Below are 144,179 nucleotides of genomic sequence, written 5' to 3'. Positions count from 1 at the left end.
TTCTTATATCTTCTTGAAAAAATATGGCAATAAAGTACACAACAGTATAACTAGTTAATAAGAGATGGAAAGGCACATGACAAACAAGATCAGACCATGATTATCCACAAACCATGACAATTTAAACATATCATAAAACCCGTGAAAGATTTGAGTTCAACACACATGACATATGATTGCAAATGTAGGTTTGAGCATAAAAGCGGTTTAACTAGTTCACAAGCAATTCATTAATAATCCATGAACCAGTTATGTAACACCCTTAAAAGAAATTTCATGACAAATAATTTTAAAACAAGATAGCACAAGTCATGAAGCATAAAGCACACAAACAAGATATAGAAATATTCTATATAAGTTCAATTATTGCTTTTATAAATGTATATATATAAATATATATATAAATATATGTATGTATAAAGATATATATCTCCCCTTATGATTTTTGATAGGCCTTGGGGGGCATGCTTGTTGAAAAAGAAACTTTAATATAAACTCAAGCAAGCAAATGTTTTTTTGGTTTGGAATTTAAGTAAAATCCATAATACGACCAGAAAAAGCTAACCACATAAATCCCAAAGATACCAGGGATCAAATGGAAAAACCTAAGACAATGTGGCAAACAAAATATTTTCATTTATTATATTCAATGAAGACATTACAATTAAGCACAAGCCACAATGAATTCAAAATCCAAATCTACACTAGAAATGTTGTGAGCACAACAAGATAGAAAAATAATTTCTAAGTGCTCCCCTATTAATTTGAATACATGCTTAGATTCTTTTAACTACTTATACTGATATAATTTGTGAAAATTCATTAAAAGTCCAAACAATATAAGTATTAATTTCATATTTTACTGGATATGTGTTAGACAAATAACTTTCACCAGTGAAATGTCCCTAAACACACATGCGCTAATAGTCAAACAATAAGGCATTCATGGTGTTCATCCATACCATGGACATTCCATATCAAAGAATGATTCAGTATAGACAAGATATGATGTTCATGGAAAAAAATTTTCGGACTCAAAGAGTAGAATTAGGTAGGGTAGAACTATCGAACTCTAGCACTGCGGAGCTTTATCCACTCTCCTATCTGTGACTCCTAAAATGTTTATATAATTTGGGGTGAGACACCTCTCTGTAAGGGAAATAAACTAATATTAGTGTGTGGCAACATGAGCATTTTTGTATTATATATATAACACTTTAGTAAAATTGTCTATACCATATCTGGTAAAACATATATAATCATAACGTGGTATAACATACTGAATTTCCATACATATACATCATCTCATATAACTGTACGTAGAAAACATCTTGGATGGTTAGCTAGCTGGTGTCATGTCTTACCCTCACATGACTAGGTTGTGCAGCCCGAAGGCAGGAGCCGACAATAGCTAGACGACTACTGTCGAGTCAAATAAAAGTCTGTAAGTACAATGGGTCTGCCTCTCTTGGTCCGGACACTAGAGGGACGCTTGCGCTACAATAAACCACATCGACTGCCAATCTCCCACAGTCTCATACGGCAAGCGGTAACACTAACATAATCTTAATCATGATCATATAGCTACGGTAGTGTGCTCTATGAAAGCCTAAACTAAGATAACCATGTTATGATAATCATATAACGTATTTCCAAATAATGATACATGGCTATTACATAATCATATCTGTCATATTAATATTTTCATATATCTTTGCATAACATATCATATAAAATTCACGGCCTATATGCCGGTATTTTGTATTTTATAATTCATGATCCGTACGCTGGCATATCATATAAAAATCTCGACTTGTACGCTGATATATCATATAAAAATCTTGGCCCGTATGCCGATATATCATATAAAAGCCTTAGTTTGAAAAATCCCTGTATCATTTGACATTTTCCTGGAAGCATTAAAACACACTTATTTTGTAAACATCATATTCCATTATCATAATTTTCCATGGTAAATTTTACTCATGCCACACAAAAGACATATTAATCATATTTTTGATCAACAATATTATTCCCAACATAATTCTACAACATACTTATTTATCTAAAAGTAAATGCTATAAAATAATAAATACATTTTCATAAAATCCTGACTTAGTTTATCCCCTTACTTGATTTCTGAAAAAGCCCCTACAAAGTCTAGTCTTACACCCGTAGGGTTCCCCATTCAACACATTGAAAAAAACATCTCCATGAACAAAACTTCAGTGTTTTTTCGAGTACTACATTTCTTACAACTGTAGAAAAGCCAAATATTGAATAAAAAGCCTTACCTTGAATTTGGGATGAAATCCAAATTAACTCCACCAATGATCCACTCTAGTAGACTTGAAGAGAACTTTCCCAGGAGTGTCATGGTGGTCTCGGATCGTCGAACTAGCAAGAATCTGGTCCAGAATCTTAGAGAGAAGGGGGAAGGATGAACAAGAGAGAGAGAGAGAGAGAGAGAGAGAGAGAGAGAGAGAGAGAGAGAGAGAGAGAGAGAGAGTTCTTCACATAATTCTGCAGAAAAATTCAAGTTTAGGATATTTATACACCCACACTCGTTGATGAGTGACATCACTTTGTCGACAAGGCGACGAAGGAAGTTCATGGACGAACACCTATTCCTCGTCGACGAAATTCAGAACTGAAAATAGCCTATCGGTATCTTCTCGTCGATGAGACATGTGTCCCCGTTGATGATCCCAATAAACCACTTCGTCAACGAATGCTTCACATTCGTCAACGAGGACCTGCTGTGACCCCCTTTTATAATTTCCCTTTTCTCCCTCTTTTATTATTTAAATACAATAATTCTTTAGGTCACTACATTCTCCCTCCTTATAAAAATTTCATCCTCAAAATTTGCTATCCATACGATTCATCATCCCCTAAAGAAAACTGGCTACTTATTTTATTACTTACCCTCACTTATGGCGGAGGAATACCGTGGTTACATTTAGAGTTCTAGGAAATCACATATATAAAATAAAATTCTCCCAAAACTAAAATACTACTTACAAACTAAACTATTACATATACTAACTAACCTGCAAAAGAAATATTACATAATTACTTCCACCTTTTTTATTACAACTGAGCTCCGGTTAGTAAATATGGATATTTCTACTTTATCTGTTCCTCAAGCTTCCAAGATGCTTCTCCTATTGCGTGATTTCTCCATAGAACTTTCACTAGAGGAATCTTCTTTTTTATGTAATTCCTGCTCTTTTCTGTCCAGAATCTGTACTAGTACCTCCTCATAAACTAGTGAATCACTGAACTCCAATTCACCATAACTGATTATATAAGAAGGGTTTGGGACGTGTTTTCTCAACATGGAAACGTGGAATATGTTATGTATCTTGGACAACACAGGTGGTAAAACTAGCCTGTAGGCAATCGGTCCCACTTTCTCTAGAATCTCGAACGGGCCAATAAACCTAGGGCTAAGTTTACCTTTCCTTCCAAATCTCATAAGCCCTTTTAATGGAGCTATTTTCAAAAACACATGATCACCAATATCAAATTCTAATTTCTTGTGGTGGTTATTGGCATAACTCTTTTGTCGGTTTTGAGCTGCACTGATTCTATCTCTGATGACTGAGGCCCTAGATAATTCATTCTGCATATGAATAGCCTTCCAATTTAGCTATTGGTGCATAGGTCTCCTTGAAATCTTAATTGAAACCTTGTGCAACCAACCTCACTTGGTTTCGACCAACAATGCCATTTTCATATTCATTTAGTTTCAATACTTATGTGATCAATATATCTAGGAACTAACTTCCAATTAACTTAACTCATTTCATCTTTGATTTGCACAAAAAAAAAAAAAAATCTAGGTTCTAACGTGCAGAATAATTATCTGTGTTGTAAAGTGAAGAGCCAGTAGTTGCCTTATGTAGAGATTTACCAAGTATTTGATAAAAAGTTGAGAATTGAATAAAGAGTATGGACTTTTATAAAAGATAAGCCTAATATTTTCATACTTGTGGATTAAGCATTATAAAAAAATTCTAACCATTTAGGCAATGAGTATTTGGGAGTGATGATATCTTTTGGACTTATGTAGAGACAACAAATTCCTTTCTAGTCCTAAGCTAGCATGCTATCTCATCACTTAAGCTATAGCCAAAACTTCTATGCATTAACCAATCAACCATGATATACACAGTTAAGAGGATATATTTAATTTATCATCTGAATTTCTTATATTGGCTTCATTCTCTAAGATCTTTAGTATAGTAGGTACATATACTAGAATTTGACAGCTTAAGCTCTATCCACTATTGTCTAGTCATCACTAACCCTTTTCATTTAAGTATCGTTGAATCAACTTAATCCATAAATGGATGACTAATCCTAAAGATTATGTAATTCGTTTTGGTACCCATTCTTCCTTGGGTCCTAAGGGGTTTTTTTTCTTGACTACCTATACTATCTTCCTTTCTTTATCCATAGCACCTTTAAAGGGGCAAGAGTATCAAATGTGACATTTCTTTTCACAATATAAGCATGTTTTATTTTTATTCATCCTATTTCTATTTGACATGGCATTGAAATTGTTATAGGATTTATAAGATGAACCTGAATCCTTTTTGAGAAAATTATTTCTTTTAACTCCTAACGATTTATTGGAGTTATCCTTTTTCACTTGTAAATGTAGAGGTTATTCTAGCAAGTGATTTTTAAATCATCTTCCTTTTTGAGAGTGACATGAGATTCTCTTAAATCTATTAATTCTTTTGTCAAGTTTTCATTTTCATTTTTCAAAATTATGTTCTTTTTGGACATCTTTACTAGAATTTTGTGAACCTTAATAACTCTTTTGTAGTTCTTTGTAAGAAGGCATGCTTTCATTTCAAGAATCATCATATGATTCATCAAAGGATTCATTACAATAATTATCATAGAATTCATCACAAGAATCACTACATAAATCATTAAATGAAGTAGAATAAGACACATGTACCTCTTCATCGTCTAATGCTATCTAGCAACAATTTTCTACTTCTTGATCACTTGAGTCCGAATCATACCAAGTGGTACTCTCCTTCTCTTTGGTTCCTTCATATATATTTTCTAGTTCTTTCCATATTTCCTTAGTAGTTTGACAACTTATGATCTTATTAAATTCATTAGTATCTAAAGCACAATGCAACACGTTCATAACACTAAAATTTATTTGCATTAGCTTAATATCATTATCATCCATTTCATCTTCTAGTTTACGAATTTCACTATTATTAATAATTTTCATTGGCACAAAATTCCCTTGGACAATTACTCTCTAAGCTCTCCAATCCATTATTTGGATAAAAATGCTCATTCTTTGTTTCCAAGAGGTGTAATTTACACCACAAAACATTGGAGGCTTTGTAGAGGTTTGCCCCTCACAAAATGAGAATACACCTAGGTTTGTCATTAGATCTTTATGCATCAACTTGTTAGGATTTATTACAACTAGGCTCTAATACCATTTGAAAGTCAAGGTGTGATCCCAAGAGGGGGTGAATTGGGTATTTTAAAATTTATGCAGAAACTCAATTTAGTTTTAATTTAATTTTCACAAGTGATCTAACTTTTTTTACAACAAGTATCCTTAATTAAAAAATGGTTTATGCTATGATTTCGATATGTAATCAAACTACACACTAATCACAATATTCACAATAGTATTCACAGCAGATTTCTATTAATATAAACACGCTTAACTATAACAAGGTATTTGCCATGAGTTCAACAAGTTATCAAACAACACAATGAAAATATTCTTTACAGCATTCACAGCAGATAAATATCAATATAAATATATTGAAAAATATGAAAGAGTTAGGGAAAACATGACAACGGAGTTTTACAACGTTTGGCAACCGTGCCTACCTCCTTACCTTTAGCAACCCGTTTTGAGGATTTCACTATCCCTACTTCAATAGGTGGAGAAGCCTCTCTCTTTTAGTAGGTGGAGAAGCCTTCTACAAACCCTCCTTCAATAGGTGGAGTAGCCTCTCTCCTTTACTTTGGTGGAGTTACCTCTCTCATTCTCTTAGGTGAAGTAGCCTCACTCCTTCGCTAGGCAGAGTCATCTCTCTCCTTTACTTAGGTGGAATTACCTCTCTCCTTCAATAGGTGGAGAAACCTCTAAAGCGAAATTTCCCTTTCGTCTGTTCAACGGTTCAATGCCATATCCATCAGAATACAAAGAAATAGTAACAGTAGAGTTGTAAAAAAAAAAAAAAAGCTCTCTGAATAGAGTAGTTGCGTACACAATCAAATCTAATACACTCAGAATAATATTTCTATGAAGCTCAAAAAGTTAGGTTATGTTTTCTAGTTTTCAAAATCTATAAGCTTGAAAATATGAACACAGAAAAGCTTTCAGCAAGAGTAGCACAAATCATACTTAATATGTAATGATAGGCATAATCTCTTGTTCAAAACATGTTTGGAGTTAGTTATTTATATCATCTTTTGAATTATAGTCCTTGTGCATGTTTTAGTAACTTAATATTTTATAATCAAAAATATTTTTTGGCATTTGCGAAACTTATCACAGCACATTAGTCGACTAAACTAAAAGTTTGGTCACTCGAACCAATTAAATTAGGAATTTCAAAACTAGTAGTAGCCATTCGGTCGACTGAACTCTAAGTTCGGTTGCCCGAACCAACTGCTTCTGGAACTTAATAATGGAAGCAGTCATTCAGTCGATTAAACCTTAGGTTTGGTCGCCCGAACTCCTTAATGCTAGACTAGTGTTCAGACTATGCTTTGATTAGTCGACTGAAAGTTGTGCCTCAGTCACCCGAACATCCTGAAGTATGAATTCCTTTATATTTTTCATTCCAAAAAGGATGAAATAACTTTTGTAAAAATATTTTCCAAGTATTTGAAAATACTTAAGGTCCAACTAGGTCAACTAAAAGCTTCGTAAAAAACATCAATTGAGATGTACTTACATGAAACCTATTTTACAATATACAGGATAAATTATTTAGGTCTTCATGTCCTTAATCTTGGTCTTCATCCAAGCTTCATGTCAACAACCATATTTCATTTTCTTGTGGGCTTCATGGCTTTCCATTTTGTATCTTTCATTGTACTTTTATACTATAATACTTGTATACACACTTAATGGCACAATTATTTGTCTTGGTTTGTCATTATCAAAACCAGATTAAGCCTTTTTAGGCCAAAACCAACATCCCCCCACCCTCCTTATGCCTGAAATGAAGATGTAATGGTACTTGACCAAGTAGGAAGCAATTTCATGGCCGTTTCAAGCCTCAACAAAACCATTCACCAGCAAGAAGTGGAAAATCCAATGTTGGCCAAGTATAAGGAGCTTTTCTATCTTAATTAATTATTTTGTGCAAACACCTTTAGACCCACAATACTTAGAAGTAGCAAATTCTCTACATCTAGAAATGTATGTCAAACTCTTCTTAATGGGACATACAAAGTGCAAACTGTTTGTTTTTAGTAGAATAGCAAGTCTACCGTGAAGCTATAACAACCCACCAACAATAGCCCTATAGTAAAATACATAGTGTAATTTCCATTATTTCCTCTAACTTTTATTTTTCATTTATTTTTAGAATATGTAATGTTAATATGTTGATGTTTGTTCAACTTGAATACATGCAACAAAAGAACAATCAAACACAAAACAATCAACAACCACTAATGCAATCACTCTGTAACGCCCCAACCTGGGTCTACCAGGGAGCACTGCGTCTCTCCTCTTCCACCTGGACCAGACAACAAGAAGGCGGGCCTTATCGGACTAATAACTGGCCCTACAAACCAACACGTGTCCTTTTCAGTGTGTTTTGTCCTCACTCACACACTTCCTGAGAAAACTTCCCAGACGATCACCCATCCCAAGATTGCTCCAAGCCAGGCACGCTTAACTATGGAGTTCTTATGGGAAAGCTCCCGAAAAGAAAGGTGCACCTTGTTGATATGTGTAGTAACATCTAATCTTTTTAAGTCTTTCATCCATGGGGTATCACATTAAACAAACCTAAACTCGAAAAAAATATAATTGATACTCCATGGATGAAAGATTTAAAAAGATTAGATGTTACTACCCATATCAACAAGGTGCACCTTTCTTTTCGGGAGTTTTCCCATAAGAATTCCATAGTTAAGCGTGCTTGGTTTGGAGCAATCTTGGGATGGGTGACCACCTAGGAAGTTTTTCTCAGGAAGTGTGTGAGTGAGGACAAAACACACTGAAAAGGACATGTGTTGGTTTGTGAGGTCAGTCATTAGTCTGATAAGGCCCGCCCCCCTGTTGTCTGGTGTAGGTGGAGGAGGAGAGACGTAGTGCTCCTTGGCAGACCTAAGTTGGGGCATTACACACTCAATGATGAAATATACTCAAGAAGCAAGTAAACAATAATAAAGAGAGTAAAAAACACAACTAGAATGCACACGATTTACGCAGTTCGGCAATAGCTTATGATCACGGGAGCTGCAACCTCGGCTCCACTATGATCAATTTCAAAGTTATAATCTTTGAAGCTTACTTGAAGCTTAATCCCATCTAAGGTTATATAATGATGTTTATATAATAATCTAATGCATACAGAAGTGTTCTAGTATAACTAAACTACATCTGTATCAATCCTCTAGAGGAAAATCCTCTAGATAAGCCCAATCTACAAGCCCCTTATTTGAATTTACGTAATCTGGCCCGATGGAAACTGTCGAGGGTTTGCAGCAAAAAAAAAAAAAAAAAAACACCTTGCAACTACTGCCTAAAATCGTTGACGATTACACACAAAACCGTCGACAGTTTTCCCTCTATAGTTGCACCTTACTTCTCTCTCTCTGTTCCTCGCGTCACGTAGATTTATTCGATACATGTGATCCACTCTGAATGTGAGCCACATCACCAACAATCTCCACCTTGGCAAATATTCACTACCTTGGAAATTTGAAAGCGTAACTGTTGCTCCACCCGGACTTGTAGATCAGGACTTGCCTTCCCTCTAACACCTGGAGACATAAAACAAGTCAAAACCATGCTTGAACTTGACCGTGGTAATAGGAATTCCACCTAGCTAAACACCGACTTCCTTGAATGATCCTCTAAACCACAATGCTACCTTGGCAGCCTCAGCCTCTACCAAGAACTCTGATCCAACTGTAATTAGCACATCCTAAGGTTGTACCCCAGACTTCCAACAATTAGGCCTTTCCACAACGTACCCTATTGCAAGCTTTTTGTCTTCTAAGCCCTTAGTGTAGTCTCCATCTGCGAACCTCATTACTGATCGAACCCTCTATTGCTTGGTGAAATACCCAATTGCACCAACGTCGGAATCCTTTGACCCGATCCGAACATCACCGTTCATCCTTGAGTACTGAGCGGTAGATTGTTTACTGAGATTCGCCAATAGTGTATCGATGACAGGTTTAACATCAACCATGCTAAACCTCACCAACACCTGATCCCCAAAACCACCCTAAGATAACCACAGTATCCATGTAGTTTTGTCCATACAACCGCCCCGAGATAACACCAATCTCCCCGTAGCTATGACTACAAAGTCACTCTGAGATAATCTCAATCTCCTTGTAACTTTAACCTTGCGAATCTCCAACCCAAGAAAGACTCTTGGAAGCACTCAACACCTTCATGTCGACTTCCTTTCTTAATAGAATCCCCGACTGATTTACCTCAATCAAAACCTTTCCAGCAATTGCAGTGTCACTCATATAAAATACCATAATACTTGCCCACTCCCAACCTATCTTCCCCTCTTTCTATGGGAGCACCACCAACCCCCACGTATGATTCTTATACGATACCTCCATCTCCTCCACCATAGCACCTGTCCACCTACCCTTCTCCTAACTGTGCATTGCCTCTTGAAAGGTAGTAGGATCCTCCCTGATAGTAACGACTGCATAAGACATAAGATCACACCTAGGCAGTGGCCTCATAGTTCCTCTGAGCCCATTGTGATCCTATTGGTCTCCCGAGCTTAAACTCCCCGCATTTCTACCCCAAGTATGAAACTCCACTTGCATCAAAATCTCCTTTCTGCTCCAGTTTATCTTGTGATACTACAAGTCTCCTAAGTTAGAACTCCTCACACTCCAGCCCTAAGTCTCCAATTTTACTTATACAACATGCTCATTGCTGCTACTGCAACTTTCTGGCACTTGTTTCTCTTCATCTACTTAAGTATGTTGTCTTATGGCTTTAAGACCTAAAACCATGTCTCCACCAATCACCACTCTGTTTGCCATTGGATCACCAGCTTGAACCCATATTTCTTATATACTAGAAAGATGCACTGTCCGAACATCAAACCATGCCTAGATCCCGCCTCACTAGAAATGTGCATGGCTAGAACTCCAAGGTCTACTACATAACCAGTCCAAGCCTCTTTTTCAGCTCTCCCATCCAATGATTCCTTTGGAGATTGATTAACCGAGAAACATGTCATACTCACTAACTTCACAAAGAAGTCCCTTGCAAGCCCTGCAAACACCATGCCCTACTCACAAAATTTCTTGAATGCCAGCGTACTCGACAACAACATCTAACCTAAGGAACTCTCTTTTGGTCTAATACTCCACCTCAGCCACAAGTTACACTTAGCAAACAACTTCAACTTGTGCCACATGAGATACTCCCAGACCTTTCATGACAACCTCACGAAATACCCGTGTCTAACTCATGATACTGCCTTCACTGGTACCCAAACATCCATACCAGTGTAGTTAAGAATGCTCACTAATTTGTGTGTGGTCACATTACACAAAATAGTGTTTCCTGACTCAGAACTCCTAACTGCAGCTCCAGCTACAACTGTATTACCATGCAGTATATCGAGATTCTCTGCTATCCTGTATCCCTTCACCACCATCAATACGCCATCACTCACCATCATCGTCCTATTTTGGACTTGTAACTATACCTGTTACATTCCAAAGCACCCAATAATATCATCTTCTTTCGTAGATCGGGTACATGCCTTATCCCACACAACGTCCTTACCACACCATCATACATCTTGATCCTTAATATCCCCCATTCTAATAACTTTTTATACTGCACTGTTTCCCATTAGAACGGAACTAGGACTCACTAATATGTAAGTGGTGAACTAGGCTTTGTGTCACGGTCCAACTATTTTCACACCGTTGTGAAGGGCCGTGTGGTGCTAGCTAAAGCACTCTTGCTTAACTAGCTAGCCTATTGTTTACCAACATTCATCCACGAAGCACTTTCATTAACATTCATTCAGATAGCAGCGGAAACAGTAATCAATTCATGAAAGTCGTGGCAAGCAAGCAGTAAACATTGAAGCAAACGTAATTCATTAACAAATCGTCCGTTGACATGGTATACTTAGCAAGGGAGGCAAGAAGGCTAAGCACGTTGACAATTGCTAGTGAGTTTTATAATGACTGATGAAAACTCACCCTCCCCTAAAGAGGTTTATATGTAATTATCATTCTGGCACTAGGAAACATCAAAGTGATCGAGGAGTCATACTGCCTTGTTTGGCTTACAAAGACTCTACTAGCAGAAAATAACCCTACACTAGTATTTACATGATGGAAACCCATCCTAAGCACACGAGATAAGCGGTCACAGGCAAGCATAATGCCCTGAACAAACTTAGCTAGTGACACTTTTTTTGGCATCATGTGAAAAGAACATCCCGTGTCTAGGATCCAATAAACCATTAGGCGTTCTGAACCTGATTAAACAGTAAGCACCTCACCATCACTACTCCCCGAGTCCCCTTCTTCAACTACATTCATGAATTTTGACAAACCCCCTTCTCCCACTTTGAACATTCTAGTTTTATGTGCCCTAGTTTCTCGCACTTAAAACACCTAACATCCTTCTTCCTCCTGGACTGATTTTGATTACCACTCGGTCCACTCCAGATTCTCATACGTAGGCAACATAGCTAGGAAATTTAGCAACATCAACGCCTTGTCCTCCTCTTAAAACTTCATATAAACTCACCCCAGATCACTAGTGATATGATTAAATGTGTTAATGCGCTGAGTTAAGTTTGAACCCTCTGCCATCTTAAGCCAATAAAGCTTTTGCATAAGATACAGCTTGTTCGAAATTGACTTGGACATGTATCGGCACTCCAATTTCATCCAAACCACCGTCGACAAGTCCTCATCCAGGACGTGATATAACACGTCATCAGTTAGACATAACCTCATCGTGGAAACTGCCTTTGCTTCAAGCTCCTTCTAACTTGCCTCGTTCATATCGTCTGACTTCTTTTCGTATAACATCTTCACCATCCCTTGTTACACTAGCAAATCTTTCACCTTTTGTTGCCAAAGCCTGAATTTACCCGTTCCATCGAACTTCATCGAAGAAACCCCAACCATTGTAGAACCAATTGCTCTGATACCACTTGTTGATGTTCGTTCAACTTGAACACGCATAGGAGAAGCACACAATCAAACACGAAACAACAATCAATAACCACTAATGCAATCACTCAATGATGAGCTATACTCAAGAGGCAAGCAAACAATAATAAGAAGAATAAAAAAACATACTAGAACGCACAAGATTTATGTGGTTTGGCAATAGCCTACATCCATGGGAGTAGTAACCTCTGTTTCACTATGATCAATGTGAAAACTACAATCTTGGAAACTTACTTGAAACTTAATCCCATCTAGGGTTACATAATGATGTTTATATAACAATCTAATGTGTACATAAGTGTTCTAGTATAACTAAACTACATCTATGTCGATCTCCCGGAGGAAAGTCCTCTAGATAAGCCCAATCTACAAGCCCCTGATTTGAATTTACGTAATTTGTGCCGACAGAAACCGTTGACAGTTTGACCAAACTATCGACGGTTTGAAGTAGAGGAAAACACCTTACAGCTACTGCCTGAAACCGTCGACGTTTACACAGCAAACCGTCGATGGTTTGCCCTCCATGGCTACACCTTGCTTCTCTCCCTTTGTCCCTCGCGTCACGTAACTTTTTTCAGTACATGTGATCCGCTCTAAATATGAGCTACATCCCCAACATAATCCTTTATAAATTGTTATACACAAGACTTTGTATTTGGTGATAGAGATATTAATTTAATACTCCACACCTAAGTCACGCTTGTATAAAATATTTATTGAAGTATGATTCATAGAAGTACTTGACATTATGGAACAAACATTATAATTTATTTATTTATTTTTTAAAATTGACCATATATTTCTTTAAGTATATTTCATCCTTACGGTAAAATTGGATTTTGTCCAATATTTGTCCTCCATATGCATTTTTATGCTCTTCAACATTAAATCTTGACTCTGTCTCTCCTCCCTCAACGCACAGGTAATTAGCTAATGAGTCGCAACAAAATCAGAAGTTGATATCCCATGCACTCCAAGAGACAGACATTCTTATGAGATTAATTCAAATTGCAGAAATAGTTTACGACTTTTAACCATTCAAATTTTAAGGATTCTAATGGATCTAAAAGATGCAGCAGATTTGTGTCATCTCAGGCCAACTTGACCAGCTGGTCAGCCCAATTGAACCCAGACCTGGCCCTTTCTCCATTTGACCTGGCCCTTTCCCCATTTGACTCTACCCAGATTTATTTTTTTGGTAATTTTCTTTTTAGTTTTCTGTTTGATATTTTTCTGCTCCATTTTGAAACCTCCTCTTCCTCTCGTTTCGCTTTTAAATTTTTGAAAGACCGACTAAGAACTCTCGCGCTGTGTTTGAGAGGATGAATTTTAAGATTCGATTTCGATCTGTCGATTTGAATGTGCATTGATGATTCAAATAAAATTGACATAAGATTTGTATTACATTTTATTCAAATCTAAACGAATTCAAATCTACCATAGAAATACCAAGTTTCCAAACATAGAACTAGTTAGTATATATTTGCGGCTACATGCGTTTGATAGGACCAGCCAAGAGGGTTTAAGCTGCGCTACCCCTCCTGCCACCAAACCTTTTCTTTCTTTCTTTCTTTCTTTGTTCTTTATGTTGTTCTTTTCATTAAAGTCGTGTCTAGAGAATGAATTTTAGGTCTTAAATTTTGTACTGCTGTGAATCCAAACACCCATATCCAAATTTTGAAATCCAAGCTTTCAAGTATAGAACAAAAATATTTTAATTATCACGACTAGTCTAATCAATAGAGCTTAAATTAAGATTGTGAACTAAAAAATGAGACAAATTAAGAGGGTGGAAGGGTCAGCAGGTCCCCATGTAAGGTCTAACTGCTAGCACACATTATACATTATATAGTAATCAATTGTGACATGTGAAGGTAAGGGGTCTCACCCCTTTTGTTTTTTAGGTTCAAAGGCTTCGCCATTTTTTTGTCAAACCCAACAGCTAAAAGGGAAGAAGTATGCATCCAATTGGGGAGGAGAGACATGTAAGGGCTTTTGAGTTTTGACCTAAAATTTATTCGTCTGTGAAGACTTCCATTCATGGACAACTAAAAATAATTAGTGAAGAATTCTTTTACCAGAATGCATAACCCATTAATTTTTTTTTACAAAAAATATTAATGGTCATGTTTTAGATATAATATTTTAACCATTAGTCTCTCTAAAATATTGTTAAACTGATTTTTTATTACAAGCGGGAAAAAATAATTTTAAATTCAATTGAGGAGAAGTAGAATAAGCAGTTTGCTTTTGAATCTGTTAGATACATTTGTTTTAATCTAATTCATTATATAAGTCTGGTTTCAAATTATTCAAAACCATGGGAGTATATAAAATGTAATCTTGAAACTTATTATATTGTTGACTAATGGGCTATAGAAATAGAAAAATTCGAAATTGAATTCCTTCCAACTGAAATAGTGCCTGAGAATAATATAATAAATCCATAACTATGAACAGAAATGATTTGAGAAAAGTAAGGAATCAACATATGCCTTGATTAGGTTTGCTTCTATATATAAATAGTAGATATTCAATATATATATATTATAAATACAAATTAAATATATATATTTTTGAATATAATTATTTATCTTGCTTGGGCCAGACTCTAAATCAAGCAAGCTTTGGTTCTGACAATCTCAAGAAAAAGCTTAGCTTGGACCAAGAAAACCATGCATATGTAAGTCCATGATTTTATTTTATTTTTTGGGGTCTATTGGAGGCCTATATTAGATCTAGGCTATACATAAGAAGTAGTCCATCTCAGATGTCATATCTTTTTCCATCCCTTTCACATGATTTGAACTTGAGACCTTAAATATAAAAAATATCAAAATCAACCATTGAGATGCACCCTTGAAAACTCATAAATAAATGTGTATTGATGTAATTTTGGCTTTGTCTGACCTTAGACTAAGTTCATATTTTCTAATTCTAGCCCTAAAAGCTTTGAATCGAATTTAGGCTTGATCATAAAGCACAATGCTCGTATATATATAAAATTTTTCATTTAATTTTTTTAAGTAGTAGTAAAGCATAATTATTATTTTTTTTCAATTTCGCATCTTGTTTTTTGGCAACATACTATGTTTACTACTCTATCTCCGCTTAAACTATTCCATCCTCCTCATTCTATATTATTCAGTAATCTTTTTACTGGTTATTTCCTGATGATATTGATCAGCTTAGTACTAGTGTTCCATCTATTTTGACAACTTTCTCAAATGATGCACTATCAATTAGATTTAAGTGATGAGTTCCTAAAATGTATGATTTTAGACCCTTATTTACTTCTGTTTATCCTTACTTTATTATGTATTTACCAATTGTTATCATTGTTCGGAGTTATGCAAAGTTTATTGGTCTTTTTAGGAAAAACAGGTTAAAGTCAAGGAGTTAGGCATACGAGAAGCAAAAGGAGAATTTAGAGTCCACAAAGCTAAATTCTTATGTTCAGCCAAGTTCCTAAAGCCTTGGATCACCAAGAGAAAAGAATATTATGTTCGACCAAGTGGTGCGACTAGCTACCAACAAGGGAGACCAAGGCAATAGATGAAGACTCCAAGGTTCAGACTGAGATCGAATTGGTGCAAGGTTCAACTAAGAGTTTGACCATATGACCCTCAAGGGCGACTAGGGTGAGCTACTGAAGCTTACTGAGCCACGAAATACCGAGAGCATCGACTAAGTGGTCGACCAATAGACCTTGAGGGGCAACTATGTCGAGTTCCTGAGATTTCATAAAGTTTGAGATCTTGCAAGTCTCGACCATCAACTCAACTAGCAAGACCATGTTGTGCGACTTAGTCGAAAGTGCTAAAGATTCAAATCCTTGATTTTCCGTAATCTCGACCAGGGTGCGATCAGTGGAAGCATGGGACCGAGTTGGTCGATAGCGACGATCTTCTACGTGAGATTTGTCGCAAACTTTCATAAACTGAAAATCAAACCTTGTAAACCCTAAAGCCTATAAATATTCGCTACGAATATGAGCTTTGGGTTCCTCTTTAACCAATTATGGGTTAGTTATAGACCTATAACATCATTGAGAACCACTGTAGAGTAGATTTACTTGCTTTCCTTTACATTCTTGTTGTGGTTCTCTTTTTTTATTTCTGATCGTTAGTGACAGACAAATACGTTTGCAATAAGAAACCATCTTTTCCTGCTTTCCTTTGCATGCTTTTAATTTACATGTGTTTGATTCACTAATTTGATTTACTACTTTGATGTTAATGAAGTCTTGGATGAAAGGATAAGCACTACTACAATCTCTACTAGATAGAAGTAGTTAGCTAGGGAACCGCAGAGGTGTTCATGTGATCATTGAGATAGGGTATACTCTGATTCTCAACCGCGCTCCGGACGGTTGGTGCACCCTTACTACCTTATGCCCTCGAATGACCCTCTCTCGCTTGGCCTGAGATTCTCGAGTTAGTACTCTTATGTATATCTGAATGAGCATAGTCAGAGGCATAGCGTCTAGCGACTGATTCTAAGCATCGCTTTGTAGGAGTAGGGTAACTTAGATTCATGTGCTTTCTAATAGATGTTAGAAAACACTCATTACAAAATACCATCTTTTTCACTTTTCTTTTACACGAGGCAATAATAGACTAATTGAGAAAAGGTTTATAACTGCACGGTTTAGTCCCTGTGGATTGACAATTGACTTCCCCACTTTCTACTAAACTTGGGATTGTTAGGTAGTATAAATATTATTTTTGGTAGTGAAGGACCCAAGCCTTGGCAAGCCTACCACTAAGTTACTAGTTTCAAGTAATATAGATGTTTCAAATGCATTACTTCATAGACAACCTTCCAACAGAGTAAGGGTCGCAATGTCTTTGAGGGCTAATTCCTGAAAGGGGAGGGGGTTGACCCTCCAAATCGCCTTGACCTGGTGGCGATCATGAAATCAAATAAGGGGGTAATGCATATAGGTGAGAAATTGGTCAATACATAGTCTAATGGCATCACCACTAACATGTTTTTTCACTCTAGGAGAAGTTGGAGCACCTATTTAATATTTACTAGTTCATTAGACTCTAAGCTACACTGAAGTTCAAGAAAACTAGTAGTCAATGGTTTATGTCACTAAATAGAATTCAAGAGTATGGTTATGCAAAGGGAAGGTACTAGCACCCCTCCACACTAGTCAAGTAGACAATACCCGATTAGTCTAAGATTACCTTTAAAATCAACCGATAAAGAATAAAATTATTCCATTTTATTCAATTACCAAACCTTTAAAAATTGGATAGCTTTGCAAAAGATGGAAACTACCCTCAACTCAAGATCCCCAAAGGTGTGTGAAAGACACAACCCTCATGATCCCCACAAGGATTAATTACTTATTGTGTTTTCAAAATTTTAAATATTTGTTTACCTGCCCTTTTGATATTGGGAGACTTTGCATAGGACAAAACCCCCTTCAACTCTAGTTTCTCAAAAAAGATAGAATTCCCAAGACCAAAGAAAGGTTCATTATAGAAGTTTATTTATTCATTTAAAAATAGCACACAAGCATATGCAAGGATAGAAATGATATAAAAGAAAACAAGCGAAGCTAGAACACGTGCAAAGTTAATTGTAGGTGAATATGGGAAAAATACACATAAAAATTCATGCAATCATACATGCAAAACATGCATATCGACAAACTTGAAAACATAGACATACACTAAATGTGTGCATCGAAATCAAAGAGTCTAATAGTGTAGCGCCTCGGATTCGGTGGGGCCCGGAGTGCTATTCTCCATACATATATATCTTTGATACCATTATTCTACAACCCGAACACGAGGTGGGGTACGAGGTACACCTATCCATAATTCAATTTAAAACATGCAGCGGAAATACATCAAACTTCAAAACGATACCAGAGTTCTAAACCTTCATATTTACATAAGTATCACCCCAAAACAATATTACAACCCATGTCGTACAAAAGCATCACTATATTTATATCAGTTCTCGTAGGCACTTACTTTAAACAATACTATCTAGGTCCCGCCCCGGAGCTCCCTAGGCTTGTTTCCTTGTATTTCTTGAAATGTTAAAATTATTGGAGTGAGACACTTCTCAATAAGACGGAATAGATTATTATCAGTGTGTGGCAATATGAGTTTAGCGTACCAATAACACATCCATTAAATAATTAACTTTAACTAAGAAATCATGTAAAACTATACTCATACCTATATATTTGAAAATACATACTTCTTCTCAAAACATGCTTTGGCTTTATAAATTCCTCTGTGTACGTAAATCATCATATATGCATAAAAGAACATCCCTGAATGGACAATCATACAACATTGTGTATTAACCCCACATGATCGGGTTGTGCGGTCCGAAGACTAGATATAGTTATGGTTGGCCTACCACCAGGCTAAGTCAACATACTATATTTGTAAGTACGATTTGCTTACCTCATGCTGGCCCGTATACTAGGAGGGTACAACCCCATATTGGCCCGCATATCGGGAGGGTACAATCCCATGCTGACCCACATACTGGGAGGGTACAACCCTATGATGGCTTAAATCGACTATCCAATTACCAACACAACAAGAATAGTGTGGTTTCACTGATATATCTTACTTGCTATGGTACTGAGCTTCCTTTACATATCTGGTCCATTAGGTTTCTTATATCATATAATTCAATTTATATAATAAAAACAATATCATGATCTCATTTTCACAATTAGGTATAAAACCGTCATATTCACATGTCCGTATAAAACCTGTCATAATCATAAATCGGTATAAAATCGTCATGTCATAACTTTGTATAAAACTATCATATCATATCTCGGTATAAAATCATACTTTACTATATATCATCATAAAATATTCTAATAGGTTTATTTATGCAGAAACATAATCATTTCTCATGCCACAAAATTTTACATAATAATTCATAACATAATTAACTAATCGGGAAAAAGATTTCTTTTGCTTAAAATTATAAGTGTAATCATCTCTAGGGTTTACGTAAACTCAAAATACCAGGTTTTTCCCAAATACGTATATAATACGTAAAACTGTCATTTTCATACCCTAAATCATTCATAAAATCATATATAGTATTCATGCAATCATATACTTCATTTTAATAGGTTAAATTTCAAAAATAACTGATATAATCTATTCACATTCCCTATTCCCTGAAATGATGCCTAGGATACCCAAACATCAAATTTGCTCTGGTTAAAATGCTAAGGATTAAAGCTAGGACCTAGAAATGGTATTTATCCTCAAATTTGGCTGAGATTTGAGAGAGAGAAAAAGAGAATTTTTCTAACAAAAATAAGCTTATGTCCAATTTATAGGTTGCTACCCTAGACGAAACCATCAATGATTTCAACCAAACCATTTTTATAGTGTTTTACATTTAACGGCCCTTGGTAATTAAAAACCATCGATAGTTTTCATGAGCTCCACCAAACCGTCGATGGTTTTGTCTTGTACCAAACTAAATTCCCCCTTATTATTATCCTGGTCTCTACATCCTCCCCCTCCTTATAAAAATTTTGTCCTCGAAATTTTCCAACCAACACTTATCACAATCTCCTCTAAAAATTACTGACAAGTTTACCTGACTCTAGAAAGAGCCAGTGGCCACCCACACAGCAGCACTGTCCCAAATTTCTTAATAACCCTCACTTATGGCAGAGGAATACTGTGGTTACATAAATAGTCTATAGGAGATTACATATAGTCAAAATAAAAACTCTCCCAAAACCACTTATAATTTTACAACCATAAACAGATAGATTCAAACTTATTCTAAACAAGTCCATAATCAAACAACCAAATACTTACCTGCCTTGCGTTGGGCCTAGTTGAATAAGCGTGGGTAACTCTGACACATTTCCTCCTCTAATTCCCATAAAGCTTCCTCAATTGCGTGATTACGCTAGAGTACTTTTACCAACGAGATCTTTTTGGTGCGTACTTCTTACTTCTTCCAGCCTAGAATCTAAACCGGTACTTCTTCATATGATAAGGTGTCTCCAAGCTCTAGAAACTCATAAATTATCACATGCGTTGGATCTGGGATGTACTTTTTCAGTATGGACGCATGAACACGTCATGAATCCTAGACAATGTTGGGGGTAATGCTATCATGTAGGCAACTAGACCAATTCTTTCCAATATCTCGAATGGCCCAATATACCTAGGGGTTAGCTTAACCTTCTTCCCAAATCTCATAACTCATTTCATTAGTGCAATTCTAAAAAATACATTATCCCCTACACCAAACTCTAACTCTCGTTGATGGGTATCAACATAACTTTTTTGTCGACTCTAAGATGTTTTAATTCTTTCTCAGATAAGTTTGATCTTCTCCAAAGTCTACTGTATAATTTTTGACTCCAAAATTTTTCACTCACCAACTTCATCCCAATTTAGTGGAGATCGGCACCTCCAACCATATAACGCTTCAAACGATGCCATCTCGATATTGGCCTGGTAGCTATTATTTTAAGCAAACTCAACCAGTGATAGATACTAAATCCAACTCCATTCAAAATCCAGCATACATGCCCACAACATATCCTCCAGTATCTGGATTGTTCTCTCTATCTGTCTATCAATCTGGGGGTGAAATGTTGTGCTAAATGTCAGCTGAGATCCCAAGACTCTCTATAAATTTTTCTCGAATTAGGATGTGACCGTGGGTCTTGATCTGATATGATGGACACTGGCAAGCCATGAAGTCTAACTATCTTCGGAATATACAACTCTGCCAACCTATTTATGGAGTAGTTAACCTTGATTGGAAGAAAATGGTCAGTTTTTGTCAAACGGTCAACAACAACCCAAATGGCGTTTTGCACATGTAGTGCTGGTGGCAACCCCATTACAAAGTCCATGGAAATGTGCTCTCATTTCCACTCAGGAATGTGGAGTTGTTGCAATGGTCTCGCTGGTCTCTAATACTCAGTCTTCACTTGCTGACATGTAAGGCACTGTCCCATGAATCAGACAATTTCTCTCTTCACATTATTCCACCAAAAAGATTCCCGCAAATCCCTATACATCTTAGTGCTTCCTAGATGCATTGGATAAAGAGAGCGATGAGCCTCTTCCTAAATGGTCCTTTTAATCTCGGCATCATCGGGTACACATAATTTGGTGCAAAACCTCAAAAATTCATCATCTGAGATATTTAAATCTACCCTCAATCCACTCTGCACTTTACTCATAATCTTCACCAGCTCTGTATCTTTAATCTGAGTGGTCTTAATCCTCTCTCGCAAAGTTAGTTGAATTACCAAATTTGTAATGAATGCTTGGTGATTTACCTCCATTAACTCCACACCAAACCTTTCTAGATTCATTTTGATTTGATGTTGAGTTACCACTGCTGATACTGATGCACTCATTGACTTCCGAATCAACACATCAGTTATCACATTAACTTTCCATGGGTGGTAACTGATGGTATAACAATACTCCTTTATCAGTTCCAGCCTTCTCCACTGTCTCATATTCAATTCCTTCTGCGTGAAGAAGTACTTGAGGCTTTTTTGGTCCACAAATATCTTGCATCTTTCACCATAAAGGTAGTGCCTCCAAATTTTCAATGCATACACTAGTGCCACCAATTCCATATCATGCGTGGGATAGTTCTTCTCGTACTTGTTGAGTTGTCGAGAAGCATATGCCATGACCTTCCCCTATTGCATTAAAACACACCTAAGCCCTTTCTGAGACGCATCACTATAAATCACAAAAGCATCATCCCCTGATGGAATAGTCAGAACCGGAGTAGTGACGAGTCGTTATTTCAATTATTGAAAAATCTGCTCACAATCATCAGTCCACTCATACTTCACATTTTTCCTTGTCAACCGTATGAGAGGACCTGATAATTTAGAAAACTTTTCCATGAATCAGCGATAATATCATGTGAGACCTAAGAAACTTCTGACCTCATGCACATTTTTTGGTCTCACCCAATCCACTACCACCTTTATCTTACTCGGGTCCACAGAAATACCACTCCTAAAAATTAGGTGTCCTAGGAATGCAACTTTTTCCAACCAGAATTCACTTTTCTTGAATTTAGCATAAAGTTTCCTTTCTCTTAGGACCTGAAGTACCAACCTCAAATGAGTCTCATGCTCCTTAGGACTCCTCGAATAAATGAAAATATCATCAATGAATACTACTAAAAACTGATCTAGATATTGATGGAAAACTCTGTTCATTGGATCCATAAATGCAGCAGGAGCATTAGTCAATATGAAAGGCATAACCAAGAACTCATAGTGGCCATACTTAGTTTGGAAAGCAGTCCTTGGAACATCCTCTAATTTGACTTTCACGTGATGATACCTAGATTGAAGATCAATTTTGGAGAAGACTTGTGTTCCTTAAAGTTGGTTAAATAGATCATCAATACAGGGTAGCGGGTATTTATTCTTAATCGTCACTTTATTTATTTCCTAGTAGTCAATACACATCCTTATCTGCCTGTCCTTCTTTTTAACAAATGGAACGGAGGCTCATTAAGGTGACATACTAGGTCTGATAAATCCCTTATCTAGTAATTCCTACAACTGCTCCCTTAATCCCTTCAATTCAGTTAGAGCCATTCTGTAGGGAGCCTTAGAGATTGGTGTCGTCCTTGGAAATAGGTCAATGGAAAACTTAATTTCTCGGTTGGGAAGCAACCCAGGTAAATCCTTTAGAAATACATTAGATAATTCCCTCACAACCAAAATATCTTTAAATTTTAGTTCCCCCTTTAGTACTACCTTCACACAAGCTAGGTACCCCTAGCATCGCTCCAAGAGTAGCCTTTTTGCCTAAATAGTTGATAGCATCTATGGTGAGGAACACACGCACGACCCGACAAACCCGTACTCCTGCTCCCCAAGAAGTTTGAACACTGCCTCTTTCTTATAAGAATCAATACTTATTGGCATAATTGGAGGCTAGCCAGTCCACTCCCAAAATCACATCAAATCCATGCATGTCAAATACTACTAGATTGGCAAGTAGAATTTTCCCTTGAATATAGATTGGAAAGTCTCTAAGCACTTTTCTACATACCACTATTATTCCTGTCAGTGTGACCACAGATAATTCGGCATCTAATAGCTGAATTTCTACCCCACACAATTTAATTTGATATACCCCATAGATACATAGGAATGTGCTGCTCCTGAATCAAATAACATAACAACTTTATTTGAACCACGTCACCTGCATTCTCTGCGTCTCCTGGTGTAAGTGAATAAACTCATGCCCGGGTGGTGTTCCTCTACTAGCTGCCTCGGGGTTCCTGATTGTTTCCCCAGAATTGACTAGGAGTGGGTACATGATTTAAAGGCACACGACAGTATCGTACAATATAGTCGGGTCTACCGCATTAATAACAGACAACCACTCCAACCCGGCGTTCTCCCCAATACCTCTTGTTACATTTAGGACAAATAGGGTATGATTGATTACCTTGATACACTCAGCTCCCCATTCCCGATCTCTGGACCAAATTATTGTTATTTCTCCTCCACAGGCCCTGACTGGTACCTGCTTGAAAACCAAGAGGCATGGGCCTCTAATTCTATATCCCTGCACTTCTCTGCAAACTCGTCTCTAATACAGTGGCTTTATCCACCAACTCTGAGAAATTCTACACCTAAAATGCCACCACTTGCTCGTAGATCCCCTGTCTCAAGCCCTTCTTGAACCTTCACACCGTCTTGGACTCATATGGTATGGGGTGAAGCGAGATAGCTCAGCGAACTTAGCTGCATACTACTGGACTATCAAGTGCCACTAAGTCAGGTTCAAAAACTCCTCTGCCTTAGCATCTCTGGTGGTAGTGGGGAAGTATCGATCAAAGAAAATTTCCTTAAAATGGTTCCCAGTCATCTTGAAAATGGCAAACAAGACCTTCTATTCATTAGTGCGAGGAAGGACTGTCAATATTTCCTCGATCTCTTAGACCTAGTTTTTTGCAACGAATGGGTCGGCTCCTCCTCAAAAAGTTGGGGGATTCGTATGGGTAAATTGTTCTATAGTGCAACCCTTGTGAGCTAGTGAGCAATTCTGTTCCCCTGAGTTTCTCGCAATCTCCACCATAACCTGCTGGGCTATACTACGCAACACTGGATTAGACTCAATGCCATCCATGCTGGAAGTCCCCACATCGCTACTTCCTCTAGTATTTGTATTGTTATCCCCATGGTCCAGCCTGAAAATAGGACAGAAAATAATCTTAAAATTATAGTATCATAAAATGATCGATGTAATCGTCTAACTAAGAAGCTATAAAAGATACTATATCTTCATACTAAAATACTTAGGCTTTCCTTTATGAACTTTCCCCCACACAAATATATCAATCTAGTGTCCAAATATCCCATTTTCAAGTTCCACTCTCCCTACTCAGAAACAGACCTGTTGATGGTTTGCCATGGCTTTCCTAAAATTGTCATTTTAGGAAAATCACAGAAGACCATCACGAAATCTCTGTCTCCAAGCTACGAGACAAACCCAAAATTCCAAATTTAACCTCCAATAATGACTTACTAAAATTTTGATCTACCCATTTCCTACCCTCATCAAAATTCATACCTATACTCAACTATTGTTATCCGCTAAAGTCTACAGAACCTAGCAACCTAGGCTCTGATACCACAACTTCCGCGCCTCAAACCCAGTAGGGCCCGGAGTGCTATTCTCCATACATATATCTCTGATACCATTATTCTACAACCTGAACCCGAAGTAGGGTTTGGGTACACCTATCCATAATTCAATTTAATACATGCAATGAAAATACATCAAACCTCAAAAACTATATCAGAGTTCTAAACCTTCACATTTACATAAGTATCACCCCAAAACAATATTACAACCCATGTTGTACAAAAGAATCACTATATTCATATTAGTTCTTGTAGGCACTTACTTTAAACAATATCTACGTCCCACCCCAGAGCTCCCTAGGCTTGTTTCCTTGTATTTCCTGAAATGTTAAAATTATTGGAGTGAGACACTTCTCAGTAAGATGGAATATATTATGATTAGTGTGTGGCAACATGAGTTTAGCGTACCAAAAACACATCCATTAAATAATTAACTTTAACTATGAAATCATGTAAAACTGTAGGCATGCCTATATATTCGAAAATACATACTTTTTCTCAAAACATGCTTTGGCTTTATAAATTCCTCTTGTACGTAAATCATCATATATGCATAAAAGAGCCTCCCTGAATGGATAATCATATAACATCATATATTAACCCCATATGATCGGGTTATGCGGTCCGAAAACTAGACTTAGTCAAGCTGGCCTACCACCAGGCTAAGTCAACATACTATATTTGTAAGTACAATTTGCCTACCCCATCCTGACCCATATACCAGGAGAGTACAACCCCATGCTGGCCTGCATACCGAGAGGGTACAACCCCATGCTGGACCAAATAGACTATCTAATTACCAACACTCTTAGGATAGTGTGGTTTCACTAATATATCTTATTAGTTAAGGTACCAAACTTCCTTTATATTTCTGGTCCATCAGGTTTCTTATACCACATAATGCAATTTATATAATAAAAAAAATATCATGGTCTCATTTTCATAATTCGGTATAAAACCGTCATATTCACATATCCGTATAAAACTTGTCATAATCATAAATTGGTATAAAACTGTTGTGTCATAACTCTGTCATATCATATCTCGGTATAAAACCATACTTTGCTGTATATCATCAGAAAATATTCTAACAAGTTTATTTATGCAGTAACATAATCATTTCTCATGCCACACAATTTTACATAATAATTCATAGCATAATTAATTGACCCGAAAAAATATATTTTTGCTTAAAAATAAAGGTGTAATCATCTTAGGGTTTACTTAAATTCAAAATACCAGGTTTTTCCCAAATATGTATATAATAAGTAAAACAATCATTTTCCTACCCTTAATCATTCAAAAATTCATATACAGTATTCCTATAATCATATACTTCATTTTAATCAGTTAAATTTCTAAAATAACTGACATAATCTATTCCCCTTACCTATTCCCTAGAATGGTGCATACATTGTGATTAGTACATAATATTGCATATTCGTGAACATTTATACGCCATCTTAATGCACATAAATAAGTAAATCATCTACGTAACATGCATATAGAACTTATTGTGTGATTTTTGTGATTTGTAGTTAAATTGCAATAAATAATTGATTAGCCCTTGGGTGGAGAATGGAATGGCTGCAAAGACTTTAAGGATTCCAAGTTCTAATTTGTGAAGTGAGGAAGGATGTTTGGAAGAATTGAATAACATCCAAGAGTACTTTAATTTGGGTCAATTGAAGTAATGTAGCAGTTTTACGCAGCTTTGGTAAATCGGTCATAACTTTTGACTCGATTATCCAATTTAGGCAAAATTGGTCGCATTTCAAAGAATACTTCAAGCCCTACAAATTTGCATTTCACAATAAAGTATAAATTACAATGTTTAGCCATCCAAATTTGAGCTAGAAGAAAGGTGACGAGATTAAACAATAAATTTCAACAACAGAAGGAGTGCAACTACCATTTTGGTTGGTGAAGAAGTGCAACTATCATTTTGATAGGTGAAGGTGTTTGTGGTAGGTATAGGAGTGTAACTAATAAATTGTGTTAGGTTTTGGAATGGAAGGAGTAGTTTTTCAACCTATAAATAAGAGGCTTGTGTTAGCCTTTGGAGAGCTACCTCATTTTTCTTCTTGTATTCTTTCTTTCATTTCCTTGAAAACATTCGGAAGTGTTTAATTAAAGTATTTCTTTTTCTCATTCTAATGGCCAACTAAATTTCAAGTTAGGCTAAGGGTAGAGTCCTACATCCCATTATTGGTAATTCTCAACTCAGTCTTCAAGTATTTTATGTTAAAATTGATTAATGTTCAATGATCTTTTCCTAAAAACTTTTGGTTTTGAAAACTTCTTGATTGATTGTAGACAAGTTAAATGTTGCCACAACCAATGCTTTTTGTTCTTACATTCTAAAAGTTTGCTAAAATATTTTCATTTGGCATTAATCAGCAATTTTTGTCAAACCTATGCATTTCAAGTGATATATCTTCCAATCAAGTTCAATAGGTATATTGATGTTGGTTGAGTTATAAAGATGAGATTTGATTACCAATGACGAGATTAGGATGAAATCTATAGCCTAACCCTTTAAATAAATTGTTATAATCAAGTGACAGTTGTATTCATTAAAATCAATCCCCACACATCTCACTCTGAATTAATTTGTGACGTATGAACTCTTAAACTTACCAATTGAATCCTTGTGGAAATGACCTTGGGACTCCAAGATTTACTATGCTTGACAATGGAATTTTCCTACGCTTGGGAATTGGACAATGATGAACAAAATAAAATGACAAGCATTTTTGGCGCCGTTGCCGGGGATTTAGTTTAAATTTGAAAAAAAAAAAGTGCATAATACTATATATCTATATATATATACCATGACTGGTTTTTCTACCGCCTAATTGTACTAACTATTATATATTCATTTATTTTTTTTTTGTACATTTATTTGTATTTACGTTTCCTTGTTTTCCATGGATGGTTGTACCGCCTGAATTGTTTATATTAACTTGTAGTAACATTTTCTTTCTTTTGCAGGAACTAATTATTTTATTTTTTATTTTTCATTTTCTTGAATTTTGTTATCATAGTGTATGTCGAGTTGGATTCGTGACGGAACTAATAGGCTAGTTAGGGAGTGGCCTTCTAGATTAGTTCAACGTCACTTAGAATTCTCAGAAGAGCCCATCCAAGCACCTTCATCCATAAATTTCCAAGGAGGACCCTCATCCTCTAGAGGACCCATGGCGTTGGAACCACAAAATAACTAAGAACTTCCACATGAGAGGGATGGAAATGGAGGCCCAATTCATTCTCCCAAGAATGCTCCACCCCAATATGGAGAAGCCAACCCCTTATTCGCTCAAGTTAATCAAGGGGGTGACAACAACCAAACCTTTCACCAAGGTCAAGTGGGGCAACTGCCTTTCTTCGGAAATCAATGCAATATGCAAGACCAAGAAGGAATGGGGACACAACAATTTCAAAATTTTCAAAACTTTCAAAATGCCCCAAATTATCAAAATGTCCTTATTGTTCCCGTAATTCAGCATGCAAGAACATTAGGAGATTATTTCAATCCTCCAAGGTCTAGTGAGCCCTTTTGTATTCGTTTACCAAAGCAAGCTCGCCACTTTGTGTTGAAACCTGAAATGATTAAGATGGTGCCCACATTTCATGGGATGGATTCAGAGTCCCCTTACTTACATCTAAAGGAATTTGAAGAGATTTGTTCAACTCTTACTAACCCCGTTGTCCCTGAAGATATGGTTAAACTTAAGCTTTTCCCTTTTTCTTTAAAGGATAAAGCTAAGTCATGGTTATATTCCCTTAAACCTCATTCTATTACATCTTGGGAAGAAATGTAAAGAGACTTCTTGAAGAAGTTTTTTCCCACACAAAAAACCATTGATTTGACCAAACAAATTCAAAATTTTTCTGAAAAACCGAATGAAGAATTTCATCAAGTGTGGGAATGCTTCAAGGAGCTTCTACAAACCATTCCACATCATGGTCTAGATACTTGGCAAATTGTGAACTTTTTCATGCAAGGACTTTCACCTAAGAATCACCAGTATATAGACTTGATGTGCAATGGTGAGTTTTTAAACAAATCACCCGAGGATGCATTAGATTACTTTGATGTTTTGGAGGAACGAGCCCAAACTTGGGGCACTCCTCAATCCATTGGAACATCAAGGCACCTTGGTATTTAGAGTGGAGGAGGGATGTACCAACTCAAAGAAAAGGACGATGTGTTAGTTAAGATTGCAAACCGCACGAGGCAAATGGAGGCTTTGCAGATGAAAAAGGTAAATGAGGTTACCACTGGACCTAGACTGGAAAATATTTATGCAATTTGTGAGAGCCACGAACATGTGACTAGTGAGTGTCCCATCATTCCCTCTCTGAAGGAAGTGATTAGTGGTCAGGCAAGTGTAAATTCTTTGAATCAATTCAAAAGGCCCTTCAACAATCCATACTCTGAAACTTACAACAAAGGGCAGTCAAATCACCCTAACTTTAGTTGGAGGAATCAAAAGGTGGCTAATCCTTCATTTCCTACTCAAAGTTTCAATCACCATGCCCCACCAAATTTTCAAGGGCAAGGAGCCTAATTCCATTAAAGTCAAGGTTCTTAGGGGTATGCTCAAAATTATCCTCTAGCATATGCCCCTCTAGGGCAACAAAATGCTCCACCATACCAACCCCCTCATAAAATAAGTCTGGAGGATCAAATGCAACAATTCATAGCCCACACGAGTCAATCAATTTCTCAAATCACTCAATCTATTGGGGACATGAAAGCTCAAATTACTAAGTTGAACACTGCTATTGGGGTACTTCAACAAGAAAAAGGTAAATTTCCTTCTTAACCCCAAGCTAATCCAGTGGGTCAACATAGTATTGCGAGTACTAGTGACTTTGAGGTGACTATGGAGCATGCTAAATCCTTTACCCTTAGAAGCGGTAAGAAAGTTGAAAGAAAAATTCCACAAAAAGAGATTTCAAAAAGAAATGATGAAGGCTCTTCAAGCAATGTTTTCAAAGAGCTTATTCGTGAATCTAAGAGTAATGAGGTGATGCAAGAGTCCCAAGAGATTGAGATTGAGAAAGTTGTTGCAAAAGATCCAATAGTCATTCCGTACCCACAGAGACTCAAGGCTCCTCAAAAGGGAAGGTGTAATGCTGAAATGCTTGAATTGTTCCAACAAGTGAAGGTGAATATACCTCTGCTTGATGCCATAAAACTAGTACCTGCATATGCTAAATTTTTAAAGGATTTGTGCACTATGAAGCGAAAGCATAATGTGCATAGCAAAGTCCTTTTGGCTGAACAAGTGAGCTCAATCCTAAATGCAACTACACCTCCCAAATACAAAGACCTTGGGAGCCCAACCATTTCCATAGTGATAATGGAATTCAAATTCAAGCGTACCTTGCCTGATTTGGGGGCGAGTGTGAATCTTCTCCCCTACTCTGTGTATGAACAACTTGGGTTGGGAGAGTTGAAGCCAACAAAGATGACCTTAGAATTAGCCGATAGAAGTATTAGAATCCTTAAGGGAGTCGTGGAGGATGTTTTAGTACAAGTGGATCAATTTTTTTACCCTTTTGATTTTGTGGTACTGGATAATCAACAAGTGGTGACCAAAAATTCTCACATCCCCATTATCCTTGGTAGACCATTCCTTGCTACGAGCAATGCTAACATCCAATGCAGGAATGGTTTAATGAAAATCTCATTCGGGAACATGACTGCTGAACATAACATTTTTAATGTCATGAAGCAAGTTGGGGATGATGGTGATGTGTTTGAAGCTAATAGCATTGATGTTATTTTGCAGGAACACTTGGATGACTTCTCTTGTGAAGACCCTCTTGAAGCATGTCTAGTGAATGTTGTGGAGGATGACTGTGTTGAGAATCCCAAAGCGGAGCACTTCCGCTCTCTTCTCAATATAGTTGAGGTCTTTGAAGTTCATGGTTGGACTCCTAAATTTGAGGAGTTAACTCCTTTTGAGACTAAAATTTTACCATCTCATGTCCAACCACCCAAACTTGAGCTGAAACCATTGCCATCACATTTAAAATATTCTTTTCTGGGTGAGGGAGAGACTTTCCCTGTGGTGATATCCTCTACATTAGAGGAAGCCCAAGAGGCCAAATTGTTAGACTTGTTGAGATCCTATAGGAGTGCTATAGGATGGAGCATAGCTGATATCAAAGGTATTATCCCCTTGGTCTGCACACATAGGATTTACCGTGAGTAAGATTCCAAACCATCTCGCCAACCACAACGTAGATTGAACCCTATAATGAAGGAGGTAGTTAGGAAGGAATTCTTGAAGCTTTTGGATGCTGGTATCATTTACCCCATCGCTGATAACAAGTGGGTTAGTCCCACTCAAGTGGTACCAAAGAAGTCAGGAGTGACTATGATTGTTGATAAGAATGATGAGTCAATTCCAACTCGTATTCAAACGGGTTGGCATGTGTGCATTGATTACAGAAAATTGAACTCTTACACTAGGAAGGATCATTTCCCGCTTCCATTTTTGGACCAGGTCCTAGAGAGAGTGGCTGGTCACTCTTTCTACTATTTTTTGGATGGGTATTCTGGTTACAATCAGATCGAGATTGCCTTAGAGGACCAAGAAAAAACTATATTCACTTGTCCTTTTGGCACATTTGCTTACAGGAGAATGCCCTTTGGATTGTGTAATGCACCGGGAACTTTTCAACGGTGCATGATGGGTATCTTCAGTGACATGGTTGAGGAAATTGTGGAAGTCTTCATGGATGACTTCTCTATTTTCGGTGACTCATTTGAGGGATGCCTGGGAAATTTAGGTTGTGTCCTCACTAGATGTGAGGAGAAAAATCTCGTCTTAAATTGGGAAAAATGTCACTTTATGGTGACACAAGGTATTGTGTTGGGCCACATTGTTTCTGCTAAGGGGATAGAAGTAGACAAGTCCAAGGTAGAAATTATTTCAAATTTGCCTACACCAACTTGCATCAAGGATGTGCGGTCCTTTCTTGGACACACAGGGTTTTATAGAAGGTTTATAAAAGATTTCAGTGCCATTGCACGTCCTTTGTGCAACCTTCTTGCTAAGGATGTTCCATTCGAGTGGACAAATGCATGTGAAGCGCTTTTTCAAAATTGAAAAAATGTTAATTTCTCCGCCTATAATGCAACAACTAGATTGGAACATGCCTTTTGAACTTATGTGCGATGCAAGTGATTATGCCATTGGAGCGGTGCTAGGGAAGAGGAGAGATAATAAACCTTGTGTGGTGTACTATGCTAGTAGAACTCTTAATGATGCACAAATGAATTACACCACCACAAAAAAGGAGTTACTAGCAATAGTTTTTGCACTGGACAAGTTTCGATCATGTCTCATTGGTTCACCTATTGTTGTTTTTATAGATCATGCTGCACTCAAGTATCTGCTCTCTAAGCAAGATGCTAAGCCAAGGCTCATCCGGTGGATCTCGCTCCTTCAAGAATTTGATTTAATTATTAAAGACAAGAAAGGAGTTGAAAATGTTGTGGCTGATCACTTGTCCCGATTGGTATTTGATAACCCTCTACAGCACAGCCCTATCAGAGATAGTTTCTTGGATGAACAACTATTCCTTGTGGCGAACCTACCTTGGTACGCCGACATTGTTAACTATCTCGTGTCTGGGCAACGTCCATCACATTGGAATGCCCAAGATAGGAAATAATTTCTAGCCGAGGTCAAGCGTTTCTTTTATGATGACCCATACTTGTTTAAATATTATCCACACCAGATTTTGAGAAGATGTGTGCCAAATGAAGAGACTCAAGGTGTCATCTCATTCTATCATAGTGGAGCTTGTGGTGGGCATTTCTCTTCAAGAAAAACCACCGCAAAAAATTTTCAAAGTGGTTTTTATTGGCCCACTCTTTTCAAAGACGTTCATGAATTTTGCAAATGGTGTGATAGATGCCAAAGGTTAGGAGGGATTACACATAGAAATATGATGCCCTTAAACCCTATTTTGATTATTGAAATTTTTTATTGTTGGGGCATTGATTTTATGGGTCCTTTCCCCTCCTCCTTTGGCTGTCTGTACATTCTTTTAGCGGTGGACTATGTATCCAAATAGGTAGAGGCTATTCCAACGAGAACTAACGATCACAAGGTGGTGATCAAGTTTTTAAAAGAAAATGTTTAACTTGTTTTGGGATGCCTAAAGCAATCATTAGTGATGGCGGCTTACATTTTTGTAATAGATCTTTTGAAACTTTAATGAAAAAAATATGGTATCGCCCATAAAGTTTCAACAGCCTATCACTCGCAAACTAATGGGTAAGCTGAATTGGCTAATAGGGAGATTAAAATTATCCTTGAAAAAATGGTAAACCTGAACCGTAAAGACTGGTCCTTGAGATTGGTTGATGCGCTTTGGGCATACCGCACTGCTTTCAAAACCATTTTGGATATGTCTCCTTATAGGCTAGTTTTTGGTAAGGCTTGCCATTACCTGTGGAAATGGAACATAGAGCCTACTGGGCCATTAAAACTTTGAATTCCAATCTTGGAATGGTCGGTGACCATCGTCGTTTGCAGTTAAATGAACTTGAAGAATTAAGAAGAGATGCTTATGAGAACTCTAGAATTTATAAAAAGAAGGTAAAGGGTTTTCATGATGAACATATTATGAGGAGACAGTTTGAACCTAACTAAAAGGTCTTATCGTCAAATTCTAGGCTTCACTTGCTTCCAGGTAAGCTAAGATCCCGTTGGATAGGTAATTACATAGTAAGGGCGGTTTACCCTCATGGCACTGTGGATATTGAAAATCCCAAAGATGGTAATGTTTTCAAGGTAAATGGGCAACGTCTAAAACCATTTTTGAAAGATTTCCCTCGTGTTAACACTGGAGAGGAATTGGTGGATCCTGTTTACCAGGACTTCCCCTCAACTTAGACCACATTTAGTCTCATAGTCTTGTATATATTTCACTTTCTTTATTTTATTTTTATATTCTTGTATCTTTATTTTTTTTTATTTTTTTTTCTTCTCTTTTATTTTAATTATTCTTGTTCTCCCGTGTTCTTTTTAACCCCTTTATGTAGGCTTGCATCATGCCATCACTTTGAACAATAAGGACAATGTACATTTCAAGTTAGGGGGAGAGATTTACACACCGTGGTACTTGGTCTATTCTTTTCAAAAAAAAAAAAGGAAAAAAAAAAAGAAAAGAAAAGACCCTTAGACCGAATCTTTATCATGCCTCCCCCCTCAATTTGAAAAGCAGGAGGTCTTGCCCTTTCCTTGCTCCATGGCTTTGAGCCGTTTATGTTCCTTCTGAAAATGCTCCCGACTTTCCTCCAGCCCTGCTACTCTAGGCCCAAGATCGTTGGAGTAATTTTCCACCAGCCTTCTCAGCTCATTGACCTCTCGCTTCAGCTCTTTATTTTCTTGCCGCAAGTATTTTACTTTTTGTAGGTCACCTCGAGATTTCTTCTGCAGAAAGGCAATCTCATTTTGGAGGTGGTTCATAGTAGTGTTCCGACTCTGCAGACGTTAGGTCAAGTGAGATATCGAAGTGACCACCTGAGCACTCAGAGAAATTGCATGGAAAGCTGCACTTGTATAAGACATTGTGGCCATTACCATTTCAGTTTTCATCACATCACCTTGGAGCTGAGGTGAAAAATAAGATAGACCAGGGATATATCTTAGTAGCTCATTAGGACTGGTCATCACATCTGGTGCCACATTTAGATCCAGAATTGGGTTGGATGATGATCCCACCATGAGGATGATTGAGAGCCTTTAAAAGAAGCTAGGAATTTTTGGAGTGCAAGATCAAACTGATGTCTTGAGTGCCTAACCCTTGTGCATTCACTTCCATTTATAAGCACCATTACATCTCATTTTCCAGACTTTTTTTTTTTGTAAGGGCAAATAATCTGTCTTCTTATCCTACTGTCTGTGTTGGTTGCAGGTAGATCATTCAGGTCTGGAAGGCCAGAGAAAAACCCCATCAAATAAAGGCATTCTTTCCTAGTTCTCAAATATGTAGTCAGGATAAGATTACCAGCATGCGCAGCCCAGACATTTACTTTGATTTTGGTGTTTTGTCTGTTTTCTTACCCATTAATTACAGATATGTCGTAGACTCATTCTCAAGGTGATACCTTCTCCTTACTCTCCCTAATCTTTTCTTCGTATTTCATCTATTTACATTGAGGGCAATGCATAATTTAAGTTGGGGGGTGTGGAGATATCAGTCATTTTTTTTTTTAAAAAAAACAAAATTGTATTTTTGAAAAAGAGTGAGAAAGAGAGAAGACTTTTTTATGAGTGAATTTAAACTCTATTTGATTTCTAGTATGCTCTTATGTGATTCATAGACTTAGTGTAATACTTTGTTGTGAGAATTGCTTAATCATCAATTTGGCATCTCACTCGTGCACATCTACAAGCCATTTGAAACATATTTGAGTTATTAATGCTTGTGAATGAAGTCCTTACAAATTGAGTGGAGACTTAAACCTTCTTGTCATATTTGCGCCTATCTTTCAATTGGGGGTAATTTTAATTCAATATATAAATTTTCCACTGTTAGTGACATATATTTAAGCCTTATTATTATTCAATACTGAATTGTGGCAATTTATTGAACATGATCTTAGGCCCTCTTGAAAATTCGAGCCTTAATTCTTCTAACTTTCAATATCATTTGTACCTTGTTTTTGAGCCGTTAGTGTTTTCCCTATTCTTGGCCAACTTAGGGAAATCTTTTGTGGGTAAATATTGTTCAAGGGTTGGCAATGTTGGCAGTGGCTTGTAATCGTTGAAGGAACATAGGATTGGGTAAGAGTTCATTCTAAACAAAAAAAAGAAAAAAGAAAAAAAAAGGAAAAAACAAAAAAAAAAAGCAAAAAAAAAAACTCAGGGCATACCCTTTATTATTAGCATGCTGGTGCCATTTTTAATGCCCCATTTGTAGCCCTCTCGAGCAATAACTTCTTAAAGATTGAGGTTTACAACCTTGTATGGTGTGTTTTCTTCAATCTCATTTTATGTTTGGGTGTTTAACTATGTGTTTGGATAGGTTAGAATTTGTGATGGTCATGGGTAGTGTCCTAAGCCATATTGAAAGCCATCACAATTTCGATCCCCTTTCCTTCTTACCCGAATTACATTACAACCAATGAAAGTCCTTTTTGATTCTATGAATTGTCGTGTGTTTCAATATTGAATAATTTTAATGAATCATGTGCCACTAACATGCCACTTATCAATATTATAATTCATTACTCAGTTTTTGAGACTTGTTTCCATCTGTACCATTTTTCTATTCATGTGAATTATACTTGAAATTACTAGTCAAATACTCTTGTTCACATGAGTTCTTGGGTGGATGTTTACCCTATTTTCAATGAGAGATTTTATTTCTGAGAAACACCACGTTAAGGGCTTGAAGTCAAAACTCAAAAATGGAATGATCTAAATTCATCTGCATTTGGATAACTTGGATTATTTTCAATGGCTAAATTCACTAACACATTGAGAGTTGGATTGATGTATTTGAGTTTTTCTCTCAAACTTTGTATTACTTATAAGTAAATTAATTAATTGAGCATTCTATTTATTGGACTAGTTTAAAATTCATAAGTTGATAAGGGAGTTCTTGTTTTAAGTTTTATTTTTGTTTTAAGGTAGTAGTAGTTTATTTTATTTTGTTCTTTTTTTTTTATTTTTTACTATAGTCACAGCTATTTTCTTTTGACAGCATGAATGATGTTTGTGGGTATCATCTCTACAAGCCCTCACAAGACTTAACTCGTCCACTAGGGGGAACCTAGGGGTTTAAAGGCTTGTTGCATGCGCTAAATGCAATCGTGTTTTCCTACGAAAGTGGCTTTATTTTCCAATTTTGTACTTTATTTGAAGTTTTCTTTAAAATTATTTTGTTTGCTAGGGACTAGCAATGTGCAAGTTGGGGGGTGTGATTAGTACATAATATTGCATATTCATGAACGTTTATATGCCATCTTAATGCACATAAATAAGTAAATCATCTACGTAACATGCATATAGAACTTATTGTGTGATTTTTGTGATTTGTAGGTAAATTGCAATAAATAATTGATTAGCCCTTGGGTGGAGTATGGAATGGCTGCAAATACTTTAAGGATTCCAAGTTCTAATTTGTGAAGTGAGGAAGGATGTTTGGAAGAATTGAATAACATCCAAGAGTACTTTAATTCGGGTCAATTGAAGTAATGTAGCAGTTTTGCGCAACTTTGGTAAATCGGTCATAACTTTTGACTCGGTTATCCACTTTAGGCAAACTTGGTCACATTTCAAAGAATACTTCAAGCCCTACAAATTTGCATTTCACAATAAAGTATAAATTATAATGTTTAGCCATCCAAATTTGAGCTAGAAGAAAGGTGACGAGATTAAACAATAAATTTCAACAACACAAGGAGTGCAACTACCATTTTGGTAGGTGAAGGTGTTTGTGGTAGGTATAGGAGTGTAACTAATAAATTGTGTTAGGTTTTGGAGTGGAAGGAGTAGTTTTTCAACCTATAAATAAGAGGCTTGTGTTAGCCTTTGGAGAGCTACCTCATTTTTCTTCTTGTATTCTTTCTTTCATTTCTTTGAATTCATTCGGAAGTGTTTAATTAAAGTATTTATTTTTCTCATTCTAATGGCCAACTAAATTTCAAGTTAAGCTAAGGGTGGAGTCCTACATCCCATTATTGGTAATTCTCAACTCAATCTTCAAGTATTTTATGTTAAAATTGATTAATGTTCAATAATCTTTTCCTAAAAACTTTTGGTTTTGTAAACTTCTTGATTGATTGTAGACAAGTTAAATGTTGCCACAACCAATGCTTTTTGTTCTTACATTCTAAAAATTTGCTAAAATATTTTCATTTGGCATTAATCAGCAATTTTTGTCAAACCTATGCATTTCAAGTGATATATCTTCCGATCAAGTTCAATGGGTATATTGATGTTGGTTGAGTTATAAAGATGAGATTTGATTACCAGTGACGAGATTAGGATGAAATCTACAGCCTAACCCTTTAAATAAATTGTTATAATCAAGTGACAGTTGTATTCATTAAAATCAATCCCCACACATCTCACTCTGAATTAATTTGTGATGTATGAACTCTTAAACTTACCAATTGAATCCCTGTGGAAATGACCTTGGGACTCCAAGATTTACTATGCTTGACAATGGAATTTTCCTACGCTTGGGAATTGGACAATGATGAACAAAATAAAATGACAAGCACATTGCCCAAACAGCGAATTCTCTTCGGTTAAAATGCTAAGGATCAAAGCTAGGACCTAGAAATGGTGTTTATCCTTCAATTGGCTAAGATATGAAGAGAAATTAAAGAGAGAGAGAGAGAGAGAGAGAGAGAGAGAGAGAATCTGCAGCCTTAGAGAGAGAGGGGGGGGAGGAGAGAATTTTTCTAACAAAAATGAGCTTATGTCCAATTTATAGGCTGCTGCCCCAGACAAAATTGTCGACGGTTTGGTCTTTAACCAAACCATTTTTACTGCGTTTTACATTTAACGGCCCTCGGTAATTAGAAATCGTCGACAGTTTTCCTGAGATCCACCAAACCGTCGATGGTTTGGTCCTGTACCAAACCAAATTCTCCTTTTTTATTATTATTATTATTATTATTATTATTATTATTATTATTATCTAGGTCTCTACAAATAGAATCACCATCGAGTAAGTTCAAAGTGATTATGTTAGATTCTTTATTTCTTATGACATAATTAAGGATTACATAACCCCATTTTATTAAGTTCATCCTCATAAGGGTGTGCATGCACACACACACACACACACAATCACACTAGCACACATATATGGCAAGCTCGCCAAGGCTTAGGTTCTTAACTACCAAAAATAATATTTATAACCTAACTAATTCCAAGTTCAGTAGAACGAGGAGTGATTTGGGTGTCGATCTCATGGACTTTAGTGCAGTGATCAACCATTTTTAATCTAGCTTACTACGCTGAAACAAGAATGAAAAATGGGAGTTTGGTTTTTCTATTAAACTATGAAAGCAAGTAAATTGGATTAAATTAACTATGGAAAGCAAGTCTCTAGTTATGAATCCACCCTAGCCTTTAGTGAGCAATACCTAGGTTGATCAATTATCCATAGTAGGGTTTCTAAAATAACTCATTCATCGGCACGTGCGACGCGTGGGAAAGGCGTTGAATATGATGGCGGCGCGTGTGACCACGTGTGGCATCTCCTGGAGTCCGTTTGAGATGTGGTTTTCACCGTTGGAATTGTCTCGACGAGAATTTCACAATGGTAGGCTCAATTTTGGATTTTGAGCAACTTCAAATCTGGAAGAAAATTGAATTTCTCCTCTATTCGTCTCTATTTGGCGGATTTTGGCGTAACTGGACTCTTTAATACCATTGATGGGTGGAGGGAACACTCAATCACTGGTTTTGACTGAAACTCAGTGAGAATAAATTGCAATAACAATGTATTTTAATCTGAAAATAATTATAGAGAACTTCAAAGAATAACTCTTTCTCTCGCTCACTGGTTTTACTCTCACCGCCGATCAACAGAAGTAGTTGGTTGGCAGCCATCGTTAATTTTGACTGCCACCGTCAAGTTTACTCTTTCAACATGAGACACATATCCATGTCGATGATCCCAATAGTCTGTTCGTCAACGAACGCTCCACGTTCATCGATGAGACCCTGCTGACCTTCTTAGAATTTTCATTTACTTGCTCCTTTCTTTTGTTATTTAATTACCATAAATTCTTTGGGTCTTTACACCAGTCGACCAGCCTCTTAGGCCAAGTTGACCGACTTTTATACAAAGGATAATCTGGCAGACCGAATCATAAGGCACAGCAGACCGAAGTTCGCGAATTTGGAAATCGCCCTTTGGTTGGTCGACCGTACCTCTCGGCTTAAAGACATTTTGAGTTCCAATTGTCTGATTTTTTCAAAATAAATTATTATTTAATTGCCCAACGGTTATATAACGGTCATATTTCAAATTTGTTTATAAATACTTAACCCAATCACTTTGCAAAGGTTAGAGAAATACATTGAAAGCTTACTTGTTTATTCTTTGATTCTTTCTCACATTTTATACTCCATTTTGAAGATCAAATTTTTATTTCTCCAACCTTCACTTTTGAAAATATTTTTTGGAGAAAACTTTTAAGGGTTTCTTGAGAAAGGCTTGAGCTTATATCCACTTTCATATATATATATATATATATATATATATATATATATATATATATATATATATATTGCTTGAGGGCCTTTTCTTTCATTCTTGTGATATTTACAAATATCAATTTCTCCCATACTCTTTATTTTGAAAATTCTATTTGGAGAAAATCTTTGAGTTATTTAAAGAAAGCTTTGAGCATATATTCATTTAATATATACTTGCTTGAAAAGCTTCTCTCCTTTGATTATACAAAAGGTCAATCATTTGGGAAAATCATTTTCCATACTCTTAAACTACTTGAAAAATATTTTGAGAGGAAAACCCTAACTCTATCAAGCTTCATTTTATAAATCATTTGAGAGTGTATCTAGTTTTTCAATTGTACAAATCAACTCTTGAAGGAGTATTTTGTTGTACGAAAACCATTTTCAAAACGAGCTCTTTCCGATTCAGGTTGTGAATTGTGGCCAAGTGAGGGTACATCACTTAGAAAGGTGGTTCTACCTAGAAGGAGTGATTTACAGTGTGATCCGTATTGAGTAAGGGTACATCACTCAGAGAGGTGTCTCTGCCTGTAAGGAGGGAATACGGTTCAGATTGTGAACCGTACCAAGCGTGGGATATCGTTTGGATATGAGGGTTCCATCCTATTTGAAGGAGTGTGTAACGGTTTGCTTCACCCAGTTAAGGGAGCAGTTTATGGAATCCTTGAGTGATTTGCTCAAGGTGAGGACGTAGGCAAGTATAGCCGAATCTCGTTAAAATCTCAGTGTCAATCTCCCTCTCTTTCTTATCTCATTTACTTTTCCGCGCGTGTATGCTTATTTATTTATTGTTGTGATTGTTTTACATACACATATTTTATTTTGATTGGGATATTATTTGTTGAATCGGCAAAATAATTTAGGAAAAGTTTTTAAAATTCCAATTCACTCCCGCCCTTTTGGGATTACACCATTCCCCTCAATTGGGAAAATGACAATTTTAAATTATGTGACACATGAAAGGGACACTCTTAAAAGTTAAGAGGGTATTAATTAAAATTTATCATGTAAATCAAAAATTATATTTTTAATATTTATATCACTCCATAATATATAAAAAGTTCAATCTAAATATACTTCCATCTTCCTATTGGTACTTTAATTTTTAAAAATAAAATTTCTCACTCCTTTTAATTTAGATTTTTTTTTTTTAAGAAAAGAGGGCGACACTTCCATTTATTTATTAATATACCCTCACATTTGGCAGAAGAATACCGTGGTTACAAGATAAAACAAAATAGAGAGTATAGAAAAACCCTCCCAAAAAAACCAACACCAGCAACCAACCAAACTAGGTCAACAAAACTAAATATAACTAACAAAGAAGATAAAAACATAAACACAATCAAAATCAAAACAAAATACACCAAACGAAACTCTAGAGATGAACTATTGACGAACGGAAACGAGACCCCACCTATCCATCCGAAGAATACCGTTTAGATAACGTGGTAGAAGGTGTTGTTCTTCGTAAATTACATTGTTTCCCATTTCTCCTTCTTTAGCAAGAAAATCAGCCGCACTATTGTCTTCCCTATATTGATGCATCACCATGGCGTTTACTTATTCTAACTCCACCATGAGCTTCTCCTAAAATTCCCAAAGATACCACAAAGTACATTTACCTTTCTCAAGTCAATCAACTACAATTTGCGAATTACTTTCAATAATTACATTAAAATAATGCAAACGTTTGCCCAAACGAATTCCTTCCCTGATTTTTTTTAATTCTGCACTATTATTAGTACCATTGCCAAAATACCTTGAAAAAACCGCTTTATATGCTAATCTTTTGCACAATTTTTTATTTTATCCAAATATAAGGTTATAGAGATGATCCTAATTAATAAATTTATCCTCTTAGGTGCATAATATTTGTAAACTTACTTTTGAATCTAAAATATCAAATAATAATAATAATAATAATAATAATAATAATGTAGAGGAGAGTTGGTAAGTAAAGATCATGACATGCATATTCATAGTTAAAAGGAGCAAAAATAAATGCATCATGCATTATGCTTATTTGCAAGGGAAGAATCACCTTGACGCAGGTTCAACATGCTCTAGCTAGGTCAATGAGCCTGCAATAGTTTATAAAGAGCCGTAATCTTAATTACACTTTTATTAACAACTTGCTTATCAATTATATTTGAAAAAGTGATCTAGTAGAAACTAATATTTCTAACAAATAAAATATTAGAGTTAGGAACTTGGTTTTCGACCGACTTACAAGCTTAAAAATAAATAAATAAATAAATTAGACATAGTCTAACATGGGGTATGGCAAGTTCAATGCTTTGATTTAGAGAAAAAAAATGGAAAATCTATTTTTCGTTGGTTCTGATTTATCCTTCTTATCAAGTGTTGAAGGAAGAATTACATCTCTTACAATTTCATCCTACAACCATCAGCAGCGATTGAGTGATGCTGAGTATCAATATTCTACCAATCATAAAATGCCATCTAACCCTTTATGTACAATGGCACTCCATCTCTATGACTGTCATCCACAATGTTTGAACATAGGTGTTGTTTATTAAGCCAAGGTCAATCAATCTTAACTAAACTAGGTCAATGGATGTATCATTAATTATAATCATTGAATTGAGTTTTAAGCACACTATTAATTTCTTAGATTTGAGGAGGTTGAGTCACGCTTCCAAGTTCAACAATCAATTAGGATCAGCTCCCCCTTCAACAACTTGGACCCGTTACTGCTTTAGCTGCTCATGTCTTGAAGCTTCGAACTGTCGACCAGTTCAAATAGGGACCCGACCCCGTACGTTAAAAGGATCATTCCGCAATTGGTAAATGGTACCTCCGGGTTATGATCAAAGATTACTAATTTTTCTCACGAGGTCAGGTGTTCAAACCCTCTCGGGTTCGTTTCCGCTTCTGGACTCCTGAATTTACCCTCCCTTTGGAGTTGTAAGTTCAACTTCAAGGGGCGTAGGATTAGTCACGTGGACCGTAAAACGGACACGTGGATACCCAGTGCGTAATCCGAAAAAAAAAAAAAAAGATTACTAATTCTTATAGAAGAAATATATATACCCTTTTAATTTCTAATGTTCTAATATTAGCATCTCATTCTTTAAATTGTAACAACTTTTAATTTTATCTTTGGTTGTTAATTTGGTTAAAAGGTGCCGGTTCTTGTCATAAACATTCAATTAGAGCTCTCTAAATTTATTTTTGCCCTTGAAATAGAACAAAAAAATACTAATTTAAATTACATGCTGAGAGGATGAAAGACAGACGAAGACAACAAAAATCTAACTGAGAAATATATTGTGTGCTTTTTTGTTCTAACTACTTAGATTTTAGAACGAAAAAAAAAAAGTAATTCATTAGACATCACTTAATCTAAGGCTTATTGATGATGGAATGGCAATCCAACTTGGTTGCTACAAATTGCAAGTTGAGGAAGTTAAAAATATTAAAACGCAGAAAATTACTTTTCTAATATATGTATATGTATTACCTAACTAAGTGCATTGTGTTTAGCTGGGTTTATGAATTATAGGCATGCTTATTAACTAGTTAATTAACTAATTAGTGATGTCCAAGTGGGTTTTAATTTAGAGCTTCGTTGGTAATTAACTGAGCTGACTGTCAAAGGCTTACCAAATTAATAATTGAATTGATTATTTAAACTCGAGAGAAAACAAAGTGGCTAAGACTAGCAAGCAATATATATCTTATGAGGACTAACAAGTTGAGCATGATCTTCATTTAGTTTAAACAGTTTACTTGCTGAAGGAGTTTTCATTAGTAAATAATTGCAAAAGTCGCCACTTGTGGATTTAGGTCAGATGTGAGTGAGCGGGAACTGTGGATGGTAATGGAGATGTGTCCCGAGGATCAAGTTGGCCGAACGTCCAACTAATGCACGGAAGCCGTGTCCGCATCTGGACTTTGCCCTAATTTGAGAGACCTGAAGGTGGAGGACGCTGATCTGTAAATTTGGTACAATACTAGGGGGTTCGAAGGGCTCGTTAGTAACTGGAATTCCTATTTAATAAAAAATAAATTTTTTGCTATTACAAAAATTGTGTAATTGTTAGAAACAATTGCCAATGAGCCCAAAAGTCATCCTGAAGATTTATTGAGTTTCTTGTGACAATGAGTTAACTAGTATATATGACAAAGAGACATTTGACAAAAGACTTAATTACCAATATTATATATATAGTTGCAATTAAGACTAATTCTTTCATTTAAGATGTAAACTATCATTATTGTTCTATTTTTTTCTTTTTTCTTTGTTCTAGTTCAGAGGAATTACAAACAAGCAAGGAGTTTCCCAATAAAAGAAATACTAAAGACACTTTTTAGTTGTGGAAAATATTTTTTATTTTTAAATTTTTATTTTTTTTTAAAAAAAATTGTAAAAACTTTAGATAATTTTTTTTTTTAAATTGTATTGGAAAAGTAGAAAATTAAGAGCTTGTTTAAATGTGCAAAATATTTTTTTTATTTTCTATTTTAAATTTTAAATGAATCACAAAAATGATATCTTGTTATCCAAATTTTCAAATTTTATGTAAAATAATATTTGGAATCATGGACTATGAGATTTGAATTTGGATTTGTATAGATTCAGAAAAAATTATACACATAATCGACACAAAATTAAATTATACACATAATTGACACAAATTAAAGTTTAAGATCCGAATTCAAAGTAAGAGTTGAAAATTTAGAAAAATAATTCTATATAAATTTAGAAAATTGAAAAATAAGGTGGCATTTTTATAAAATTACAAATAAAAAATAAAATTATTTTTCACAATAAAATAAAATCAAAATTTTTTGTTGTTGTCCATGTATTTCATCCAAATATCGTAAAAATGAAAAATCGGCTAACTTTTTGTAAATTTTTGAAAAACTAAATAGAAAATAAAAATTTTTATTCAAAACTAAATGGGCCCTAATTCTACCTGCTAGTAGTAGAGAAGCCAAACCAGTCAAGGGAATTATAAATTTGCCACCATGGTGTAGTCATTTGTGCCAAGCTTCCCTAGATAGTTTACGCATTGATTTCCTTCTCGGAGAGTATAAACTAGCTGTAAGCTCTAGGCCAAGAGTTCACTACTATTTGGTCCTAGAAATGATGAGTACAGAAAATGCAGGTATCAATAGGATGGAGAAGAGAATTTGATACAAGAATAACTCGATGAAAGCCAAATCTATATGCTAATTAAATATAATCTATATGCCAATATTTAGTTAACATGTTCAAGACCAACCCTAATGAACCCAAGACACCAATACTCCAATCTTCAAAACAATCTCAAATGAGATCATGTCTATTCTGGCTTTTCCCTAAATTACCACCTATGTTGCTATCAATGTTAATTAAACTTCCTCCAATCATTGCAAAAGGGAGACTATTTAATTAATTTGGATGGAGAGTTGCGTGTCGAGATCATTACAAGGTCTGGACAAGAGTTCGCATTAATCCACCAGTATATCAAATTTCAATCATCATCGAACAAACTGGAAAATAGGTCTCGTCTAATATTTTAACATTCCTTGTCCCCCAAGCAATCTAACAGATTATAAAATGCTTAATATGTTGATGTCAATGTGTGGAAAAGAAACGTTACCTTTGATTCAATTGTCTAAAATATGGTTGTAAAAGACCTAATGATATATTAAAATGAAAAGTTAGTCAAACCTTTACAGCCTTCAAACAACTACAAAGAAGATCCAAAGTACTCTCACCTGCTCTCTTGTATCCAACAAATCTATCAAAATTAGCATGTCTCACTCTCACATGGTGCTTATTTAAGAAAATCCTTCTATGATTAGCAAGAGATGGAAGTCCTAATTTTTTGAGGAATTTTGAGTTTGCATATCCATACCCGTTATTTTCTCATCATGAACGGTAAATCTCTAGAATAATACAAACCCGTATTTGCAGTATATATAGTCTTTAAGCTAAGTCTGGTGAGCTAAAGGGATATTCTTAATAAAATTATTCAAATTCATTTAAAAACTAGAAGAAATATTTTGAAGAGCTGATATATCCAAAGAGATAATATCATTAACATTCAAAATTTCTACTTGGTCTGATGATGTTGAAATAAGTTGCAATTAGAGTAAATGTGTGCTCTTAATTTCAACATATTTAATTGCTTAAAGATTTGATGATTTCTAGAACATCATTCGTCGGGTCATCAATTGACAAATGCAAGTTTTGAATTTTTATATTAAACTGACTATTAGATGACTAGTAAGACTCTTCATAAGATAACTTGCTAGAAATCTTATTTACGACAACATATTGATTGTGCAATGTCATTCTTTTACGTACTGCATATTCTATTATGTATATATCTTATAACTTTATTATTGCAGGATTATCTTTTACTTATGCGGATTATTGTTCTTAATTCTACTCCATATGTCTTACCACTTAGTCATCTGCTTGCAAGTCCTCATATTAATTTAAATTTTGTTTATATATTCTCTAAAATCTAGAACATCTTGATAGTTAATTATCTTATAGGCTAATGTGGCATGATCTTGAAAATGATTTTGGTTTATGATTCTTATTCAAAATTCAAATTAGTTCGTCTCTCTCACTTAATCATCTTATGCTGTATGGGATTGAATTTTGATGAGTGACAAAACTACAATAATGTAAGAGAATGTGGGAAGTGTGATCTGATCATGGCATAAATAAAAAAATATGTATACAAATGTGATTACAACTGTTCAAAAAGATGCATGAACACATGAACATGTGAATATAGAGAGATGAGTGCACAAAGGTAATGCATGTCTTACAGATGCATGAACGAATGTATATAGAGATGAGAGTAAAAAGCAGTTGCTAGAGTAAGTATTGAATGCATCCCTACCTAGCAATTTGTATATTATAAATATACAAACAAATGCACGTAAAGATGCAGATACAGAAGCAATCATAGAAATAAATGTTAGGACATTATGAACTTATAAGTTATATATGGATTCAATCTCCTTAAGAAGTTATTAATTAGAATAAGATTATGATTACTAAGGTGGTCAAAATTCAAATTGATTAAAACATCTAGGGTCAAATCGACATTTTGAATTTTCTTAAACTCGTTGTTTCTACTTTTGGGAAGAATGTACTTTTAATGTTAGTTCATTTTGTTGCTCAACGAAAAAGCTAACCATTGATCATTTAGCTTATCTAGAAGTTGTTGGGCACTTAGATGAAGACTTATATATATAGAGTGATCCATGTGAAGGTTGAACTGGATCAAAATAAATACATTTTGAAGAATAGCTAACTTCGTAATCTTATTGAACTTAATTGTGCGAAAATTGTATTTTTGATTCCTAACCTTACATCGTTTCATCCTATGAAAATTCCTCCTAGCTTGATTAAGTAGTTCAAATTGAAACATTATAAAAGTTAGAGGTTGTTTTTGTTTCATTTCTTTTTATGTAAAGTGGAGTGTAACTTTGAAATGGATATTGAGGTCCGAGGTGTGGGGAGACGAGTTCTTAATGAAGTATGAAGAGGGAGAGCAAGTTTGCTCGAGAGTTGGTTGTCCGGTGAGAGTGAATCTCTTGTGAAAAAATGTTAAAAGATGTAGTGAAAGCAAAAGTCATTGACTTGGGGAGTAGATGTAAGTCAAGAGACTAAACCACTATAAATTGGGTGTTATTCTTCTCTCTTTTTTTTACTATGATATAATGTGTTCTATTTGTTCTTGAGTAAGATAAGAAGGTGTGTATATATGCTTGATCTAAAAATCAAAATCAGTGTTTATGAAATTCATTCCGGATTTTCTATTAACAAATTATTTGTTTGATTTAACATTGGATGTATTAGATCTTGATAGAAAAACTAATTTATTTTATAAAAGCACCTAATTCACCCGCTCTTGGGTGCGTACTAGGACCAACATGCTCGATGTTTAACTTACAAATTTGAAATCTTATTTGATTTAATGATTTTTTTTTCCTTTTAATCTTGAAACTTTTATGAGCTTACAACCTTTGACTTTGTAAGGTGAGTGATTTGCTTGCAAGCTAGTTGTGGAGTTTGATCTATAGAAGTGATCAAAATTCCTTAAAGCATACAACAATGAAAAAAAGTAAAGAAATTATGCTCTAGTATATTGAGAAATCCATTTATGAGAGAACACTTAAGCTTTCTTTAGACAATATATTAGACATACAGAGAGAATGTTTGCTAGTGTGATAGATTTTTTTCTGAGAAGTTTATTGTGCTCAAGGCTTTGGAGCTTGAGGCTATTGCACACAATTTAAGAAAAGTCTATGCTTTTAATTGTTATTTTGATATTTCTCCTCAGTAAGCTTGAAAGTTTTACATTTTCACTAGTTAGCAGAGTTCTTCTAGAATTAATCTTTTGGGTTGACTTGTTAAGGAACATATATGAGATGTATGGATTATTCCTTATAATATTATTCTTTCTTATATAAGAGATCCATGGATAGTTTGTCCAACTTTTTTTTTTTTTTTTTTTTGCTTTTATCAGGTCATGAGATGTTGTAGCATGCTATGGTTATTTACTCGAGTGTGGCTATGGCCTTGTGGCTGACTTTGGTTGGTTAACTTATGTTATTGGACATGTTTGATTGTGTGCTACATACAAGAATTTTTTTAAGCTTATGATGTAGTGAAAAATCTTGAGAAAGTTACTTGGGGACTGGATACAGGTCAAGTTGACCAAATCACTATAAAACTTAGTGTTATAGTGCATTTGTAATTAATTGATTGTTTGTGTGATAATGTTACTTTCACACTTAGTATCCATTTTTGAATTTCTTATTGTATAAAACTTTTAACATACCCAATTCACTCGCTATTAGATGCCATACCCAATGAACAACAAAGATCATTATGCTAACTGTATGTCACACCATAGAGAAATGTAATGACCATCTCCCACACTAAATCTGAATTTATCCTTTATGAAAGCCAAAATTGTAATGATTGATCTCCATATGAGTGGTGTACAATATAGTCATCTTTTAAATGCCTAGCCTTTATCAGATTCATCTAGGTTATCAACATTTGACAAAATGTTGTTAAGAGTTTGCCAAGCATGGCATCATTGCAATGACAAGTGTTGACCTTATTGGTCACGCCCAGTTTTGATTATGACAAATACTTATTGTATCTAATGAGTGTTTGAGTTTTTGTGCAAGAATCAAGAATGATAAGATCAAGATGTGCACAAAGCAAGAAAAGCTTGAAGGCCAAATCATATTCTTTGTAATATATCTATATTGGTCTGTAATAGTAATTAGGGCATTTGGTTTGTAATAAGCTCACACACATCACACGTATGATTTATTATGTTAGCTCAAATCGAACCATGAATGAGAAAGGACCGTAGAAAGACCTTAGGGTGCACCTTCGGTCGACCGACACCGAACTTTTTCGGTGTCTTTAAATTGGACCCCAAGTGACCTTAGGACACACACATATTTCACATATGTTTGTTAGGAACTTGAATAGGACTTGTTTGGGTCAATACGGGACCGAAATGCACACTTGATGCACTTTCGGTCAACCGGCCAAAACAGTTCATTTTTGGCCTGGTCGACCGAACCTTACCTGGGTCAACCGTTGACCTAGCTCCCGGTCGACCGAGACCATGTAGTTCATTTACTCCCGGTCGACCGAACCACTTGGGAGTCAACATTTTGACCTCCCGGTCGACCGACCATTTTTTGTACTCCAACTACCTGATCGACCGAAGGGTCTCGGGAGGATTCCCAGCGGTCTGGTCGACCGAACCATGCAGTTCAAAAAGGCCCGGTCGACCGAACCTCAGAAATTTGGGAAATCGCCCTTCCTCGGTTGACCGACCACTCAGTTCAAAACACCCCTAGTCGACCGAGCCATTTGAGTTCTGGTTGACCAAACCATTTCTAGTCGACCGGACCTCTCGGGTTGGTCCTATTTTTACAGTGGTTAATATTTTTTTAAATAGGGTTAAAATGCCTTAAACGTCATTAAACTTTTCTAATAATACCCAATAGGTCCCCAACGGTCATATTTTCTCCCTTGCCTATATATATGTATTTATTTACAAAGATTAAAGGGGGATTAGTCACTTTGATTAGGGAAAATTCTTTGAAAAACCAAAACCCTATAATACTCATTTCCAAGCTCCACACACTCAATCTTACCTTCCCATATTACCTACATCATTTGTAAGTTGGTTTTGAGTGTTTATATTTAATAGGTTTACTCTCCCATTCATATTTGATTGATTTATTTTCATTGAGAGCTAAACCTGAGGATTCTTAGGAGACTTTGTAAATAAGTCTATCCTAAGAAGACTTTGATAGATCTTCTAAGATTTGCACCTTCTTTGCAACATCTTAAGAAGATTGTATTTATTTTTTTTGGTTGCAAAAACATTCTCAAATATCTACTATGTTTTATCTTGAAAATATTTGATGAGATATTTTCTAATGTGATAAAATCTTTGTTGCAATATTCGCTAACTCATATATCCCTTGCTGAATACAAAGATTGAATAGCCTTTTGCAAACCAAACTTATACGTTGCTAGAGCTTCATATACATATATGTATTGAGAAAACTTGTTGATTGAAATATATGAAGTTTGGATAATATCTTTGTTTGAGCACTTAGATTGAATATCCTGTGATACAAAGATCATTTAGGTTTGCACTCTCATGCACTCATTACAACGATAGTAAATCTATTTCAGAGTTGACATCTTAGACCACATTGAGCTTACATATTATATCATATTGTGGTGTATGTGATATTGCGCGTATCTGGGTACACATATGCTTTACTTGAAAGCTTATTCACTGTACCATTTCATTGTAATACACTTTAGTTGTATTTCCAGGCACGGGCCTGAAGAGGGAGACTAGCCCTGGAATAGTCCCGGATTGGCTTAGACCCGGTTAAGAAAGCTAGGTGCATCGTCCTGTTAAGGCGTGTAGGTTGAGGTCAGCCCTGCTAATTGACCTGGTTAAGGTTGAGGTCAGCGCTGTGTTAATTTGACCTGGTTGTAAACGGTGCCGCTCCACCCTTAAGTGAGCTATTAGTGGAATCCTCAAGCTTGCGAGCTTGAGGCGGGGACGTAGGCACAATTGGCCAAACCCCGATAACATATCATGTGTTTGCCTATATTTCTGCACTTTATATTTACCGCACATGTATGTTATGGGTGAATGATGCGTATGACTTAATTTTCACAGCATATTTATCTATGCGTTTGGAAATTGCATAGACTGATCCTAGATTGTGTACATACCGTTGTTGCATAGATCAACCTAGGTGAAAAAGTTTTAAAATTCCAATTCACCCCCCCCTCTTGGGAATACACCAATTCTAACAATTGGTATCAGAGCCTCGTTGCACTTGACTTAAACGTTTTTGTAAAAAGATCGCAATGGCTCACATTGGTGTATCCCCATTCATTGAGGGACAGTCACTTTCTAGTCCTCCAGTATTTTGTGGTGTCGACTACACCATGTGGAGAGTTAGAATGACCATATTCTTGAAATCTATGGACTGGAGGGTCTGGCTTGTGATTGCCAAAGGAAGATGTGCACAAAAAAATAAAAATGATTTTGATATGATTAATTCAAATGCCATGAACATGTTATATCTTGCGTTAGATTCTGATATTTTTGTTGAGTTTGGGGCATATCAGATTGCACAGGAAATCTGGGATAAATTAGAAAAGCAATATGGAAAATCCCAGGAAACGAAGATGGTAACTCCTCCTGATAATCAAGAGGAGGTAATTCATGAGCTAGACATCAATGACGAGGTATATGATTCTCACTCTAGCCCAATTGATGATGAATGCTGGATTGGGTCATATACTGAATCATCTGCTGATAATGCTGTAAATGGTTCATGCAATGTTTGTTATGAAAAATCTTGTGATGAATCATATGTTTGTTTTTGTAACATATCAAATGCTGGACCATCTGTTGGATATCATAATAGTTTTGATAGTGATGTTTGTGATGATTCATATATTGAATGTTGTAGCATATTATGGAATGAATCATCCCTTGTACTTCATGATAGTCCTATTGAGCATGCATGCAATGATTCGTATGAAAACTGTTGTGATAATTCTTTTGGTGAATCATGTGTTGATTTGAATATTGAAAGCATGCTATCACATGAAGAACTAGAAAATACCTTATTGAAAATGCACAAGTTTCTAGTTAGAATCTCTAAGCATGAAATACGTCTAAAGAATGATAACAAAAGAATAGAAAAATAATTAAAGGGGCTAAAAAACTTTCATGCTATTCTTGAAAAGAAAAAGGTTGAGAAGATATTGAATATTGCATGCTTGGATGAAGAAACAGATGATTATTCGAAAATTACTCTTGAGATTAAAAATGATACGAATAATCATAATAAACCCTTCGGATCTAAAGAGAGAACTCATTTCAAAAAGGGTTCGGGTTGCTTACATAGAACCAATAGTCTAGTCTCACTAAAGAAAGATGGAATGAATAAGCACAATCCTTCACGTGTATTCTATACCTGCTTATTTTGCAAATCTGTGTGGCATACGTGGTTTAATTGCTTACTAAGAAGTGTGAAAGGACTAGAAAAGGAAATGAGATGGATAATCAGTGAAGCAAACCTCGTAGGACTTAAGGAAAGACAAATTCAAATCGAAAATAGTTTCTTGATATGTTTCCTTAGTTCCTAGGCTTAAGTTTAAAAGGTTGTGATAACAAAAGGATTAAAAAGTGGTCGTTGCTCATAATGATAATCTTGGTATACGCACTCACCTATCCTCTTCATAGGTAGTCCTCACCAAAATCACGATTATACTCCGTGAGTTTTCACTCACTCATTGGTTCATATCCTTGCTCCTTTATGCTATCATTTCTGCAGGATACTCTCTAATCACCATAGAGCACAAGTTAAGAAAAGCCGCATACGCCGTAGTGCCCCGGTACCTAAAATAGGTCGATAAGTCGATTCTCGGTACGCACCTCATTTGAGCGATATCTCTTCACCAAAAACCCCTAAGAATCATGGCTATACTGTTACACATCAAATCTGGACCTTAGGGAGAACCTTGGATCAAAAATCAAGAAAAATCGGGAAAATCCACTATGCTCAGTCGACCGAGCACTTCAGTTATAAACCGCCCCGATCGACCAGTGCATGTTGACTTTGACCCCCGTCGGTCGACCGAACCCTTATGAACAAATTCTCTCGGTCGACCAGAAGTCTCGGTTTCCCCTCGATCGACCGAAACATGGCACAATATACCCTTACGGTCGACCGGCCATCCTAGTTCATTTTCGCCTCAGTCAACCGACATGTGTCGGTGCCTAGGAAATCTCAAGCGTCGATCGACCGTATCTAGTTCTGGTAGACCGAGCTGCGATATATATATATATATATATATGTTTCCTTCGTTTTTCAGCTCATTTGCGCGAGAAATCTTGAGAGATCCTTCCCAGTTCCTAGTAAAACCCAATTTCCAAGCCTAATACCATCATCATCATGGCTCACATTGAAGCCCACGATCTTGCATATGCCGAGGATGAGTACTTTCTCTCAGACAGATGCAAGATGCGGTACATACGGGAGTTTCGTCCCAAGGAGGCTATACTTGGTAAGATACTCGACTTAGTCTTTATGGGTCAATATTTTCAGAATATATTGGATATGTTCGAGTATCAGGGGTGGAGATCCTTTATCTCCTACCAGCCTGGGGGACATTACCCGACGTTCGTTAGGATGTTCTATGCCAACCTTGGCAATGATGAGAATGGGTACTTCTCCCGTGTTTTGAGGACAGATGTGTGCTTTGACGCACAATATATATCTGACGTCCTAGACATTGGCCGTGGCAATTTTGAGTGCCCCGAGGTGGGTAACTCCTGGATCCTTGATCAGGGATTTACCATATCCACATTCGCCAATCTGACCATGTCTGATCCAGGCACTGCTAGCCAGATCCATCCTCCCCAGTACAGACAGTTCAGCTTAGAGGCTAGGATCGTGCACCATCTGATCACATACAATGTCCTACCTAAGGCAGGATCTAGAGTGCACGTCTCCTTTTTAGATTGCTTCGTCATGTGGTGCCTCTTTGCTCGAAAGAAGTTGGACCTGCCGAGTTTGATTATCCGTTGGATGATACCGAGTGATCATGCCATATGGGGGAATCCTGAACAAGCTGTTCAAGAATATTGGAGTCACGAGGACGAATGTGGCTTCACTGAAGAGGAGACGACCGGTGGACACCTTCTCTGGAGTGACCCTTAGATTGATGGGGTATGAGCTCATAGGGAACATTTGGGCGCCCTCTAGAGTAGCTGCAGCATATGTTGAGGCCCCACAGGAGCCACCACAGCCTCCACAGCCATCGAATGTGGATCTTATGACTGCCATTTCTGGCCTGTCTGACATGTTCATACAGTTTCAAGGATCAGTCCAGTCAGACTTGCAGGACTTGGCATCGCCATCCGCTGCACTTAGGCAGGAGTTCCAGTAGCACTCCATCTCCACTGATAGCCGCCTTACAGATTTGGAGCAGACCATGACAGCTGGCTTCAGTGAGCTGAGTGACCGCATTCAGGAGATGCAGGATGAGAGAGATCGGATGACGATGGACTTTGATTTTGATGCTGCCGATGGTGGTGACGGAGGAGAGGATGGAGGAGATGATGGAGGGGAGATCTAGACTCCAGAGTTGTCCACAGATCAGATAGCGTGGCCTTGATTCTTTTTGTTGTTATTTTATATCATCTGGTCTGTATTAAATAAAACAGCTCTTTTGCTTTCTCTTGTACTCTCATGATATTATTGACATACTACCTTGGTTATTTATGATATATATATATATACATCTGCAGTTTCTTGACGTGCATGTTCTTGTGGTTAATTGTGTAGGGTATTGAAATGCATGAGTAGTATAGAATGCCTACTACATGGCGGATGCAGTTGTTGAGAATTGCGTGCTAGTAGATGATAGGTTCTCGTGTGCCTTACTTCTTTAATACTGTCTGTTTGAGAACGTTTTTGTGCAGGTAAAATTTGGGAAATGTCCTGTTTACAGCCGGCATGCTGCCGAATTCTCTATAGATATTTGCCCAAATAAATTGAAACATTACTTGTGTGTGCAAAATGTATATATATACATGTGAAGTAATTGTTTCATAATCTGCATACATTTAGGGGGAGCATTTAAAAACAAATATCTATCTTGTCTTGCTCACAAAATATGTATGGATTATATCTACCTTTAGATCAAGTGTGGCTTGTGCTTAAATGGAATGCTTTAATCGTAAATTTGAAATATGTTCCTGTTGCCACTGTTTCTTGATTTGCCATATGATCTTGCATGTGAATCTTAAATTTGTTTTTGGGATCATCATGGTTATGATTTTTCTGGTTATAATTTAGTATGCGCTTAATTGACTGCCCAGAAAAATGTTGCTTGATTATCTTAAAAGTAGAGTTTTCTTCACTTCAAGCAACTTCCCCCAACACCTTTTGCACATATCAAAGGGGAATATATATATATATATATATATATATATATATATATATGTATCATATATATATGCATATCTATATCTATTTATAAAAGCAAGAATTGAACTCATATTGGATATATTGTATGTCTTGCTAGTATGCTTACATGCCTTCATGACTTATGCCTTCCATGTATTGAAATCTTATGTCATGAAATATCTTAAGGGTGTTGCATTATATAACTGGTTCATTGATAATATGTGAAAATGCATGTGAACTAGTTAGACTATATTTATGCTCAAACCTTCTTTTAGGTATCATATGCCGTGTATCCTTAACTCAAATCTTCCACGGGTCTTATGATATGTTTTCATTGTTAAATGGTTTGTGTATATTTCTGGTTTAATCAGGTTTGCTATGACATTTGAACCTTGTAATCACCAGTTATATTGATTATGTGCACACCGTATACCTTTATTGCACAACTTGTCCAATTCATGTTCATAATTAATATTTCACTTGCTGAAATTGGACCATACTGAACTGTTTGAGTAGTTGTGGATAAATTGTTCGGAAATTTAAACTCAAATAGGTCATACTTATATAGGATATCTTTTGGAAAGTCCGAATTACAAACGGCATTCTGCTAAAATTTTTCCAAAACGCTTCCAAAATTCATCATGCATAAGTATATTGATCACCCATTGCCTAGGATTTTAAATTCAAATGGCCCTTTTTGCTGTTGCCAAAAGGGGGAGATGAAAAAGGCAAAAATAATGGGTTTGTTTCAACACATTAGATGCATATTGTGAGGGGGAGCCCTCTTAGGCTTAACCCTATATTTTTGACTGTCGTATTTGTCATCATCAAAAAGGGGGAGATTGTTGACCTTATTGGTCACGCCCAATTTTGATTATGACAAATACTCATTATATCTAATGAGTGTTTGAGTTTTTGTGCAGGAATCAAGAATGATAAGATCAAAATGTGCACAAAGCAAGAAAAGCTTGAAGGCCAAATCATATTCTTTGTAATATATCTATATTGGTCTGTAATAGTAATTAGGGCATTTGGTTTGTAATAAGCTCACACACATCACACGTATGATTTATTATGTTAGCTCAAACCGAACCATGAATGAGAAAGGACCGTAGAAAGACCTTAGGGTGCACCTTCGGTCGACCGACACCGAACTTTTTCGGTGTCTTTAAATTGGACCCCAAGTGACCTTAGGACACACACATATTTCACATATGTTTGTTAGGCACTTGAATAGGACTTGTTTGGGTCAATACGGGACCGAAATGCACACTTGGTGCACTTTCGGTCGACCGGCCAAAACAGTTCATTTTTGGCCTGGTCGACCGAACCTTACCTGGGTCAACCGTTGACCTAGGTCCCGGTCGACCGAGACCATGTAGTTCATTTACTCCCGGTCGACCGAACCACTTGGGAGTCAACATTTTGACCTCCCGGTCGACCGACATTTTTTGTAGTCCAACTACCTGGTCGATCGAAGGGTCTCAGGAGGATTCCCATCGGTCTAGTCGACCGAACCATGCAGTTCAAAAAGGCCCGGTCGACCGAACCTCAGAAATTTGGGAAATCGCCCTTCCTCGGTCGACCGACCACTCAGTTCAAAACACCCCTGGTCGACCGAGCCATTTGAGTTCTGGTCGACCAAACCATTTCTGGTCGACCGGACCTCTTAGGTTGGTCCTATTTTTACAGTGGTTAATATTTTTTTAAAAAGAGTTAAAATGCCTTAAACGTCATTAAACTTTTCTAATAATACCCAATAGGTCCCCAACGGTCATATTTTCTCCCTTGCCTATATATATGTGTTTATTTGCAAAGATTAAAGGGGGATTAGTCACTTTGATTAAGGAAAATTCTTTGAAAAACCAAAACCCTATAATACTCATTTCCAAGCTCCACACACTCAATCTTACCTTCCCATATTGCCTACATCATTTGTAAGTTTGTTTTGAGTGTTTATATTTAATAGGTTTGCTCTCCCATTCATATTTGATTGATTTATTTTCATTGAGAGCTAAACCTGAGTATTTTTAGGAGACTTTGTAAATAAGTCTATTCTAAGAAGACTTTGATAGATCTTCTAAGATTTGCACCTTCTTTGCAACATCTTAAGAAGATTGTATTTGTTTTTTTTGGTTGCAAAAACATTCTAAAATATCTACTATGTTTTATCTTGAAAATATTTGATGAGATATTTGCTAATGTGATAAAATCTTTGTTGCAATATTCGCTAACTCATATATCCCTTGCTGAATACAAAGATTGAATAGCCTTTTGCAAACCAAACTTATACGTTGCTAGAGCTTCATATACATATATGTATTGAGAAAACTTGTTGATTGAAATATATGAAGTTTGGATAATATCTTTGTTTGAGCACTTAGATTGAATATCCTGTGATACAAAGATCATTTAGGTTTGCACTCTCACGCACTCATTACAACAATAGTAAATCTATTTGAGAGTTGACATCGTAGACCACATTGAGCTTACATATTATATCATATTGTGGTGTATGTGATATTGCGCATATCTGGGTACACATCTGTTTTACTTGAAAGCTTATTCACTGTACCATTTCATTGTAATACACTTTAGTTGTATTTCCAGGCACGGGCCTGAAGAGGGAGACTAGCCCTGGAATAGTCCCGGATTGGCTTAGACCCGGTTAGGAAAGCTAGGTGCATCGTCCTGTTAAGGCGTGTAGGTTGAGGTCAGCCTTGTGTTAATTTGAACTGGTTGTAAATTGTGCCGCTCCACCCTTAAGTGAGCTATTAGTGGAATTCTCAAGCTTGCGAGCTTGAGGTGGGGACATAGGCACAATTGGCCAAACCCTGATAACATATCATGTGTTTGCTTATATTTCTGCACTTTATATTTACCGCACGTGTATGTTATGGGTGAATGATGCGTATGACTTAATTTTCACAGCATATTTATCTACGCGTTTGGAAATTGCATAGACTGATCCTAGATTGTGTACATACCGTTGTTGCATAGATCAACCTAGGTGAAAAAGTTTTAAAATTCCAATTCACCCCCCCCCCCTCTTGGGAATACACCAATTCTAACAACAAGTATGTTAAAAGCCTTAGCCTCCTAGTATTTTTGGTTTAGTGAGTACATCCTAGATCACTAGATCAATACCCCGTTGAATGACTAAGGAGTGTGAGAAATTCACGCAAATGGTGATCTATGGTGGAAGTATTGCGTGTGAATTGCACATAACCTAATGAATACTTAATCATACTATGATAATATTTATGTGGCAGTTAATTAATTATGATGGATAAAATTAGTTTTTATAAGTCTAGACAACTCCTACATATTAAATGTAGAGAGTGGCTTTTGCTTAATTTTTATATGCAACGAATAAGTTAAAGATTACAGTTTAGAGAAACTTGGCCATCCAAAATTAGGGCTTTAGTTAGGCATTCAAACAATGGCATGTCAAAGAGAAATACAACCTTTAATCTTCCATTATTTAAGAAGGTCGGATCTTGTGGAACCTGACATATATCTATATGTTTGGTTCTTGCATTATACACTTGGTTCTTCTCCAAATAGATAACACTCTAAGTGTTACAACGCAGATGAACTCCACCTCATTATATACCCAGCTCCTTGACCAAACCAGTAAGCCCCAATGCTTTCATTACACCTTCATTCTTATTTTTCAATGATGTATATCGTTTAATCATATTAACTAAGATCTTATGCACCTTGAATAGTTAATTTTGAAGTTCTTCATAAGATGGTATGCTTTAATTATTGGATTCGTCAGATGAATCATTCCAAGAATCATTAATTGATTTGGATGAGGAGCTTTCCTCATCGTCCCATGACATAAAGCAAGCGACCTCTTGGTCACTTGATTCATTCTCTGATTCACTTGAGCTGGTATCATCCCAAGTAGCTTTCATCGCCTTCATTTTCTTCTTTTTGTCATCCTTTTTGAGCTATGGATAATCAGGTTTAATATGTCCAACCTTTTTACAATTGTAACAAGTAGGGGGTTCTTTCTTATTTTCCTTTTTACTAGTTTCTCCTTTTCCAGATTTTGACCCTTTTAGCTTTCTAGCAAACTTTTTATGTAACTACCCAAAGAATTATGGTATTTCAATAATAGAGGTAGGAGAGAAAAGAAATTGTAAATGAAATTCAACAGGGGCCTCGTCGACGAATGCAACGCGTTCATTGATGAAATGGCTTATTGGGCTCGTCAATGGGGGCGTGTTTTGTCGACGAGAAGATATCGAGAGGCCATTTCTCGGCTCTGAATTTCATTAACGAAGAATACGCATCGTCAACGAACTTCCTTCGTGACCTCGTCGACGAGGTGACGTGTCTCGTCGACGAAAGTCATGTATAAGTATGCTAAAACCGGATTTTTCAGTAGAAATCATGCGAGAAAATTCTCTCTCTCTCTCTCTCTCTCTCTCCTTTTATCCCTTTCCCCCTTCTCTCTAAGATTTTGAGTCGATTCTTCGCCGAATCGACGATCCAAGGTCACCACGACATTCCTAGGAGAGTTATCTTCAAGTCTACTGGAGTGGATCGTTGGTGAGGCTATATTGAATTTCATCCCAGATTCAAAGTAAGACTTTTTATTTAGAATTTGGCTTACTTACAGTTATAGAAAATGTAGTGGTCATAGAAATATTAAAGTATTTTTTTGGGAGATGTTGTTTTCAGGGTGTTGAACAGGGAGCCCTGTGAGTGTAAGACTAGAAATTATAGGAGCTTTCCAGAAATCAGGTAAGGAAAATATGTTATATTAGTAAATTAGTTATTTTCTCTAGAAAAATATAGGACTTGTTTATGGGTTTTCTAGAGCAGGAATTATACAATTTTATTAATTATGGTTAAGTAGTATTATTTACTTGTGTGGTATTAGAAATACTGGTATAGTTTCGTGTTCTACGCAACTTTTACAGAATTACGAGTATATAGATTTATAGAATTGTTTTTCATAGAATAAACAGTTTTAAATTATAGAATTACGGCTATTCAAATATACAGTTTTATACAGATATTCAGTTATACAGATATACAGTTTTATTCACAAATACAATCTCTATAGTTTCATGATTCACAATTATAGTACAAGAAGATGTTTTTACAGTCTTCATAGTACCATGATTATATAGTTTTACAGAACCATGACATACAGAATTACAGTTTATACAGATATACAGTTCGTACAGAAATATAGTTATTTATAGAGTCATGGTTAATACAGAGTTTTACAGAATCATGGTTAATATAGTTGATACAGAATCATGGTAAAACAGATAGATTTTATATAGAAATGTATTATATAGTATCAGACCTTGATGAACCATTACAAATCAGTTTACAGAGCATGATACCGTAGCTATTTACAGTTCAAAGTGCAACCACATAACTCAGATAGTATGTGGATTTATAGCAGTCGATCATGCCTATGTTGTGGACAGGCTCCCCGTCAGTTAGGGTTGAGGAGGCCGATCTAACTTTCAGAGTATAGTGATTTATCCTAGTAGGCCAGCTAGTGATAAGTCTCGCCTACAGACAACACAACTCTGTCATAAGGGGTTAAATCATGACCTACAACCATCTAGGGAATTTTTAATAATTATTATACGTATAATCAAATTTACAGAAATAGTGGATGTACTTATGAACATTAGAAGTATTATGAATAGAAAAATCATAGAAATAGCTATGTTATCTAATGATCCAAAAAATAATAATGTAATTTAAATAAAGAGGAAAGGGAATTATCAGGGCCTCGTCGATGAACACAGGGGATTCGTCGACAAAGGTATAAGAGGACCTCGTCAGCAAAGACAAGATTCGTCAACGAGAAGATACTAAGAGAGGGTGTCGGGGAAGTTTGAAATTCGTCGACGAAGGTGCCGGTTCGTCGATGAACTTTCTATAGGACTCGTCGACGAGGTGACGTGTCTCGTCGACAAATCCAGTCCTATAAATATCAAAAACCCGGATTTAGACGTCGAAATTAAGGAAAATCTCACTCTCTCTCTCTTCCTTCGGCTCTCTCCTCTTCTTCCTTCAATTTCGGGCCAAATTTTTGCCGGATCGACGATCTAAAGCCACCACGACGGTCCTGGAGAAGTTCTCTGCATATCTACTTTAGCGGATCGTTGGTGGAACCCCGTTGAAAATCATCCCTGAGTTGAGGTAAAGCTTTTTATGCAGAATTGGTCCTATTGTAGTTATAGGAAACAATATTCGCATGAAAATACTGAAGTTTAGTACTGAGAGTTTTCATTTTTAGGGTATTGATTAGGAAATCCTACGGGTGTGAGACCAGAATTTATAGAGGTTTTTCTCAGTAGCCAGGTAACGGGATAAACTAAACTAGTCTTTTATGAAAAATATGTATATTGTTCTAGCATTTGATTTCAGGAAATAAATATATTTATATATGATTTATATTTGGGAAAATGCTGTTGAAAGTAATGATATGTTAAATATACGAAAAACCTGTTAGTGTAGCATGAGTAGAAATTGTTATGAAATACTATTTTCTGGGAACGTGTTAATGATACGAATTTTTATAATGGAAAACCGGCGTACGGGCCGAGATTTTTTATATGTTTTGCCGGCCTACGAGCCGTACTATGTGTATAATTTGCCAACGTATGGGCTGAGCTATGGATATATTTTTCCGACGTACGGGCTGTGCTATGGATGTGATTTGCCAGCGTACGGGCTGAGCTATGTATATGATTTGTCGGCATACGAGCCGAGCTATGGATGTGATTTGCCAGCGTACGGACTGTGCTATGATATGATTTGCCATTGTACGACCGAGCTATGGTAAAATGTGAAATACCGGCGTACGGGCGGATGATTTTCATGATATACGTATATATGTAAAATGATATGATTGATTTGAAAATTAATGATATGAAATATCCATATATCACAGTTATATGGAATCAGAACCTGTTTGGCTTGGTCTAAGCTAGCACTTGCACGGTCCCGTTGCTATGTGTCCATGGTCATCATGATCATGATATTTGTGTTAACGCCACTATATGGAGTGGTGTGAGATTGGATGGTCGATGTGGTTCTAAGAAGTGTGTGAGCGCCCCTGATGTACGGACTAGGTCAGGCAGACTCATCAGACTTACAGACTATACTTTTGACTTGGTAGTGGTTGGCCAACCATTGTCAAGTCCCACCTTCGAGCCACACAACCCAGTCATGTGGGGGTAGTACATGACAATAGTTAGCTAACCTACCAGGAATGTTTTTGTATTATTATTATATGAGATGTTATATGTTTATGAAAATGTAGTATGTTCTGCCATATTTTGATGATATATATGTTTTCCCAGATCTGACATAACAGTTTACTGAATATGTTTTGTATGGTATATGTATAACACGAAATAATCATGTTGTCACACACTAGTATTAGCTTATTTCCCTTATTGAAAGGTGTCTCACCCCGAATTTCATAAATATTTCAGGAGACCTTGATAAGAGAGCGGGTAAAGCCCCGCTGATCTAGTACGGTAGATTTGCCCTTCCAAAAGGGTAAGTATTTTGATAGGGTCGGATGTATTTTGTGGAAATGGCCCTTAGACATCTTTTTGGGTTGAGTGTTGTGTATATATATACAATGATTGTAGTAGCTCTGGTATTGTGATGTATGGTATAATGAGATGTATTTGATTGTATGTTTCCTGCTGCTTAGGCTTCTGCTATATGTTCTGATATATCCCTGGTACCCACGAGTCCAGGTGGGCTATGATCTACTAAGCTTTGTGATATTGCAGTTATTGTATTAAAAAAATGTGGAAATTAAGCAGGTCATCACAGTTTCGTATCAGAGCCTAGGTTGTTAGGTTCTGTAGACTTTAGAATGCAGCGAAAACAATACCAGAGTTTAGGAAATGATTTAAAGTTGTTCTACAGTCCGGAGGTAGGACTTCCATGGTAGTTTATGTGTTTTCCCTGGGGTGGTGATTTCAAGAAAACCATAGCAAGCTATTGTCGGGTTGTTTTCCTAGAATGTAGGACTGGGGAATAGAAATGAGTTGAAAGGTTGAGATAAGTGGTGAGGATAGGTGGGTAAATTATAAGGATAGGATTACTGAGTTGCAATTGTTATTTTTTAGGAGGAAATAGTGCCCATGCGAGTGGCAGTGATGGAGTAAGACCATCAGGTGCAGTTGAGACCGACTCTGACACGGTATTACGTAATGTGGCTCAGTAGGTTATAACTGAGATCGCTAGGAGCTCGAGGGAGCAGGGTGGTCCATCTGCAGGCCATGGGTGCACCATAGAGAAATTTATGAAGATGAATCCTCCAGTATTCTCAGGTGGAGTTGATCTTACAGCAGCTGAGAACTGAATGCAGGAGACCAAGAAAATCTTGGCTGTATTGTAGTGTACTAAGGAATAGATGGTCCTCTATGCCACCTATAGACTAACAGGAGAGGCCGGGAAGTGGTGGACTGCGGTGAGACTGCTGGAGCAGCAGAGGGTGACTCCGATAGCTATGACATGGGATCAGTTTAAAGAATTGTTCTTCGATAGATATTTTCCAACTACTGCTACGGAAGCTAAAATTGAGGAGTTCCTGAATCTGAAGCAGGGACAGCAGACCGTACAGCAGTACGCGGCGAGGTTTATCGAGTTATCCCGCTTTGCCTCGTACATCATACCAGATGAAGTAAAGAAGGTACGACAATTTGAGAGAGGTCCGAGGGAGAAATTTATAAGCAGGTGTTGATATTGAAGTGGCAGGATTTTGCTGAGCTAGTGGATAGAGCCACTATAACGAAGATTGGGGAGCGGTTGGAGGCTGAGCAGCAGAGGCAAAAGAAGAGATCCGCACCTTCCAGTTCCAAGTAGGGAATCGGCTGTGGTTTGTGGAAGAGAGGTGGCTATTATAGAGATTAGAGACAGGAGACTGGGAATCAGGGTTTCCAGGGTGTGCAGCCATCCCCAGCTTGCCCATCTTACTGGAAGAGACACCTGGAGGAGTGTCGTGCCGGGCGAGATGTCTGCTACAGGTGCGGGGAGCCAGGACATATGATGAGGGAGTGTCTGACACAGATTGGTGCTGCTCCTACTCCTAGACCTACTTGAGGAGGCTACCAGGCGCCACGTGGAGGCCAGCAGAGGAATATGGCCCCAGCCAGAGTTTTTGCTTTAACACTAGACGATGCTGAGGTGGCTGGCGACGTGGTGACAACTACGGTTAATATGTTTTCATTTAAAGTTATTACATTTTTTTATTCTGGTGCCACATACTCGTTTGTGTCCTTGGGGTGTGTCAAATTGTGTGCGGTTGAAACACAATCATTAGATGTCGGGTATTAGTGGCTACACTGACCGGTTCAACGGTGAGATGTAGTAGGGTACTCCATGGTTGTCTAGTTGATGTTTAGGGGAAGATTCTATCTGCTGAGTTGGTGGTGCTGGATATGCATGGGTTTGACATCATCTTCGACATGGATTGACTAGCGGCTAATTCTGCTATTATAGACTGTCCTGCAAGAGAAGTGATATTTAGACCTCCAGGGAAACCAGAATTTAGATTTACAGGGTCGCGAGTGCAATCTTTACCTCAGATGAGCTCAACTGTTCAGGCAAGGAGACTGCTCTAGAGTGGCTGTCTAGGATTTGTGGCTTTTGTGAAAGAAATATCAAAAAATGAATTGAAACTTATCAATACGCCTGTGGTGAAAGAATTTATAGATGTGTTCCCAAATGAATTACCAGGTCTACCACCTGAACGTGAAGTAGATTTTCCTATTGATCTACTTCCAAGTACAGCGCCAATCCCTAAAGCACCGTACCGAATGGCACCAGCAGAGTTGGCAGAACTGAAAGATCGGTTGTAGGATTTTCTTGATAAGGGCTTCATACGACCTAGTGTATCTCTGTGGGGAGCTCCAGTGTTTTTTGTGAAGAAGAAGGACGGGTCTATAAGGATGTGTATAGATTACAGAGAGATTAATAAAGTGACAATCAAGAACAAGTATCCTCTACCCCGTATCGACGATTTGTTTGACCAGCTCCAGGGTACACAGGTATATTCCAAGATCGATCTCAGGTCAGGCTACCATCAGGTAAAGGTGAGAGCAGAAGATGTATCGAAGAAGGCCTTCAGGACCAGATATGGCCATTATGAGTTTCTTTTTATGTCATTTGGTCTGACTAATACTCCTACGATATTTATGGATTTGATGAATAGGATTTTTCATCCATATTTAGATCAGTTTGTAGTTGTTTTTATTGATGTTGTACTAGTCTATTCGAGGAGCTATGAAGAGCACGAGATACATTTGAGGCAGATTTTGCAGATGCTTAGGGAGAAGAAGTTGTATGCAAAGTTTAGCAAATGTGACTTTTGGCTCAAAAAAGTTGTGTTTTTGGGGCATGTAATCTCAGGAGATGGAATTTCTGTGGATCCTAACAAGATTGAGGCGGTAGTAAGTTGAGCTAGACTGAGGAACGTCCAGGAAATCAGGAGTTTCTTGGGGTTAGATGGGTATTACCGTCATTTCATTGAGGGATTCTTAGCTTTATCAGGGCCTCTAACACAAATGACTAGAAAGAATGCCAAATTTGAATGGGACGATAGCTGTGAACAGAGTTTTCAGGAACTAAAGCAGAGGCTAGTCACAGCGCCAGTAATGATCATCCCGTCTGGGGGTGAGTTTATACTATTTTCAATGATGCGTCCTTAAAAGGACTTGGCTGTGTATTGATACAGCATGGCAGGGTGGTGGCATATGCATCCAGACAGTTGAAAGAATACGAAAAGAACTACCCTACCCATGATCTTGAATTGGCTACAGTGGTACACGCATTGAAAATTTGGAGGCATTACCTGTACGGTGAGCAGTGCGAAATTTTCTCCAACCACAAGAGTTTAAAGTATTTCTTCACCTAGAAGGAATTGAATATGAGATAGTGAAGGTGGTTAGAGTTAATTAAATATTTTGATTGTACTATTAGTTACCACCCAGGGAAAGCAAATGTGGTAGCTGATGCATTGAGTAGTTAAATCTGGGGAATTAGTGTTAAGGGCTATAGAGATCCAGCATCCGATCATGATGGATCTGGAGAGACTCAGCATTGAGTTGGTCGAGAGTGACCCACAGATATATATCGTCAGTCTAGTGGTACAACCTACTCTGCAAGAAAGAATTAAAGATGCTCACAAAGAAGACCCAAAATTAGTAGAGGTGATAGACAGAGTGCAGAGTGGTCAACGGGATGAATTCAGTATTTCAGATGATGGATCTTTATGGTTCTGTTCTAGACTGTGTATTCCTGCTGATGTTGGGATTAGGAAAACTATTTTGGAGGATGCTCACAATTCTTTGTATATGGTTCATCCCAGCAGTGCGAAAATGTACAGGGATCTGCAAGAGTTTTACTGGTGGAGTGGTATGAAGAGAGAAATTGTCGAGTATGTAGCCCAGTGCTTGACGTGCTAGCAGGTAAAAGGCGAGCACCAGAGGCTAGCGGGTCAGTTGCAACCACTATTTATCCCAGAGTGGAAGTGGGATCATATATCCATGGACTTTGTTTCAGGGCTGTCGTCGACATCCCATGGCCAGAATGCGATTTGGGTAATAGTAGACTGGTTGACTAAGTCCGCCTATTTTCTCCCTATCAAGATCAGCTATCCCCTCAGCCGATTGGCAGAGATTTATGTCTAGGAGATAGTTCGTTCACATAGGGTGCCAGTATCCATAGTGTCAGATCAAGACCCGCGTTTCATGTCACGTTTCTAGGGAAGCTTGCAGGAAGCTTTAGGGTCTCAGCTATCATTTAACACGACATTCCATCCTCAGTCAGATGGGTAGACTGAGAGGATGATATAGATACTAGAAGATATGCTCTGAGCATGTGTATTAGATTTTGGGGGTAGTTGGACTCAGTTTATGTCGCTGGTAGAGTTCGCGTATAATAACAGTTACCAGTCCAGTATTGGCATGACACCATTTGAAGCACTGTACGGTAGGAGATGTCTATCTCCTTTGTATTGGGATGAGATGGGTGAGCGGTGAGTTGTGGGGTCAGAGCTGGTACAACAGGCGTATGATAAAGTTCGATTTATCATAGATAGAATCAGTGCAGTTAAGAGCCGACAGAAGAGTTATGCCGACAATCGCCACAGGAATTTGGAGTTCGATATGGGTGATCACGTATTTTTAAAGATAGCTCCGTTAAAAGGAGTTATGAAATTTGGTAGGAAGGGTAAACTTAGCCTTAGGTTTATCGGTTCATTTGAGATTTTAGAGAAAGTGGGACCGGTGGCCTATAGACTAGCTTTTCCACATACACTATCCAGGATGCACGACGTATTCCACATATCTATGTTGAGGAAATGCGTCCTAAATCCTTTTCATATTATCAGCTATGGTGAGTTAGAGCTCAGTGATTCGCTAGTCTATGAGGAGGTACCAGTGCAGATTCTGGACAGAAAGGAACAGGAACTACGTAATAAGAAGATTCCTCTGGTGAAATTTCTATGGAGGAATCACGCAGTAGAAGAGGTTTCTTGGGAACTTGAGGAACAGATCAAACAGAAATATCCGCAATTATTCCAAGAAGTCCATACGTGATTAAGAAATGTGATTAAATATGTAATGTTTCTTTTGTAGGTACATGTAATATTCTAATAGTAAGAGGTATTTTAATTTGGGGGAAATTTTCTTTTGTATATGTAATCTCCCAGGACTTGAAATGTAACCACGGTATTCCTCTGCCATAAGTGAGGGTAAGTAATAAAATAAGTAGACCATTTTGCCTTTATGGGATGATAGAAGGAAATAAAGATAGTAAATTTTGAGGATGAAAATTTATAAAGAGGGGAGAATGTAATGATGCGAATAATAATAATGTAATTTAAATAAAGAGGAAGGGAAATTATCAAGGCCTCGTCGACGAACACAGGGGATTCGTCGACGAGGGTATAAGAGAACCTCGTCGACGAAGACAAGATTTGTCAACGAGAAGATACCGAGAGAGGCTTTCGGGGAAGTCTGAAATTCGTCGACGAAGGTGCAGGTTCATCGACGAACTTTCTACAGGACTCGTCAACGAGATGACATGTCTCTTCGACGAATCTAGTTCTATAAATATCAAAAACCCAGGTTTAAACGTCAAAATTAAGGAAAATCTCACTCTCCCCCCCCCCCCTTTCCGCTCCCTTCTCTTCTCCCTTCGATTTCGGGCCGGATTTTCACCGGATTGATGATTTGAAGCCACCACGACGCTCCTGCAGAAGTTCTCTACATATCTGCCAGAGCAGATCGTCGATGGAACCCCGTTGAAAATCATCCATGAGTTGAGGTAAGACTTTTTATGCCGAATTTGGTCCTACTGTAGTTATAGGAAATGATATTCGCATGAAAATACTAAAGTTTAGTACTGGGAGTTTTCATTTTTAGGGTATTGATTAGGAAATCCTACGGGTGTGTGACCAGAATTTATAGGGGCTTTTCTCAGTAGCCAGGTAAGGGGATAAACTAAACTAGTATTTTATGAAAAATATGTATATTGTTATAGCATTTGATTTCAGGAAATAAATATATTTATATATGATTTATATTTGGAAAAATGCTGTTGAAAGTAATGATATGTTAAATATATGAAAAACATGTTAGTGTGGCATGAGTAGAAATTGTTATGAAATACTATTTTCTGGGAACGTGTTAATGATACGAATTTTTATAATGGAAAATCGGCGTACGGGCCGAGATTTTTTATATGTTTTGCCAGTGTACGGGCCGTGCTATGTGTATGATTTTCCAGTGTACGAACTAAGCTATGGATATATTTTGCCGGCGTATGGGCCGTGCTATGTATGTGATTTTCCAATGTACGGGCTGAGCTATGTATATGATTTTCCAGCGTACGAGCCGAGTTATGGATGTGATTTTTCAGCATACGGGTTGTGCTATGATATGATTTACCGGCGTATGGGCCGAGCTATGGTAAAATGTGAAATACCAGCGTACGGGCTGATGATTTTCATGATATACGTGTATATGGAAAATGATATGATTGATTTGAAAATTAATGATATGAAATATCCATATATCACAGTTTCAATATATGTTATATGGTATTAGAACCTGGTTGGCTTGGTCTAGGCTAGCACTTGCACGGTACCGTTGCTATGTGTCCATGTTTATCATGATCATGATATTTGTGTTAACGCCGCTGTACAGAGTGGTGTGAAATTGAATGGTCAATGTGGTTTTAAGAAGTGTGTGAGCGCCTCTAGTGTACGGACTAGGTCAGGCAGACCCATCAGACTTATAGACTGTACTTTTAACTTGGCAGTGGTCGGCCAACCATTGTTAGGTCCCGCCTTTGGGCCACACAACCCAGTCATGTGGGGGTGGTATATGATAACAGCCAGCTAACCTACCAGGAATGTTTTTGTATTATTATTATATGAGATGATATATGTTTATGAAAATGTCGTATGTTCTGCCATGTTTTGATGATATATATGTTTTCCCAGATCTGACATAACAGTTTACTGAATATGTTTTGTATGGTATATGTATAACACGGAATACTCATGTTACCACACACTAGTATTAGCTTATTTCCCTTATTGAGAGGTGTCTCACCTCGAATTTCATAAATATTTCAGGTGACCCTAATAGGAGAGCGGGTAAAGCCCCGCTGATCTAGTACGATAGATCTGCCATTCCAAAAGGGTAAGTATTTTGATAGGGTCGGATGTATTTTGTGGAAATGGCACTAAGACATCTTTTTGGGTTGAGTGTTGTGTATATATATACAATGATTGTAGTAACTCTGGTATTGTGATGTATGGTATAATGAGATGTATTTGATTGTATGTTTCCTGGTACTTAGGCTTCTACTATATGTTCTGATATATCCCTGGTATTTTGATATTGTATTTATTGTATTAAAAAAAATATGAAAATTAAGCAGGTCGTCACATGTTAAGTATCATATATACGAACTATGCAGTACGTTATTTATACACGTTTTCTCATATTTAGTTATCCACAATTTTTCTAAATCAGGTTTTACGAATATGTAACTCATTTGCCACACACTAGTAATACCATATTTCGTCTTACTGAGCGTTGTCACATCCCACTGATTTAACATTTTTCAGGTGAACCAATTAGGCGAGCAGATCAGGCTCACAGATAGAGGGGACTACTGTATTGCCCCATCAGTAGGTGAGTATTTTTGGGAGGTTATTTTGTATAGCCCTAGTTTCAGTTGTGAGTATTTCTGGGAACAGTTGTATATGTATGTTTGGAAAGTTGTTCAGACACTCTGGTATTGTAATGTATTTATATGGTTATGGTTTTATGAATTCGGCTTCTCGCTGCTTAGGTTTTTGTTGTGTCTCAGATTCTATGGGTCTTATCTGGACCATGATAATAATTTGATTTATGTTAAAAGGTAACAGAGCAGTGACATTTCATAGTCTATATTTATAGGAAGGAAAAAAAAAATATGGCAGTAAAATCAGGTCGTTACATTTTGTTTCTTTTAAAGAATTTTCCAAACCTCTTAGTAATGAATGCTAGTTCTTCATCATCTAAGTCACTTGTATCTTCCTCTTCTTCACTAGAGCTTTCTTTTACTACCTTAAGGGCTATAGATTTTCTATTTTTGTTTTTAGCATTTCTTTCATTCATAGGTGAGAAGAGATCCTATAAGTTCATCTAGGGATCTATTTTTGAGATTTCTTCCTTCTATAATTGTTGTAACTTTAGGTTCCCATATTGGAGGAAGTCCTATAAGGATTTTACGAATCATAGCATAAGTGGAGTATGTTTTTCCTAAAGCGTTTAAGAAATTTATGATATGTGTAAACTTAGCATACATATTTGTTATGGTTTCATCTGGGTTCATCTTGAAAGCCTCATACTCGCTTGTGAGCATGTCGATTCTACTATTTCTAATATCTATAGTTCCTTCATAGGTTATTTCTAGCCTGTCCAAATTTCTTTGGCCGACTTACATGCCATGACCCTATTAAACTTATTAACATCTAAGGCACAATATAGTGCATTCATGGCACTAGAGTTTACTTGCATCATTTTGTAATCATTGTCGGTTAAGTATTTTCCTTCTTTAGAAACTTCTTTGCCATCTACGGTTTTAGTAGGAATGTACTCACCATTTGTGACAGCCTTCCATGCTTTCCAATCCATGGCTTGAATATATATCCTCATTCTTTGTTTCCAAAATGTATATTTTAAACCACAAAAGATAGGCGGTCTAGTAGATTATTGGCCCTCTCCAAAGGGGGCTACTCCTAAGTGTGTCATATAGACCTTTATGTAGCTTCTAGTTGGGATTTACTACAACTTGGCTCCGATACCAATTGAAATTTAACGAGTTGTCCCAAGAAGGGGGTGAATTGGGTTATTAAAAATTTTAGTTCTTTTTTATGAATTCTTAATCTCTTGTTGATTTATCAAACACACAGCAAGAACTTAATTACTTAAGCAATCCACAACCCAATACTTAACACACCACAAGTAAACAAAACTTAAACAAACATTCAACCAATCAACAACTTAAAGTAATCAATCACAAAATACCCAACTAAGATATGGTATTCAGCTTCTTTGACAATTTTCAGCTTTTGTAGCCCCATGAATATATGAGTTTATTTCAAGCCCTGTATTAAATGAAATTTTTTTACACTCTCTTAACTAAGATTTCCACGAATGATTAAACAATGTTCTCCCTTTTGGGTTTCCACAAAAGTTTAATCAAAATGTACTTTCTTATATTAAGAGTCTTCTTTAATCTCAATTTTTGATCTCACCAACCTGCACTTTGTATACACACACACACACACACTCTATGTGTGTGTGTGTGTGTGTGTGTGTACTGAAAATAAAGAGAAAGGAAAGAGAGACACTGATATTTTTATAAGGTTCGGCTTATCCCTAGCCTACGTCCTCGCCTTAGGCCAATACCACCCCAAGGATTCCACTAGAACACTCCTTTCTGAGTGGAGCAAACTGTTACAAGCGATATCCATCACTTAGTCACTCCTTCAATAGGTTAGAGTAATGCCTCTCCAAGCGATATCCCACTCTTGGTTCAACGATCCAACAACCTGGAATCATCAAAAAAACTACAAGACAAGAACAAATTCTTTGTATACAAGACATGCTCTCACATAGAGCTGGTTAGTACAATTTAAATCTATATACTTCAATCAAAAATCACAATATGGAAAGATGAAGCTCAAGAAGATATTACCGATGTTCTTTTTTAGTTGTAAAACTCAATTAAGAACATAAGAACCATAGCCCTTAAATCAGCAAAATCTCAGTAGTGGAATTTAGAAATTGATTGCACAAGAGAGCTTTGAGAGAATTGGGAGATTTGAGAGCAAGAAAGCTTGATTGCTATATTTTCTTGGTGTAATTAATCCTTAGCCTTGGGGGATTGTTTATAGATGAGAAATCAAGTCAATTTCGTGTTCCCCAAGTGACTTGGAGTGTTTCCCAAGTTTATAGAAAGTTTGGAGCACAAGAAATACGAATTTGAATTTAAAAACTTTTAAAAAATATGGCCGTTAATAGTGTTAAGTAGACTAAAGTGTTGGGTTCAGTCTTCTGAAGTACTTTAAAACAATGAAAAATTCAGTCTGGAAACAAGGTCAGAAGATTGGAGTGAAGAGTTTAGTCTTCTGAGGCTATACTGCCTTTTCAGGATTTCTCCAAAAAAATTTTCAGTAGATTGAACTTAATCTTTAGTCTTCTGAAGAAATTCTTCAGTCTTCTCGGCAGACAAAAACTTTGGTTTCCTAACAACTTCGACCCCCCTTCAGTATTTTGGTCATAAATTTTTCTATATAACTTCAAATTATACGTTCTTGGTATTAGCAGAAAGTGAAGAGAAATTTCCATGTCTTTCATGTTGAACACTTTTTAAAATAAGGAATGTTTGATAGAGAAAAATGCACGTCAATGCAGATATAAAAAAAACAACATTTGGAAAATCCTATTTTTGGTGTTTTTCATTCCAAAAAAAAATTTCACCTTTTTGAAATAATTTTTGACCTTATAAAAATATTTTCCAAGTATTTTAAAAGGTATCTAGGTCCAAGAAATTGACCTAAGAGCTTCATGCATCTATATTGAAATTGTTTGAAGTATTTACATAAAGACTTCTTAAGACTTTGACATTCTAAGCACTTAAGTCTTTATGCTTGTCTTTTTTAGGCTCCATCTTGTCTTCAAGTTTCAATATACTTTAAGCTTTTAACAAGTTCTCTTTAATATTCATGCTCTCATCATCTTCAAGTTTTATTAGATCATCTTTGAATCCATGCCTTAATATTCTTTAAGCTCCATTTGATCATCTTTCTTTGGAGTATAAGATTTCAATGATCTTGGTGAGCACTTGACCTTGTATTCACATACTTGAGTCCTGAAATATCATCACGTAACCAAATATTTTAAGTTCCTCTAATTTATCATCATCAAAATAAGATTTTAAAGTTTGTAAGGCCAACAATAGAAAAAATCATCCACATACTCAATTTTAATTGATTCAATTTCCTAAATATAGTGACATAATCTATTCCCCTTACCTAATACCGAAGATAGGCCTATCACATTCCCAAAATCGAGCCTACAGCTTTTGAGAGACAAAACCCGAGTTTTCCTTAAACCTAGCCGAGGAGAGAGAAACAATCGAAGAGGAGAGAGAGGGGATCGGAGAGTAGGAGTGGAGACCTGGGAGAGCTTAGGAGAGAGAGAGACACAAGAGAGTGAGAGTGGAGAAAGAGAAAGCCTAAAACCCTAAGAGAGAGAGAGAGAGAGAGAGAGAGAGAGAGAGAGAGAGAGAGAGAGAGGGAGTGTTTTATTAAAAAAATATAAAACCTCCCCATTTAAAGACCCTCGGCCACCTGAAACTGTCGATGGTTTTCCTAAAATCGTCGATGGTTTGGTCTCCTACCAAACCAATTTTTCCGTGTTCTTATATATAGGTTCTCATTTGTCTAAAAAAATTGACGTTTTCCTTGAGCTCCCCAAAATCGTCGACTATTTGGTCCTGTACCAAACCAATTTATTATTATTATTATTATTATTACTATTACTATTATTATTATTATTATTATTATTATTATTATTATTATTATTATTATTATTATTATTATTATTATTATTATTATTATTATTATTATTCTTGTTGTTGTTGTTGTTGTTGTTGTTAGCTTTGTTGCAATCCCAAGAGGGGGTGAATTGGTATTTAAAATTTCTTTTCTTAGGTCAATCCATTAATAGCAGTATTACAAAAGCCTAAGGTCAATCTAGTGCATATAAAATAAATCAATGTAAATGTACAGCGGAATTTAAATTGCAATAGAAATTTAACCAAGCATGCACAATAAAGCAGTAAAGGAGATGACACAAAAAATATTATCAAGGTTCGGCAAACTGCCTACGTCCCCGCCTTGACTAACAAGCACAAGGATTACCACTATAAGCTCACTTAACGAGTGGAGCGGCACCTAAACAACCAGGTCAATTAGTAGAGGGCTGACCTCAACCTTTACAACCAAAATTTACCAGACTGGATTACCGCCCCCTCAGGCCATGCCTGGAATACAACAGTATTTTTCACAATATAACCGATATAGTGATTATATTTCTCAGTAAAGCAGATATGTACCAAATGTAATCAATCACATGCACACCAACAGTATAGGTAATGTAAGCTTAGTTATGTGTATTTTTGTACAAGCAACACTCAATAAGATATGATTACAAAAATGTTCAAGAGTGTTCGAATCAAACAATATCTTTGAAGCAAGTTATATCAAATCTCAATAACAAATTAAGGTTTTAAAGATGCTAATCAAATATTCAAACTAACTTAAAATATTTTCCTTCAATGAAATAAGTACAAGAGTAGTTTGAAAAAATTATAGCTTGTGAAAAATATTTGCACAACAAAATATAACTCTAGGAATATTGCAATAACAATGCAAGAATCCTTAAGCTTATGAGTTTATCCCAATACAAGATTTATTATATTCAAATTTGTGGGATAAACTTAACTAAACTCTCTTAAAATCAATATCAATAATCAATCAAAGCAATGGGAGTATTAACAATATCTAATAAGTACTAGCACAATCAAAAGAACTCTCACAATGCTAAGATGTATCAAGGGAATGAAGAAATGAGAGTATTTGGGTAAAATAGGATTTTAAAAATAGAGAGGATTTTTTCTAATGATTTTTGCTAATCTATTACTAATCCTCACAAATGAGCTCATATATATAGACCAAGGCCAAATTATGACCGTTTAGGACATGTAGGGCATTATTAGATTTGTTTTAAATCAATTTAGAGAAATTAGCCCTGTTTAACCCTTTTAACCACGATAAAATATTAAGTAACCCAAGAGGTTTCGGGAGGCTTAACTATGGTTCGATCTCCCGAATAAACTCAGCTAAAAAAGCTATTTTTAAAGGTTCAGGTGCCCGAGTTCAAGCTTGGTTGGTTGAACAAAAGTCAGAACCTTTCTGTCTGCGATTCAGGTGCCTAAAGCTAAGTTCAGTTAACCAAACCCAAGTGTTCGGTCGCTCAGGGCGTATTTGAACTAAAACCTTCGGTGGCCCAAGTTGGTGAAAGGTTCTCTTTTAAGGGTTCGGTTGCCTGGAGACAATACTCTCATTTTTGGTTCGGTCGCCCGAAACTAGGTCAACTCGCTGACTTCCCAGTGGTTCATGTGCCCGAGGTGTTTTGAACACCATAGGTTCGGTCACCTGACCTCTCACAAATTTGCCTATTAAGTTTATTTTCAACTTCAATTAATTCCCCTTATATGTTAAGTGATTTTGGGGATGTCTAATGTGATAGTGCTAGGACCTAGGGCCTTTCTAAGGTCTTTTGAGGATACCGAAAAAATCCAGTGTCAAGGGTGATCCCTAAGGTCTTCCTATGGTCAGTGTATGATCATTTGCTAAGCTTACTTCCTACATGCATGACATGCATTAATTATTACAAACCATTCATATATTATTATTGCAGACTTCTTTTGCTTTAAGCCAATGTGTGTTGCGTGCCATCAATATGATTCAATTAATATGATCCTGCACACAAACTTGAAAGCCATCAAATACAAAGAGTATTTGTCATTATCAAAACTGAGATATGACCAATAAGGTCAACAATTATTATTATTATTATTATTATTATTATTATTATTGTTCTTTCCCGGTCCTTACAAAAATTCTATGGTGTATAGTTAAGTTTTCTCCTGGGATAACTTTAAAAATTTTACATAATAAACGATCCACCTTCTTAGTAGATATAAAAATAAAAATAAACTATTTAACTTTTATTTTATCTACATTTGAAAATTATTAAGTGTTCTTCTCTGATCTTAAAACAGGACGAATTCTACGATCATATCCGTAGACTCATTTTTATCTCCATATCCATATTCTCAATGCATCCTCTAATGGTCTTTATTTTCCTTTCAATGTGCATTCAAATTAGCTCTTGTAATATTTTCTTAGTTCTTGATATCTATTATATAATATTATTCTTATCTTCCCAAAATTGTCTATCGAGATTTTGGGTAAAAGTTAGTCACCTCTTGTAAAATTTAGAAAAAAGATAAAAAAAAAAGAACTTTCCCTGACCTTTCAAAAATTTCATTAACCATCTATGAGATTTCAAAAATGTCACAAACCTTTCGTAAGGTTTTCTTGAAAGACACAAATCTCCCCTCAAAAGATTTGTCTTTTTACATTATACAAGGGAAACTTTGCTTCTTTTTGGCAAGCCTCAGGGGAGGTCGCTAGAATCTTGAAATCTTAAAGGAGTTCCTTGAAATTTTTGAAAGCTCAAAGAAGGTCAGTGTCTTTTTTACCAAATCTCAGGAGAGGTTAAATTTTTTGAAAGCAGATTATATTAATTTTTTCTAATCATTGTGTCTACTGTCTTTATACTTTTATTCATAAGTATCTCTATATTGTAAGTTTAATCTAATCTTAATCTTCTAAACTAATTTTAAAAAATAAATTTTTTTGCCTAAAATTGAATCACACAAACATTGCATAAGCCCCCTTAACTGATTTCATATTCACAGAAAATAGAAGCCAAAGTCGTTGGATTAAGTGTGTTGTGGTCAATGAGATAGATGTTGCCATGTCGGGCAGCAAGACTTACACGAAACCAAAAAGTATACAGTCAATGGCCAGGTACATACTGTCCAATTGCATTCTTATCTATCCCCCTCCTGCGGAGTTCAGAGGCTGTGATTGGATGATTGACTCAACAACCAATGGGAAGATAAATAAATACACGTGTTTGGTCAAGTGGATTTTTATATGGATAATACCTGTGGAATGTCAACGGGTATATATATATATATTTATCAACAAGTGTATCTACGAATGTGTTCATAGTTCTAATAATATATTTTGACTAATTGAGTAACTCAATAATAAATTAGACTTTCTTGCCCACACGGAATAATGAGGATAGACAACCATTTTATAAAAAAAAAAGAATGTAATATTAATAAATTATTAGTAATTTACTATTGTTATAATAATTATGATTTTTATTAAAGTAGAGGTAAGTCTTCTTTGACTTTCAATTTTTAAATCTTTATTTTTAGTAATTTTGATTTTTAATCAATAGTGTTTTTTATTTTTTAACTCGAAGTAAGAAACACATAATAGCAATGTTGTGTTTGGTGGCTCAATTCTTGAAGTGGTTGACAAACACAAGGAAAAACCGTCGACAGTTTTGTTTTGGGCAACGAGGTTGAATTCAAAATTTGAATATAAATGGTAAGTTGGTTGGGATTTGCAGGGAAACCTCCGAAGGAGACCTAATTTATACACTAGTCTAAGTGTATTTTAAGAAGTAGATCATTATGTATTGTATTGTATTGTATTGTCTCCTTTGACATTTACATAGTGAAAACTTTTACCGATTACTTCCGTGGATGTAGGCATTGTCGAACCATGTAAATTTTTACATTGTTGTTCTTACTTTCAGACATACTACGTGTGTGTTCTATATTTGTTCTTCATTGGTTGTTGTGTTTAGATTATGCTGTGCAAATACGAGTTTATGCACAACATATTGGTATCAAATTGTTGATATGGCATCAAGCACTTCAACTGCAAAATTTGACATTGTCAAATTTGATGGAGCTGGAAACTTTGGTTTATGGCAGAGAAGAGTGAAAGATTTGCTAGTGGAGCAAGAGATGGTGAAGGCCTTGTATGGTGTTCAAAAGAAGGTATGGATGAGGCTAATTGGAAAGAATTAGAGGCAAAGGTTGTTGCTACAATACGATTATGTTTGCTCAACGAAGTGCTTTATCATGTCATGGAGGAAGATTCTCCTACAATTGTTTGAAAAAAGCTTAAAAGTCGATACAAGCTTAAGATGCTGGATGGTTCAAACTTGAATCAACACATCAACGCATTTAATCAAATCATAAGTGATTTAATGCGGGTTGATGTGAAATTTGAAGAGGATGATAAGGTGTTGATGCTACTAAATTCCTTGCCAGCAACTGACACATATGAGAACCTAGTTACCACTCTTACATGGGAAAAAGAGGCCCTAAACTTGGAAGAGGTCACAAGTGCGTTGTTAGGATTTCATCAAAGGATAAAATTTGCGATGAAAATTCACACGAAGAAGGACTTGTGGTGAAAGGTAACCATGATCGTGGGAGAGGAAAATTCATAAATGGATCGAGTAAAAAATCCCGAACTCAATCTAATAATAAAAAGGATATCTGGTGTTATAAGTGCAGTGAAAAGGGGCACATTAAACCGGAGTCCTAATCGAAAGAAAGGAAATGCTAAAAAGCATAAAGGGACTTCAAAATCAGAAATGTAGTTCAAGAAGAAAATTCAGTTTGCAGTGATGATGATGTACTTTTAGTTTCATCGGGGTTGGATCGCCTCATAAACTCATGGATCCTAGACTCAGCATGTGCTTACTATATGACTCCAAATAAGGAGTGGTTTAGCACTTACAAGTTGGTAAATTCAGGTTTACCTCTTATGGACAATGATGTCTCTTGTAAAATCATTGGCATTGGGAATGTCAGAATTAAAATATTTGATGGTGCTGTGAGAACCTTAAATAATTTAAGACACATATCGGACCTACGAGTCTCATTTCACTTGACACTTTGAATTGTAATGGATTCAATTACAAGTCCGAAAGTGGGATTATGAAGATGTGCAAAGGTAATTTGACAGTGATGAAAGGGCAAAAATTAAATGGAAATATTTATACACTGCAAGGAACTATTGTTGTAGGTGGAGCCATAGTCGTAGATTCTAAATTTGATGAAACCATTTTGTGGCATATGCAACTTGGGCATATAGGTAAACATGGTATGAAAGAACTTCACAAGAGGAAACTTTTAAAAGTTTTGAAAACATGTAAGTGGGTTTTTTGCAAGTTTTGTGTTCTTAAAAAGCAAAATAGGGAAAAATTCAAATCAGATATTCACAAGACAGAAGACATCCTTGATTATATACATTCTAAAGCTTGAGGGCCGGTTAGAGTGGCATCACGGGGAGGACATGTTTATTTTATGAGCTTTGTTGACGACTACTCACAGAAAGTCTGGGTGTACTTCATGCGGCACAAGTCAGATACGTTTGTCAAGTTTAAGTTGTGGAAAGCAGAAGTGGAAAACCAAATTGGGAAAAGAATCAAATGCCTCAGGTCGGATAATGGGACCAAGTACAATGATTTTAGGTTCTTGGAGTTTTGTGAGCAGTAAGGCATTAAGAGACATTTCACTATTCGCTAGACACCTTAACAAAATAGTGTGGTTAAAAGGATGAACCGAATTCTAGTTGAAAAAGTTCGGTGTCTCAGGCTTAATGCAGGGTTACTGAAGAAATTCTAGACCAAGGCAGTTAGTATGGCTTGTTTCTTGGTAAACCGATCACATAGGGCATCACTAGAGGGGAAAGTGGCAGAAGAGGTATGAATGGAAAATGCGGTAGACTATTCTAGATTGAAGGTATTCGGTTATCTAGCTTATCTTCACGTGTCAAGTGAGAAGAGATCAAAGCTTGAGGCAAAGTTTAGACGTTGCATATTTTTGGGATATCAAAAGGGTGTGAAGGGGTTCAAACTGTGAGATCCAATGGCAAACAAGGTGGTGATCAGTAGGGATGTAGTTTTCAATGAAAAAGATATGGCGAAGCATATTCAAGTTGATGATGAAGAGAAATAGGAGCCAAAAAGCTAAAGTAGAGACAAACATGTTATGCAGGTGGAGTTAGAAACTCAAGACAATGATAATGATCTTGGTCCTCCAGTTGCGAGGAGTTCTAACTTAGGAAACCAGCAAGTCGACAACACTCCTATACGAAGATCCAGACGCACTATTAGGCCCCCATTTACCTATGTGATGTTTTTATATACTTTGTAATTATCCTTTCTGTGAATTACAGTGTTATCCCAATAGGGGGGTGAATTGGGTATTTCAAAATTATTTAAGTTTATTTTACCACTTAATCCCTATTTCAATATTTAACAAAATAATCACAGGGGCTTGAAATTAATTCAACTTATTATCTCAAGAAATTCAATTATACTCAATTAATCATCAAGTGCATGTAATATTAATCAACACACAAACATGCAAAAACTGATAATGAAATGCAAGCAAAAATTAAAAAGTTAAGGGAAGAGAGAAGTCAAACACGATTTTATGAGGTTTAGTCAACTCGACCTACATCCTCGCCTTAAGCAACCCACCCAAGGATTCCACTAAATCCCTGCTCCTTTAACTGAGACGGAGTTTTTCTTACAATCTGCTGCTTACAAGAGGCACAACTTTTACCTACTCCACTGCTTACAAAAGGTAGAACTTCCTCCTCCCCGGTTCACAACTCGAACCGTGATTATAATATAAAATTGCAATTCTACAAAAACTCAATATTGCTTCTAACCAAGTTAGTGAGTACAATAGAAATCATAACACATTCATATGATAAAACTTGAAGTTCAGTATGTACGTAGCGAGGAGATTGTTATATGAATGATATACTTCACAAATCTACCCTTTCAATCGATATCTCCCAAAAATGATTTTATAAATAAATACTTTGGAGAAACATATGGTTCGATTTCAGAATACTTTTTTCAAGATTAGAAAATAAGATCATTTCAAAAATATTCTTGAATAATGCGTAGATCTATGTTCTTGCTATCAATAATTTGTAAAGTTGAATCTTTGAATAAATATATAACTTTCAAATATTACAAAGATTTAAACACTATGTTTCAAAAATAGTATTCCTCAAGAATAGTATTTAGAAGCTCTTAGTATTTGCAATCAAATAATTCTTACACTAATCAAATAGAAAATCTTTGAATGAAGATATATTTAAAACTTTCTTCAAGATTTTAGTTAAAAAAAAAAAAAAAACTTTTCTCAAGTAGTGATCTTTCAAAAAATGTATATATAACTAATAACTCAAGATCAATCTCTCAAAATGAATATTCAAGAATAAGTTTGTGAGATGAAAAAGTCTTTAAGAATAAGCAAACAATTATTTTGATCGCCAAACCTCAATACCCAAGTTGCTTGCACAATATTCGCTGGAACTCCTTTTGAAAATCAACGTAGCCGAAGCTTAGATATGATGTAAATGCTTTGAAATCGTAGGGAAGAGCTTAGCAATGTATTCAATGCTTTTCAGAGTTTTGTATACTTTCTAGGCTCCCAATCATATGAAATAAGTGAGGCACTAGGGTTTAGAGGTTGTTTTTATAAGTAATCTCGACCTTAGGTTAAGTCTTGACTATTGGATCAATTTGATTAAGTGAATAACCTGCGTGTTTTCTTATTAAAATTCAGATTTTTAAAGTTTCTGCATGTTCAGATGACTGAGCGTTTGGGTTCAGACATCTGATGTTCCTTAAAGTACTAAAAATTATAATATGGACACAGGGTCAGACGACTGAACTATAGGTTCAGTCTTCTGAAGTCCCAGTTCAGATGACTGAACTGAGGGTTCAGACATCTGAAGGTGTTATGCCTGTTCTGTGTTTCAAAACTAATTCTTCAGATTACTGAACTAATTCTTCAGTCTTCTAAGGAAATTCTTCAGATGTCTGAAGTAAAACTTGAGTCGTCTGAGGTTGCATCTTCATACTTCTAAGGGTACACCTCAGTCATCTAGGCAGACCAACTTTAGAATTTTTATTTTTAGTTTCAAAATCAATTTTGCTCTCTTACTTTGATCCCTTATAAAACATTTTTTGGGGTTCAAATTAAGGTCTCTAAGTCCATGTTTAACCCTAGAAGATTTTCATGAGATGCATGTGTAGAGCATATTTTGAGCTTCTAGCTATATCATATAAAATATGCAAATACAATCAATTCTAAATACCCATTCCCATGACGATCTTGAACTTGATGCTTGCATCTTCATTCTTCTACTCTTTTAGTTCCATGGATTGTGCCAAGTTATACATGCTTTAAACTTCATGGCTTCCATGACTTCATCACCTTTCGTGCATGCTATGTAATGCTCCTGCTTACATTATCAATGCACAGATCAAATACCAAGTGATTTGTCATTATCAAAACAGTATTAGACTCATAGAGTCAACACTTTCTTATAATTTTTTGGAGTTACATGTGGTGTGTTTCATGTTTCAATAAATTGGACCTTAAAGCTATCAACTTGGAAGCACAAGGCTCGACCAAGTGCTCCACCAGGTCTCCAAGGCCTGAATTCAACTACAGCAGCATGACCCTGATTGACCATGAGACCAATCAGTCACAAAGGGTGACCAGGTCTAGATAAAAGACTCCAAAGTGCTCATCAACTAAGGATTTTCCAGAATGCTTCAACCAGGCGGCGACCAGGAGACCTTGAACGTGCGACCTAGGTGATAATTCCATCAACTAAACAAAAAAATAATTAAATATTTTCCAAAATACCTCGACCAGGGCACAACCAAAAGAACTTGGGGTGCGACCAAGTCAACTATTATTGAGTTCAAAAATCTGCTGCGTGAGATTTTTAGTGAAAGTTTCCTGATTAGGATTTGATCGTGTGTAAACCCTAAGGGGTATAAAATCAAACTTTGAACAGATGATTAGGGGTGCCCCTTTAGTTCCTCTTAGTCCCTTGAGTTCCCTAGAGTTTTGTTGGGTGACGTTTATATTAGCTTTCTTTTAATAGTCAATTTACATTGCTTTATTTAATTTCAAGTTACAGACTCATTTGTATTGCAATTCTTGCTTTGTTTCAATTCCAAATTTCAAGAAAGTTATGCTTTCAATTGTGTTTTTCAATACCTTGTCTTCATGTTTAATTTCATGCACCATGAGTAGCTAATCCATTTATTTCTCTGGTTGTAATAAAACCCTAGGCTAGAACATCATAGCTAGGATTCAGTCAATTGTGCATAATAGGTATAGTTGTTAAAAAGGAATTCGTGTTTGCTAGATAGGGTATAACTCGTTTTCTCAATCATGCTTCGGACGATTGGTGTGAACCCGACTATCTTATGCTACTCGAGCGAATTATGTTTGAAAGGAATTCGTGTTCGCTAGTTAGGGTATACCTGATTCGCCCGATCGTACTTCGAACGATTGATGGAACCCAGCTACCCTATTCTACTGGAGTGAATTACGTTTCAAAGGAATTCTTGTTTGCTAGATAGGGCATACTCTATTCTCTCGATTATGCTCTGGACAATTGGTGAGAACCCGGCTACCCTATGCTACTCGAGCGAATTACTTATCTTTGAAACCCTAGTATGGATAATTGACCGAACCTATTTATTGCATATTAAAGGCCTAGGATGGATTCATAACTAAGGAATTGCATTTCCATAAGTACCTTAATTCAATTTTAATTGCTTTCATAGTTTAATAGAAAAACCAAAATCCATCTTTTTCTCCTTGTTTCAGCGTAGTAAAATAGGTTAACTTGGTACAACGCTGCACTGTAGTCCCTAAGGATCGACACCCGACTTACTTATTATTCTACTGAACTTAGGAATGGTTAGATTTTATAAATTTTATTTTTGGTAGTTAAGGACCCCAAGCCTTGGCGAGCCTATCAAATTTTTGCACCATTGTCGGGGAACTTAGTTACAGTAGTGAGCCAAATCTTAGTGTAATTTATTATGTGATTTTTATTTTATTTTCTTTATTTTTAGTTTTTTTTGTTATTTGAAGTATTGAGATTCTGTGCTAAATTGTATATGCAGGGTTTGGGATCTCTAGATCATAAATTAGTACCTATAGACCTTGAGATTGAGAGATCCCATAGGTCTGTTAGGAAATCCACTTCCAGCCTAGAGTTAGCTGAGTCTTCTGATTTTAAAGCCATGGTCGAATTCCAATCGATTCTCGCTTTCCTTAATCAAAACCAAAACTCGAAACCTCTTACTCCCCGTCGACCTGCGGTGGAGGAGATACCTCTTCGGCCTTTAAGGGACCCAATGCATACACCTCGCCGTTTTGCATCCAATTCTTAAATGTCGAGGCAGTGTAATTTGAAATCAAGATCTCAACCATCTCGATGCTTCCCAACTTATTTGGGAATTCAAATAAAAATCCATATAAGCATCTTGATGATTTCCTTGAAATTCGCTCCACCATCCGCAAATCCAACTTTGGTGATGATGCTCTCTTCCTTGGCTATTTCTGTTCTCTCTAAAGGACAAAGCCAAATATTGGCTAAATTCTTTAGAATCGAACTCGGTGATCACCTAGGCCACCATACAACACGAATTCCTCAAAAAGTACTTTAGGAAGGCTATCACCAGTTTCTTATAGATAGATGGTAAGCAATTTTTAAAAAAATTGGGAGCGTTTTAGGGACCTTTTGCATAAATGCCCACGTCATCAAGTCCCTAGGTAGCAATAAGTTCAAACATTCTTTGAGGGGTTAGCTAAACGCGATAAATCAGTGGTTGATGCATCATGTGGAGGTACTTTCCTCACGAAGCATAAGAATGAGGCTTGGATTCTCTTTGAGACCCTCGCTAAGAATTCTCAGCAGCATAATGTTGCTTCTCTTAGACCTTCCTAGCCTTCTTCTTCCCATTCTAAGGGAGTCTACGATTTAGCAACCAGCCATGACCTTGCACCCACTCTGCACACCATTGTTAAGAAACTTGACTAGGTCTTGCCCTTAGGACAACCACCTCATCTGGTGGCGTGAGCAAAGTACGCTCTAATCCCTCTCATACCTGCTGTACTTATCCCACATGCCTCCCACACCTGAGTTTGTGCATAAGGAAGTTAAATCCACCCACAATTGGTACGACATGCCATCTAATGATCCATACTCCAAAAAGTACAATCCTGGGTGGGGTAGACATCCTAACTTCTCCTGGAGGCCACAAACTCCAGGTTTTACATCCCAAATGTAACACATCGAAAATTCTGCTATATTTTTTTTCCACAGAACAATAACTCTGACACCATAAAATATAAACTAAATCAACTTGGACCCCAAAGGAAACTGGGGATATACCTTTCCATACATATATGACAACTATGCAGCAAAAACCATGATTTATTCAACCTTATATACAATACTAGAGTGTTAGTGTAACTAAAATGAACAAATATATCCCAAAAAGGACCATAAATACCCTAGGGTCATACCCTCAAAAATCCTTCCTGATTTCAACCCAACTACTTACCCTTCAGTCAGGGTAGCACAATCAGCCTCCTCTATCTCGGAGCTCAATCCACTCGTTTATCTGGGTTTCTTGAAATATTTGTATTGTTATGGTGAGACTCCTCTCAGTAAGGGAGATAGACTAATACCAGTGTGTGGCAACATGAGTATTATTGTGTTATATACATATATTGTTCGTGATAAACTATATCTGATAAGTAAGGAAAATTTGTATATAGTTTAACTGCATTTGACAAATCTAGTAAAATTGTTGTGTATAAATCTGAATAAATCGTAAATCAACATAACATATTGTATCATACTAAATTTTTGTATACATTTAAATCATTTGCTATATATATCTATATATTACTGAATTTATACCCTAGATGGAAGGCTAAATCATGAATTAACCCCGTATGATCGAGTTGTGCAGCCCGAGCGCTGGATCTAACCATGGTAGGCCTATCAGGTTAAGTCAATCATAATATATGTTGAATTTTTGAGTCCAATCCCTGTTTTGATTATGAAAAACAACAATATCTCATTTATGTGTTAAGTGTTTGAGCAGGTTTATCTTTCTAAGCACGGATGACAGATGAGCAATGGAAACCGAAAAAGCACTTAAATGCACACACTGTTCGGCGCAATCCATGAATTTGCAAAGGAGCGGAGCATGAAGTTTCTTGTTTGTTTCAAGTTGTATTGTATTTAATTCTATTTTTATTTTAGTCAAAATAATACTTAATCTGTAATAAGTAATGCATTACATGCATGATAGGATAGATAAGCTCAATGACCATAGATTGACTTTAGGTCCCTAAACATCATATTAAAAAGTCCCCTATAACTCAGAAGTTATACTTATATGAACAGGGATGATTTCAAATAAAAATCAGGACCTAAAATGACCATTGAAAGGGCTTCGATTGACCGAACCCGTCTAGTTGTACTATGCTGGGTCGGCCGAACCAATGTTGGCTGAGGAGATTAAGCCTCGGTCAACCAAACTTGTGCAGTATGAATGCTACTGTCGACCGAACCGTACGAAAGTCAACTTTTGACTTCACATGGTCGACCGTCCATTTTTTGAACATAGTGTCCTCGGTCGATCGAACCGCCACATGCCTAACACCTCGTACACTTGGTCGACCAAATTTTTAGTTCTCCTTGGCCACGGTCGACCGAACTGTATGAGTAGCCGACCGTCCTCGTTGTTGGTTGACCAAACCTCGAATAGTTCAAAATCTCCCAATGACAGTCGACCTTATTCTCAATTGAAAAACACCACGATTGACCAAAGCTCCTAAAGTGGTCGACCGAACCCTCAGTATGGTCGACCGAAACTCTCGAGTTGCCAAATTTTTACCGAGGTAAAACAAGGGTTATTTTTTATTAACCATACTTAAACTATTTCAAAAATACCGAATGAGATCATAACAGTTATGATTTTTAGTATGTCTATATATACTCCTTCATTTGGAAAGATTAAACATGGATTAGGAAAATCATTAGCCAAAAATTTCTCTGAAATTTCTTGTGCCTTTCTTTTCCATACAAGCCTATATACTCCACCCATTCTCATTCCTTTGCTAAAACATCTTTGGTGAGAGTATTGTTAGATACCCCATATTGTTTACACGTGCTTATACTCTCAAATACGTGATTGTTGATTTTTGTGAGAGTAAGCCAAGAGGTCTTCCCTGGTGATTTAATTCATAAATTCATTTTTAGGGAAACCTTATTAAGCTTGTGAGTCTTTGCATCGTTATTGCAAGACTCTTGAGCTTGTCTTGTGTTTTGTAGAAAATATTTTTGACAAACTTGTTTGCTAAATATCTCGTGCTTAAACTTTTGGAAATCCTTTTTGAGATATTTGACTATACTCTTGAAAATATTTGAAACCTTATTTGTGGTTGATATATATATATATTATTTCAAAGAAACTTTACTAAACTCACTCTCACACTTTGATTGCATATTGACATTATATTGAGAGTAGTTTCATATATCTTCACTGAGCTTATACTTCCTATCCTATTAAAGTGTATTGGTTATTGCTTGTGCGTATCGGTACAAATCTGCTTGTGTTAGAAACATCATTATTTGTACGCATATTTTTTTATTCTGTTGTATTCCAGGCGTGGCCTGAAGAGGTGTAAATCTAGCCTGTAAGGATTTTTTGTAAAGGTTGAGGCAAACCTTGGTAATTTGACATGGTGTTGTAAATGGTTTCGCTCTACCCGGTAAGCGAGCATTAATAGAATCCTCGGGTTTGCGAGCTGAGGCAGGGACGTAGGCAATATTGGCCAAACCTCGATAACATATCTATGTCTACTTTTAATTTTCAGGACTTTATATCCCTGCACATGTATGTTATATTCGATATATTGTGAATGCCGCGCATGATTTAATTTTCACATATTACTTTTATCTGCGCAATTGATATATGCTTAGAAAGACCCTAGGTTGTGTATTACTGATATCTGGTTTAACCTAGGAAGAAGTTTTAAAATTCCAATTCACCCCCTCTTGGGAGTACACTAAAGTCAACAATTGGTATCAAAGCCTCGTTGCATTGACTTAAATGTTTTTGCAAAAAAGATTGCAATGGCTCACATTAGTCTTTTCTTGTTTTGTGAGAGAAAATTCTCTACACGCCCTCTAATGTTCTCTGGTGAAAATTTTACCAATTGGAAACTTATAATAACTATTTTTATCAAATCATTGAATTGGAGGACTTGGAGAGTTATTTCCTAAGGGAATATCGTGCCTATGAAAACTGTCAATAATGTTGATATTCCCAAATATGAAATTGAGATGAATGAGAATGATATGAATTTATTGCAAATAAATTTTGATGCCATGAATATTCTATTTTATGCCTTAGATACTAAAATCTTTCATGAAGTAAGGGCATGTCAAAATTCTAAAAAAATATGGGAGGAACTCGAAAAGAGGTATGGAGTAACTAAGAAAGAAAAGGCTATCTCTCTGTGTGATTCAAGCTCAAAAGATCATGAAAGAGAGAATCGGTTCTTTATAGCTTTAACTGACGAAAAAGTAAATTTGTCTCCTTCTACTTCATCAAATTATCCATGCAATGATTCTTGTGATAATTCTTGTGATACATCTGATACTGAATCATGTGATAGTTTTGGTAGTAAAAGCATGCCTACTTATGAGGAATTGCAAGTTGAATATATTAGAACTCAAAAGTCTCTTATTAAAATTAACAAAAGATATACTACCTTGAAAAACAAGAATGAGTCTTTATTGAAAAATCTAGAATCTAAAGTTCTTGTTGTAAAAGAAAATAAGTTGAAAATCATAAAATTGGATAACAAGAATGCAATTCTGGGAAAAGAGCTAAAAGATTTGAGATCCCAAATTTCCAGTGATAATAAAAAGGATCTTCTTATTTCAGAACTTGAGTGTAAAGCAAACACACTTACCAATGAATTTGTAAAATTACAGGATGTTTGCAAAGAATTAAAAAATTTTAAAATTCAAGATCTTGAAAGAAAATTAGAAGATTGGGCTAAGATCATCTACACTTTTACTAGAGGCAAAGACAACTTCGATAAGTTGTTAGATTCACAAAAGATGACCTTAGATAAAGAAGGTATAGGTTATAATGGAATTGAAAACAGGAAAAGAAAGAACTTATACATGGGGTACTTTGTAAGAGAATCTAAACATTATGCTAGTACCTCCTATGGTCCATACACTCACACCACATGTGTCCTATGTAAAAAGAAGGAACACATAAAATTTGATTGCCCATTTAAAAGAAAAGGTGTGAAACCCAAACAAGTATGGAAAGTCAAAAAATCACCTACTCCTAACCCATCGAGAATCAAAGACAAAAAAATGGTATGGGTCGTTAAGAAAGCAAACCCCTTAAAATTCAAGGAAGAATTTACTCAAACAGGAATTACATTATTACAAATTCTTCCTTAGCAGTTAGGATTAGTTATAGGAGGTAGTGATGACTATAGGCTTGGGAAGTGGTTTGGGCTTCAAATGTAAAATCTTAATATATGCACTCACTACTATTATTATACTAAGAACCATAGCAAAGCAAGCCAATATGAAAATTTAAGCATTTTATCCAATCATAGGGTAAAACTTAAAAATATATTGGCTATAGCTAGCTAAACTAAACTCCACTTCCAAATGGACAAAGCATATATGCCAGGTAATTAATTCTAAATGTTTAACTCATGCTTAAATATAAATATTTTGAGTTAAGCACAGTTTGTCCATTGCACAAAATTGAGTTTTAGGGAATTCATCATGTTCTATTTATCATATCCCTAAACTTATTTTTCTTCTCCTAAAACCCCGCTAAAAATTTTAGCCATCTCTTTAGGCTTAAGCATTGGCTATCATAAATTCCTACTCTTCTAGTTCTTATCTAAAGACATTCTTCTTTTAATCAATATTAGAGACATCCACTAAAGGATTCAAGTTTCATAGTTAGATCAAATTTTCCGTTTGAGTCTAAAATTTGGATTCTCTAATTCTTGTTCACTCATTTCCTCCATAGGATCTCTTTACCACTACACGATCATATATGGTAAAATTCCATTCAATCACTGGTCTGTATCTTGCTCCAATATCATAAGGATACTTTCTGATAGTGGCAAACTTGAAATGACCAAAGAGTATCATTCATTAGATAATCATATACTCCTCTATGCTCTTTGTCTTGAAGGTTTGGACATTTTCTCTAGCATGTAGATTTTTATTGTCCTTTCGTAATCAATCCCAAACACTCTTCTGAATCATTTTTTTCAAGAGTATTTATGCATACTCATCACAAGCTCTCAACCAACTTCGAATTAGTTAGAGCCTTTTGAATGGCTAAGAAGATTACTATAGGTTTCAATTTATTTAAAGGTTCAAATTTCAAAATAAACATACGCACAACCAATTGAAAGCCATTCGAACTTGAGCCTCTCATGCATTGAGATTCATACGAAAAGAGGCAAGGTAGGCTTATGAGCCTGAAGAAGTACTGAAATGACCCAAATAATAATAATGCAATTTAAATATAGGGGATGGGAAATGGAAACAGTAACAGAAGGAGCCATCAGACTTCATCGATGAAGTCGCACTTTGGGATGCAATGACCGGGAAAAAATTATCAGGTCCTCGTCGATGATTGTACAAGAGGGCCTCATCGACGAAGACAAGTTTCATCGACGAGAAGATACCAAGAGAAGATTTTTGGAAGCCATAAATTCATCGACGAGGGTACAGGTTCGTCGACGAACTTTCTACAGGACTCATCAATGAGGTGATGTGTCTCGTCGATGAATCCGGCCGTATAAATAGTTGAAACTTAGATTTTTATGCAGAAAATTCACAAAAACTCTCTCTCTCTCTCTCTCTCTCTCTCTCTCCTCTCTCTACGGTCTCTCCCTTCTCTCTCTTTGATTTCGGCCCCGTTAGTCACCGGATCGATGATCTAAGACCACCACGACACTCCTACGAAAGTTCTCTCCAAATCTGCAGGAGCGGATCATTGGTGGAAGCAAGTCGAAATTCATCCCTGAGTTGAGGTAAGGCTTTTTATTCGAAATTTAGTCTTTCCACAGTTGAAGGAAATGATATACACAAATAAATACTAAAGTTTAGTTCTGTGAGTCGTTGGTTTCAAGGTGTTACTCGGGGAACCCTACGGGTGCAGAACGAGTTGGTTTTTAGGGGGATTTCTTCTCAGTGTTAGGTAAGGGAATAAATTAAAGCAGTTATTTTCCCCGCGTATTACTATTAATTATCAGCAAATTAATTTTCAGGGAAGCATGTATTATATTTGAATATAATTGAGAAAATGTATATTATTTGGAAAATAGTGCTGTTATATAGAAAAGGTGATTTTAGAATGAAATGTACGAATTTACTCAGTTTTGTGTGGCATGAATGTTATTTTTCATGAAAAAGTATTATGATATGACAATTTTACAAATAAACATGTTTTCAGGAATTATGAAGTGATAGAGTACGTTATGATTTTAAAGTGCATGATAAATGACGTATTTATTCAGAATGATATGTATGAGATATTCAATGCAAGACCGTGATTGATAGCCGGCGCGAGATCGTGTATGATATATGATTTCGGCGCAAGGCCATTTTTATGAAATGTTTGGCGCGGGGCCGTATTTATGAAATTATAGAAATGCTATCAATCTATTTATGTTAAATGTTATATTATCATGTACTATATGTTATCAGAACCCGGATGTTAGTTTAGTTTAGTTTCAGGAGCACGGTACCGTAGCTTATAGATCGAATATTTATGTTCAGATTTGTGCTAACCACCCCACGAGGGGGTGGGGGTTGGATAGTCGATGTGGCTTTCAGTGTAGAGTTGTAGACGTTCATCTGGCAATCCAGACCAAGGTGTGCCGGGCCCATCATACTTACAGACATTTTTGACTCGGCAGTGGTCGGCCAGCCATTGTTGGGTCCCGCCTTTGGGCTGCACAACGCATCATGGGGGGTAATACATGACATCAGTTAGCTATTCATCCTGGGTATGTTTTCAGTATTATCAGTTATAATAAAAATTTTATGAATGATATGATTTATTAGCAAATATGAAAGTATATGATTAAATCAGTATGTTATGATGAAGGTTTACAGATATATGAAATGTACTGTATATGTATAATTGCATTAAATGTTCATGTTGCCACACAATTGTATTTAGTTTATTTTCCCTTACTGAGAAGTGTCTCACCCCCGAACATTAAATGATTTTTAGGGAACCTAGAAAAATCGGCGAATCGAGGCCGCTGTTGAGATAAAGTAATACTACCCCGTTAGGAGGGTAAGTTCTGATCTAGGGGCGGGAAATTCATGTTGTAGGTCCCTAGATAGGAATATATTTTTGGTATTTTTGGAGATTGTATGTAAGTATAGTGTTTTGGGATTATAGTTAACTCTGGTATTATGTAATTTATGGTAATGAGGTTGATGATTTATATTTACTGCTGCCTAAGTTCCACTGTGCATGACAGGTGTCCCCATTACCCATGGGTTCGGGTTGATTATTTTAGTTACTATGTTCTATTATTTGATTAGATAAGCAAATCGTTACAAGTACTACTTATGAATTTTTGGTCCTCTAAGCCCAAGCTTCCAAGGCTAAGTTCAAGTGATTGAAAATCTTAAGAACACTTGGCTAAGAATTTGAAGAATGGAAAATGCATAAGATAGTGATAGCATGTAACTCAGGAGGAACATTTCACTCTCATGACTATATAAATTAAATGCTTTCATAATTATATTCAGCATCTATATGCCTTATGAGATAAGCACTATAGTATACTATCTACATATTGTTGGTTGAATAAATTCATGTGATGCACAATTAGCATTTGATCACTGTACTAAACTCTTACTATCTAATTTTTTATTAATGCTTATATTTTTTTTATAGATAGTTATTTCTGTTCAAATGCTTTTGACTATTGAAATGCATGCATGTATTAAATGCCTCCTGCATGGCAGATGCAAAAAACTTAGAAAATTTAAAAAGAAGCATTTTCTAGTTGGAAGAGTTTTAAAAGAAGGAACAAAATTGTTTCTAAAGGTCTCAAAAGACACAAAAAATGGGTTATCAAAAGCATTTTAAAAAGAATAATGTTGGTAGTGCATCTAGGTTGTTGCATGCTCATTATGAACTATCTGCTGAAAATATTAAATTTCAGGTACAGGTTTTATGGGAAAATGTCCAATTTACAGAAGGCATTCTACCGAATTTTTGTTATAATTTTTTCAAAATAAAATCGTGTAAAAAGATGATTATGATAACATTAATGTTAAAACATTTTTGAAAGGATGAGTGAAAATCAATTGAATATTAAACTTCATCCTAATATAATCATCAAATTTGTAGGAGACTCATTTGCATCATGCTTAGCTTTTGAATATTGAGGCTCTTCGAAAAACCCTGAATATCACATCCAGCTTTCATGAATTTATCATATATGGATTGTTCTTGGTTGTAAGCACTAATGCATGCCTTAATATATATTCTCTGATGCATTTTTGGTCTATAGGAAGACTATACTATCTGTATGTTTAAAATGAATCATTCAATATCCAGTATAGTTATCAAAATATTTTAAAATGTTTGCTTATACTACTAAGTATAATGAAATTAGTCTTTAACTGGTATAAGCAATTTTTTATATCTCAGTTAGAATTCAAATCGATAGGGGGAGCATCCAAAAATAAAAATGCCTATCTTATTATGCTTAAATTTTTTTTTCTTAGATCAGTTCTTGAATTCTCTGTGGCTCTTGTGCTTAAATGCGATGATTGTACTGAAAATCATAATTTGAATTATGTTGACTAGCCACAATCATTTGTGTAACCATATGATCCTTGCTTTAAATTGTCTGACATCTTTAGGATCATTGTGGTGGTGTTTTTCTAGTTATATTTTAAGTATGTGCTTAATTGACAAACTAGAAAAATGTTGCTTGCTTGCATTAAATTAAAGTTTCTTTTTCAGCAAGCACCCCCACTATCTCCAGACAACATCATAAGGGAGACATATATTTATATATACATATATATTTATTTATATAGTCTTTTTATTTATGGCAAGATCTAATTTCAAAACTAAAACTTTTTATCTCTTGCCTTATTATTATTATATACATATATGTTTTTAAATTGCATAACTGGCTCAGTAACTACACATGAAAATGCATGCGAACTAGTTAGATCATGTTTATGCTCAAACCTATTTTTTATATATGTTGCATGTCTTCAAATTCCAATTTTTTGTAAGTCTTATGAAGTGCTTAAATTGCAATGGTTTGAGGATATTTCTGGTTTGACTATGTTTTTCATGTCATTTAAATCTTTTAACGACCAGTTATTCTGTTTTTGGTACTCAATTGTCATACTTTTTCAAAAACAGTCACATTTTTTTTTCCATACCCTTTTGCTGATGACAAAAGGGGGAGATTTTTTATAAGAGCAAAATTAAGTCCTTCTCCCTGAACTTTTGTTACTCAAAATAGAAAACGATAGCCGTATTTAATTGCACAACTTGAAAAACTCTAAAGTCTTCATGCTTGTGTGTGAACTTTATTAAACATCATTCTTTTAATGCATATTGTCAGGGGGAGCCTTGTCAGGCAAACCCAAATTTTGCTCTCGTGTTTGTCATCATCAAAAAGTGGGAGATTGTTGACTTTTTGAGTCCGATCCCTATTTTGATTATGACAAACTACAGTATCTCGTCTGTGTGCTAAGTGTTTGAGCAGGTTTATTTTTCTAAGCACGGATGGCAAATGAGCAATGAAAGCAAAAAAACACTTAAATGCGCACACCTGTAACGCGCCAACCAGGGTATGCCAGGGAGCACTACGTCTCTCCTCCTCCACCTAGATCAAACAATAGGGGGCGGGCCTTATCGGAAAAATGACTAGCCCCACAGACCAACACGTGTCATTTTCAGTGTGTTTTTTCCTCACTCACACACTTCTTGAGAAAACTTCCCAAAAGGTCACCCATCCCAAGATTACTCCAAGCCAAGCACGCTTAACCATGGAGTTCTTATGGGAAGGCTCCCTAAAAGAAATGCACACCTTGTTTATATGGGTAGTAACATCTAATCCTTTTAAGTTTTTCTTCCACGGGGTATCACATGCCATTCAGCGCAATCCAAGAATTTGCAGTGTAGCGGAGCATGAAGTTTCTTGTTTGTTTCAAGTTGTATTGTATATCATTCTATTTTTCTTTGAGTCTGTAATAATCCTTAGTTTGTAATAAGTAATGCATTACATGCATGATAGGACAGATATGCTCAATGACCATAGATTGACTTTAGGTCCCTAAACATCACATGAAAAAGTCCCCTATAATTCAGAAGTTATACTTATGTGAACAGGGGTGACTTCAAATAAAAATCAGGACCTAAAATGACCATTGAAAGGGCCTCGATCAACTGAACCAATCTAGCAGTACTATGCTAGGTCGACCGAACCACTATTGACTAAGGAGATTAAGCCTCGGTCGACCAAACTTGTGTAGTATGAATGCTACGGTCGACTAAACCGTATGAAAGTCAACTTTTTGACTTTACATGGTCGACCGTCCAGTTTTTGAACAAAGTATCCTCGATCGACTGAACTGCCATGTGCCTGATACCCCGTACACTCGGTCAATCAAATTTTTAGTTTTCTTTGGCCATGGTCGACCGAACTGTATAAGTAGCCGACCGTCCTCTTTGTTGGTCGACCCAAGCTTGAACAATTCAAAATCACTCAATGACAGTCGACCATATTTTGAGTTAAAAAACACCACAGTCGACCGAAGCTCCTAAAGTGGTCCACCGAACCCTCAATACGGTCGACCGAAACTCTCAGGTTGCCTAATTTTTACCGAGGTAAAACAGGGGTTATTTTTTTTAACCATACTTAAAATTTTTCAAAAATACTAAATGAGTCCCCAATGGTTATAATTTTGAATATGTCTATATATACTCCTTCATTTGGAAAGATTAAGCATAGATTAGGAAAATCATTAGTAAAAAATTTCTCTAAAATTTATTGTGCCTTTCATTTCCATACAAGCCCATATACTCCACCCATTCTCATTCCTTTGCTAAAACATCTTTGGTGAGAGTAATTTTAGACACCCAATATTGTTTATACGTGCTTATGCTCTTAAATGCGTGAATTGATTGTTGATTTTTATGAGAGTAAGCCAAGAGGTCTTCCCAAGTGATTTAATTCATAAATTCATTTTTAGGGAAACCTTCTTAAACTTGTGAGTCTTCGCATCATTATTGCAAGACTCTTGAGCTTGTCTTGTGTTTTGTAGAAAATATTTTTGACAAACTTGTTTACTAAATATCTTTTGTGCTTAAACTTTTGGAAATCCTTTTTGAGATATTTGAGTATACTCTTGAAAATCTTTGAAACCTTACATGTGGTTGATATATTTATATATATTGTTTCAAAGAAACTTTGCTAAACTCACTCTCACACTTTTATTGCATATTGACATTATATTGAGAGTAGTTTCGTATATCTTCGTTGAACTTATACTTCCTATCCTATTGAAGTGCATTGGTTATTTCTTGTGTGTATTGGCACAAATCTACTTGTGTTAAAAGCATCTTTATTTGTATGCATATTTTTTATTTTGTTGTATTCCAAGCGTGACCTAAAGGGGTGTAAATCTAGCCCATAAGGATTGCTTGTAAAGGTTGAGGTTAGCCCTGATAATTTGACCTGGTGTTTTAAATGGTGTCGCTCCACCCGGTAAGTGAGCATTAGTGGAATCCTCGGGCTTGCGAGCTAAGGCGGGGACATATGCAGTATTGGCCAAACCCCAATAACATATTATATGTCTACTTTTAATTTCCAGTACTTTATATTCTTGCACATATACGTTATATTCGATATATTGTGAATGTTGCGCATGATTTAATTTTCGCATATTACTTTTATCTGCACAATTGGTATATGTTTAGAAAGACCCTAGGTTGTGTATTATTGATATCTGGTTTAATGTAGGAAGAACTAAAATTTCAATTCACCCCCATCTTGGGAATACACCAAAGACATCAATATAACTACGCATAATTGGCCACCCAATCTTGTCCGCCCATCCTACTTGTCGCAACACTTCTCAAGTCGGCACACAGTGTGTATCCTACTCGCCGAAACACTTTGGGGCTAATTGGCCTCCGACCCAACACTTTCTAAATAGTGTGGTCGCATTGTCGGCTAAACATCCAACTTGGTCTGCCCATCCTACTCACTGCAACACTTCACGGGCCGGCACACAGGGATTACACTGTCTCATCTGGTTAGCTAGCTACGGTACCGTGCTCATAACATACGTAGTCCATCAGGGTTTTGCTATCATATAGTATATTTCATTAGTAACAGTAATAATACTATTTCATGATTCTGTATAAAATATGTCATAAAAATAATATTTCTCAATATCTATTATAATATATCTAGTCATGGTGTTGACCTCATTGGTCACACCCAGTTTTGATTATGACAAACACTTTTGGTACAGATGGTCATACGGAGAATTGCATGCAGGTTCACTTTGTGCGCGCTTTAGGACTGAAAGACATATCATGATGGCGTGCGGTGTTCATGCCGAAGAATAAAGACTATATGTTGTATTTTGTATTTATTTATTTCTTTCTTCATTCTGGGATGTAATTTATTATGAACTGTGCGCATGTATGTCTTGAAATAATTTGCATCACGCATGGTAGGTAGGTATGCTCAAAACAAACATAGTTGGACTTTAAGTACCTACATAGACATTAGGGATCACCCTTCGGTCGACTGACGCGGGATTTTTCTAGTAGGATAGAAAGTCCTTAGGTCTCTAAATAAATTCACTAATAAGTCCCTATTATCATCTTCTTATTAGGGGAATTAAAATTAGCAAAAATTGGACTCAAAATTGAAAAGGTTGAGAGGGTTCGGGCGACCGAACATATGCCGTGTAAAGCGGCTCGGGCGCCAAACAAGTCAACATGTTAACTTGGTTTCAGGCGACCAAACCAATTTTGAACGTATCTTCCTTGGGCACCCGAAGGCTTTTTAGAGCACTTTTCAACTACTCGGGCGACCGAATGTTTATGTTCAAAAGAGGCTCGGGCTATCGAACTGCCTAGTTTGGTTAACCGAACTCTGAGCCAGGCACCCGAAATGTCGTACAAAAGCTATTGACTTTTGTTCGGTCGACTGAGTCATAATTTGGGCACCCAAAGCTTTTAAAGTTGGATTTTTGGCTGTCACTATTCGGGCACCCGATCTTATGACCGGGCGACCGAACCTCATGGGTTAAAAATATTTTTACTGATTTTTAAAAGGGGTAAACTGGGTTAATTTTCTTAATGGTCTTTTATACAATTCTAATTATACCCATTGTGTCTCCAATGGTCAAAAATCCTTCTTGCCTATATATATACCAATTCATTTATCTTAATTAGCAACGATTAGCAAACTTGATTAGGGCAAAAATTCTCTCAACTTTTGAAACCCTAAAAACCCTATATTAGCCAAATATTTTTTGTAAACACTCACATACTCCTTATTCCTTTTCTCTAAGCATTGTGAGTATTTCTATAAGGCTATTGTGCTTAAATCTCTTTAGCTTATACTCTCTCTTGGTATATTGATTGAATGATTTTATTTGAGAGTATAGCCTAAAAGTACTTCCACCGATTTCATTTGATAAATCTAGTGTGGAAAGACTTTGAGGGTTTTTGGTTCTTGCATTATTATTGCAAGTTACCTAAACCTAGATTTTGTGTACAAAAATCCTTTTATAAAAAGCTAGTCTTTCAAACAACTCCATTGTGCTTTACACATTGAAATATCCTATTGAGTTTGTTTGATTTATCTTGCTTAGCATATTTGAAACCCTGATTTGATATTGTGATACTCAAATATTGTGTTTCAAATATTGCTTAGATACACACTCTAGATCTTGATTGATTATCATACTTGATTGAGTGGTTAGTACACATTAGAGCACTGAGCATATTTAGATATCATTCGTGCTTGCATTATTGACTGAGCTATATTGGTTCACACATTTTCTTGTGTTGAAGAGCATTTCCGTGTACAAACATTTTTATACACATTGGTTGTATTCCAGGAACGGACTTGAAGAGGGAGACTAGCCCTGTGGAATAGTCCCGGGTTGACATAGACCCGGTTAGGAAAGCTAGGTGCGTCATCCTGTTAAGGCGTGTCAGTTGAGGTCGGCCCCTTGAATTGACCTGGTTTGTATAGGTGCCACTTCACGCATTTAAGTGAGCATTATAGTGATAATCGTTGTGCTGGTGGGGCCAAGGGAGGGACATAGGCATAGTTGGCCGAACCCCGATAACATATAGTATGTGTTCTTTACATTTCCGCAATTTACATTTACTACGCTTGAATGTTTGCTTGATGATTGCGCAGACTGACCCCAGGATGAATTAGTTGTTAACATTAGTAGACCTAGGCAACAAATTTTAAATACCCAATTCACACCCCCCCCCCTCTTGGGGTTGCACCATAACTATCAATTGGTATCAGAGCCTTGTTACTTAGACTTAGAAGTTATTTAGTAAAAGATCATGATGGCTCATGTTAGTGCATCCCCTTCCTGTGAGGGAAGATTAGTCTCACACCCATTTGTATTCTGTGGTATTGATTATGCTATATGGAAATTTAGAATGACTGTGTATGTGAAAGCTCTAAATTGGAAATTTTGGAAAGTCATTGATCAGGGTGATTGTGTGTCTATGAAGTCTATTGGGTGTACTGATGTTCCTAAATCTGAGTTTGAAATGAATGATCATGATAGGGACTTAGTACAAGTAAACTTTGATGCCATGAATACCTTACTGCATGCTTTAGATTCTAATGTTTTATGTGAGGTTATGGCTTGTAGTAGTGCTAAGCAGATTTGGGAAGAACTTGAGTGGAGATATGGTGCGTCCATGCAAAAAGGAGTCATCTCTCCATGCAACTCAGGCTCCACTGATCTTAAGGAAGGTAACCAGTGTTATGTAGCTTTAACCAATGATGATGTTACTTCAGTTCCTTCTGTCTTAGTAGATAAATATGAGCATGATTCATGTGCTGATTTGAATGCTGCATCTGATACTGAATCATATGATAGCACTGATAGTGAAAGCATGCCTACTTATAAGGAATTGAAAATTGAATATCTTAAGACTCATAAGCTACTTGTTAAATGTAATAAGAAATATTCTGTTTTGGAAAACAAGTATGAAGCATGCATGAAAGAATGTGACTCTAAAGTTCTTGATGAAACAGAAAATATTTTGAAAATCAATAGACTAGAAAGCATGAATGAATCATTATAAAATGAGTTAACTGTTTTGAAATCTAAAGTTTCCAATGATGATAATAAAGATTACTTGATTGCAGATCTTGAAAGTAAAGCGAACAACATGTCTAGAGAACTCTTGAAACTTCAGAATGTTTGCAAAAATTTGGAGAACTCAAAAATTCAAGATCTAGAGAAGAAAATAGAAGACCAATCTAAGATCATCTACACGTTCACTAGAGGCAAAGAAAACTTTGATAAACTGTTAGGTGCACAAAAGATGACCTTAGATAAAGAAGGCATAGGTTATAATGGGATTGAAAATAAGAAATAAAGAACCTATACATAGGGTACTTTGTAAAAGAATCAATATACTATGCTAGTACCTCCTCTTGTCCATACACTCACACCACATGCATCTTATGTTAAAAAAAAAGGGGCACACAAAATTTGATTGCCCATTTAAAAGGAAAGGTGTGAAAGCCCAAACAGATTTGGAAAGTTAAAGAATCACGTACCCCTATCCCATCTAAAATAAACAGAAGAAAAATGGTGTGGGTAGTTAAGAAAGTTAAGGAAGAACTAGTTCAAACAGGAATTACATAATCACATAGCCCTTCCTTAGTAGTCAGGATTAGTCGTAGGGGGTAGCATTCTCTAAAGGGTTAGGTAGTGACTTGGGGCTAATAAATATAAAATCTTAGTATTTTCACCATTCGAAAGCATACTAAGTATCTTGAAGAATTAAGCCAATATGTAAATTCAAGTACAAAACCAATCTCGTCTAGATGAATATTTTTGTTGGTTAAAATATAAATCATTGGTTGTTCCCTAGATGGACATGGCATATGTGCCTTGCATTTAAACCTCATATTGCTTAACCCATTGCTTAAATATGATCATCCAACGTTAAGCATACTCAGTTCATTGTTCAGCCTTGAGGTTTCGAATTAAAGTCATAAATCGTGCCCCAAATCTTACATTGAAGTCATTTCATTGTCCTAATCCCTACAGATAATCCATAGGGTCTCCTTCTTTAAGAAACAGATCAAATAAGAATAAATAGACCCAGGTCGGGCGACCGAACCTATAAGTACATTTGTACTTCGGTATACCAAACCAAAAGGTTGACCAAGCCGTTGACCACACTTCAGGTGGCTGAACTGTCAAGGTGAAATAATTTTGGGCTTCCAAACTGTCTTTGGGTCCCCGAATATATTTTTAGGCTACCGAACTGAGCATTTTGGGCGACTGATTGGTTTTGTTCAAAATCTGTTCAGGCGGCTGACCCTCGAAAATACAAAATGGCGCCTGAAATTTAGCCAACAGAACCATTCTTCAGGCTGCCGAATAGACTCATTGGGCTCTTATAATTAAAGTTGTTCGGGCGACCGAACCAATGCTCAGGCACCCGAACTGTGATGATATATATGGTTCCCCACGAAATTCAGCTCATTTCTTCCACAAACTTGAGAGCCTTCCTTGCTTTTCCTCTCACATCCTTCCTTAGTTTTCTGTGAGATTTATTTCCATGGCCAGAGATGAGAGACGTGTTGCCACGGGTGTTCCATTGGAACAATGGTTTCCCACACCCGATCGGAAAATAAAATATGAGAGGGTGTTTCATCTTAAGGATCCCATTCTGGGAAAAATCCTCGATATCGAATTCATGCAAACTCACTTCAATAATGTTCTAGACATGTTTTGATATCAGGGATGGCACAAGTTCATCACCTTTCAGCCTAGGGGGATGTACCTTCTACATATCTTGCTCTTCTATGCCAATCTTGCCCAAGACGGCCAGGGCTACTACACTAGTGTGCTAGAGATAGATAACCACTTCGATGATGCCTACCTGGCGGAGACTTTTGACATCCAGCGTGACAACTTCATCTGCCCCGATTCTTCCTCCACTTGGATAGCCGAGCAAGACTTCACTGTAAGTACCTTTGTTAATTTGGTCATAACAAACCCTGTAGCTGACTTGACCCATACCCCCAACTACAGATCCTTGACTCTAGAGGCAAAGGTGGTACACCACCTGATTTCCTATAACATTTTTCCCAAGTCAAGATCGAGGGATCATGTGTCCTACTTGGACTGCTTCGTCATATGGTGCCTCTTCACTAGGAAGAAGCTAGACCTACCTAGATTGATTCTACGGTGGATGTTTGTCAAAACCGTGGGAAAGAGGATCATTTTGCCCTACGGTGGGATTCTATCTAGGATATTTGTTAGGGAAAGGCTGAATAGGTCACCACTTGCCATCATCAAGAAAGTCTGGCCCTTCAACGTATTCAACTCCACCACCCTAAAGTTGATGGGTTACGAGCTCACTGAAAAAATGTGGTTGCCCACTGCACACGAGAGAGACCTAGGAGCTCAGGAGGTCCCACAGGAGCTGCCCCATATACCATCTACCATCGAGATCATGGCAGCCATCACCGATCTCTCTGCCTCATTTCAGGAGTTCCGAGTCTCCATGACTAATAAAACATCTTCTTCTCAGGCTAGACTTGACTCCCTTTACAGCGAGTTCACTGATTTCCAGTCCGAGGTGCGGGCTAACTTCCACATCCTTGGTGAGTGGCTAAGGGAGATGAACGACGAGGGTATCGAAGAGGATGAACAGATGGAGTTAAGTGGCGAGGAGGGAGATGACAATCATGACGATTGAGAGACCTAGGAGTGCTTCATGAGGATCCAGTCCATCATTCTACAACTCCTTATTTCATCATCTATTTTGTTTTATTCAGATACATTTTTTTTATTTGGTCTATATTTACACTTAAAACAGCTTATATATCTGTTCCTATTTGACTTTCACATTCACTACACACACACACACACACACACACACACACACAGATACTATGATATGGTGAATGTGCTTTTGATTATGATATATATCTGCAGTACTTTGATTTTCATGTGTTTGTGTTTAAATGGTTATTCTTTTGAAATACATGCTTAGTATAGAAAGTCTCCTGCATGGTAGATGCAGTGGATGAGAATTGCCTGCTGGTAGATTATAGGTTCTCGCATGCCTTACTCTTGAAATACTGCTTGTTTGAGAATCGTTTTTGTGCAGGTTAATTTTGGGAAATATGCTGTTTACAGCCAGTATGCTACTGAATTTTCTGTAGACATTTGCCCAAAATTATTGAGATGATTTTCTTTGTTGTGTGCAAATATGAGTTATTCTTAAAGTCTAGATATTTACACTTGGCTCATTTGCATTAAACAGTTAAACTCCTTGGGGCTGATTGTGCATATTTATTTAGAATATTGGCAGATTCTTATGGATTGCTTACATCTTTAGACAAAATGCTGCCAAATTTTTTTTTTAAACCTTTGCACATAACCTAATATCATTTTCTTAATACTAAACTCCTTAAAACTTGAATGCATTTCTAAGATAATTTGTGAATTTTACTCAAGTTGATTTATAAAGAAAATGCATATTCTTAGGGGGAATAAATCATTAGGCTCTGAGAAAATAAATATATATATCTTGCATTCACCGCTATATCTTTTGGAAAATATAATAACGATTGGTATCAATGTGCACATCTTGGTAAATCTATACTTGATATCATGTTCATTTCAAAACTAACAATATGTCCTTATAACTAGTGGTATTTTTTTTTTCATAGTTGGTATCTTCTCTACCATGTAGTTATAATGATTGGTATTAGACTCACACGTTTAATGTACTATACATTATGCGCATACATGTTTGTTTTGGAAACCAAAGATGATTATGATAAAATTAACTTTAAAATATTCTTGAAAGGGTGGGTGAAAACCAAATGAAAGATTAATCTTCATCCTTGCATAATCATCCATTGGGGGAGTATAGAACATTAAAATTGTTAACGTGCTGCATGCTACTTATACTTCCTTGATGCATATTTTTTTTGGGTTAATTGATTGAAATATGCTATATACTATTCATTATAACTCCAAATAGGTCACTTAGGTACAAAGTTATGATTGCGAATAGTCTACTTTCAAATGGCGTACTGTCGATTTTTTTTAATCTTCCCAATATACCTCTTATATTAATTGATGTTCTTTACCTTCGTGCTTTATTACTTAACCCTTTTTGTTGTTGCGAAAAGGGGGAGAAGAGGCAAAAGTGGGTATTACTGTGCTTCATTTTACTTACATCACTTATTACCCATATCTTTATGCATAAAGTCAGGGGGAGTCTTTCTTGGCTGAACCCACTTTTGCATAAAGTATTTGTCATCATCAAAAGGGGGGAGATTATTGACCTCATTGGTCACACCCAGTTTTGATTATAACAAATATTCTTGGTACTGATAGTCGTACTGAGAATTGCATGCAAGTTCACCTTGCGCGCGCTTTAGGATTGAAAGACATATCATAATGGTGCGGGGTGTTCGTGCCGAAGAATGAAGACTATATGTTGTATTTTGTATTTATTTGTTTATTTCTTCATTCTGGGATGTAATTTATTATGAACTGTGGGCGTGTATGGCTTGTAATAATTTGCATCACGCATGGTAGGTAGGTATGCTCAAAACGACCATAGTTGAACTTTAGGTACCTACACAGACATTAGGGATCACCCTTCGGTCGACCGACGCCCGATTTTTCTAGTAGGATAAAAAGTCCTTAGGTCTCTAAAAAAATGCATTAATAAGTCCCCATTATCATTTTCATATTAGGGGAATTAAAATTAGCTAAAGTTAGACTCAAAATTGAAAAGGTTGAGAGGGTTCGGGCGATCAAACATATGCCGTGTAAAACGGCTTAGGCGCTAAACAAGTCAACATGTTGACTTGGTTTCGAGCGACCGAACCTATTTTGAATGTATCTTCCTTAGGCACCCGACGGCTTTTCAGAGTACTTTTCAACTACTCGGGCAACCGAACGTTTGCGTTCAAAAGAGGCTTGGGCGATCGAACTACCTAGTTTGGTTAACTGAACTCTGAGCCAGGCACCTGAAATGTCGTACAAAAGCTATTGACTTTTGTTCCACCAATCGAGTTATAATTCGGGCACCCAAAGCTCTTAAAGTTGGATTTTTGGTTGTGACTGTTCGAACACCCGATCTTATGACCGGGGGACCGAACCTCGTGGGTTAAAAATATTTTTACTTATTTTTAAATGGGGTAAACTGGGTTAATTTTCTTAATGGTCTTTTAGACAATTCTAATTATACCCATTGTGTCCCCAACGGTCAAAAATCCTCCTTGCCTATATATATACACCAGTTCATTTGTCTTAATTAGTAACGATTAGCAAACTTGATTAGGCCAAATATTCTCTCAACTTTCAAAACCCTAAAAACCCTATATTAGCCAAATATTTTTTGTAAACACTCACATACTCCTCATTCCTTTTCTCTAAGCATTGATTAATTGATTATATTTGAGAGTATAGCCTAAAAGTACTTCCATCGATTTCATTTGATAAATCTAGTGTAGAAAGACTTTTAGGGCTTTTGGTTTTTGCATTATTATTGCAAGTTACCTAAACCTAGATTTTTTGTACAAAAATCCTTTTAGAAAAAGCTAGTCTTTCAAACAACTCCATTGTGCTTTATACATTGAAATATCCTATTGAGTTTGTTTGATTTATCTTACTTAGCATATTTGAAACCTTGATCTGATATTGTGATACTCAAATATAGTGTTTCAAATATTGCTTAGATACACACTCTAGATCTTGATTGATTATCATACTTGATTGAGTGGTGAGCACATATTAGAGCACTGAGCATATTTACATATCATTCGTGTTTGCATTATTGACTGAGCTATATTGGTGCACACATCTTCTTGTGTTGAAGCGCATTTTTGTGTACAAACATTTTTATACACATTGGTTGTATTCCAAGCACGGGCCTGAAAATGGAGACTAGCCCTGTGGAATAGTCTCGAATTGGCTTAGACCCGGTTAGGAAAGTTAGGTGCGTCATCCTATTAAGGCGTGTCGGTTGAGGTCAGCCCCTTGAATTGGTCTAGTTTGTATAGGTGCCGCTCCACCCATTTAAGTGAGCATTATAGTGGTAATCCTTGTTCTGGTGTGGCCAAGGCGGGGACGTAAGCATAGTTGGTCGAACCCGGATAACATATCGTGCGTGTTCTTTGCATTTTCGTAATATACATTTACTGCACTTGTATGTTTTCTTGATGATTGTGTAGATTGACCCTAGGCTGAATTACATTGTTGTTAACATCAGTAGACCTAGGCAACAAATTTTAAATACCCAATTCACCCCCCCTCTTGGGGTTTTACCATAACTATCACATGGCATCTAAGTCGGCGGAAATATCACGGCATTTGCATTGGCTGAATATCATGGCATCTGCACAGGCTAAATATCACGGCATCTGCGCCGATTGATTATTATGGCATCTGCGTCAGCTGAATATCATAATATACTGAAAATATAATTTCTGTACTATTTATAGTTTTTCTAAAAACTGACGTTAAACCATGGTTGTTTGTTGAAAATATAAACTATTTTGACATACAATTATTTATAGTAAAATTTATACTCATGTCACACACAAGTGAGTACTACTCTATAATATATTATCTGGCATGGGAAAACATATTTTGCTGACAAAATAATATTACATTTGTTTTTAAAGTTTCCTTAGTTCAACATCAGTATTCCCAAAACTATACTAAATCATATATAAATTTACGAATCAAATACTGTATATTCAATAATTAATTTTTTGAAAATACCTAACTTAATCTATCCCCTTACCTATTTCCTGAGAGACCTGCTAAAAACCCTAAATCCACGCCCCCGGCGTCCCGAGGTCCAAACCCTAAAATCACATTTTCCCAATTTAATCAGCTCAACCCCAGAATTACAATTATCTTAAGATTCCTAGGCTCACACACTCCTATTAACAGGTTAAATTCTAAAAACGCGGGTTTGATCCACTTCCCATATTTAAATTTAATTTCTAACATATTTAAAAACACCAATATGATCAAATCCCCGTAGTTTAATCTAATTCCACAATATTCTAAGAAATCTAATTTAATCAAATTCCTAGAGTTTAAACTTAATTCCAAAATGCTCCCAAAAAATTATATTTAATCAAATCCCTGCAATTTAACTTAATCCCAAGAATATCTCCAAAAATCTAATATAATTCAATCCTGCAATTTAATTTAATCCTAGGAATATCTCCAAAAATCAAATATAATCCAATACTACAATTTAATAATTAAATACTATAATTTAATCGATTAGTTATTTAAAAAAAAAATAACAGACACAATTTGTACTCCTCACCTTAGTCTTGGAGTGGTGCCTAGGATCCCCAAATCAAAAATTCGCTTCAATTAACTTGCTTAGAATCGAAGTCGGGACCCTATGATGGTGTCCGATTGTCAATTTAGCTAAATAGTGAAAAGAGAGAATGGATTTACCATATCCCAAGAGTAGTGCCTACGATGCCCTAATCACAAATCCACTCCAGTTAAATTGTTGATGGCCGAGATAAGAGCCCAATGGTATTTTCCGTTCTTCAATCGATGCACATTTGGCCGAGGAAATCGAGGAGAGAGAGTGAGTTGGTGGGGTAGAGAGAGAAGAATGGCTCACAGCTTAGGGGCGGGAAAATCTCTCTCTGAAATTGGTTTCAATTGGAATGCTTCACAGTGAAGCATCCTAACACTTTAAAAAATATATATAACCATCATATTATTTAATTTAATTAATTCAATTTAATAATGTTTAATTAATTATTAATTAATCTTATTTTTATTTTTTTTTACTTTTTTGGGTCTTCACATCCTCCCCTCCTTATAAAAATTTTGTCTTTGAAATTTGCTAACTTACACTTTTACCAATGGAATCCTTTTTGTGCGTAGCTCCTGTTTCTTCCGATCTAGAATATGCACTAGAACCTCTTCATATGATAGAGTATCTTTAAGCTCCAGTGCTTTATAACTAATCATATGGGAGGGATCTGAGACGTATTTCCTCAACGTAGAAACGTAAAATATGTCGTGGATTCTAGACAAGACTGGTGGTAAAGCTAACCTGTAGGCAGTTAGACCCACTCTCTCAAGAATCTCGAATGGTCCAATATACCTAGAGCTCAGCTTGCCCTTCCTCCCAAATCTCATAACCCCTTTCATTGGTGTCACTTACAGGAATACATGATCTCCTACATCAAACTCTAACTCTTGTCAGCGAGTATCTGCATAGCTCTTCTGCCAACTCTGTGCTTCCATTATTCTATCTCTAATAAGTCTAACTTTATCATGAGTATGTTGTACCATCTTTTGCCCCAAAATCTATCTTTCCCCAATCTCATCCATGTATAACAAAGATTGGCACCTTCAGCCATATAATGCCTTATATGGTGCCATCCCAATGCTAGCCTAATAATTTTATTATAAGCAAACTCGACTAGTGGCATAAAATGTATCCAACTGCCCACGAAGTCCACCACACATGCTCGTAGCATATCCTGCAAAACTTGTATCATCCTCTCTGTCTACCCATCTATTTGAGGATGAAATGTTGTACTAAACGTCAACTGAGAACCCATGGCCCTCTGCAAACTCCTCCAAAATTGAGATGTAAATCGTGGGTCTCAGTCTGAAACTATGGACACTGGCACACTATGGAGTCCAACTATCTCTTGTTATATACAACTCTGCCAGTCTGTTTATGGAGTAGTTAACTCTAATAGGAAGGAAATGGACGGTCTTCATTACTCTATCAATGACCACCTAGATGGTGTCCTAACCATGTTGTCCCGGCGGTAACCCCGATATGAAATCCATAGAAATACGCTCCCACTTCTATTCTGTAATGTGAAGTGGTTGTAATGGCCCTACTGGTCTCTGATGCTCAGCCTTCACCAACTGACATATCAAACACTGCTCGTATTCGACAATTTCTCTCTTCATATTGCTCCACCAGAAGGATAACCACAAATCCCTATACATTTTTGTATGAAACCTTAAGACCCCATCATCCGAGATATTAAATTCTATCCCCAGTCCACCCTGCACTTATTCTATAATCTTTACTAGCTCTAAAAAAATTTTTAGATTTTGGTTGAATGGCCAGATTAGCAATAAATGCTTGGGGATTTCTTCTACCAATTTTACACCAAAATTTCCTAAATTCATTCTGATCTAGTGTCGGTCTATTATTATTGATACTGATGTACTCCCTGACTTTCGACTCCATACATCGGCTACCACATTAGCTTTCCCTAGGTGAAAATTGATGGTACAATCATAATCCTTTATTAATTCAAGTCATCTACCTTGTCTCATATTCAACTCCTACTGTATGAAGAAGCACTTAAGGTTTTTGTGGTCCATAAAAATCTCATATTTACCATCATGCAATTAGTGCCTCTAAATTCAACATATATACCGCTGCCACCAATTTCAAAACATGTATGGAATAACTATTCCCGTACTCCTTGAATAGCCAGAATGCTTATGCCACAACCTTCTACTATTGCATCAAAACACATATAGGCCCCTTTCCAATCCTCATCACTATAATCCACAAAATTGTTTTCCCCTATAAGAATTATTAGGATTGGCACAGTGATGAATCATTGCCCTGACTCCTAGAAATTTTGTTCATATTCATCTGTCTATTCATACTTCACATTTTTCCTTGTCAACTTATCAGAGAACCTAATAACTTAGAAAACCCTTCCATGATTTGATCACAATACCCTATCAAACCCAAGAATCTTCTGATCTCTTGAATATTCTTCAGTTCCATCCAATCCATTACCGCATCTATCTACTCGGGTTAACTGAATATTCTCTTGTCTTAACCTTCACCTGATGGTACCCTATTCGAAATTTGACTTGTGTTCCTGAAGTTGGTTAAACCAGTCATCTATACATAGTAGTGGGTACTTGTTCTTAACTGTCACCTTACTTATTTCTCGATAATTATTATACATCCCCAACGACCCGTCTTTCTTTTAACAAGCAAAACAAGTGCTCCCCATGGTGACGCATTGGGTTCGATGAATTCTTTCTATATTGATTCCGATAACTGATCCTTCAAATCTTCCTCATTTTATTGGAGTCTTAAAGGTTGGTACCAAGATATCTTTCAACTTTAATTCCTCATCCTAGCATTTCCTTCCAATGGGTCAGGTACCTCAGGCATCTTTCCAAATGCAGCCTCCTCGCCTAATTAACTGGCAACATCTGTGGCAGGGCGTGCATGCATGACCCAATAAATCTGTGATTCCACCCACTGGAGGTTTGAACACTACCTCTTTCCTATGACAATCATTATTGGCATAGTTGAAAACTAACCAGTCCATCCCCAAAATGTCATCAAATCCATGCATGTCAAATGCTCTTAGATTGCCTGACACCATTTCTCGTACACATCCATTAGATAATCTTTAACCACTTTTCTACATATCACTATCATCCCTATTGGTGTGACTACAAATATTTCGGCACCTAGCAACTGGGTTTCTATTCCTTATAGTTTGATATATTTAGAAATATAAAGGAATAAATAGCTCCTAAATCAAATAATACCAAAACTTTACTAGAAAAATATGAAAATGTGTACCTGATTATTTCTCAAGAACTATCTAGGAGCAGGTGCCTTCCTGTACTGTGCACGATAGTCTCGTGTCATATGGCCTGGTTTACCGCACTAATAGAAGACATTCTTTCCGGCTCAACATTCCCTATCATGCTTCTTGTTACATCTAGGACAAGTAGGGTACACTCAACCCCTCATCTCCTGTCCCTGCTCTCCACTATTTCTATCTCCCCTCCATGGACCCCGACTAGTACCTGCCTGAAAACTAGGAGGCGTGGGCCTTTTCCTCTTACTCTGTACCCCAACACTCCTCTGTTTGCTCTCCTTTGCTACGGTGGCCCTATCCACCAATTCTGAGAAATCCCACACTTTTAAAACTGCCACCTGCTCATAAATTTCCTATCTCAAACCTCTCTCAAATTTTCATGCCTTTTTCGCCTCATATGGAACCATGTATGGGGAAAAATGAGACAACTCAATAAACCTCACTACATACTGTTGAACCATCAGGTGTTCCCGAGTCAAATTCAGAAACTGCTCCACCTTAGCTTCTCTAGTGGTGGGGGGAAGTATCGGTCAAAGAATATTTCTTTAAACCGGATCAAGGACAAGGCTACATGTACTAGTCTTTGCTCCTTTAGGAGTCTCACAACACACCACCAATGCTCAGCCTCCCCTGTCAATCTGAAGGTGGCATATAATACCCTCTGCTCATCGGTGCATCATAGTACAGTCTCTATCTTTTATATTTTTTGTACCTAGTTCTCCACTGCAACCGGTTCCACACTCTCTGAAAAATTCGGAGGCTTCATTTTGGTGAACTTCTCTATAGTGCAGCCCTGGTCTGTTGATGATCCTCCCTACTCCCTAGAGTTCCATGCAATCTCAGTCATAACCTGTTGAATTACACTACGTAAAACTGAATCTGAATCACCACCGCCCATATTAGAGGGCCTTGCACCATCATCACCACTGGCGTGAACACTGCTACCCCCAGGGTCCATCTTAAAAAGAAAATAAATATAATTTGAGGACCCTATCTTCATAACACAATTAATATATTTATCTAACTAAAATCTCATATCATCAATTAACCTAACGTCCTTATTCTCAATGTATAATTCAGTCCTGCAATTTAGAAAGACAACCCGACAATGGTTAACTACAACTTTCCTGAAATCGTCATCTCAGGAAAGACACAGACTCCACTACGGAAATCTTACTTCCAGACTGCGAAACAAAACCCTAAATTCTCATCTTAACTTCCTAGCATTGACTCACTAAAATCCTGATCCACCTGTTGACTTTATGAGTCCAATCCTATTTTGATAATGACAAACCACTTGGTATTTGATTTGTGCATTGAGACTGTGAGCATGAACATTACATAGCATGCACAAAAGGTGATGAAGTCATGGAAGCCATGAGGATTAAAGCATATACAACCTGGCACAATCCATGGAACTAAAAGAGTAGAAGAATGAAGATTCAGGCATCAAAGTTCAAGATCGTCATGGGAATGGGTATTTAGAATTGATTATATTTGCATATTTTATATGATATAGCTAGAAGCTTAAAATATGCCCTACACATGCATCTCATGAAAATATTCTAGGGTTAAACATGGACTTAGAGACCTTAGTTTGAACCCCGAAAAATATTTTATAAGAGATCAAAGCATGAGAGAAAAATTGATTTTGAAACTGGAAATAAAAATTCTAAAGTTGGTCGGCCCAGACGACTGAAGTGTAGCCTTAGAAGTCTGAAGATGCAACCTCAGACGACTAAAGTTTTTACTTTAGACATCTGAAGAATTTCCTTAGAAGACTAAAGAATTAGTTCGGTCATCTAAAGAATTAATTTTTGAAACACAAAACAAGCAGATCACCTTCAGACGTCTCAACCGTCAAATTCAGTCGTCTGAGCTAGGACTTTAGAAGACCGAACCTACAGCTCAGTCGTCTGACCCTGTGTCCAAACTATAATTTTCAGTGCTTTATGAAATATCAGACGTCTGAACCTGAGAGCTCAGTCGTCTGAACCTACGAAAATTTTAAAATTCTGAACTTCAGCGAGAAAACACATGGATTATTTTCTTAATCTAATTTATCCAACGGTCAAGACTTAAGCTAAGGCTGAGATTACTTATAAAAACAATCTCTAAACCCTAGTGCCTCACTTTTTGCATAAGATTGAGAGAATTGAACATACTCCTGAACTATTGCTTGCACTCCAACTGATTCACATCTAGTTTTGGGCATTTGCTCCATTGGTCATAATGATATTCATGCACGTATTCTAAAATCAACGGTGGTATTGAGGTTTGAGTATTTTGAGTATTTAAATTCGATTTTTTGTTTCCCACATTCATTATTTTAATATTCTTCTTGGGAGCATAAATCAATATTTTGGTATTGTATATTGATTGATTGAATAAATAGTTGAGAAAGTTATTTCTGAAATAACTAAATCTTTGTGATATTTTAAAACTATTTTTGTTCAAAAATTTGTTATTTGGGTATTTGATTGGAAATTCTAAGAGCTTCTTGAAACATATTTTTGAGGAATATTTTTAAAGTATTGTTTAAATCTTTGCAAAATACTCAAAGTCATATTTATTTGAAGATTCTATATTAACAAATTGTTTGATAGCAGGAATATAAATCCGAGCGTTATTTAACATTATTTCAAAGGATCTTGTTGTCAAATCTTGCTTAAATTTATTTGAAAATAAACCCTAAGATCTCCAAACCTCTTATTTTTAAGAAATCAATTTTTGGGAGATAGTGATTAAAGGGTAATTTTGTGAAGCATATCATTCATATAATGATTTCATCGTTACATTCATACTGAGCTTCAAGTTTTATCATATGAATATGTGTTAGGATTTTCTATTGTACTCACTAGTTTGGCTAGAAGCAATATTGAGTTTTGCAGAATTGTCACTTCTATATTGTAATCACGGTTCGGGCTGTGAACCGAGTTTGAGGAGAAAGTTGTATCTCTTGTAAGTAGTAGAGTGGGAGGAAGTTGTACCTATTGTAAGCAGCGGATTGTAAGGGAAGCTACATCCCTGTTAAAGGAGCAGAGATTAGTAGAATCCTTGAGTGGGTTGCTCAAGGCGAGGACGTAGGCCGCGTTGGCTGAGCCTTGTAAAATTGTGTTTGCCTTCTCTCTTCCCTTAATTTTTTAATTTCCGCCTGCATTTCATTATCAGTTTTTGCTTGTTTGTATGTTGGTTAATATTACTTGCACTTGATAATTAATTGGGTATAATTGAGGTTATTGAGAAAATTATTTGAATTAATTTCAGACCTCTGTGATTATTTTGTTAAACATTGAAATAGGGATTAAGCAGTAAAATAAACTTAAATAATTTTGAAATACCCAATTCACCATCCCTCTTAGATTAACACCATAATTCACATTTGGTATCAAAGCGAGGTTACATAGACTTAACTGTCATTTTTGTAAAAAGATCACATGTCAGACATTGGTGTAACCCCATTCGGTGAGGGACACTCGTCCACTAGACCACCTATTTTCTGCAGTGTAAATTACACCTACTGGAAAAGAAGAATGAGTATATATCTTTTAAATGTGGATTGGAAAGTGTGGAAAATAGTTTACAAGGGAAACCATGTCCCTATGAAAGTAGTTGATAAATTTAATGTACCCAAGACTGAAGATGAGTAAACTGAAGAATACTGGAAATCGATGCAAATAAATGCTACTGCAATGAACTTATTATTCTGTGCACTAGATGTAAATGAGTTTAATTGGGTGATGGCCTACAACACAGTTAAAGAGATTTGGGAAAAATTAGAAGTTACATATGAAGGTACTAAGGAAGTAAAAGATAGTAGGATAGACATGCTTACTAGTGAATATAAGGCTTTTAAAATGACTACTGATGAATCTATTCAACCCATGTACACTAGATTCACACACATCACGAATTCTTTAAATGCTCTTGGTAAGTCTTACCCTACTTATGAGTTGATCAGGAAAATACTCAGGGGAGTACTGCCAGTTTGGGAAGCTAAGGCTACTACAATAGCAAAAGGAAGGAATATGAAGGAGATGTCGGTTGATGAACTGATCGGATCGCTCATCACTTATGAGCTAGCGATAAATGAGAGGAAAAATGAGCAGAATAAAGTAAAGAAAGTCACAACACTTAAGGCATCATCTAACAGTTCTAATGAAGAAAATGATTGAAAATCGAATGATAACATGGCTCTTCTCACTAAGAAATTTGGAAAGTTCATGAGAAAGAACAAGAAATAGACTAGAAAATTCAAGGGCTCAAAAACAGAAAAGGGAGAGTCAAGCAGAAGGAAGCAAAAGAATGATCTTCCTATGTGCTATAACTGTAGAGAAGTTGGGCATATCAAGCCAAATTGTCCCCAACTGAAGAAAGCGTCTAAGAAGAAGAAGAAGAAGGTACTAAAGGTTGGTTGGGATACTCATAGTACCAAGAGTTCAGAATCTAAATCCAGTGATGGCAAGATTGCAAATCTGTGTCTGATGGCTCACGAAGACCACGAGGTACAATCTTTTTGTTCTGCTTCATCTTATTATTCCAGTGATTCAGAAAATGAAAATAGATTGCTCTCTTATGATGAACTACAACAAGAATATTTGTATACATTTAAAATGCTTGAGAAAGTGAATAAGAAAAATTCTGATTTGAAGTTAAAATTGAAGGAACTTTCAAAGTTAGTAGAAAGTCAAAATAAATCTCATGCATCCTTAATGAGAGACAAGGATTTGAAAATTGAGGAGTCAGAAAAGAATTTGAAAGATAAATCTAAGATTGTCTGTAAATTTACAGAAGGTCAAACTAATTTTGAAAAACTCCTTGGAGCTCAAAGAAACTCCCTAGAAAAGGAAAGTATTGGTTTTAATGGAAAAGGATAACCTAAAACAGAGACATCTTTACATAGGATATTTTGTAAAAGAATCAAAATCTTATGTTCCAACAAAAGATTCTTATAGATATATCACATGTTTTAAATGCAAGAGTTCAAGTCATATAAAATTTTATTGTCCTTTTAAGAACAAAGATGTTAAAATTAAAAAGGTCTGGAAAGTCAAAGGAGAGTCTAGCACTAACCCCCATAGACCCAAGAAAATCTAGGTACCAAAAGTAGTTATCTGATTATGCTTTGCAGATGTGTTTGCGATTGTCCACTTCAAAGGACAAGTGGTATATGGATAGCGGATGATCGCGACATATGATAGGAGATAAAGCTAAATTCGCATCTATCATATCCAAAGATGGAGGATTCATTACATTTGGGGATAACTCAAAAGGTAAAATCATTGGAGTTGGTAAGGTTGGTAAGGAACCTTCCCTTGTCATTGATAACGTGTTATTAGTTTATGGATTAAAGCATAATTTATTGAGTATAAGTCAACTGTGTGATAAAAGTTATAAAGTCTCATTTGAACATGACAAATGCACTACAGAGAACAAATATGAAAACAAAATATTATTTACTGCTGATCGTAATGAAAATGTCTACACCACTAGCTTTGACAATCTTGCTTCTTAACATGTAACTTGTTTTTCTGATGAATGAGATTAGTTAGATTTGGCATAGCAGACTAGGACACGCAAACATGGACTTAATATCTAAACTAGTTAAGGGGGACTTAGTTAAGGGACTACCTAACGCAAAATTAGTAAAAGATAAAATTCGTGATGCATGTCAACTAGGAAAACAAGCAAGATCTAGTTTTAAGAAGAAAGTAATCACTACTACTAGGCCACTTCAAATTTTACACTTAGATTTATTTGGTCCAAACCCAATTTAGAGTTTAGGAGGAAAATCATAACCATTCGTTATAGTTGATGATTATTCTAGATATACATTGGTGCTATTTTTAGGTCACAAAGATGAAGCATGTGAACAATTCATTAAACTATGCAAGAAAATTCAAAGTGCAAAAGTATATACAATCAAAAATATCCGGAGTGATAGGGGTAAAGAATTTAAAAATCAAGATATGCAAGAATATTGTGATTCATTAGTAATATCTCATAACTTTTTTGCTCCTAGAACACTTCAACAGAACGGAGTAGTTGAAAGAAAGAATAAGTCTATACAAAATGACCAGACCTATGCTCAATGAACATAAGTTACCTAAGTACTTCTGGGCTGAGGCAGTGAATACCACCTGCTATGTTCTAAATAGAGTTTTGATTAGACTATCTCTAAATAAGACTCCTTATGAATTGTGGAATGGCCATAGACCAAACATCTCGCATTTTCATGTCTTTTCCTATAAATGCTTTGTGCTTAAAGACAATGAACACTTAGGAAAGTTTGATGTGAAATCAGATGAAGGTATTTTTTTTGGGATATGCCTTAGATAGTAAAGCCTACAAGGTATATAATAAAAGAACATTAACAGTTGTAGAATCCATTCACGTTGCATTCGATGAACCCAATCCATTTGATCAAAACATTTGTGAGGATGAAATTCAGATTAATAAGGAATTTGAAAAAAAACTATCTATTGAAAATGATTTAGATAAGAGATATGAAATTAAGGAACCATTTGCTGAAAATAATCAGAATGAAAATGAGGTCATTGAACTACCTATAGAATGGAAATACAAAAAGAATCACCCCATTGATCAAATAATAGGCGAACCATCACGTGGAGTAGCCACACGATCCTCATTTAGAAATATGATTAGTCATTATGCATCCCTATCTTAAGAAGAACCTAAGAATGTGAGTGAAGCAATTGAGGATGAATCTTGGGTGATGTCCATGCAAGAAGAGTTAAACCAGTTTGAGAGAAATAATTTATGGACATTAGTTCCTAGACCTGAGGATAAGACAGTTATTGGAACAAAATGGATATATAAGAACAAGAAAGATGAACATGGGATAGTTGTTAGAAATAAGGCAAAACTAGTAGCTCAGAGATATAACCAAGAAGAAGGAATAGACTTTCAGGAAATCTTTTGTTAGCTTTAGTGTATTCCCAAGAGGGGGGTGAATTGGGTATTTAAAATTTCTCTCCTAGGTTAACCAATCTAACAGCGGTATTACACAAACCTAGGGTCTTTCTATTTAATCATAAACCCAATTAACACATGTACAACATATAATGAATTAAAAAAAATACATAGATGTGCTGAATATAAAAGTGCAGAATATAAACTGTGAAAATAAAAAGTACACGCACGATATGATATCAGGGTTCGGCCAATACTGCCTACGTCCTCGCCTCTAGCTCGCAAGCCCGAGGGTTCCACTAAAGCTCACTTCATGGGTGGAGTGGCACCGGTTACAACCAGGTCAATTAACGAGGCTGACCTCAACCTACACCTTACCAGTATGGTGCGCTTAGCTTTCTTAATCGGGTCTAAGCCAATCTGGGACTATTCAACAGGGCTAGTCTGCCTCTTCAGGCCCATGCCTGGAAAATAAACGATATGAAAATTTACGTACAAAAAGATGCTTCTTACACAAGTAGATATGTACCACTATGCACAATATAATCAATGCACACCAATAATGTATGAACTATAAGCTCGGTGTTCTACGTGTGCAACAAACACTCAATAAGATGTATAATCTCAAATATGCGTAGAGTGTTCTAACAAGTTAAATCAAATCTCAATAACAAATTAGGGTTTTAAAGATGCTAATAAAATATTCAAACTAACTCAAAATATTGTCCTTCAATAAAATGGGCACAAGAGTAGTTTGAAAATATTATAGCTTTGTAAAAATATTTTTGCACAAAAAATATAAGCTTAATGAATCTTGCAACCTAAATGCAAAGACTCGCTTAGCTTTAGGATTTTTCCCTACCAAAGATATATTAATAAAATCAAGGGGAAATATCCTTTGCTCAACCCTCAAATAAAATCACAAGCAAAGCAAATGAGGGTTTCTAATCTTGCCTTAATTTTGCAAATGAAGAGATATATATATATAGGCAAAAGCAAAATTATGACCATTGGGGACTCAATGGAAATTATTAAAAATGTTTTAAAATGAGTTTAGGAAATTAACCCTGTTTTAACCCCAATTTACCTTGGTAACAATTAATTCAACCCGAGAGGTTCGGGTGGCTGAACCTTGGTTCGATCACCCGAATAGACTTAATTAAAAAATAAAATTTTGAAGCTCAAGTGCTCGAGTCTGGATTCGGTTGGCTAAACCAAAGTCAAAAAAATTGGCGCATGGTTTAGGTGCTCGGTGCTAAGTTCGGTTAACCGAACTGAAAAGTTTGGTCGCCCGATTCCTAATTTGAACTCTAAGAATCGGTAGCCCGAGTTTGTGAGAAGTCCGTTTCTAAGGGTTCGATCGCCCGAGGACGAGGGGTTCATTCTTGGTTTGGTAGCCCGAACCTCAAGTCAAACTACTGACTTTTCAGTAGCTCGGGCGCCCAAGGAGTTTTGAACTCCTGGGGTTCGATCGCCTGACCTCTCACAAATTTTCCTATTTAGTCCATTTTCACTTCAACAAATTCCCCTGATATTATAAGTGATTATGGGGACTATTTTGTGCATTTGTGTGGGGATCTAAGGTCTTTCTAGGGTCTATGAGGACACCAAAAAAAATCCGGCGTCGGTCGACCGAAGGGTGATCCATAAGGTCAATCTATGGTCTTTGAGCTTTAGTTCCTACATGCCTGTCATGCATTAATTATTACAGAAAGTTCCTATATTATTACTACGACCCAATATTAAACTTATGAAATTACAACAATGAATCTTCTGGGTCTTCTTTTGCTTCAAGCCATTGTGTGCCGCATGCCATCAATATGATCAAGTTAGTATGATCGTGCACACAAACTTGAAAGCCATCAAATACAAAGAGTATTTGTCATTATCAGAACTGGGAATGACCTATAAGGTCAACAATCTCCCCTTTTTTGATGATGACAAATACCTGCCTACTGCTCCCCCTTTTGGCAACAACAAAAAGGGCCTAAATAAACATTGAAGTATATATAGGCAAATAATAGGAAAATATCATTCATATACAAGATATAGTTTGGGAAAATTTTAAGAAAATTCGGCAGCATGCTGTTTGAAAATAGAGCATTTTCCAAAAATACTTGTATAGAAATGACTTGATTGAATTTTAATATTAACAATTTATCCACAACTACTTAACTCAAACAATTCAGTATGATCAAAATAGAAAAATATAAATATAACTATCAATATGCAAAAGATACGATAGTCATGCATTGCAAACCACAAACAAATTCACAAAACATGAAATATAGCAATGAAGCACACAAACTATATAAATGGTCATTTAAATTATTTAAATGACATGAAAACAGAATTAGACCATAAATATACACAAACCATTGCAATTGAAACATATCATAAGATTCGTGAAAGATTTGAGTTAAAAAAAACACACGACATATGATACGAAATAGTAGGTTTGAGCATAAAAACGATCTAACTAGTTCACATCCATTTCATGTATTATCAATGAACCAGTTATGCAATGCAATGCCCTTAGTAAATATTTTTTAAACAAACAAAAAAAAAATATAACTTCATGACTTAAAATTTTAATACAGAGAAAGCACAAGTCATGAAAGCATTTAAGCACACAAGTAAGGCATCAAATGTATTCTATATAAGTTCAATTCGTACTTTCATAAATGTATATATGTATATGTATATATATATATATATATATATATATATATATCCCCTTCAAATTTTCAATAAATATTGGGGGCATATGCTTGCTGAAAAAGAAACTTTAATTCAAAACAAGCAAGCATAAATTTTCTGATTTGTCAATGAAGCACATACTACAATATAACCATAAAACCACAACCATAATGATCCCAAAAAAAATTTAACAATCACATGCAAGATCATATTTCAAATCAAATGACTATGGCAAATCAACATGTTTCAGATTATGATTTTCAATAAGACATTTCATTCAATCACATGCCACGCATGATTTAAAAAAAAAAAAAATAGATCTAAGCAAAACATATTGGTGAACATAACAGAATGGGATTTAACTTTGGATGCCCCCTCTATCTATTTGAATTCATGCTTAGATACAATAAGCTGCTTGTACTAGATAGAGACTTATTTTATTATACCTAGTAGTATAAGCCATCATTTGGAAACTTCTAAACCAACCATAATGATTATTAATCAATTATATTTATCCCTATCAGTATAGTTGTCCCTATAGACCATAAATGCATCAACGAATATATATTAAGGCATGCTATGTAGTTCATGACCCAAGAACATTCCATATCAAACCATAAAACTTCGAGCACATGATATAATGTTCAGGGATTTCATAAGAGCCTCAATATTTCAAAAAGTGAAGTGATGCATATAAGTCATTTATGTGCATTCTATAGGGATGAAGTTCATCTCCCTTAAGTATTCTCGATGATTATGCAAGGATAAAATTTGGTATTCAATTAGTTTTCACTCATCTTTCCAAAAATATTTTAACTTTCATTTTATTATAATCATATTTAGAAAAGGTTTTACTTAGGAAAGTTCATGTCGAAATTTCGGCAGCATGCCATCTGTAAATCAGGCATTTTCCCATAAAACATGTACCTGATAGGTTAAATCAAGCAGTTTATAATTCATTTCAAGGCACATGAGAACCTATATCCACTACCAGCATGCAATACACATCACTGCATCCACCATGCAGGAAACATTCAATACAAGCATGCAGGTAAATAAGTTTCAACAACAACCTTGCAGATGGCGTTCCATGCAATCCAGTATTATCAAACAATATATTCAATAAAAGTTCACAATACTAGATAATCACAAATCACTATACATCAAGATATAATATGAACAATAAGCAACAGTGGATAGTTATGAGTTTAGTGTTGTGTTGTTTTTCATAAAGGCATATGGAAATATAATAATGAGAGCATTCATTCAAAAGAGTCCTGAAATTTAGAAAGGAAATGTTCCCCCTGAGTTATGCACTCAACTCATTTAATGCCTTTTTAATTTTCAAGTTCAAAAACCAAGAGTTATACTATTTTCAATGATTTTAGCTTGACTTTTTGATTATAGGCTTAATAGACCAAAAAGTCATACACAATATTCTTTCAATGTACAAAGCCTATAACTTCCTCATTTCTTATGATCTTCAAAATGTGAGAGGCACAAGTTCAAATGGCTTTCCATTTTTAAAGTTTATGCATAGGTTTCTTAGTCATTTGCATTTCCATGTATGTTGAAACCTATAGCAATTTTATTAGTCATTCAACTTCATTTAAGGTATGAAGCTCTAAAGGAATTGATTTAAAGTTTGAAAGCTTATGAAGGAAAGAAAAATAAATACTCTTAAAGATTAAATCTTTATTGAGTTTGGGAGAGTATTTTTGAAAGGCAGGACATTATTTAATATAAGCAAGCTGAAGATTACGTCCCGACCATTTTGGCAAAGAGCATTATAAAGTATATGAATTTTGACTGTAGCTCTTTGGTGATTGGAAAGTATCCTTTAAGTATGATTTCTATTTTGAGTAAGGATATGAACCATTGAATAGGATGAAAACTTTAACGAATGTGATCGTAATTGGTAAAGATTCCCTATCGAGGAGATAGTGAACCAAAAATAGAGGATTTTTTTTTTTTTTTTATGTTTAAGGTTCAAAGGGATAATTCAAGTTTAACTAAGTGAAAAGATTAAATCCCTTAGTGGATGACCTCTAATTTGATTAAAAAAAAACTTTTAAATAAGCACTCATAGAATAGGGATATTTGAAAATCAATCTTTATGACCTGAGTGATGACTTAGATTTTGATTTAGGCTTTTCATATTCAAAAATGAGTTTAGGGTATAATGATATATGATATAAGATGGATCCTTAAAACTCAATCTTGTGCAATGGACAACATTGGCTTAACTTAAGGTGTTATACTTAAGCATGAGTTAAGCATTTGAAATTAATTACCTGGAAAAGATGCCATGTCCATTTGGAAGTATATGCAAATACTAGGTTTATATATTTTAACCCCAAACCACTCCCTAAGCCTACAGTCACCACAAACCCTAAACCTAGGAACTAAGGGAAGATTAAAATATTTATACAATTTCTATTGGAATCCGATCTTCCTTAGACCCTATAGGGTTTGCTTTCATGATTACGCACATCATTTCTTTTTCTAACCCTCTAGCACTTATAGATGAGAAAGTAAATCAGTTGTGCCCTTTTCTTTTATAATGTAAGCAGGTTTTATAAATACGTGAAAGGATATGCTTACAATTCTTATGATTACCTGTTGGGGCATGATAGTGGGAATTATATGATAATCCTAAATCCTTTCTGAAAAGATTTTTCTTTTGAATCTCTAAGGATTTATTATGATTATTCTTTTCATTTATAACTTTGAGTGCAACTCTAGAATAATTATCCATTTCTTCTTCTAAGCAGATAATTTTTAAGATATTCTTATTCTTTCTCTTTTCTAAGATGGCATAATAATCTTTTATCTTTCCTAAATGCTTTTCCATGCTTTTATTTTCCTTTTTCAAAATGAATTTTTGCTTAGATAAATTTGCTAGAAATTTATTCATTTTCAATAAAGTTTTATCTAGCTTTTCATACAAGGGCATGCTTTCATTTATCCCTTCAGCAAATGATTCATCATAAGATATATCATAGTTGTTATATGAACCATTGCATGCAATTTCAATAGTATTATCACAGGGAATATTAGATGATTCATCATATGACACAACATAGCATTCAGCATAAGAATCATCACATGCATCATCAACAAAATTATCATGGTATTTAATAGATGATTCAACATTTGACATATCACAACAGTTAATGTAAGAATCATCAATTGAGTTTGAGTTAGAATCATATACCTCTTCTTCTATTAATGCCATTTCCCTATCACCTACCACTCCTTGAGTGGTGGTCTCATTCCCCTGAGATTCTCCATATTTTCTTTCAAATTCATCCCAGATTTCCTGTGCATTTCTACATGCCATGATCTCAAGAAGGATGTTAGAATCTAAAGCACAATATAATAATTCCATAGCATATGAATTTGCATGTATCAAATTAATATCATTTTCTACTGACATACAAATTCCTTTGACAATCACCTACGAGGCCCTTCAGTCCATTGATTTTATAAATATGCTCATTCTAATTTTCCAGGGGGTGTAATCAACACCACAAAATAATGGAGGACTGGAAGGTGATTGTCCCTCTCCGAATGGGGATACACCAAATTGAGCCATTGCGATCTTTTACAAAAGTTGTTAATCCTAGTGCAACAAGGCTTTGATACCAATTGTTAGCTTTGGTGTATTCTCAAGAGGAGGGGTGAATTGGGTATTTAAAATTTCTCTCCTAGGTTAACCAATCTAGTAGTAGTATTACACAAACATAGGGTCTTTCTATTTTATCATAAACCCAATTAACACATGTACAACATATAATGAATTAAACAAAATACATACATGTGCTAAAAATAAAAATGCGGCATATAAACTACGAAAATAAAAAGTACACGCACGATATAATATCGAGGTTCGGTCAATACTGCCTACGTCCTCGCCTCTAGCTCGCAAGCCTGAGGGTTCCACTAAAGTTCACTTCAAGGGTGGAGTGGCACCGGTTACAACTAGGTCAATTAATGAGGCTTACCTCAACCTACACCTTACAAGAATGGTGCACCTAACTTTCCTAACCGAGTCTAAGCCAATCTGGGACTATTCAACAAGGCTAGTCTCCCTCTTCAGGCCCACACCTGGAATACAAACAATATGAAAATTTACGTACAAACAGATGCTTCTTACACAAGTAGATATGTACCACTACGCACAATATAATCAATGCACACCAATAATGTATGAACTATAAGTTCGGTGCTCTACGTGTGCAATAAACACTTAATAAGATGTATAATCTCAAATATACGCAGAGTGTTCTAACAAGTTAATATTTGAAACAACTTAAATCAAATCTCAATAACAAATCAGGCTTTCAAATATGCTAATCAAATATTCAAACTAACTCAAAATATTTGTCTTCAATGAAATAGGCACAAGAGTAGTTTGAAAATATTATAGCTTTGTAAAATTTTTTTGCACAAAAAATATAAGCTTAATGAATCTTGCAACCTAAATGCAAAGACTCACTTAGCTTTAGGATTTCTCTCAACCAAAGATATATTAATAAAATCAAGGGGAAATATCCTTTGCTCAACCCTCCAATAAAATCACAAGTAAAGAAAGTGAGGGTTTCTTAGCAATTTAAAAACGATTAATAAAACACTCACAAAGTAAGATTTCTCAAAGGAATGAAGGTCATAAGCAAAATTATGGCCGTTGGGGACTCAATGGGAATTATTAAAAATATTTTAAAACGAGTTTAGGAAATTAACCTGGTTTTAACCCCAATTTATTGGTAAAAATTAATTCAACCCAAGAGGTTCGGGTGGTTGAACCTTGGTTTGGTCACCCGAATAGACCCAATTAAAAATGAAAGTTTTGAAAGCTTGGGGTGCCCGAGTCTGGATTTGGTTGGATGAACCAAAGTCAGAAACATTGGCGCACAGTTCGAGTGCCTGGTGCTAAGTTCGATTAACCGAATTGACAAGTTCGGTCGCTCGAGGCCTGATTTGAACTATGAAGATCAGCAGCCCAAGTTGCTGAGAAGTCTGTTACTAAGGGTTTGGTCGCCCGAGGACGATGCGTTCATTCTTGGTTCAGTAACCTGAACCTCAAGTCAAACTGCTGACTTTTCAGAAGTTCGGGCACCCGAGGAGTTTTGAACTCTTGGGGTTCGGTTGCCCAACCTCTCACAAATTTTTCCTATTTAGTCCATTTTCACTTCAACTAATTCTCCATATATTATAATTGATTATGGAGACTATTTTGTGCATTTTTGTAGGGATCTAAGGTGTTTCTAGGGTCTACGAGGACACCAAAAAAATCCAGCGTCAGTCGACTGAAGGGTGATCCCTTAGGTCAATCTACAGTTTTTAAGCTTTAGTTCCTACATGCATGTCATGCATTAATTATTACTGACCGTTCCTATATTACTATTACAAACCCAATATTAAACTTATAAAATTACAACAACGAATCTTCTGGGTCTTCTTTTGCTTCAAGCCAATGTGTGCCGCATGCCATCAATTATAAGGGAAGCTCCGTCCCGGTTAAAGGAGCAAAGATTTAGTGGAATCCTTGAGTGGGTTGCTCAAGGCGAGGACGTAGGCCGGGTTGGCTGAACCTCGTAAAATCGTGTTTGCCTTCTCTCTTCCCTTATCTTTTTAATTTCCGGTTACATTTCATTATCAGCTTTTGCATGGTTGTATGTTGATTTATATTATACACACTTGATAATTAATTGGGTAAAATAAAATTTATTGAGATAATAATTTGAATTAATTGCAAGTCCCTACAATTAATTTGTTAAATATTGAAATAGGGATTAAGTGGTAAAATAAAGTTAAATATTTTTAAAATACCCAATTCACCCCCCCCCCTCTTGGGATTACACCTGAATTAACAGTTTTAATAGCACATGTCATGAGTTCATTTAAGCATGCAGGCAAGAAATATGATACATTCTATATACATTCATCTCTTGCAATTAACATATGTATATATATCCCCTTACGATTTTCGATAAATACTGGGGGCTATGCTTGCTAAAAAGGAAACTTTAATTCAAAGCTTAAGCAAGCAATGTTTTTCTACTGAGTAATAAAGAACACAACATAAATTTACCATAAAAACTAACCATATAGATCCTAGAGATATCCGGACATTTAAACCAAGGATCATTAACTCACTCTAAAAATTAGCGGCTCGGAAGCTATCCCAAGTATAGGAGTTTAGTCATGTAATACTTAACCCAAAGGTCAGATCGTCTCCTTGGGGAATGCATTGTAATTCTAAACTCGTGTAATTCCAAAAGAAATTAAGAAAAGAAAATTTTATTTAACATAGTTCAGATTTAGTTTCTTGGGACTTTTGAGGTTTTTGCAATAGAATTTAAATTCTAACTAAAAATTAAATATGTATGAAATAACTTAAATAAATACTAGATTCAATGCCAGAATAATGAAAGAACTAAACCCTGCAATCATTCAATTAAATAAAAATATTAACTTTAAACGTAAACCCAAGTAAGAATACACTCTAAATAAAAACACCAACTTTAATAATAAAAACACTCAAAGAAAATAGTTAAATCCCTATAAAAACTTTAAATAATAAGACAAATTGAAATTAACAATAATAATGCTCAAACAAGAATTTAAATGCAAAAGAGAGAGAGAGAGAGAGAGAGAGAGAGAGAGAGAGAGAGAGAGAGAGAGAGAGAGAGAGAGAGATTTAAACAAAAATTTATCTAGTAAAAAGAAAGTTCTTAAATTAAACAAACTAATTTTAATTAAAAATTAATCCAAACTTTCAATATATTATGTTGGCCTAATAAGGCTTTCACCTCTTGTTTTGATGATAACAAATGAAGGAAAGGTTTGATGACATTGTGTGTTCAAGTAATGAAGTTTTTCAGGTAACTTAGAAAGCCAAAATCAACAAAACTTCGAAAGATCACTAACAAGCTTAAAAGTACATATGTCAGGAAGTGATCAAAAAGGGAAGCTCAAAGACATCTGAAGATGGAATAAACTCAAAGTTTCAAGATGGCCATGAAGTTTTCAAAGAGCAAGAAGTGTTTAATTTGTTAGGAAATCTTCATGTAAGTACTTCAAAGGTAAAAATATCATTATGAATGAAATAAAGCTCATTAGGGGACACAAATGGACTTAGAAACTTTATATTAAAACCCCGAAAAATATATTTCAAAAGTAAGAAAGCAAGGAAGCCAAATATCTTTGAAAAAGAAAGAAGAAAACTATTTTTGTTCTGTCCAGGCAATCGAGGTGCAATCCTCAGGGGACCGAGGATTTTTGCTAAAGAAAATAAAACAGGCAGTGTGTCTTTAGGTGCCTAACCCTATAATTTCAGGCTCCTGAACTCACTTCAGGCGACCGAGGTTGCACTTCAGGCAACCAAAATTCGGCAATGGGCAGATTTTTTAAACTTCTAATTTTCAAATCTAATTGATTTGTGCCCTAATCTTTTTGGAAACTTGGAGGGCACTCCAAGTAAACTTGGGCAGCATGATTGTGAATGTTTTTCAAGTCTATAAATAGATGTTTTATGATCTTCACATAGACACCAAGTATTGAACATTCTTTCAAAATCTCTTTCACTTAAAGCTCTTGCTATTTGCTCTAAGTGTTGAATTACTACAAATTTCTTGGGAAATTTTTGAGATTTTACATCTTCTCTGAGGTATCTAAATTAAGTTCTTGATCCTCATCAAAGAGAAGTAAACTGGTGATATTTACATTGAGCTTCTTACATCATTCTTTTGATATTTTGAAATTGAAGTATATTAGTTTCTAAAGTGTACTAATCAGCTCTTTGTGTGAGCATTATTTGTACGCATCTATTTGATTTATTTCTTGTAGATTGACGATTCCAAGGATTGTTTGAATCGTTGGCTAAGCAAGGGGATATTACTTAAAGAGGCGGGCTCTAGCCTAGTTAAGGAGTGACCGGATGAGGGGATATCATTTCAAGAAGGCGGGCTTTAGCCTTAACCAAGGATTATTGTAAAGGTATTGTTCTACCCGTTAAAGGAACAGGTTTAGTGAATCCTTTGGTGGTTTTCCAAAGGCGAGGACGTAGGCTGGGTATATGCCGAACCTCGTAAAAATCTCAGTCTCACTCTTTCTTTCCCTTACTCCTTATTTTCAGTACATATTTCAATTGCGTGGATGGTGTAAATTTTAAATCATATATACTACATAAATTTGGAAATCAGACAAACTTAAAGTTCAATTTTGATTTGGGTTGCAGAAATCGAAAAGGGAGTACGTTGGTTAAACCTTACTTTGCAGAAACCATACGGGAGTACGTTACTTGGTTAAACACCCAAAGATAAATTAACTGAAAGTTTATTTGAATTCTAAATATTTGGAAAGAGTGATTGAATTTTATGTTGAACATCATATTAAAGAAGCAAAATCACAATAGGGCTTAATTCACATTCTTACATTATTCAAAGTGTTGTATATCTCAATCTTGGTTTGGTTGAATGATTACTTGGATGATTGATTACTTGGATGGTTGAATGATTGTATGATTGAAGATTGAATGTTTAATTAGTTGATTGTTTAAAAGAGTCTCAGTTATTGTGTAGTTGATAAATTAAACAAACAAGTTAAAGAATTGGTTAAAGAATTAAAAAGGTTAAGAATTCGCCAAAGGAATCAAAAGGAAGTTTTAAATTCCAATTCACCCACCCCCCCTCTTGGGAAGCTATTCCTAATTTCAATTGGTATCGGAGTGGGGTTATAGAAAAACTTAATTAGTAGCTATAAAAAGATCTAAATGGATAACTTAGGCGTAGCTCCCTTTGGAGAGGGACAAACTTCAATTAGGCCACCAATCTTTTGTGGACACAACTATACATTTTGGAAAAAGAGAATGCAAATATACCTTTAAACCATGGATTGGAAAGCATGGGAAGTTGTTATAGATGGTGACCAAATTCCCCTTAAATTAGTAGATGGAAAACAAGTCCCTAAAGAGAAAATTGATATGAAAGATTTAGACTATAAGATGCTGTAAGAAAAATTCTAGTGCTATGAATGCTCTATATTGTGCTTTAGTTGCCAATGAATTTAATAGAGTAATAGCTTGCAAATCAGCTAAGGAAATATGGGACAAGCTTGAAGTCACTTACGAAGGCACCATAGATGTTAGGGATAATAGGATCGATATGCTTACAAGTGAATATGAAGCTTTTAAGATGAACTCAGATGAATCCATAACTAATTTGTTTACTAGGTTCACTCACATAATCAATTCCTTAAATGCTCTAGGAAAAACCTACACTACTTATGAGATGATCAAAAAAATTCGTAGAGGGCTTCCACCAAAATGGGAACCAAAAACCACTGCCATAACTGAAGGAAGAAATCTGAAAACTACTTCCTTAGATGAACTTATAGGTTCTCTACTTACATATGAAATGACAATGAATGATAAGAATGGAAAAAACAAAACCCAAGATTCAATAGTCTTCAAAAACTTAAAAGACAACTCAAGTAGTGAAGAAGAAATGGATGAAGATGAAGTAACCTTTATATCTAAAAAGCTAGCAAGGATACTAAGAAGGAGAAACAAATTTAAGAGAAGAAATCAAAAATCCGAATTAGTTGAATCAGAAGAAGAAGTTAGCAAGAAATCAAAGAATAAAACTCCTACGTGTTACCATTGCAACAAAGATAGACATATTAAACCAGAATGTCCTCTACTTAAGAAAGAGTCTAAGAAGAAAAAGTAAAAGGTCATGAAAGCCACTACTTGGGACATGATAAGTACAAGTAGTTCTGAAATTAAATCAAGTGACCAAGAGGTCACTTATACTTGCTTTATGGCTTGGGATGATGAGGAAAGCTCTTCAGCCAAACCCCTAGATAATTCTTGTAGTAATTCATCTAGTGAATCCAATGATGAGGGTATGCCATCTTATGATGAACTACAAAATGATCTATTTAAAGTACATAAGATGCTTATCAAAGTAAATAAACAAAATGCTTCATTAAAGAATAAGAATGAAGGATTAATGAAAGAGTTAGAATCCCTTAGAAATGCTGAAAGAGAAGATTCAAGGATCAAGAAAATAGAAAATAAGTATGAAGCTGCAATAAAAGAAATAGAAGTTAAAACTCTTGCTGAAAAAGAAAACAACTTGAAAATCAAGAAATTAGAAAGCAAGAATGAACAAATGATAGAAGACCTTTAATCCCTATCCTCTACGATACATGAGAAAGATATGTGTATTTCTGAATTAGAGGATAGAATCAGAAAATTATCTCTAGAGTTAGAGAAATCATTAAAGAAACTTGACAACAAGAAAGAGATGGAGATAAACGATCTCAAAAGTCAAATCAAAGATAAAGATAAGATCATTTATAATTTCACTAAAGGAAAAGAAAATCTTGATAAGATGATTGACTCACAAAGAATGTCATTGAACAAAGAAAGCATTGGTTTCAATGGAGTTGAAAATAAAAGGAAAAAGAATATGTACATGGGATATTTCTCAAAAGGATCCAAATACTATGCAAACACGTCTTCTAATGCCTACACTAACACCATATGCTATTAATGTAAGAAAAAGGGGCATATAAAGTTTGAATTTCCATTTAAAAGAAAGGGTGTTAAAACAAAACAAGTATGGAAGATAAAAGAAACATCCCTTGTGAAACCTACCGGACCCAAAAAGGTATGGGTACCAAAAAGAAAATACTAACTTCATACAAAAATAGAGAGTAGAAGGATACATAAAGGTTGGATGTCAAAATTAAACAAGGAAATAAGGAAATTTCAAAAGTTGAAGAACTTCGGTTGACTGAACTAAAATTTCAGGCTCCTACATCGCCTGAGCTCCAGACCTCAGGCGACCGAACAACTACTGCCTGTTGCATTTTAGCCCAAAAAATTCTTCAGGCGCCTGTACTTATTCTTTAGGCGCCTAAAGTCGCAGATCCCTCTAATATTTAACACGCGAAACCCTATTTGTTCTTAAACTTCAGGCTCCTGAAACCTTATATTTCGCCCACAGTAGTTTCCAACACCAAAAATCATTCAATCTCCAGCGCTAAAACCTTCTATTCCAAGCTCCTCAGCTTGATCACTCCCATTCTAGGGTTTGAAAGAAGGTATTTGCTGCTCCAAGAAAACCTCACAATGCCTCGAACTAAGCAAATAGAAAATCATGGCTCATCCTCTGGTAGAGATGATCCGAATATTGAACAATGGTTGGTATCCACTCAAGCTAAACATCTTTATAGGACCCGACACCTTACAGTACCAATATTCGGTAAGGTGCTTGATCTTCATTTCTTTAATACCGAATTCCCTGAGATTTTACCTCTTTCAGAAACATTGGATTAAAAAATTTTATTGAATATCAAGCTAAAGGAATCTTTCCAAACCTGATAAATATCTTGTTGACTTTATTGGTCACGCCCGGTTTTGATTATGACAAATACTCATTGTATCTAATGTGTGTTTGAGTTTTTTTGCAGGAACTAAGACTGTTAAGATCAAGATGTGCACAAAGCAAGCAAAGCCTGAAAACCAATTTATAATTCAGCATTGTAATATATTTAATTTGTCTGTAATAGTAAGTAGGCATCTGGTTTGTAATAAGCTCACACACATCACATGTTATGGTGTGAATGATGCGTTTGATTTAATTTCCACATCATTTTTATCTTCGCATCTAGAATTGCATAAAAAGGCCCCAAGTTTGTGTAATACTGATTGTAGGATTAGTTGAACTTAGGAAGAAAGTTTAAAATTCCAATTCACCCCCCCCCCCTCTTGGGAATACACCTTTTCTAACAATTGGTATCAGAGCCTCATTGCACTTGAGTTAAACATTTTTGGAAAAAGATCGTAATGGCTCATATTGGTGTATCCCCATTCAGTGAGGGACAATCACTTTCTTGTCCATTATTTTGTGGTGTCAACTACACCACGTGAAAAGTCAGAATGACCATATTTTTAAAATCTATGGACTGGAGGGTCTGGCTTGTGACTGTTAAAGGAAGATGTACACAAATAAATGAAAATGACTTTAATATGATTAATTCTAATGCCATGGATATATTGTTCTGTGGCACAGAATATCTGGGATGAACTCGAAAGAAAATATGGAGAGTCCCCGAAGAATGAGACCACCACTCAGGAAATGGTAAATAATAAGGCAATTGCATTAATAGCCGGTGAGGTATATGTTCCTATCTTAGCCTCCGTAGATGGATCTATTGCTGAATGCTATGATGTATCTAATGCTGAATCATCTGTTGAATATTTTGATAGTTATGTTATTGATGCACTTGATGATTCTCATGATGAATACTGGAATATATCATACAATGAATCATCTGATTGCCCTAGTAATAATTATGCTATTAGCTCATGTAATAATCCATGTGATGCATGTTGTGATGACTCTTGTGCCAAATCATGTGATATATTGTATGATGAGTCATCTATTGGTTCTGATAATAATACTGTATGCATTGATTCATATGAATGTTATCTTAATAAACTTTGTGATGAATCATGTATTGAATTTTACAATGAAAGCATGCCCTCACATATAGAACTAGAAAAGACCTCATTTAAAATGCATAGAATTCTAGTTGAAATATCAAAGAAGAAAACATTCTTGAAAGATGAAAATGAAAAGGTGGCAAAGCACTTAAATGATTTGAAGAAATATCGAGCCACACTAGAAAGGAGAAAAATGAAGAAAGTTTTGAAAATCATTTGCTTAGAAAGAAAAAGTAAAAATTATTCTAAAGTGTTTTTCAAATCCCCAAGTGATAAAGACAACCTAAACAACCCCTTCGGGCCTAAAAAGAAAACTCGTTTCAAAAAGGGTTCAAGTTGCTCACATAGAACCAACAGACTAGCCTCACTGAAGAGAAATGGAATAAATAAGCACAATTCCTTACGTATATTCTATACCCCCTTATTTTGCAAATCTGTGTGGCATACATGGTTTAATTGCTTACTAAGAAGTGCCAGAGGACTAGAAAAGGAAATGAAATGGATAATCAGCAAAGCAAACCCCGTAAGATTTGGGAAAAACAAATTCAAACTGAAAATGCATTCTTGTAATCCTTCCTTTATTCCTAGATTTAGGGATTGTGATGATTGTAGGATTAGGAAGTGATTGATGATTAAAACCAAATTCTTAGTATGCACACTCACTAAGCTATCTTGTTATACTAAGAACCTTTATCCACTTCCAAATGGACATGGCGTGTACACCCGATATTTAGTTCTAATTGCTTAACCCCTGCTGACATGAAAAACATAAAGTTAAGTAGCAGTTGTCCATTGCACAGAGTTGAATTTTAGGGTTCCATATTATATCTCGCATCACTATACCCTAAACTCACTTTTAAACATGAAAAGCATAAATCGAAATCAAGATATCACTTTAGGCTTAAAGCACCACTAATCATAAATGACTAATGTGCATTGTGTGTTTCTCATAGTTCTAACCAGGTTAGAGGTATCCTCTAGGAAACCTTTTAAGTTTAAAATTACAAATCCTTTAACTCTAGTCAATCTCATCCATAGGAAGTCCTCACCAAACCACGATCATACTCCGTGAGGTTTCACCCATTCCTTGGTTTGTATCCTTGCTCCTCTATGTCTTCATTTCTATAGGATACTCTCCAATCACCAAAGAGCATTGTTTAAGAAAAAGCCTCATACTCCTTAGTGCTCGGTGCCCAAAATAGGTCAATAAGTCTATTCTTGGTACACACTTCATTTGAGCAATATCCTTTCACCAAGAATCCCTAAGAATCATGTTTATACTATTACATATCAAATATGGACCTTTGGGAGAACTTTGGATAAAAAAAATCAAGAAAAATCGAGAAAATCCACTATGCTCGGTCGACCGAGCATTGCAGTTATAAAGTGCCTCGGTCGACCAGGACATGTTGACTTTGACCCCTCGGTCGATCGAACCCTAGTGAACACATTCTCCCCGGTCGACCGAACCTTTTGGTTTCCCCCTGGTCAACCAAAACATGGCACAGTACACCCTTTCGGTCGACCGGCCATCCTAGTTCATTTTTTTCTCGATCGACCGAACTATGTCGGTGCATGGGGAAGTTCAAGCGTCGGTTGACCGTATCTACTCTTGGTCGACCGAGCTGTGATATATATATATATGGTTTTTTTTCATTTTCAGCTCATTTGCACGAGATTCTTGAGAGATTTTCCATTCCTTCTTTACATTTTCATCAATCCAAGTCTCATATCTGCACTACCATGGCTCACATTGAAGCCCATGATCTTGCACACGCAGAGGATGAGTATTTTCTCTCAGAAAGGTGCAAAGTACGGTATATATGGGAGTTCCGTCACAAGGAAGCTATACTAGGTAAGATACTCAATTTAGAATTTATGAATCAGCATTTTAGAAACATTATAGACATGTTCGAGTATCAGGGGTGGAGAGCCTTTATCTCCTACCAGCCTAGGGGTCATTACCCGACCTTTATTAGGATGTTCTATGCCAACATGGGCAATGATGAGAATGGGTACTTCTCTCGTGTTCTGATGACAGATGTGCATTTTGACGCACAATACATCTCTGACGTCCTCGACATTGGCCGTGGCGACTTTGAGTGCCCCGATGTAGTTAACTCCTGGATCTTTGAGCAGGAATTTATTGTAGCCACATTCGCAAACCTGACTATGTCTAACCCTGGCACTGCTACCCAGAACCACCTGCCACATTATAGACAGTTCACTCTTGAGGCTACGGTCGTGCACCACCTGATCACATACAATATCCTACCCAAGGCGGGGTCTAGAGTGCACGTGTCATTTCTAGATTGCTTCATTATATGGTGTCTTTTCACTCAGAAGAAGTTGGATCTGCCCAGTCTTGTAATCCGTTGGATGATGGCCAAGACAATTGGCCACCGAGTGATAATGCCATATGGAGGCATTTTGAATAAGCTGTTTAGAAACATTGGAGTCACAAGGACAAATGTGGCTTCACTAAAAAGGAGACGACCTACTGACATCTTCTCCGGTGTGACCCTACAACTGATGGGGTACGAGCTTATTGGGAACACTTGGGCGCCCTCTAGAGTAGTAGCAATGCAGGTAGAGGCCCCACAGGAGCCACCACAGCTTCCACAACCATCGAACGTGGATCTCATGGCTGCTATCACCAGTTTGTCTGACATGTTCACACAGTTTCGAGGATCAGTCCAGTCAAACTTCCAGGACTTGGCATCGTCATCCGCTGCACTTTGGGAGGAGTTCCAGCAGCACTTCATCTCCACTGACAGCCGTTTTACAGATTTGGAGCGGTCCATGACAGCTGGCTTCAGTGAGCTGAGTGACCGCATTCAGGAGATGCAGGATAAGAGGGACAGGATGGCCATGGACTTCGATTTCAATGCCGGTGACGGTGGTGATGGAGGAGACGATGGAGGGGAGTTCTAGAATCCAGAGTTGTCTACAGATTAGATTGCGTGGCCTTGATTCTTTTTATTTTTATCTTATATCATTTGGGCTGTATTAAATAAAAACGGCTCCTTCCTTTTATTTTGTACTCTCATGATACTTTGACAGACCACTCTGGTTATTTATGATATATATATATATATATCTGCAGTTTCTTGACTTGCATGTTTTAGTGGTTAAATGGGTACTGTATTAAAATGCATGAGTAGTATAGAATGCCTACTACATGGCGGATGCAGTTGTTGAGAATTTCCTGCTGGTAGATAATAGGTTCTCGCATGCCTTACTTCTATGATACTGTCTATTTAAGAACGGTTTTTGTGCAGGTAAAATTTGGGAAATGTCCTATTTACAGCCGGCATGCTGTCGAATTTTCTGTAGACATTTGCCCAAATAATTAAAACATTACTACTTGTGTGTGCCAAATGTATATATACATATAAAGTAACTATTTCATAATTTGCATACATTTAGGAGGAGCATCTAAAAATAAATGTCTACTCTGTTTTGCTCACAAAATATGTTTGGATTATATCTACTATTAAATCAAGTGTGGCATGTGTTTAAATGGAATGCTTTAATCATCAATTTGAAATATGCTCTTGTTGCCACAGTTACTTGATTTTCCGTATGGTCTTGCATGTGAGTCTTAAATTTTTTAAAGGATCATTATGGTTATGATTTTTCTGGTTATAATTTAGTATGTGCATAATTGACAACCCAGAAAAATGTTACTTGATTGTCTTAGAATTAAAGTTTTTTTTTTTCATCAAGCAACCCCCCAGTATCTTTTGCACATATCAAAGGGGAATATATATATTTATTATATACATATGTATATCTATATATATATATATATATATATATACACTTATATATATATATATATATATATATCTATTTATGAAAGCAAGAACTGAACTCATATAGAATATATTTTATGTCTTGCTTGTGTGCTTACATGCCTTCATGCCTTGTGCTTTCTCTGTATTAAAATTTTATGTCATGAAAACTCTTAAGGGTGTTGCATTACATAGTTGGTTCATTGATAATATGTGAAAATGCATGTGAACTAGTTAGACTATATTTATGCTCAAACCTTCTTTTTTGTATCATATGTCGTGTGTCTTTAACTCAAATCTTCCACGGGTCTTATGATATGTTTCAACTTCAAATGGTTTGTGTATATTTCTTGTCTAATCATGTTTGATATGTCATCTGAACCTTGTAATAACCAGTTATATTTTGTGTGTGCTTAATTGTTGAGGTTATCTTTGTCATTCTTTGTGCATAAGTATGACTATTATATTTTTGAATGAGTGAAAGATTACACCTCTAATCTATGTGTTCACCATATTGAACTATTTGAGTAGTTGTGGATAAATTGCTAGGAAATTTAAACTCAAACAGGTTACGTTTATACAGGTTTACTTTTGGAAAGTCCAATTTACAAACGGCACTCTACCGAAATTTTTTTTAAAAATTCTTTCCAAAATTATTCTTGTATAAATGTACTAAACCCATTGCCTAGGATTTTAATGACCCTTTTTGCTGTTGCCAAAAGGGGGAGATGGAAAGAGGCAAAATAATGGGTAAAAAGACTTATGTTTTAAGCATACATTGGATGCATATTGTGGGGGGGGGAGCCTTCTTAGGCTTAACCTTATAAATGTTGCCAATCGTATTTGTCATCATCAAAAAGGGGGAGATTGTTGATCTTATTGGTCACGCCCAGTTTTGATTATAACAAATACTCATTGTATCTAATGTGTGTTTGAGTTTTTTTGCAGGAACTAAGACTGTTAAGATCAAGATGTGCACAAAGCAAGCAAAGCCTGAAGACCAATTTATAATTCAGCATTGTAATATATTTAATTGGTCTGTAATAGTAAGGAGGCATCTGGTTCGTAATAAGCTCACACACATCACATGTATGATAATACGTAAGCTCAAACAAACCGTGAATGAGAAATGACCTTAGAAAGACCTTTGGGTTTTGGTCGACCGACACCGGACATTTTCGGTGTCTTCAAATTGGACCTCAAGTGACCCTAGGACACATACATTTACACATATGTTTGATAAGCACTTCATTAGGGTTTGTACGCTTCAAGATTGGACCGAAATGCACACATGGTGCACTTTCGGTCGACCAACACAGTCAGTTCATTTTGGCCTGGTTGACCGAAACCTCACTGGGTCAAAAGTTTGACCACCTGGTCGACCGAACCAGGTAGTTCAAAAAGACCTGGTCGACCGAAACCCTCCCTGGTCAACATTTTGACCATCTGGTCGACCGAGTACTTTTGTTCTCCAACTACCTGGTTGACCGGAGAGTTCTTGGGAGAAATCCTAGCGGTTTGGTCGACCGAACCAGCCAGTTCAAAATGGCCTTGTCGACCGAACCTCGTAAAATTGAGAAATCGCCCTCTCCTGGTCGACCGAGCCCTTAGTTCAATATTCCCCTAGTCGACCGAACCATATGAGACTTGGTCGACCGAAACATTTCTGGTCGACCGGACCTCTCGGATTGCCCTGATTTTTTACCACAGTTAATATTTTTTAAACAGGGTTAAAATGCTTTAAACGTCATTAAACTTCCCTAATAATACCCAATAGGTCCCCAACGGTCATATTTTCTCAAATGTCTATATTTATCAAATCATTTGTGCAAATTAGGAAGGGATTAGCCATTTTGATTAGGAGAAATTCTTTGAAATTTCCAAATCCTATAATACTCATATCTAAGCCCCAAACACTCATACTTACCTTCTCTGATTGCTCAAACTCTCTGTAAGTTGATTGAGTGCTTCATTAAGAAAGGTTTGCTCTCCCATTTTATGTAAGATTGATTTTATTTTTATGAGAGCTAAACCCTAGTATTCTTAGGGGACTTCGTTAATAAGTCTCTCCTAAGAAGACTTTGATTTGATCTTCCAAGCTTGCACCTTCATTACAAGATCTTGAGAAGATTGTATTTGTTTTTTATTGCAAAAACTTTTCAAACACTTCCAAATATCTATTCCACTTTTATCTTGTAAAATATTTGAAGAGATATTTTTTTATGCGATAGTGATCTTTGTTACAATTTTCTTTCACTCATATATTATTTGCTGAATACAAAGATTACACATCTTTTGCAAACCAAGCATATACATCATTTAATACTTACATGCTTGAGATATCTTACTGATTGAAACACTTGAGACTTGACATCTTTGTGTGAACTTATTTGCTGAATATCTTGTGATACAAAGATTGCTTGTTTGTCACTCTCACGTACGCATTACACATATAGAAAATACTTTTGAGAGTTGAACCATCTAGACCACATTGAGCTTACATATTAAATCATATTGTGGTGTATGCACGCATCTGGGTACATATCTACTTTACACGAAAGCACAATCACTGTACCATCTGATTATATACACATTTTTTGTATATCCAGGCACGGGCCTGAAGAGGGAGACTAGCCCTGGAATAGTCCCAGATTGGCTTAGGCCCGGTTAGGAAAGCTAGGTGCGTCGTCCTGTTAAGGCGTGTAGGTTGAGGTTAACCCCACTAATTGACCTGGTTGTAAACGGTGCCGCTCCACCCTTAAGTGAGCTATTAGTGGAATCCTCCGGCTTGCGAGCTAGAGGCGGGGATGTAGGCACAGTTGGCCAAACCCCGTTAACATATCGTGTACCTTGTTTATATATCTGTACTTTATATTTACCGCACATGTATGTTATGGTGTGAATGATGCGTTTGATTTAATTTCCACATCATTTTTATCTTCGCATTTGGAATTACATAAAAAGGCCCCATGTTTGTGTAATACTGATTGTAGGATTAGTTGAACCTAGGAAGAAAGTTTAAAATTCCAATTCACCCCCCCCCCCTCTTGGGAATACACCATTTCTAACAGATCTTCTGTGCAAATATGACTCCCAGGTAAAATTCCTTAACAACCGATGTGAAGGGTAAGAAAATAGTGCTTTCACCTCAAACCTTAACATCCATTCTGAATGTTTCTCCTGGAAGTTTTGAATGCCCAACATTAGGACAATCATGGATACTCCAACAAGAATTTACACCTGAGGAATTTTTGCCATTAGTTATGGAGAATCAACCAAGTTACTTTAGGCATCAACCACTGCATAAACAGTTAAACTTGAAAGCTCAAATCCTCCATAAAATTATCACCAATAACATTCTACCACAAGCGGGATCCTACGATCATCTTTCATATGTCGATTATTTTGTCATGTGGTGTTTGTTAAAAGAAAAGAAACTTGACTTAGCCAGCCTTATCATAAATTGGAAGTGGGCTAAGCTTGATACATCTTGAATAACTCTTCCATACGGTGGAGCTCTTAGCCTTATTCTTTCAAAACTCAATATTGCCTCACCAACGGACCTATTCATCAAGAGAACTAGATATGAACTTTTTACTTCAACCACTCTTAAACAGATGGGATATGAGAAATGAAATCAAGAGTGGCTTTTAAAAGGAGGGAGACAATGGAGGGCTACTGCTACACCTCCTTCTTCACCTCAGGATCAGCCAGAAGGTTCAGCCTCTGAAGCCCCCTCATGGTTCACACCATTCTATAATGAATTCACCTCCTTTAGCTGAGATATGCGCGAGGGTCTTAAAACTCTATAGGATAACTATTCCTCCTTAGATCAACCTCTTATGCGCATTGAGCAAATTCGGGGTAGTTCCTCACACGGTGATCCAATGGACACTAGCTCCATACCCCGTAGTGATGATTCATTAGCTGAAGAATCTGAAGAAGAGAAAGAAGGAGATGATGAAGAAGAAGAGGAAGATGGTAATGAAGAGGAAGAGGAAGAGGAAGAAGATGAAGAAGAAAAGGAAGAAGACGATGAAGCTTCTGATGGTGATGAAAGAGATGATGATTAAATGTTCTTAGCTCTAAAAATGTAAACCTAAAAACAATTTCTTATTGTGAGGCATTGTATGATTATGTGTCACATCTTAGTGATGTGCTTTGGCTTGTATTACTTATAACTTTTTGATGATACTTTGCTCTTTGTATTAAAATTTGTATCCCTTTTTGCATTATGTCAAAGGGGAAGAGATGATTTAGAGAGCAAAAATATGATGTTGAACATGCTATAATTGTTATGCTTATGATGTGGGACGTGCTATAATTGTTATGCTTATGATGTTGAACATGCTATAATTGTTATGCTATATGTTATGATGCAGCTGAAAGTTGAAAATGCAATATGAATATAAAGAAAGTTGAAAATGCGATATGAGTATGAAAATGCAATATGAATATGCTATATGTTGAAAATGCGATATGAATGTTGTATATATATATACATGAAAGCTTTGCAAATCCACAAACCTTGTGGAGTTTTTTTTTGGATTATTTCGGCTTATTTTAAACATTACTTGAATCCATGCTTATTGTAAGGGAGAGCATTCTACAAGTATTTCTAAATTTTTGCTACTCATTTGTCATCGTCAAAAAGGGGGAGATTGTTGGCCTAATAAGGCTTTTACCTCTTGTTTTGATAATAACAAATGAAGGAAAGGTTTGATGACATTGTGTGTTCAAGTAATGAAGTTTTCCAGGTAACTTAGAAAGCCAAAATCAACAAAGCTTCGAAAGATCACCAACAAGCTTAAAAGTACATATGTCATGAAGTGATCAAAAAGGGAAGTTCAAAGACATCTGAAGATGGAATGAACTCAAAGCTTTAAGATAGCCATGAAGTTTTCAAAGAACAAGAAGTGTTTAATTGGTTAGGAAATCTTCATGTAAGTACTTCAAAGGTAAAAATATCATTATGAATGAAATGACGCTCATTAGGGGACATAAATGGACTTAGAAACTTTATATTAAAACCCTAGAAAATATATTTCAAAAGAAAGAAAGCAAGGAAGCAAAATATTTTTGAAAAAGAAAGAAGAAAACTGTTTTTGTTCTATCCAGGTGACCGAGGATTTTTGCTGAAGAAAATAAAACAGGTAGTGTGTCTTCAGGCGCCTGACCCTGTAACTTTAGGCTCCTTAACTCACTTCAGGCAACCAAGGTTGCACTTCAAGCAATCAAAGTTCGGCAATGGGCAGATTTTCTAAACTTCTAATTTTCAAAATCTAATTGATTTGCGCCCTAATCTTTTTGGAAACTTGGAGGACACTCCAAGTAAACTTGGGCAGCACGATTGTGAATGTTTTTCAAGTCTATAAATAGATGTTTTATGATCTTCACATAGACACCAAGTATTGAACATTCTGTCAAAATCTCTTTCACTCAAAGCTCTTGCTATCTGCTCTAAGTGTTGAATTGCTACCAATTTCTTGGGAAATTTTTGAGCTTTTACATCTTCTTTGAGGTATCTGAATTAAGTTCTTGATCCTCATCAAAGAGAAGTAAACTAGTCATATTTACATTGAGCTTCTTACTTCATTCTTTTGATATTTTGAAATTGAAGTATACTAATTTCTAAAGTGTACTAATCAGCTCTTTGTGTGAGCATTATTTGTACACATCTATTTGATTTTATTTCTTGTAGATTGACGATTCCAAGGATTGTTTGGATCGTTGGCTAAGCAAGGGGATATTGCTTAGAGAGGTGGGCTCTAGCCTAGTTAAGGAGTGACCGGATGAGGGGATATCATTTCGAGAAGGCGGGCTCTAGCCTTAACCAAGGATTATTGTAAAGGTATTTTTCCGCCCATTAAAGGAACAGGTTTAATGAATCCTTTGGTGGTTTGCCAAAGGCGAGGACGTAGGCTGGGTATATGCCGAAGCTCGTAAAAATCTCAATCTCACTCTTTCTTTCCCTTACTCCTTATTTTCAGTACATATTTCAATTGCGTGGATGGTTTAAATTTGAAATCTTATATACTACATAAATTTGGAAATCAGACAAACTTAAATTTCAATTTTGATTTGGGTTGCCGAAACCGAAAAGGGAGTACGTTGGTTAAACCTTACTT

The sequence above is a fragment of the Malania oleifera genome, chromosome 13 (genome assembly GCF_029873635.1).
Source record: "Malania oleifera isolate guangnan ecotype guangnan chromosome 13, ASM2987363v1, whole genome shotgun sequence".
NCBI lineage: Eukaryota > Viridiplantae > Streptophyta > Magnoliopsida > Santalales > Ximeniaceae > Malania > Malania oleifera.
Note: the sequence above shows the minus strand (reverse complement) of the source record.